Source organism: Heloderma suspectum, chromosome 4 (genome assembly GCF_057233095.1).
Source record: "Heloderma suspectum isolate Gila_16-S chromosome 4, 16-S_ref, whole genome shotgun sequence".
NCBI lineage: Eukaryota > Metazoa > Chordata > Lepidosauria > Squamata > Helodermatidae > Heloderma > Heloderma suspectum.
This window is the reverse complement of record NC_139461.1, coordinates 66999852-67144030: the sequence shown is the minus strand read 5'-3', so window position 1 is coordinate 67144030 and position 144179 is coordinate 66999852. Positions and strand designations below refer to the sequence as shown.

General features: G+C 43.9%; 1 protein-coding gene and 1 long non-coding RNA gene across 4 annotated transcripts; both read right to left on the bottom strand.

Moving 5' to 3' along the window:
• Window positions 1-9197: 9197 nt before the first annotated feature.
• Window positions 9198-12648, bottom strand: LOC146346973 (uncharacterized). The gene is made up of 3 exons (XR_014790115.1): window positions 12579-12648; window positions 10239-10320; window positions 9198-9556 (listed from the first exon to the last, which is right to left on the bottom strand). It is a non-coding gene; the product is annotated as an uncharacterized LOC146346973 (long non-coding RNA).
• A 26302-nt stretch (window positions 12649-38950) lies between these two features.
• ATP6V1H (ATPase H+ transporting V1 subunit H) lies at window positions 38951-115700 on the bottom strand. Of its 3 annotated transcripts, none has more exons than XM_084849562.1 (14): window positions 115620-115700; window positions 110119-110242; window positions 101235-101337; window positions 97300-97389; window positions 94391-94504; window positions 88897-89001; window positions 84989-85030; window positions 74715-74812; window positions 71979-72171; window positions 70881-71059; window positions 67343-67468; window positions 65310-65411; window positions 61594-61707; window positions 38951-41945 (listed from the first exon to the last, which is right to left on the bottom strand). In XM_084849562.1, exons 2-14 carry the CDS (start codon window positions 110220-110222, stop codon window positions 41885-41887), a joined length of 1431 nt encoding a protein of 476 aa, XP_084705688.1. In that variant the 5' UTR covers window positions 110223-110242; window positions 115620-115700; the 3' UTR covers window positions 38951-41884. The 3 variants fall into 3 exon arrangements, with proteins under 3 accessions (XP_084705688.1, XP_084705689.1, XP_084705690.1); XM_084849563.1 differs by having other exon boundaries at window positions 110119-110244; window positions 115625-115700; XM_084849564.1 differs by lacking the exon at window positions 88897-89001.
• Between the last annotated feature and the right edge of the window lie 28479 nt (window positions 115701-144179).

The following is a 144179-nucleotide window of genomic DNA, read 5'->3' as shown; positions in this document are numbered from 1 at the left end:
ATATGGGAAGCAGCTTCAAATGTTTTAATAACACTTAAGAGATTGGGGAACTCTGCGCTGGGTCATAGTAACTTGCCCAAACCCACCAGTAAGTTTCCTGGATGAATAGGGAATTGAACCCTGGTCTTTCTGGTACCACATGCAAGACATCACCCCACATTGGCTCTCCTTCCTGTGCATCTTATGTGTATGGATGAGGCTTCTATGTTTTTGCTAGGCAATTGAAATATTATAAGATTGTTGCATATTACAATGGCACAGATCAAAACTTGGTTTTAAAGTAGAGTCGATTAAATTCCAGATCTACATCATATAGGCAAAAGACCCCTCCAAGTAGGGATTCTGGAGCAATTTGAGACAGATTAAAATGAGCTCAGATTTCCAAGAATCTGACCTGAGGAATCTGCTGTGGAGTGACCCCCTCAGGCCATGTGGAGTCCCTGGAAATTCGGATGATTTTTTTACTTTCCTGAAATTTATGCATATAAATCCATAGAAAAATACATGTGTTTCTGCTGAGGAAACGTTGAATGGAATGGGGGACAATACGCTAAATGTTACATATTGAGGTAAATTATGTGAATACTTATATAAATACCTACGTAAATATTTACGTAAATATTTACATACTTTTCCGCATGACGAAAAAAAAATTTGCATCCATCTGTGGGCAGATGATGGAACAAAAGGCATCTGACAATCCGCGGAACACAGACAGAGCGGATGTTATACAGTCCGTACATCCCTACCTCCAAGCCAAAATATCTGTTTTGTTTTGTGAGAAACTCTGCGTACTATTGTTATTTAGTGTCATCATATATATTTTTTTCTGGTGAACACAACAGAAGGTCACTGTTTTCATGCAGTTTACATTTCCTTTAACTACCAATCCTTTGTTTGTCACTTTAACTATTGAGTTGCCAACAATGGCTTGCGGCACTACAGCTACATGCCATCCTATGCCTGTCAAGAAGGGTGGCCACTTAAGCACTGGCCAAAAAGAGGAAATGCATCACCAGAAACGAGGGCAAAAGAGGACACCAATTTGCATATGCAAATTTATATGTCTAGGTGCAAATGTAGAAATAAGAGTTATAATATAAATAAATAAATAAATAAAATTTTAAAAGTCTCACCATAGTGGAGAAGACCAACTATATGACCTGTGTGTCTACCCAGTCTGCTGTCCAGGTTCTAATGCTTGATGGGCAACTTTCTAATGGCTGCCCACTCACTACCAGGCCAGGTTTAAGGCTTTGGTACTAGTGTACAAAGCCCTAAACAACTTGGGACCAGGTCCAGGATACCTGAGAGAGCACCTTCTCCCTTACCAACCTTCCCCGGTCACTGAGGTCATCAGCAGACATGCTTCCAGTGGTTCCACATGGATCTATGACCCAATTGGAGTCCACCAGGAGAAGAGCCTTCAGTGTGGCAGCCCCCTTTCTTTGGAACTCTCTGCCCCTGGAGGTTAGGCAGGCGCCAACACTGTGTTGCTTCTGGTGCCTCCTGAAAACAGTTCTGTTCCAGGAAGCATTCCTTAAATGACCAGCAGCCACAGTTTTTATTGGCATTCTGTTTTTAATAATTTTAATATGCTGTTTTAATCTTTAAACTTTTTTACTATTATATTTCTTGTGTTCACTGCTCTGGAATCTGCTTGGATGGGGAGTGGTATACAAATGTTGTAAATAAATAGATAAAAATAAACTTCAAGACGCTGCTCTGCTGTCCCTTATTATGGTTCTTTGTCTTTAAACTGGACACCTCTTCAAATACAGGACATCTTCAAACAGAGAACTATCCCCTGCCAGCTCTCCAAAAATGGAGGGCAGTCCTCTGTAAAATAGACCACTGGCCACCTTGTATCAAGAGCGGCAGAGCAGACTAGTTGGGCTTCCAGCCAAGTTAATGATTACAACCACCAACCTGTTTGTGCATAAATCTGCACATCATTACACCTTCATCTTCCATGAGGTCAAGTCGTTTCTCCTTGGGCTGGAGACAATCAGGCATAGGACTGTGGGTGGCCTGGCTCTTTCACACTCCCTCCCTCCACGTATATCTATGTTTCTCAAGTGTTAGGTTGCAGTGGAGATTGGCTCAGGTAGATTTTACTCAGCAAACAGCAAGCACTGGGTCAGCTGCAACAACTTATGTGACTAATAACAGCTCTTCCAACACTGGAGAAATTTTATTTTTATTTTATTTATACATACATTTCTATCCCATTTTCCCTTTGAAAAAAGTGGCTTACCAATGATAAAAACAGTGCACAAGGATTAAAAAATAAAGCAACTATCAATAAAGCAAGATGACCAGATTAAAGGCAACATCACAAGCAAAACAAGCAAAGAACCAAACTCTAACAATAAATAAGTTATTGTAACCACAAAATCAAAAGCTTGTTTAAAATAAATGTCTTAGTTGTTGGCAGAACACATGTAGAGAGGGTGATAAACTAAGCACTTGGGGCAGGAAGTTCCCCATATAGGTTTCTACCACAGAGAAAGCTCTCATGTGTGTTGCCACCAACAGTGTCTCAGAAGGCAATGGCATGCACAAGAGGACCACAACAGCTGATCTTGAAGGACAGGCAGGTTCACATGAGGGAAGCAGGTCAATTTTCATATTAACAATTACAGTGTCTGAACGTGTATGGTATTATTTTCAAAGAAAATCTGCAGAAAGTATTATTTTGTGGAAGCTTTATTTCGGTCTGTGAAATTGAAAAAACTTAGTGCATATTGATTATGGGCTTTTTTCCCCTACAGATCTTCAATATACAAACAATGGATATGATTGGGGGGGGGGGAGCTGGTTGATATTCTCATTTCAGGTAAACAAATGTGTAACGCTGTGGAAGATGTCCATTTCAAAACAGCAGATCGCGAGGGCTTCAGTATTTAGATTTATTGCTCTTCATTCCCACTCTCCAGCATTATACATAATTGCTCCTCCTCCTTTATTTCAAAAAGCAATTTCTTCAGACAGGACACACTCACAATGTCTTCAAATATGTTCCAGTATTTACACCAAAATTTTCCAAGGGTACAATATAATTCATACCTGATCTTGGTAATCTTCAGTTCAGTTCAGTGTTATTATCCCTATATTGCAGATGAGGGGCTGAGACGAAAACATTAATTTATGTATGTATGTATGTATTAACTATATAGTCCGCCTTTCCACTAAAAATAGTGCTCAAGGCACTTTATTATCCACAATAATAAAATTAGGGATAGAAGAATCCAGCCCCCCAGACTCCGTGGCAGAACGGAGCACTTACCTCTGCCTCCCTCCGGAATCCTCAGGAGCCGGATCCTCCTTGCAGGCGGCAATCCTGCGGAGCCACCGGCCGGCTCCAGAGCACCAGTGATACGGCTGCCATTGCCGTATCACTAGCTGAGGGGGACTGTCTCCGGACACAAATGGCGTCCAGTATGCCATTTGCGGCCATAAAGGTCTTAACTTAAGGTAAATGCAGCCATAAATGGCTGCATTTAGCTTAAACTAAGACCTTTATGGCCACAAAAGGCATAGTGGACACCATTTGCATCCCTGTTTTTTCACATGATAGGCTACGCAAATATTTGCATAGCCTATTGCATGAAAAAGCAGGGATGCAAATGGCATAGTCAACACCATTTGCGTCCGGAGACAGTCCTCCTCAGCCAACGATGCAGCAATGGTGGCCATATCACTGGAGCTTCGGAGCTGGCTAGTGGCTCTGCAGAATCACTGCGGAGTGGAGCCAGCTGGCCAGGATTCCAGGGGGAGGAATGGATCACCCCCCCCCCGTGGGAGGATTCCCCCCGGAGCAGCAGGTAGGGAATCCACCCATCCCTCAATAAAATACAGATAACAGACAAAATTCTTATTAAAACATAACAGATTAAAAAGACATGAATAAAAAAGAAATGAACCATACCCACCCAGTTAAAACCACCGCTGTGCCAAAAATTTCTCCCACATTTTTTTTCAACCGTTCTCATTCAATCTGATAGAAAAGAAACTGCTTTTGAAAAGAAATTCAAAGGAGAAGACATTTTGGAGAAATTCTCATGGACTGGGTTTGGGGTTCTTGTCCTTATTTTACTTATAAGGCCATGGACTGTACATAATTATCACATCTTCCATTGTACAATAATCTCTGTGGCAGCCTGTAGCCTCCTTAGCTTCCCACACTTGAATTAAAGCCATTTAAGGAAGACATCATGAGGCAATTCCTCCCATGGGGCTTCTTCAGTTCAGGACGTGCAGGTGGCCTGGGGGGCTGCAGAGCAATGGAAAGATGTGGAATAGAGAGAGAAAACATGCACAGCACCCTCGGCTACCTTGCAGTGATTGTAGGCTTTACAATAAGAAATGGTAGTAATAGTAATAGTAACAACTCATCATCCCCAGCTAGCATGGCATCAATGAACTCTTCTAGCTGCAGTGATTAAGGGCTTCTTCTCCCAATATGGCTGCCACACAGAGTTTCTTTGAATGTGTTACTACTGTGTAGTAAGCCATTTGTACATACAGCTCACCATGGCTTGTCTCTTCACATCATAGTTCACCACTAGGAATGTTCAGCTGGTCTGCACACCCCTAAGTAGTAGCAGCTTGTGGTACCATAAACTAGGGGTGGGCTAAAAGTAAATCTCCAGATATTTTGGACTTCAGCTCCCAGCATTCCTGACAGCTGGCCATCCTGGCAGGTACTTCTGGGAGTTGAAGTCCAAAACATCTGGAGATCTACTCTCTGCCCACTTCTGCCATAAATCACACAGTGGGAGATCATTTGAAAGGTGAAGGTAGGCTGAATGATGGACTAGTACATAGACATGGTTTGCCAAATGCAGCAGCCACTAGGTAGAGTCAGTTTTTCACACCCTAATAACACCCTCTGCATTATGGGAACCAACTCTAAGGGTGCACCTAAAGCAGTGTCAATCCTTGAATTCATTTAATCAGAGCATACAGTCTTATCACACCTTGCGCAACAGACGTGGGGATGCACACTGCAGACCAGTGTGACCGACAGAACAATTACTTACCAGTGCAACTGACAGAGCAATTACTTACTAGAGCATAGTATAATGTTGAAAGGTAAAACCTCAAAGGAGGAAGCACACCTAAATTAAAAGGGATTCTTCCTTAAAGAAAAATGCCCAGGTAGTGAGTGGTTTTGAAATAGTCTGAAAATGATCAAAGTCCTGCTAAATTGAAAACATAACTGGCAGTACCCTGATGTAATTTCAGTTCCAGTCAAATATCTCCTCCTCCACCCCTCTTGCTTGTAATTCTCTCTCCCGCCTCCAGCTTTTAAATCTGTTTTATCTCTGTTCAAGGCTTTACACTGCTCTTTTAGAATTTTGCTGCTTGTAGTATGTTGTGTGAATGTTTTCACTGTTTTTTTTAAATTCCATTTTGTTCTTTTGCCTGTTTTTGTAAGCTGCCCTGGGAATCTGTTTGAATGGTGGCAGGTTAGAAAAATGTCTATGATGAATAAACAAACAGCCAAATATTTTTGTTTTCTTTTTTTTTCTTTTTTTAGGAGACAATATATGCAAACAAATGCTCATTATACAAATACAAACATACGCATCACAAGGAAGAAATAAGAACAGATGAATCAAGAGTATTAGGGCACAATCCTATTCAGATAGGTGGCTGCCTCTGAACTCAGAGGTGACCACCTATTCAATGCAGGGCAGGAGAAGCACCAAGGGTTCCCTCTGCGCTTCTCCTGCCCTGCATTTTCAGCTAGACAGCCAATTGCGGCTGTCTAGATGCAGGAGGGCTCAGTGGCGGAGGAGGCTGCTGTACGACACATAGGATGTGTGTGACACATAGGATGTGTCGTACAGGCATTTCCGCGCTCCCCTCCCTAGAACGCCCTCCGGAAACACCCCTTTTCGGTCACTCCACGCTCCTCTTGTGAACGCGCAGCATGGGGCTGTTCTGTGCTGCCTCCAAGGCAGCGCGGAAGTAGGGGGAGGTCAGTTCCCGGAAAACCAGATATCCTATGGCCGTCTAGCAGCCATAGGATTGCTCCCTTAAGAAAGTTAAGGATAAAAGAATATTAAGAAGGTTAGGATTGTTAGTTAAGGCTGCAATCCCATATGCACTAACTGAACTCAATAAGAGTAACTTATGACATGTATATGATTGCACTCTATCAGTTAAAAATTCCTCATAAGAAGTAACCATGCATGCAATTGTTTATTGATTCATTGTCATGTGTCTGTGTGACCTTACTGTCACAAATGTTGGCACAAAAACTGTAATGTTTCTTACCCTGTGGTATTTCATCTTTAGAACAAGACTTTCCTCATCCTAAGATGTAACCTTATAACTCATGTGCTTGGGTTTCCATGTGTCCTATTTACAGAGGACAGTCCTCTATTTGAAGGACTGCCAGAGGACTGTCCCTTATTTTGAAGGCATCTTCTGTTTGAAGGACTGTCCTGTCCAAGTTCCATAGAAAGTTAAAGAACGATCAGAAGGAAGAGCTGGGCTTTCAAGTTGCCTCTCAACAGCATCTAGACAGCAGGCTGGGCGAGGTACCCAGCTCTCCTTGGGTCACAGTCTTCCTCACTATTGTGAGATATACTGTATTTCTAGTTAAAATAATAATTATTTCTAAATTTGCATGTAGAGCTATAAATTAGCATATGCAAATCAGAGTCTTCTTTTGCCCTCTTTTGTGGTGATGCATGTCCTCTTTTGGGGTGTTTCCCAAAGAACCAACTGAGCTCCTACAATTCTTTCCATCTTGGTAGTTCAACATTTATTTGGAGTGCTGTTCTCTCAAAACCATGCAATTTCCAGAGCCCTCTCCTCCCACACACACTGAAAAATGGATACTTGTATACAAAGTGCTGATGAAATGTAATGATTTATGACTTGGCACAATAAAGCCTTCTTAACTAACCTTAAAACAGTAACTTTTATCTTTGCCTCTACACTTCTCTTTTTAACATTTACTCACCAAGGGAAACAATACCTCAAAATCCCTAAACTTTTCATGCTGTCTGTTACTGTCGAGTCACCCCAGGCCACACTTTTCCTGGTTTTTGAAGTAAATATGCCTCAAGACTTGTCATTTTGTTTCCTGCATTATCAGGCTTGCAGCAATGGAAGGCCTTTTTGATGTTTTGTGGCTTTGACTGGTGGTTCTCCTCACCCTTAGGAAAATCTCAGGAGCCTCTGGTACTGCTCCCTTTAAAGACTGTTGTTCCCACTCCTGAAAATCACCCACAGTATGTAATCTTTACTAACATATGTGTAATTATTTGACAGACATCGAATTCCATCTTCCTCTCACATGAACCAGCCTGCCCACTGTGTTCAGCATCACAGATAGGGTGGCCATTTATACATTGCCAAAAAAGAGGAAATTCAACACCCCAAAAAGAGGGCACAGATTTGCAGGTATAGATGCAAACAGGAAATAATTATATAATACTAATAATAACTTAAATAGAAATAGAATACATTTTATTGCAGTGGGGAAAGTACTGACCAAGTGACCGGTGTGCCTGTTCAGTCTGCTGTCCATGTGCAACTTCTAAGTCCCTCCATTCCCTTCCTAAATGGTTTGTGATCTTGAAATCAGACTCGGACTGGACAGCCCTTCAAATATAGGATGGTCCTCTGACAGCCCTTCAGATAGAGGACTGTCCTCTATAAAGTAAGACCCATGGCCACCCTTCCCTTGATCAATGTGCCATTGCCATCAGAGGTCCAGTTGGCTGTGACATGGGGTGGAGCCTTCTCTTTAGTGGTGTCCAGCTTGTAGAATTCCCAATTGGCCCATTCATTACTGATGCTTAGGTGAGTTAAGACCTTTTTCTGTTGCACCTTCAGTTAGTTCCCCCCCCCATTCTTTTATGGCTGGATCTACATTTACTGCCTTTTTTCGCTTCCAATGAGGTTTCACCGCCCACCTTTCACACTATGCAGTACCTGCCTCGAATTGGAACCGGAATTTCCCACTTCTGTGCTCCTGCTTTCAATACCCTAAAATCCTGGTATTTCCCCTTAATGTGCTCTGATTTTCTGCCTTTGCTACTATATCCGGTCATAGTCCCCTCCCCCGCCTGTCCATATACAGCAGTGTTTGTATTTCCCTCCTGTCCAATCACAGCTCTCAATGGCCCCATGTCTTCTTCTGGTTACTGATTGCATAGCTTCCTCAGCAGCCCCCATTTCCACAGCAACAAGCAAAGGGCTGGATGTGCACACGCTTGTTTGATCTTGGAAGCTAAGCGGGGTCGGCCCCGGTCAGTAGTTGGATGGGCAGGGGGCAGGGGGTTGTTCTATCCCTTCAAATGAGACTAAGTTTTATCCCCTCCTATCCCCCGCTCCTGTTTTTTTTTTTTAATTAAGACGTTATCCTCACAGAATCGGGGCTTCTCTGTGATGTTTTTTTTTTCTAATTCAGGCATGATCTTCAAAGCTTCAAAGTTGTGAAGCTTCACAACTTCGAAGCTTCAAAGATCATGCCTGAATTAGAAAAAAAACATCACGGGGAAGCCCCAATTCTGCAAGGATAACACCTTAATTTAAAGAAAAAAAAAACAGGAGCGGGGGATAGGAGGGGATAAAACTTAGCCTCATTTGAAGGGATAGAACAACCCCATGCTCAGTGCAGGAAGCCTGATTCCCAGGCCGTTGCCCATCCAACTACTGACCAGGGCCGACCCCGCTTAGCATCCGAGATCAGACAAGCACGCACAGGAAAACAGCACAGTGCTCAAGTGTGAACTGAGCTCGCGCATTCGATGAAGCACTGCAATGGGGAAAATGGGTGAGTGTGAATAATCACGTTTTAATGCGAGACTGTTTAACCCGACGGGACACCAAATTCATTGCAATGGCGGGCGCAATGTAGATCGGCCCATGTCTCTGCTTTATTTTGTGAAGTTTTCTTTCTGTTCTCATTTTATTTTGTTGTTGTTGTTGTTGTATGTATATTGTAGATAGTTTGAGTTTATGAGCTGCCTTGAGTACCTTGGACCAAAATAAATAATGTGTGTGTTACTGATTGATCCCAAGGCATCTTGTCATTCACAACAATTTCCTCATAATCTCAAACTGGTGGTTCTGAAGACCCGTCATTTATTCAACTGGATTTTATCATTTGACAGAATGAATAAGACACCAACACAAAACAAACTTTGAACCTTTGAGAGCTTTCTATTCAGTTTATCATTTATTAATCCTGATTTCTGGGTTATAAACAATTGGACATTGTTTGCAATAAGGAATGTCAGAGAAATCTTAAAGGAAATGACTTCAGATTTCTATGAATCCCATCCATTGATTTTACAGAGGACTGGTATTTTCTGAGTCACAGAGATTTATGAATCATTTTTTAATTTTCTGGAATTGTATGTAAATTTAGTTGTACAAAAGTACAGAAGTTACTGGAAAATACTTCAATATATATGCCATTAAAACAAACGTACACACATAACATTTTATAAGTCTCTGATCTTTCTTCACCTCTCCTGTGTAGCACTTATTGTGTATGTGTTCTGCTCATTGATTGTAGACTGATCTAAGAAAAATACACAAAATATTATGTGCCAACAAAAGTTTCATAAATTGCAGTAGACTTTTCCAAATCCAATTCTGTCAATGAATGGACACCACAACGAAAAATGCCGAGGGATATCCATCACTTGAAAATCTGTGGGGCCCTTTGGGGGCTTGACAGAGTTCTGTTGCCTTTCCAACTCGGCTTGCATTTGAGAGCCAAGCCACAGGTTTTTCCCGAACTCCAGGGAGTTCTTGCATATACTTTTTTTTTGTCGGATTTGTGCAAATTGCAGCTGAAATTTGTGTAAGTGTGTGTAATTTGTGCAAATTGTGGACATACTTTGCTCAAATTGTGACTGTAATTTGCTCAAATTGAAAAATACAGGAAATCCACTAAGTGGCCTGACTTGCTGCAGACCGAGCTGACCAAAGTCCAGGGGTGTATGTGTGTGAACAAAGAGAAGCTCATCGAGCTCCACCCCCCCAGACGGATTCCTCTGACATCCCTAAAAATGCCTGATAATCTGTGAAACTCAGTTGGAATGGGTTTAAGAAAATGTGTACATCCCTCATTTACACTCCTTTCTAGTGATTTGATCTCAGCAATTTAGATGTCAGCAGGAATATTGCCATTTTAACTATGATCTCTGTAACATTCTTTGCCTAGTAGAGCATAGTCTGAAGGCACATGAGGCAGCTACCTTGTGAAAGCTAAGCAGGTTTGGATCTGGTCAGTGTTTGGAGGGGAGACCACCTGTGAACCACATGTAGCCACCTTGAGTTCTATGATGGAAGAAAGGTGGGATATAAATGTAATAAACAAATAAATAAACTACTTTGCTTCAATTAGACATATCCTTGTTTTCCATTATGCTGTTTCTGATATGCATCTACAACCCAGTTAAGCACAGCCATTAGAAAAAGATACCCATTTTGGCCTTACTTAAGCAAATAAGGCTGAAGCAGCCCATTTCAATCTTAATACTCCTATATTAACCATGCTGTGGAATGCACTGTTAATTACCATTTCTACTTATTTGTTTGCTTGATTTTATGCATTCATCTTTGATTTTCTAAGATACAGTGCTGGCATAATTCCTTTTTTCCCACCCCAAAATGAAGATACAAAAGTCAGGCTGAACTCCACAACCTAATCCTACTGAAGTCAGATGCATGGCAGACATTTAAAAAGAGATATGCTGCTGTGCAATCAAGCAAGAGCAAGCTGAGAGCCACAAACGATTCACTGTCAGTTTAGTCAGACTACAAATGAGGCACCAAGCACAGATGCTAAATCAATTTACAGCAGTTTTCAGTGCTGCCTCAGAAAATGGCTGGAGAACATTCTTTAAGGTTCATTGGCATCTTTAAAAAATGATGTGAAATATTCTGGGAGTGGGGAGGAAGAGGCGGAGGGAGACAGGTTGCTATTAAAGACAGCTTTGGGCACAGGAGGAGTGCCCCACAGAAGAGAAAGTATATCAATTTTTGGAAACTGGGTCCTCACAAAACTGTCTGATGACAGATCTGATTACATAACAACCCCTTGATTTGGCTACCACACAATCCCATGGATCTGTGCATCTTACAGCAAGAGATAAGAAAGCCCTTTGAAAAAGACCCCACCTAAAAGAGCCAACCCAGAAAAGATAGTAGAGAAATCTGTGATTGAAGTGCCCATCTATTTTAATCAGTGGTGAAGCAGCTGAATTTTTACATCATTACATGTAAAATCATGATAGTCCTCATGGCCTAGGAAAGTCCAAAAATTTCAGGCACTGACTCTGTTGATCCATATCAGCAAACCAGTTCTAGCCGTTTTCATCTCCACCAGGAGAAAGTCTTATGCTAATGGGTCTGAATTGCCCATTCATGACCAAGCTACTCCAAAATATGTGACATTGCAAGAAGGAACAATAAATTGTTGCTGGGGAAATTCATCCCCCCCCCCTTGAGAATTGCGGCTAAGCTCAGAGGCAACAGGGAAGTCTGAGGGGGATGGCAGATGACATCAGCATCCCCGTTATAAGTAATTTTAAAAGTGCTGGCACTGCATATCTGTCAACCCTGGATCCACTGCACCACTTATTTTAATTTTAGCAAATAGCAGGGTTTGAAGGGGAGATTATTCAGAGCAAGACCCCAGACCTGGGAAGCTGGGAGTTAACTGATTTCTCTAGTGCCATTTCCACAATGAAAATCATCCTACTGAAGCTATTTGCCTCAATGTACACATTCATTTCCCCTAACAGGCCAAATAGTAGCTTCAGGGAAGATGGCACCTGGGAGGTGGGGGGTGGGTAGATTAACTCCCCCCCCCCCGCCCGACACTGTAGTCCTAAATGGAGTCAGCTCCACAACTATATTCCAAAATTTAAAGAGACGGGATATCTAGTCACAGATCTTCAACCTGTCGTGTAGCTAGGCCCTGAGACTAATGAATTATTATTTTCATTTTGCTAGTTAGCAACTCCATGAGGATGTTCAGAAGACCAAGTTGTGGTGCTCTGGAAAAGATTGTTTAACTCATGCCCTTTCCCCAATGTAGGTGCTCCTTCCAAGCTTCTAGTAGATTCCATACAACATGTGTGTGTGTGTGTGGAGGGGGGGGAGATGGACTGATACAGATATTCTTTGGGTCTCCCCCCCCCACTCCCCCAAGCAAATAGTAGCTTTGTGGGATTGATTTACATCAGAGGAAGGGCATGGAAAGAAAGATGTAGACATCCTCTTCCAGGGAGACTGCTCCCCTCCTGCCATCAGTTATATTTACCCAAGCAAAAACTGTACAGAACATCCTCATCACAGGATTGTCCCACAATCCCACTATCATTGTTATTACCTGATGGTTACATAAGGTTTGGCACCAAGTAAAGAAAAAAAATATGCTGCAACAGCAACGGTATTGTTGTTTGGGGCGGTGGTGTTTCAGAAAACCAAAATGAAAGGAAGAAACTTGTGGGCATTAAAAATGAGTGGATGTTTTGGCTAGTCCACATGAGACATATGAGAAAGCCTCCCATGAAAAGTAAATTACTCACCTGTTTTCTAATCCCATGAAACAAATTAGTGATCTTGCCAGTTTCAAGAGCAGCAAATATGACCCACAATGTCTTTCCACTGAGGGGATATGAACTACTCTATAAAACTCCTCAGTGCTGCTTTTGGTAATATAAGATCCTTCATCACAGTGTTCTTTACACATCTCCCAAAGTGCAGTTTTCCTGAGCGATGTGACAAATCCTCTCCAGATATGCTGACATATAATTCCTGGAGATTGTTTAGGAAAGAAAAACATAATCTGCTAGAATGTGCTTTGCGTTACCAGTCCTTGCATCCAGTGACCCTCATGAATACAATGTTCTGTTGTCGTCATTAGATTCTAGAATTAAGTCAAGCAACGGTTGTTATGGTGATGCTGCTTAACATCTACATGAAACCACTGGGAGAGGTTATCCAGAGATGTGGACTGAGGTGTCTCTGGTATGCGGATGGCACCCAGCTCTAGCTCTTTTTTTCATCAAATCCTGGTAAGGCAGTGGTTGTTCCAAATCAATGCCTGGATGAGGGCCAATAAACAAGGGGCTCCTTCACGCAGAGCTTTTATCCTGCTATTGAGATTGCTCACTCATGGAAGTCTGCGGGTCCTTTTCATGACGTCGTTAACCTTCAGGTCACATCTGGAGGTATTTCCTGCTTATTTCATCTCAAAAAGATCCAGAACTAATGAACTCTCTTGTGAAGTTGGAATGTTACGCGATTAAAACAGCCACTAGATAGCGCTGTTTCATCGAGTTCTATGGAACCTTGAAAATTAAAAGCTTCCCCTCTCAGCAATCACGTGGTCGCTGTCTGGAAGCCTGTGGAAAGGCTCCAGAACAGGAGGACTGTGGGCGTTTTTTTAGTGTAAAGGCAGCCTAAGACTCAGTCCAGACAAGACAGAGCTTCTGTTAGTGGGTGGTTCATCTGCCTGGCTGAGTGGTGTTCATTCATTTTTGGAGGGGGTTTGATCCCAGCGGAAGCCGGGTCCCAGGTAGCCGCCTCAGGTCGACTCAGCCTTCCATCCGTCCGAGGTGGGTAAAATGAGTACCCAGCTTGCTGGGGGAAAGGTGGTCACAACTGGGGAAGGCAATGGCAAACCACCCCGCTATAGTCTGCCATGAAAACGCCAGCACAAGCGGCGTCCCTCTAGGAGTCAGCAATGATTCGGTGCTTGCACAGGAGGAAACTTTCCTTTCCTTCTGACTTCCCCCTAAAGCAGAGGTGCAGAACCTTGGGCATGTGAGCCAAATCCAGCCTGCCTGGGAGCCAAATCTGGACTTTGGGGTTCCCCATATAGCCATGCCCCCTTCCCCTGGCCCCACCCCTTCCCCCCAACTACTGATAATTTGGTGGTTTCCTGGGTTTTGCAAAGGTCCCCACATTCTAAAAGGTTGAAAGGGCTCTCCTAAAGCTTAGTTACTGGCAGTGAGAGCTTTAAGCTAAAATAAGCTATAACATAGGAAGTTTTTGCTTCCACCCCTTTTGCCTTCTGCCCCACCCACCACTGGAATGTCACCCCCGAGAGCTGCTCTGAAATGAAATTCAGCCCTCAGACTGAAGTTCAACACACCTGCCCTAAAGGATCAGATTCATAGTCTGGGGGTGCTCTGTTCTTGGATCCAGTTCCAGCATTATTGCTGAAGGCACAGATGGCCTCAGTAGTGTGGAAAGCTTTTCGTCATCTTAGGCTGATACACCAGGTATGACCTTATCTGGACAGAAAGTTAGGTACAGTTATCCAGGTTCTGGTAGCCCCTTCTTTGGGTTACAGCGAAGTGTTATACATTGGCCTGCCTTTGAAAATGGTCCAGAAACCTCAGCTGGTCCAAAATAGGGCAACAAGATGGTTAACAGGGACTGTCCAATACGATCATATTATGCCAGTTTTTTGTGATCTTCCAGTCTGTTTTCAGGGCCAATTCTAAGTACTTGGGGGCCACGTTACCTGAAGGCACATGTTGTCCTATATTTACCTGCCCTGACCCTAAGATAATCTTCAGAGGCCCTTGTCTAGGTGTCTCCACTAAATAAGGTGAGGCGGGTGACTACTAAGGAGAAGGCCTTTTCGGTGGTGGCACCCTGGTTGTGCAATGCCTGCCACAGTGAGGCTCATCTGGAGCCTACATTGTGGTTTTCTGGATGCCAGGCAAAATCCTTTTTATTTTCCCAGCATTTTCACATTTCAAAATATGTTTTAGTGCTTTTTGGATCTTGGGCACTACTCTTGCTGGGTTTTGCTTTTGTTTTTATTTTGATGCTGTTTTTCATTTTATGCGCATTTTGCATTTTTAAAATATTTAATGGTTTTTAATTTTTTCTTTATACTACCCAGAGAAATTATTGGGTGCTTCCAGACAGAGGGCTCCTAGCGCTACTAATTAGCAGGCATTGTGCTGATATTCTGTGTTTTTCTCCCTAACAGATTTTCTGTGGTAAGCGAAAAGACAGAAAAAGCTGTGAGAAAACATGGAAAGGTTCTGAGTCGAAGACAATGATCACGTTTGGATAATCACAGGGGAAAAGAAGCTACCGTGGCTTCTTTTCCCCACCCCATGCATGCCGCTCACACAACAGCCATTTCCCTAATTACCAGAGACGCAGCGCAGGTTAGCATGTGATCTGAACCCGGCGAGGTGCAGCTTCTAATCTGCCCCACAACCCCTACAACAAACCATGGGTTGTGAGGTGCTTTAGAAGCAACCCTCACCACGCACCTTTCCAGGTTCGGGAGACACACTAACCCATGCCAAGTTGTAATTTGGGAAATGGCAGTCATGCAAGCAGCACATGCAGGGTGGGGAAAAGAAGCCACATGTCTCTTTTTCCCCCAGTAATCATCCAAACCCAGCCAATTTCAGCAGGACCCCCTGTACAATTCTTTTAGTGAGGCAGGGAAATTGTGGAATAAAAATCTTGTCCAGAAGCACCCATTGTTAATGGGTGGTATAAAAATGCCATTAAGTAAGGAATTAATTCTGAATTAGAATAAGGAGAACAAAAATTGAGAAAGTATTATCAATATGCATGAAGTTCTTTGTTCACCACATGATTAGCTCATTTTAGATGTCTGGTCCTATTTCTTCACAACTCTGTCAGATACTACTAACTTCCATGTTACTCTTGGTTGAATAATAGCTTGGTTATTTTTGATCCTATAAAAGATGGATCAAAAAAGCAAATTATTTCAATGATATACTTGCAATTAATAAATACGTCTGACGTTGGCATATACACATTCGACTTTCAGGAAATCAAGATGCCCCTATTATAAACCAAGCATGATATACTATTGATACACGCAGATCAATCCAGATCCATGTATTTACACAACCTTTTATCATAAGAGTCATGCTGCTGGAAGAGGCCTCGTAAGCCATCAAATCTAGCACCCTACTAGAAGTAGGAAGCAGAAATACTATCTGGGTGTGGCTGCAATCTACAAATTCCTTTCCCTCGCAAAAAATAAATAAAAAATATAATGAACATTTACTATTTCCCTTTGCTGAATTTATCCCTTGATATCAGCATAACTCCTTGATTGCAGATACATTTCTTTTATATGTTAGCTTTATTTTGTTACTATAGTGATATTTTTGAAACTCTAACGCAATCAAAACATAGTTTTTTTGGCACTTAGGGGTGCAATCCTATGCGTGTTTAGACAGCAATAAGTTCTACAACTCCCAGCATCCCCCAGCAAACCATGCTGGCTGGGGAATGCTGAGACTTATTAATCATTTACTTATCTAATCTCCCAGTGATTTCAATGGGGAAATGCTTAACTTTTACTAAATTGCATACAGAAAGTCTATTATTATTACTGCCCTGGTTAATAAGAGAAATGCAGAATATTTTCTTGTTGTTTGATTCTGTAAGAGCTTTATAGTTCTTTTGGATTCAATTTGGTTCCAATATACAGCCTGTGACTCTGTACAATTATCAGACTTCTTAGAATTTTACTAACCATACTTAGGGCCCAATCCAGTTTCTTATGTATGGGCAGGCACAGCTCTTTATGTATCAGACCATCCACTAAAGATACTGGGCTGATACATGTAGGTTTAAAAAAAAAAAAAATCACAAATATACTTTTTAATCTCAGATATGCATGCCGTAGCATTTCATTACTATTCATCTATATAGTTTCGGAGAAATATCATTTTAGGATTCAGCAATGCTTTCCATTAATTAATGTATCTTCTTAAATGGAGCAAATGTGATGATGAATGAAGCAGTTCATAGTTCCTGAAAGAAATAAGACAGTTCCCTGTTATTAGTTGTAGGAATGACTGAGTCATTCTGCATGTACAAATGAAGATAATGTTGTTTTTACAGAGTGATTGCATCACAGAAATTTTAATTAAAATACTAGACATATCCTAGGTGATAGCAATCTGCCAAGTTAATGAGGGTTAACACAATTTTTTCTGAGACCACAAAGGCCTACTTGATCTGACTTAAAGGGTGGGGGAAGGCTTTGCATTTTAATCTGTGAATTAATGGATTATTTTCTGAAACAAAACTAATGTCACTCTCCAACTGGGTTTTGTAATGATGATAACTAATAGGACTAATGAAAGTATCACCTACGTGGTTGAATGTAGGGAAACAGTACCGCTGAACAATGAGTGAGGAAAACAAGCCCAGCAGAGGTGCAGCCATCGTAGTTGTCAATGTAAGAAGTGCACAACTGAAGTCAAGCACGTTTGTGCCCACTCTTGTCTCTTGCTAGTATCAATGATTACGTTTGCAGGAACAAATACTGAAGCAGGGGTACAGAATCTGGCCAGCAGCAATTCCCCAGGTGGCCACGCCCCCTTTCCTGGCCACGCCCCTTTCCTCGACCACTGATCACTCAATGGTTTCCCAGCTTGTGTGCAGTTTTTTCCCAAATCTAAAAGGTAGAAAAATGCTTTTCCTAAGGCTTAGTTACTGCCAGTAGGAGCTTTAAGCTAAGATTGGCTGGTATTTGGGGCCCCACTTCTTTTGCCTTTGGCTCTGTGCACCACTGGAATGCACCCCCCCCCCTCCCCAGCTTCTCTGAAATGGAATTCCACTTTTGGACTGAAAGAGATTCAACACCCCCTGTATTACAGGTTTCACTGAACATACGTTTATAGTTAGCGTAACCCGTGCATGAAGGAGGTAGTTGGATTATACTTGTTAGCTCTGCCTCTGACCTCCACACATTGATCTCAACCTCTGCACAGAGGCTACCCATGTTCAAGCTCTACATGCAGAGGCTTTCTCCACACAAAAATGTAGGGCACAGACCACACAGAGGAAGCCTTACAGGAGTGCAGCTTGTCGCCACATCAGCTCTGTGCAGAAGAGTTGATCTATCTATCAGCACTAGTTTGCAGACAAGTCTCACTCTCCCTTCCCTCCACATGATTATTCCCAGATGCATCCCCTGCACAGGGCTGTTATGATACATGGTTCCACAAGTTTTCTTCTGGACCTGAGTAGCAGCATGCCCCAGTCCAGATATACAGGCCTTCCTCTTGGTGCCCCAATCAAATGAGGTGGCTATAAGGAGAGGGCCTTTTCAGTGGTGTCACCCCAGTTGTGCAATGCCCTCCCTAGAGAGGCACACCTGTTACCTATGTTATGGTCTTTGGGGCACCAGGTGAAGATGTTTTTATTCTTCCAACCTTTTTAGTCATTTGTTTTTTAAAACAGTGTTATGCTTTTTGGATTTTTTGCTGCTGCTGGTTTAGAAATGCAATAAATAAATGAATGAATGAATGAATGAATGAATGAATGAATGAATAAATAAAATGTGTTGATGCCTTGTTATTTTAGGAGCAGTATTTATCCCTTTTGACTTGGATCAGTGCATGTCCCACTTCCCATTCTGAATAAAGCACTCCAAAGAAAGGTTGGGGGAGAGAAGATGAAGAAATTGGAAGAGGCAACAGCAATTAAGCAACATCTTTCCTATCCGGTTCCTAGATCTTTGCACATCCTTGGAGATATTATATTCAACATAAATGCACACAATAGCAACAGTTGAGAAACTATTGGGTGGGAGCAAAAAAAAAAAAAAGCTACTGGGAGGAAGCTCTCTTACATATACTTGAGCTGTGGACAGGGAGATGAAAGATTGTTTGAAACTGTTACCAACGAGAGCTTCCCTCTGGGACTAATAACCAGCGGGGGCGGTGGGTCATTGGGACTGCAGTGGGGAGGAACAGTTAACCCCCCGCCCTACTTACTTTTTCTGATTAAATTGATGAAAACTTGATTTTTTCTTTTAAAGTTACTTTTTAACATTTAAATGTTGTTGTTGTTCAGCCGTTCAGTCGTGTCCGACTCTTCGTGACCCCATGGACCATAGCACGCCAGGCCTTCCTGTCCTGCGCTCTCTCCCGGAGCGTGCTCAAGTCCATATTTAAACGTTAATTTTGTTTTAAAAAAAGATGCAGCAGTAAGCAACACATTTCACATCACATCTATGGCCCTAAGACTACAATTCCAGCTCTGTTTCATGTCTGTGTGTGCAGCCAGTAGTCCTCTGCCAGTGGGACCAAACAGTGGGAATTCATTTGGGCAGCCCTTGCCTGCCTACAACCTTGGAATGTGCACTACAATGCACGCTCTACATTTTTGCAGAGCTTGTGAGTGCAGGGTGCTCCTGGCTACATATGCAGCGGGTATCCCAATGGACAGCACTGCCCAATGACCATAGGCATGCGCTGAAAAACTAATTTGACTTTTTGAAAGCACTAAAGACACGGCCAATCAGCGAAGTATCTCTGAATTGCATTGCAAGTCAAGGCTCAATAAGGGTCCACAAGAAAAACCATTTCATTTAAGCTCTACCTGGGCTTCTTCTTTATCTCATTTATATGTATTGGCAAATGTTGCTATAAGGAGACAGAGAAGGAGAAAATCAAAGTTATATGAACGGTGCACAGGATGCTGGTCTGAAAACTAATGAGACAAAAAAGGAATCGGTGACTGTTACAACAAATACATATTTATCCTCATGTGCCACTCAGTTAGAAGTTTAAGGACAATTGCATAATGGCAGATTTCAAGAGTCTGTTCTTGAATACACTTCCTTTATGGCCAGCTTCAAAACCTATCTTTGTAGTGTGTGCAAGAGTTAGCTCTAAAAATTGCTTAATCTCCTTCTGGTTTCTGTGTTTTGTAATCTAGTACAGCACAGCAGTTGGTTTCAGGATATGTGCGATTAGTTTGGCAAGCTAAATCCATGCGGTATTTGGATGTGGGCCCAGGGAATAATGGTTAGGCATGTACATGTTCCATAGCCCATCATGTTGAAGTGAGCTCACACCACATCTGTTGGGTGTGGCTTTAGCCTGCCAGCGATCAGCAGACAAGGAGGTGCTAACATTTTCTTTATTACTTTACATTTATATGCCACCTTTTTTCTCCTGTAAGGAACCCAAGGCAGTTTACATGATCCTCCTCCTCTCCATTTTATCCTCACAACAACCCTGTGAGGTAGATTAGGCTGAGAGTCAGTGACTGGCCCAAAATCACCCAGCAAGCTACATGGCCAAAGAAGGCCTAGAACCCGGTTCTCCTGAGTCCCAATCTAACACACTAACCACTACACCACACTGGCTCTCAAACATGACATTTGTTGCACTACAGCACACATTATACCTGCATTGAAACGTGACAGGGTACACTTGAAATGCTTAGACAAGCAAACCCTTTCCCTGTGACCCACATCATGTATATAAATTGGCCTGAGTGGTTGAGAGTGATCAGAGGTATAGGAAAACTCCTGCCTGAAACCTTGGAGAGCTGCTGCCAGTCAGTGCCAACAATACTGGGCTAGATGGACCTCTGCTCTGACTCAGTATAAGGCAGCTACCTATGCTCCTATTTTACATTAGCGGCAGTGCTGCATTGGATGCTGCCCAAAGCACAGCTGTGTGCAAATGGCCTCCTGAAATTCTGCACCCTATTTGTGGGCAGGGAAACTGGGGGCACAATTTCACTGAATTTCTCTAGGGGGAGGAGAAATTCTCAGCCGTTTCTCACAAGTAGGGCTTCCCATTGGCAGGGGATGCAGCATAGCTTCTATTTTGTCGTAAGGGGTTTGCGTTTCTTTATGCTGCAACAGCATCAGCTGTGTTGAGAGGCTGGCCCCTATTTTGCATCCACCACAATGCAAGTGTGAGGGGGTTGTGTTGTGTTTAGCTTCAGGGAAGAAGTGGAGCTAGCACTGAGCCAAAATCTGTCCTCCAATTTCCTGAAAGGTTTTTTCTCCCATGAAAGAGACTTCCATTGTTCTACCTCATTCTCAGAGTGTTCTATAATTTATTGTTGTGGTGTTTTTGACCTTACCGAATCACTGCTAGCCTCCCAGGCCGCTTGTGCTTCCTGATCTGAAAAGGCCCTATGGGAAGAATTACCTCACGATAAATTGCTGAAGCTAAGCAAGTCTGGGTCTGGTCAGTGCTTGGAGTGGAGACTCCAAATGGAATTCCATGTAGCTATCTTGAGTTCCATGATGAAAGAAAGGTGGATATAAATGTAATAATAAAAATAAAAAATAAATAAAGACTGCAGCTTGAGACTCTAAAGAGCTTCTGCCAGTCAGTGTAGATAATACTGGGAACATGAACTAACGGTCTGACTCAGGGCTTCTCCACACCATGCTTTTTATCCCACAACTGACCAGGTCTTTTGCTTCTGGGTTCTTTGTGGGATTAAGATCAGCTCTTTTACATGGGCTTTGATTCGAGGACTTCATTTGGCTGCAAGTTATATATGTTTCATTATACAGCCACTAGATGGTGCTGTTGTATAGCAGAACTGTGTAATTACACATAGGGATGTCAGAGAATTCCGCGACGGATCTCGGTGAGGCCGAATGCCAGTGCATTCGGCCCCCTGAAATCCATCGCGGAACGAAGCCCCCGCCCCCCCACCCCACGAAAGGCGTGCGGGACGAAGTCCCTGCCGCCCCCACCCCACAAAAGGCGCACGAAACAGAGCACTTACCTGCTCCCGTCCGCGCTGCTTTGTGAATGGCGGCCGTCCTGTGGCCGCCATTCACTTCCTCCTCTCAGTAGCTGTGATAGGCTACGTAAATACTTACGTAGCCTATCACGGCTAATGCAGGGACGCCATTTGCGTCCCTGCAAAGGGACATGATAGGCTACGTAAGTATTTATGTAGCCTATCACGGGGGGGGGGGGACCCAGAGTATGCAAATGGTGGTGGCTACCGCCATTTGCATACACTGGGTTTTTTTTTTCCCCTGCCATGATAGGCTACGTAAATACTTACGTAGCCTATCACGTAATAGGCTATGTAAATACTTACGTAGCCTAAATACTTACGTAGCCTATCACGGCGGGGGGGGGGGAAACCCAGTGTACGCAAATGGCAGCGGCTATCCCCCTGCTGTGATAGGCTACGTAAATATTTACATAGCCTATCATGGTTCAATACAGGGACGCAAATGGCGGCGGCTACGACAGCTGCCATTTGCATCCCTGCAGGGCTGCCCAGCGGCCGGATATCCGGCTGCGGGCGGCTGGAGCTGGCCGGTGGCTCCGTGGCTTGGCCACGGAGCGGAGCCAGCCAGGCAGGATTCAGGGGGGAGGGACGGAGCGCCTCCCCCCCCTCGAGGATTCCGGGGGGAGGGACGGAGCACCTACCCCCCACCACGGATTGCCCGGCGCGGAGCCAGGTAGGTGTTTCGTACATCCCTAATTACACACTGCCGATATAGTGGATTAACGTTCCTTATCAGGTTATCTCCGATCTTTAAAACCCAGGTTAAATGTCAGAAAGCATGGGAGGCGCCCTGGAGGTTGATGACGTCGTGTAAAGGACCCGCAAACTTCCATGAATGATCAATCACGAGCGTGGAATAAAAGCCTTGTGTAGAAATGCCCACAGTATAAGGCAGCTTGATGTACACCTAAAACAGTGGGTGATAATGCCTGAAACCAGTACATGGTTTCCATGTACTCTTCCAGGGCAAGATCCAGACCTCAGTGGCAGATCACACATTCTTTGCATGCAGAAGTTCCCACATTCAATCCCTGGCATCTACAGGTGGGAGAAACAACTGGGGGAGGAGGTTGAATGGGGGACCCTTCATATTTTCTCAGTAACAATGGATATGTACCCTGTGCACTTTCTATGATATTTTATTTGTGTATTCCAGGGATAAAACCTATTATTGGAAAAAGAGGCACTAGCAATGAGCCCTGGCTGTGCCTTTAGCAATTGCTCAATTGGCATGAATTGGCAGGGGACACTGTTTCATGGCTTGGAGGTAAATATCCCCTGCAAACAGGTAAACATCCCCTGTTAATAGCACAGCAACAGGCACATGGAGAAACAGGTACCCTTCAGTGGGAGCCAAGATGGCCATGATTGTTTCTTTTATTATTGTGAGGAAACTGGAAAGCTAAAAATAAATGGTTGAGTTTAGTGGGCCAGTTTACATGACCTCCACAGTGGGTTCTGTTGCATGCTGGTGACCATTTTGAATGGTCGCCGTGGCTTATCAAGTAAGGTGAACCAGGTGAGGGTGACTTATGCAAGGGTTAACAACCTATGGGCTGTTTTAGGGTTATGCAAGGGTTGTTTGACCCACGCATAAGCCACCCTCGCCAGGTTCACACGACATAAGCCATAGCAGCTGCTTGCCGCAACTTGAATATTCAACAGAGCTGCGGTGAACATGAGAACCTGGTCACGTTTTTTTTGGACAGGTGATGCCCATTTAAATATAGTTCTATCATGCTTTGTCCATTCTCAGAGATACTTTGTGGTTTGGAACATTTCACAGGTTAGGCCCTGACTTAAATTAAAGGATAACACAACAAAAACTGTTTTTCATTCTATCACTTCACAGCACAACAGTTCATTGGCATTAAAAACCCAGGAAGCTGCCTTACGCCATGTCAGACCATTGGTCTATCAAGCTCAGTATTACCTACACTGACTGGCGACAGCTATCCAGGGTTTCAGTCAGGAATTTTCCAGCCCTACCTGGAGAAGCCAAGGATCGACTGGAACCTTCTGCATGCCAAGTATGTGCTCTGAACTATGGTCCTTTCCCTAAACAATACTTGGAAAGCATAGCACATCTCACTTGGGGCATTTTCACTCATAGGGCTGGAGCCAGATTAAGTTAGTTCAGTATTTATTGAAACTGATTGGAATTACATCATGACTAATTTATCCCACTGATTTCAAAGGGACATAAGTTAAACTAATAGAGCCTGGATCTGACCCACAGTTCAGGATCTCAGGCTCTTTTCCATCACCTGCTACCTGAGGTTTTCTTTTGGGGGAGGGAGGTTAACCTGGAGATGCCAGGAATTGAACCAGGGACCTTCTGAATGCTCAGCATGTGCTCTACCACTAAGCTATGGCCCTTTCCCTAATTTCCAGCAACAACAGACTGCTCCTCTCTAGTATGGCACAGCCTGGAGAATCTTGTCAATCATACTCTACAATGTGTTTTATTCCAGGCCTATGACCTTTCAAAAGCTTTAGGACACTTTCCGGTTTAATACCACAGTAGCAGCAAATATACATTTAATACCCACAGGGCCACTCTCAAAGTTCACACTGGTGTGCGATTGTACAGGGGAAAAGGGCAGGATAACTTTACATACATAATTTCAAAAGCTGCTTTCATCCTTATTTCATTTGAAATGTTGGCTTCCCTTTCTCATAGCTTGCTTTGCCTACTGGTGCCTCTAGTTTCTGCTGCAACTAGGGATGTCAGAGAATTTCGCAACGAATCTTGGGGAGGCCGAATGCCAGAGCATTCGGCCCCCCGAAATCGGTGGCGAAACGGTCTGCCCCCCTGCCCCCCCCCCGGGACGACACTTACCTTGTGCGAATGTCCCTGGCGGTGGCTCCGGCAGCAGGGCGGCAGCGGGGCGGCGGCAGCGGCCGGTTTTCCGACCGGCTGCCACTGCCATCATTTCCAGTTAAAAAAAAAAAAGTGATAGGCTACGTAAACATTTACGTAGCCTATCATGGCTAGATTTAAAAAAAATACCGTGATAGGCTACGTAAATGTTTATGTAGCCTATCACGGCTGAGTAAAAAAAAAAACCGCGCGTACGCAAATGGCGGCGCCCATGGGTGCCGCCATTTGCGTTCCTTTTTTTGGCACGTCTAGTCTACGTAAACATTTACATAGACTACAGCGAAAATAAGGGGAACGCAAATAGCGTAGACGCTATGCTATTTGCGTTCCCCTTATTTTCGCCGTAGTCTACGTAAATGTTTACGTAAACTAGACGTGCCAAAATAAGGAACGCAAATGGCGGCGCCCATGGGCATCGCCATTTGCGTACGCGCGGTTTTGGTTTTGGTTTTTTTTTACTCAGCTGCGATAGGCTACGTAAACATTTACGTAGCCTATCACGGCTGATTGCAGGGATGCAAACGGCGGTGGCTACGGCCACCACCATTTGCGTTCCCGGCCAGGCAGGATTCATGGCGGGAGGGACGGGGCGCCTCCCTCCCAGCCAGAATTTTGGGGGGGAGGGACGGGGCACCTCCCCCCCAGCCAGAATTTTGGGGGGAGGGACAGAGCGCCCCCCCCCCACCGCGAATCAAATTTTGGGCAAGGTAAGTGACTTTCGTACATCCCTAGCTGCAACAGGTTCTGGTGTGATGCTCTGTCACTCTGGAAGCCTTAGTACATATGACTGGATGTCACACTTTGTTTTAAGAGGTCATGTTTTCCTGGAAGGACTCCTGTGCCTATACAAGCTGCATGACTGTCAGAAATCCAATGGGTAAAGTGGGTGCTTCACCTATTGAACTTCTGCTTGTCACTCAGCTCTTAAAAAGCAGTCTTTCCAGAAAAAGGTGTTACTTTACCATCTGTGGCTAGTTAACAATAACAATATTGGATAGCACCCAATACTGCCACTGCCCCTCTGCTCCCATAAGACCAGCCGCTAGTGTTACAGGAAGCTAGCACTTCCTAAAGCAACCCTAGAAATGAGCAGGAACACTCATTTCCAGAACAAGACAGGTCAGTGGAGCTCCATTATAAAGCTTTGCTGACCAGCCCCATTCTGGAAATGAGCGTTCTTGCTTGTTTTTGGTCGCTTCAGGAGTTGCTAGCTTCCCATTGCAGTAGTGGTTGGTACTGCTAGCATGCGGGCAACGTTGGATACTGTCCACTGTTATACATAACACTAAAGAATGATCTAAAAACAAAATACTTAATCCTTATTTTATTTGCCACCCAGAGCTATTTGATCTATTTCTGTTGAGCGCCTGCTCCCTTGTGATCTGATTGAATAGGTTAAGTATAGACTTCGTATAGACTTTTAGTCCCTGCTATAAGATGCCTAGAAACAGGTGTCTATTAAATCTAACAGATGATGATGATGTAACAAGGTAGCATTACCTTCCTACAAGCTAAGCTATCTACTTATTATGTCCTGTCCCATTAGAATCATCGAAAGGGGAGTCTAGTAACCATTGGCCATACTGGCTGGGGGTTGGTGGGAGTTGTAGTTCACCACACCTGGAGGGAGCCAGGTTGTAGTAACCTATAAAAGGTGTCTTCCTATGTCAGCTTCTCAGAGCTCCTGGTTCCACAGTCCTGTCAATTAAATATTCCAAGTGAATAACAGTGATCTGTCTGCTTTGAAAATATTAGTAAGTAGGTAGGATTTTTCAACCCAACTCCATACGTTTTCTGAATGCATAAAACCTGGTGCCTACATCTGCAGCCCTGAATGAATTGGCAAAATAAAAATCCACCATTGGTTCCAACACTGACTCAGTAGATTTCCCAGAGGCCCTTCTGTTATGACTTTCTTCAGCTATACACAGCAGCCCTTTTTATCAGCCACACAGCTGTTCTTTCACTTCCAGGGGGGTGAAATCAAATTAGGTTGGTTTGCCATTGGAAGTCCAGGCTCTTACAAATCAAATGCAGTTAATGCAGGGACGTGGAACAAGCTATTAAACCCAAACGGTTGAAAACAAGTGTAGGCCTGGATTGTACCCCACAGTTTACAATGGAATTCATAGCAGTAATCCTTGAATCAACTCTTCCTTCCATGAGCAAAGAAAAAGCAAATTGACTCTGGAGACTGTATAATTAACAACCAACAAGAACAATTTCAAATGGCACAGTGGTAACATCTGGCAGCATCTTTGACAAAACCATGGGAACAATCAGTCTTTGATTTCTGCATTGATTTCCCCCCCCCAAAAAAAACCCTTCAACTCCAACTTCTGACAAAGGAAAATAGATTACAACAATACAACTCTAAAGGGGGGTAGTTCTGAACACCATACTTAATTTTGCACAGCTGCAAACTGCTACCATAATATGAATATGGAGATGGAAGTACATGCAGAGGACTAGACCTCCCAATAGCTACATTTATATAAAAGTGGTGGAAGTTCTTGAGATCAAAGAAATCATAAGGAACTGCTGTGTCTGCTTTATTCTGATTTAAATATTGGCTTCAATGGAGTTTCAACAGCATACTATTGGTATGGCACTGTGGGGTTTAAAACACAATGCATCCAGAAGGGAAAATATTGGGCATAAGCTTGTAAACAAAATATAAATGGCTTCTTTTGTACATCAGTCCCCATTTCACCATGTGCAAATGACAGTTTATTGGACTGACAAGTTGTCTCGAGAAGTGTTAATGCAAGCTTTCAAACACAGCTTTTCCTATGAGAAATAAGGCACATGCTGCAAAACACACACACACACACACACCAGATGTAGTACCCAGTTCTATGCCTGTTTACTCAGAGTCCGATGTGATTTACTCCCAAGCATATATGCATTAGGTTTCAGCCCCAGTCCAGTTTCCAGACTGCTGACTAGGTATCCCAAAAGGCATGAAAGCCAACTGAGGTTGTGATCCTGCTCTGATATATTTGGAAGCAAGTTCCTCCAAAAGAGGGTTCTATTCCATATAAGTGTTTGTTAAGTCAGCCTTTCTCAAGCTGGTGCCGACCAGATTAAAACTCCCATCATCCTAATCCAGGACAATCATTGGCCATGGTAACTGAGGATGATGGTAGTCGTAGTCAAACACATACGGAGGGCACCAGCTTGGGGGAGGCTGAATTTAGTGAATCAGAGCCAGCTAGACTGTGTTCCGATAAATGGCTTGGAACTTATGTGGCCTGTAGCTGATGACATTCAAAGGTATCATCAATGAGCTACAGCCCATCCTGGCTGTAGCAAGGAAACATAACAAGGAAGCAAACAGAGGGACCAGACCCTGCAACAAACAAAGATGCCAGCTCTGTCTCCTCCAGCAATGCTATTACACTGCCTAATAATGTTACCCACAACATCTGGAGGTTCATTCATGTGCTCATCTTTCAATGTGATATGTGTCATCTTCTGCCTGCATTCTACATAGGGCAAACTGGCCAGTCTCTATGGAAAAGAAAAAATGGAGAGAAATTTCAGAAACAGTAATATTCAAAACACCAGTGAGGGAAAACTTCACACACCCCAGGCAATCTCTCACTGACCTTAAAGCAGCTTTTCAGGAGCAAAGAAACTCCAGAGGGAAATTAATGTGAGCCACCGCAGAGTTACAGTTCATCAAGAGGTTCAGTTCTATTGCCAGAGGCTTGAATCTGGATAAAGGGTTTTTTTAAAAATCAAACTACATGCGATTATTGGCTTACCTGGTACCAGCGTGTTTGTTTTATCAGCAACAAATGTTTTGTGAATGGCCACTGTTAAGAATGTGATTTGCACTGTCAGTATTTTTTGCATCTAATTGCCCTCTGACTGCACTATTTACAGTTCTGCCCACTCCCAACCATGTGTACCATACACACACACACACACACACACACACCTGAAAGATAAAACTCCATACAACTGCTTATGTGGATTATAGTCCATAAAAGCTTATGCTATAATAAATGTGTTAGTTTTTCAGGTGTGTGGAGGAACAGAACTATCCTCATTTTTAGTTTTGTTTTGTTTTTTAGGATATTATGAAGTTGAATCTGTGTGTGCACACACACACACACACACACACACAAACAGACTCACACTAGTTTAGAGGGCAAACGTTTAGCTAAAATGTAGAAGTCAGGAAGTTGTACTCTGAAGATCAGGACATTATAAAATTCAAGAGAAAGAAAGAAAGAAAGAAAGAAAGAAAGAAAGAAAGAAAGAAAGAAAGAAAGATTTCAATTTAGGAAACAGAAACTTAGGCTGTGTTTCCACGACAATGGAAGGGTGAAGCAAACGAAGGAATACCGGAGTTTTCATGGAATCGGCATGGCACCGCTCAGGGCTCCAGAAAGGACTGCACCGCACCATTATAAGTTGCTGACAGAAACATACTTCTGGGCTGGGGGGATTGGAAGTGAACATCATCAGAGTGGCAGGGGCTGCTCTACCAATAAAAGAGACTCCCCCCTCCAGACTCTACTCCCCTTAATGGCAATCTCAGGAACAAGCTTCATTGACCACAATGGGAGTTACTTCTGAATACACTTCTCAGACCAAAGCCCTATTCCAGCCATTCCCCCCCCCCTTTCCCTCTAAATACCAGGCTACCACCTTCGGAGGCACCCCGAATAAATGCGCTATTGCACGATAGCACAAATGAGTGACAGTGCTATTTCGTGATAGAGTGATAGCGAGATACTGACATAGAGGGTGTGCATATTGATGGAAGATCTGTGCAATGGTGTTATAATGAGATAGCACCTTAGCACATAAAACAAAATCTGAACTATGAAGCTTGCGAAATGGGGCCAAAGGACACAAAGGAATATTAGCTGTGGATCCTTCCTACATGTAGTTCTGGGGAAGCAACCTGAGATAAACCTGATCTTCAGGCTGTAGTGGGAGTACTTGCTTGCCTGCAATAGCACGCTTATATGCACTAGTGATCGAGCACTTATTTTCAATTTTTTTTTTTAAGTTTGTCCCTCAGCATCCTGCTCCAAAACAGCGTTGAAACTTCTGGAAAACAGGGAGGGAAAGAGTTGGGTCAGTGAGGTCACAGGCAGGTGAGCAACACACCCCCATGGGCATGGCTACACGCCCCCATGGGCAGGACTATGATGCCAACGCAAGTGTGGATGATGGAACACACCCCAACAGGACCATAACCGAGTCAAAGTAAAGAGGAAAAGTGGGACTAGTCTCAGAAGAACTGGTTTTGCCATGATAAACTCCGTGATGCCTGCTGGATGGCCACAACATCATGTAAACTGCATGACCTCAATGCGCAGCCAGGCTGGAGTAAATCACCGGTGGAAATGCACCCTTAGATTGCAGAAATGAAAAAGAAACTACCCTCCCGATTGGATGGAGTTTGGGAGATAAAAACTAATTTTAAGAGATAAAAGCCTAAAGCAAAAAGACAGAGAGAAGCAGAAAGAAGAGAGGGGCAGAGAAGCAGAAGAGAGGCGAAAGGGAGAGAGGAAGGCCAGAGTCGTAGACGATAGAGTCAGAGGTGCTGGAACTGGAGAACTGGTTGACAGAGCTGGACTAACGACAGTAAGATATTGCTTGGATAAGGGAGTTGGATAAAATAGAGACACAACGTAGTGAGGTTGACTGGATGTGTTAATCACTTATTGTTTGATTCCCTATTGCTCATATGTTGTTGGGTTTTTGTGGTATGTGTATCTATTCCGATTTTAAAACTGGCTGGGTTCCAGTGTGTGATATAGCATTGCTTTATTATATGTTTAACTTCCAGTGCAATCCTGTGTGTGTTTACTCAGAAATAAGTCCCACTGTGTCCAAACGAGTTTACTCCGTAGTATGTTTAGAACTGCCACCTCCTGTCAGTTTTTACGTGTCCTTTGTTCATTTTAAACAGGATTCATATCATAGAATCATTGGGTTGGAAGGGGCCTACAAGACCATCGAGTCCAACCCCCTGCTCAATGTAGGAAGCCGGATTCCCAGGTGGTTCCCCATCCAAGCACTAACCAGGGCTGACCCTGCTTAGCTTCCAAGATCAGACAAGATTAGGCACATCCAGCCCTTTGCTTCATCCAAAAGCTCAAACTGATCATGACGGGATACAGCTGATATCTGCTGTGTAGAGTTGCCAGCATTTGTTCTGGTCCTGCACTAGTGCTTGGTGGCTTTGCTGAAGGTTAAAAAAACCCTCGTTTATTAATATATGGGAGAATATGCTATTTGCACACATTTTATTAGCGATGCACACATTTTACTAGATGTGATGAACATTAAGTGGCAGATGAACCACAGTAAGACTGTGATCAAGCTATTAAAACATATCTATCCTTTCCATGAGGTTTTATTATTAATACTTTTCTTGTTTACTTGATACCTAGTATTATCTTCTGGTATCTGAAAGTAACCTGTAGAAAAGATGGTGGAAGAGATCAGTTAAACATGCTTTACATTTGAGTACAACTTTCTTGCACATACTGTAGCTCTATCATGTCGTAATTTTAGCTTAATGTTCCTCCCCGCTGCATTAATGCTAGCTATTCAAAGGAAAAATTATCTTCTATAGGGTATAATGAGGACAATTCTGTGGCATAGGAAGACAGCCAATATAGAAAAAATAATGAACCTCTAAAGACATTTACATTATTTATTTTTAAAATCTGCATAACAAGAAACTATCACCAATAGAGTCATCTTAATTCTGTATAAACAGACTCATTTATTAATTCCTGTTTATTTAAAATAGAGCTGGGGAACTTTCAGCCTGAGGGCCGAATTGAAGGGGCTGAAGGCGAAAGGGGCGCAGACAAAAGCAAAAGAGATACAAAAGATACAAACAAATACAAAGCATATCAGCATATTTTAGCGTGAAGTACTTACTGCCAGTAACTAAGCCTTAGGAGAGGCATTTCAATCTTGGGGGGGTGGGGGGGTAGCACAAAAGCCAGGAGGCACTTCAAACTTTTAATAAAGTTCCAACAAAGTACAGTTGCTAGTATTTTTTCTGATTAATATGCACAAACACACAAAATGACATACACTTACTTATGCACACTCCTTTTATATGTTGTAGAACTTGTATTTTTACTTTCATTAGATATTGAACTCATACTTAAGAGCACAATCCTATGCATGTTTAGACAGAAAAAAGGCCTACAACTCCCAGCATTCCCCAGCCAGATATACTGGGAGTTATAGGACTTTTTAATGTCTGAACATGCATAGGATTGTATCCTAAGAATCCCAAATTCCTCAATAGGAGCTACATTCCTTTATATACAAGCAAAGTGTTTTAAGTGACAATTTTATTGTGATTATTTTAGAGTAATGCACATGGCTTATACAGCCCCCGTGTGATTATTTTCCAGAGACAGCAAAACACATCAGCTTAGTGGGAGAATGCACACTTCCTGTACCAATTCTCTAGCAAATGAGTCTGTCTCAAAGTGGCTGGGGAATACTAGGAGTTGTAGGCCTTTTCTTTGTCTAAACATGCATAGGACTGCGCCCTAAGTCATTTTATTGTAAATGTTCTGTAAGCATATCTATTATAGACTAAGATTTATAATCAGTGATTTCCTTCGTTTCATCAGTGATTTTAATTTAGTATTATGTACCTTCTTTTTGTTGCCTTTATTTTGTTAACCTTATTTCAAAACGAAATGTTTCATGAGAAAACAAAAGCCAAGAAATCACGAAATGATTAGCAGTCGGGGGGGAGGGGTGCAGTCATCTGGGGAATCCCAGAAAGGCAGCATGGGGATGCCGGGCCGGAGGTCCCCAGCCCTGATTTAAAAGCACTACTACTTCAACAAACCTGACCTGTGTCTTTGGCATGCTGCTTTGTTTGTTTGAGATACAGTTTATCTTTCAGGTATCCATCACTGCCTTCCCCTTTGCCTACTTAGTTTTTGCTTTACAGTTTCTGGGTTACCCCATCCTCACCACCTTACTTTGCTGTTTCATCAGCCAAAGCATTCCTGCCATCCAGATAAACCAACTGCATCACTTGCAGAAAGCTAACAGCATTATCCCATAATACACTTCAGTGCACCTAGTTTGCCTTCAGTCTAGTTTGGCACTAAAGGTATCAATGAGACACACCTAGATTTGTGATCAGATCATCTTAGATGTTTTATTTAGTTCAAAGCAGCTGCTGGGGGAAAAATAGATCAGGGAGTGGTCCTTGGGAACATTTCATCAACTGTGCCATTTTTTTATTTTAAATCCTCCAGAAGCTATTTGCTTTACAGCAGGGGCAGGGAAATCTTTTTCGGTCAGAGGAAATCCGGGGGGGGGGGCTCCCAATGAGAGGGGGAGCAGGGAGAAGGGGAATCTCCTTGTTAGCACTGATCTGAAATAACAAGGGGATTCTAATTGGGAGGGGGAGTGGTGTTGTTGGCCAGTGCTTGCAGGGGAAAGCCCTTGTTATCTGCAATCTGTGATCAGAGATGGGGAAATCCTCCTTCATGCTGCTCGCCCTCCCATTGGGCGGAGGGGTGGTGCACAGAGAATCTTTGTTATCTCCACACACAGCTTGGAGATAACAAGGACATTTCTCTCCCTACCTCCTCCAGACCAGGATATGGGGGCTTGGGGAGGGTTTAGGCCCCCACGTGGGAGACTTTCCATCCCTGCCTTACAGGGAAGTAAACTTGTATGATGCTGTATGTTTACCCCATAGGGCAAATACAGCTGGAGGGGGGGATCAGGAAAACAGCACATAAGGGGCACTGAACACTCCCTTCCCCACTGCTGTTCCCTGATCTAATTTGGGGTGTGGTGTTTTGATTTAAAAATCAAAAACACAACATCAGCCACAGAACTCCCAATATCTGATATAGTTTGTCCCTTTAATAGATGCCATGTTGACTGCAGAGTGCTGTTAATGCCTCCTATGGGAACAGAACCACAGGGTTTTAATAGCTACTGCCAAAAGGAACCAGGGTAACTAAAATATAGTTAGAATCACAAAGGGAAGGAAGTGGGTCACCCAGTCAAGGCCTTTTGTTTTAAAACTAGTTGCAGATGGACATTGCATTTTTGAACAGTGCCAAATCTAGAAGGCATTGAGGCTGAATATATCAATTCAAGATAATATCCCAATATGGAACTCGAGGGTTGCACCATAATGTAGCATTACCATCCAAATACCAGACATCTGCTCCAAGCAGAAGTTGATTTATAAATAAAGTACCCCGTGGAAAATGTTTAAAATTGGCTCTGCTCTAGGCTTTCTGACATCTGTTTCATTAATGTTCTTCAAAAATCATCTAGCCTCCATCTTATATAGGTGGGAACACAGCAGTAGAGAAGAGTTTCAAGTCCTTCTTCATGATGGCTTGGATTCAAACAGAAGGAGAAAGAACATTCACGCTGCTCCCTGAATTCTTGCAAAAGCATTAGCGAAAGATTTCTCAGAATGCAGCACCACAATATAAATCAGGGATTGTACTACACCAGGGTGCAGGAGCTGTTGTGTGATGGGAGTTGTAGTCCAACACATCTGGAAGGCACCAGGTTGAGGAAGGCTGTGCTACACAGTATGGGGAACATTGGATAGGGAAGGTACAAGCTGTACTGCAGAAGCTCTAGCGGTCCATAGAAAATAGTTTTGGGGGAGGAGTTTGCACAAACAGAAGAACTTCTCTGGATGCTGGGCCAGTTTTCTAACGCTGTGGTGTTCCACTAACATTGGAAACAGCTCTTCCGTGAGTGGAAGCCACTTTCTGCTAGCAGAAGGGCATCTTTGGACCAGTGGCTGCTGGTGACTCCAGTTCTGGAGGGGCTGTCCTTCCATTCAGGGTGTTCGTTACCACCAGCCAAACTCTAATGGTGCCGTCCAAGGTGCATGTTGGGGATAGGGTTCAGTACCTTCAATAGCACCTTGGATAGCACCATTCAAGTTTTGGCTAGTGGTAACTAAAACCACTGAATGGAAGCACAGCCCCTCCAGAACTGGAGTCACCAGCTGGCTTTGAACCCAACCCAATGCCTTTCCATGGAGGCATATTCCAGTCTGCATAGTGGCATGGGAAGGAGCAGCCCAGCTGGCTGTGGCTTGCAGGAGCCGGTTCCTGCAAGCCCCAGCTAAGTCCCTTCCTGTGCTACTTGCATGGGATCTGGATGTAAGCAGCATGGGAAGGAGCAGCCCAGCTTGGGAGAATTTACCACTCCTACATGCAATGCAGTCCAATTTTTTAAAAAAAACTTCACACAATGCACTAGAGACATTTTATGCGAACTTTCCACCCTCAGTGATGGTGTCTTCTTTTTGTAATTGGTGAGCTGCACTTGCAACTTACTAAACTCCCCAAATGGAAAACATACGAGATGCTTTTTCATTTTTCTTACACCAGCTTATCATGCAACAACTTTATACGCTGAGAGAGAAAACTACTAGTTTTCCACAGATGAAGGGACAAAGGGTCTATACAAAAAGCAGATTGAAATTCATTTGAAGTAGTGCAACCTTGACCAGCCTTATTTCTATCCTGAACTCTTAATTATTACTGCCAAGTTGGAGAAGTGCAATACATCTACTCGACATAGGTTTTGGCAAACCTGGAGGTTCATTGCAGCAGCATAAAGATTTCCAGGCTGTGCATGTCGCTGCCATTACAGTTGCTATGCCTACCCGAAAGTAAAGTCCCAAAGACCTACTTATTTTCACTTCTTCTGCATAGCCTGCACATTAGATACACATACTGGGCAGTATCCAAGTGGACGCTAGCACTAATGTAGATTATATTGTGCTAGGGGTTGCTGACACTAGCACAATGTCAATAGTGTTTGCTATTATTTGTTTATTTATTTATTTATTTGTTCGTTTGTTCATTCATTCTTCTAACCACCCAATAGCTGAAGCTCTCTGGGCGGGTTCATAACAACTGAAAGTTGTGCCAGTAAATCTTATTGCCGTTGTGCTAGAGGTCACTGACAGTAGTGCAATGTAATTTACGTTAGTACTAGTGTCCAATTGGACACTGCTCACTGCTTTGAACTGGTCATGTACACCATCCTTAAGAGAGAACACAATGATTAGTAGCACCTACCAGCTACTAAGTCCAACAGAAATTATCTATATCAATTCAGCAAGCAACCAACAAGCCACACATTTTTATAGAAACTTCTTGATTGGAATTCACTTATCTTACAACTCCTGGGAATTCTTCCGTTTGATTTTGTCTTCAAATTCTGTTTTCTGGAAAAGTGCTTTACCATTTTGGGACAAGAGAATCAAAGAAACGCACACTGATTATTGCTGAAGTCTGACACCAGAGTCTTGGGCGTAAGAGTGTAAAAATATTACTAGAAGTCCTACAACTTGGCTACTTGAGTGCTCCTTCACAGACATGATGCTGCATGGAAGTACACAATGTACATATATGTTAGGATATGAAATGTAGGTTTGAGCGGTCTTGGGAGACCGGTTTTCTTTTCTTTTCTTTCTTTCTTTCTTTTAAATATATTTTTCTTTTATTTTTATAAATGAAATAAACAATTCCAAAATTACCAACAACCTAATCAATACTTCAGTTTCCCAACAGTGCAATGGACACCACAATAACAAAGAGAGAAGAAAAAAGAGAAAAACAAGAAAAAAAGGGGGAAAGGGAGGAGGAAAGGAAGAAAAAAAAAACTCCCTCCCCTTCCCTCCCCCTCTCTCCCTCCCTCCCCCTTAAAGAATCGAGTTTAAACTCCAACAACCCCCAGCATCCGATGCCACTCTATTTTAAAAACTATATCTGTAACCTTAACAATCTTACAGTTTAATAAACAACCTTACATTTCTATATCATATCATCAATTTTATGTCAAAGAAACAGGTCTACAATTCATTCCCAAAAGCCTATATTATTATTATTAGTAATAATAATTATATACACACACACATATAGTATTATATAATAATACTTAATATAAACCTTCAACCATCAGTAATATATTTTATTCTAGATATATTATCTATTTTAAAATAAAAATATAAAGAAATGCAAGAAAAAATAAAAGATGAAAGAGAGTAAACAAATATTAATATAATCATTTATCTTCTGAATTAGCCTGGAATATGTAGACTAAACACAAACAGTTAACAAAGCTTGTTTAAAGATTCCAGTTCATGGGGTTGTAACAGAATTCTCATGCATTTTTACATTAAGCCATGCCTCCGCCATTTCGTGATTTAGAAACTTCTTCATCTGACCTTCAGACACAATACAAAGTGTAGCAGGATATTTTAAGTAATATTGTAAGTTCATTTGTTTTGTCATGTTCTTTGCTTTGATAAATTGCCTTCTTTTATTAACCACCTCTTTGATGTAGTCTGGAAATAACATAACTTTATCTTTATTGGGAGACCTGTTTCCTACCATCTTTCACCATTGCACATGATCTTGAGCAGCCATGTTTTCCCCACACCTATCCAGCCCAAAGAAAACATTAATGTCCTTGAATTTGCTGCATATCCACACCACCAATCCTCAAAAGCTGGAGGATATCTGCAGCATCTCTAGCTCACTTGAGGAGTGTCCATTCAGATCCTGTGTCGTGCTCTAACTGGGTTCAGCTCTTTGCTAGTCTAATACAGGGATGAATACAATAGGGAATTCAATTTAGCAGGCAAATGGTCCAGGACAGTTTTACCAGGCAGGAAGGGGGTTTCCAGAGAGAGGTTTTCCCCTTGAGAAGTCTTCCTTTCTAATTGAGCACTTCTTTTTAAAGGAGCCTTTCTGGCCTGCTTCTTGAGGCGATGACGCTCTTGGGGCTAGGCGGTTGCTTTAGAGGAAGCACTCCTGTAGGGATGGACCCATGCTCATCTCATCTGGGGGCCCAAGCTCCCCCAGATCTCCTGGCAGAGTTGATTCTGTGGCATCATCTATCCCTGGGGGTTCTAGCTCCTTGGTGGAGGATCCCTTCAGCAGGGGCATGGCAGCCTGAAAGGCTTAGGACAGCTGTATTGTTATCATACTTCCACCACGTCTTAGGAATCAATCCTATTGGGATAGGCGGCCGCCTCCAAACTTGGAGGCAACTGCCTATCCAGTGCACGGCAGGAGGAGTGTGGAGGGGATCTTCTCCACTGCATTCGCGGCTAGATGGCTGATTTTGGCTGTCAAGCTGCAGGACCTTGGAGCGGGGGTAGGGAGGCTGGCTGACACATAGGAAACGTCATACCAGCACTTCCACACTCCCCACCCCTGGGAACGCCCCCTTTTGCCCCACTCCACACTGCTCTTAGGAGCATGGAGCCCGAGGACGATCTGCGCCACGTATGAGGTGGCAGGGGTGGGTGCGGGGAGGCGGTTCTCTGGAACCAGCCTCGGAGCGCAGGCTCAGAGGTCGGTTCCCGGAAACCGACCGATCCTACGGCTGTCTAGCCACTGCCTAGCAGCCATAGGATTGCACCCTTAGCTATTTAAATTCCCTTGGTGTTCACCAGACGTCCCACCCTCCACATGCCCAAGGTGCTGCCCTCTCTCAGAGAGAACTGAATTTGCCATGCTATAATTAGCTGTTATCACATTATGCATACATCACTTCTTTCTACTGACTGAGGCTCAAGGCTTACAGACTATCCATCACTGGTAATCAATCCACTACCCTTCTTCCCTCTCAGTTTCAAAGCTTCATCTTATCCAAACAATCTCCATATGCTTACATCACTAATGCATCCTGATCCCCCCACCCCCACCCTTCTTTCTATCCTTGCAGAATTCACATTTACACATATGTTATGTTGCCCATTGCCAAGCTAGAACATCTGAGCAGGTCTGGTCAACTAAGCCGACAAACTACCCATGAAAAGGTTAAACAAAGAGCATCAAGGAACTGGCTGGAGCTGCGATCAGCCACAGATGAAGGCACTGAGTGGGTTCACATAACATGCTAACCCACACTCAGTGGTTGAGTGTGGGTTGTTGTTGAGCTGGGAGTTGTTTGTTGAACTGTGGGTTAGTGTGTTGTCTGAACCCAGGACATTTTCAGCAGGGTCGCTTGTTAACCATGAAATGTGGTTTATTTTTCTTGAACAAGCCACCTTGAGAACCCATGATTTGCTGTTGGGTTGTTCAGCATGGTTAACAAACCTCAATGCATGGCTAACAAGCCACCCTGCGGAAAATGCCCTTGGTTCAGAAAACATGCTAACCCATGGTTCAACAAGAACCCACGCTCAACTGCTGAGTGTGGGTTAGCATGTTGTGGGAACAGCATGAGTGTCTTGGGCCCCATCATTGAATAAATGAGTTAATGGTGTATTGTGATACTAGCCATTGTAGAAGCACCGTATTTCAGTAGCAGACACCTATGCAGTAAGCCTACATACTCTGCTCCATTTAGTTCTTATTTAGTCAAGATTCTGCTCCTGAAGTTGATTAGGCTTATAACTATGTTTGGGGAACTAAATTCAGGCGGGGAGCAGATTTTTTTTTTTTTGAAAACACATTCCAGCATCATGCATAAACTTTCCTTGGCGACCACTGTAATTTAAACCGTGGGTGAGGAGCCATTTTTGGCCTGAAAGCCAAATTCCAGTCTTGGAAGGTTCACCTCTCAGAGGCCACATTCTAGAGGTGGCCAGGACTAAGAGTGAAGGGCCGGGGCTAGTCCATGGGCAGAGCCAAAGGGGACAGAGCCAATTTAATTTATTTTAAAAAATCCATATTTCCTCAGAAAACATCCCCAACCAGGATGCAAGGCTCCACAGCGTTTGCAAGTCACTCTTAGGCAGCGACCACAGCTTAAGGGCATTTGATCTGCCAGGAGAATGTTTTTAAAATATTGAGTGCTGGAAACACTTTTAAAATGCACCGCAGGTGCGTGCAGATTTGCACAGAAGGCGGAGGGAGCACGGTTCCATTTTTATGCACGCTTACTCAGACCCTAAGTCAGAGGGGGCCCCACTTGGTTCCATTTATGTTTGCCCAGAGCACAGAATAAGCTCAGCTTGGTTCACTGCGGTGTATCTTGCCCTGAAAGCCATTCCCTCCCCCATGCACGCCTACTCAGAAGCAAGGCACAGCAAGCCACCAGGACCACTCCTCTCTGAAATGAAGGGTTTTCCAATTCAGCCAGATTCTCTGCTCCCCTCCCTCCCCCCAGCCCTCTGTAAGGAGGAAGGCACAGCAGAAGGAAGGCACAGCAAGCCACCAGGACCTCGCTTCTCCTCATTCTCTACCTCCACTCTGTTTTCTGCTTCCCATCTCCCCCGCCTACCACTCACCCTCCCTTTCGTAGTTGAATGCAAAGTTACAACGGCAGAGAGAACAATTGAAAAAAGAATTTACAGCAAGGGAGAGAGCAACTGAGAAGCAATTGAGAAATGGCTGAAAACAAAGTTACAGCAGCAGACAGCAATTCAGAAACTTCAGTGAATTAGCTGGGAGGAGGAGAGCATTGTTCCAAGAGGAAATGAACTGGGGCGTGGGAATGCAATCCATTTTTTTTTTCTCCTCACAAGCTCTGGTTTTCAAAGATTTCTGGAAAGGCCCAAAGTGCCGGAATCCATGAGCACCGGAGAGGGTCAGATCATGTTCTGGCTTTCATAGTTTAAAAGGATGCGGGAAGGCGGGGGAAAGGCCCTATCGATGGTTGATCAATCAAAGGAAAGTTTAAGGCAAGTGGGCGGGGTGGCCAGTTGAGGTAAGGAAGGGATGGGGCACAACTGAGAAGCTCCAGGGACCAAATTGGTTCCCCTCCCTGGTTTAAACAATGATTGAGGGATTGCAAAACCCCCCAATAGGAGTAGTTTTATTTCACCAAGAGTTCTTGACACAGGTTAATTGGAAAGGCTTCTTTTTAAATGCCAGTAACATGCAGCTAGAAAAGCAAAGGGAAGGGATTCCAGGAGCATTCTCACCAAGCAACAACCAATTGCTTCCCCTCTGCAGGAGTTTAAGTTGTCTGGGATAGCTGGGCATGTGCTTAAGACTCTCTCATTAAGTTGATGGGACTGTAAGTGCTCAGTTTAGATGCACTGTATCCAATATGAGCAACATGCAAACTTAACCTGCCAGTTCCATTCTGAACATTTTTACGCCCCCTTTGTATGTCAGTGGGCAACATATGCACGAAGGGGCTGTGGAGCTGCACTGTTAGCCCCATCCTGAGTTTGGGAGGCACCTTGGCCTGACCTCCCATGTCCACACGTTAGGCACTCTGGAACCTGAAAGCCTCTCTCTGCAGACATCCACACCTAAAGCATGGAGTTAGGAGCTGCACCACCTGACAAGTGGAATCAGCAGCCCATTTCAGAACACTGAAGGAGGCTTAAGTCCTACTGAGATCAGTGGGGCTTTCTCTGCAGTGTGCACAGCATTGCTTGTTTGTTGCATTTATATTCCATTTTTTTTCCTCTTGCAAGGAGCCCAAGGCAGCATACATGATCCTCTTCATCTCCATTTTATCCTCACAACAACCCTGGGAGGTAGGTTAGGCTGAGAGTCAGTGACTGGCCCAAAGCCACCCCATGAGCTTCATAGCTAAGTGGGGACTTGAACCCAGGTCTTCTGAGTCCAATCAAATTTAATTCAATCCGGCAGGGCTTCTAATTGCCTGGACTAATTGTTTGAAAGTTCCAAAACTGAAAGTAATAATAAGTTCCAAAAAGATGAGAGACATACATTTTTCCTTGCTATCATGCCACATATGTAACCAGCAAATAAAGTAATAATGTGTGAAATAATTTGCTAGTAGAACAAAAATAAATAAATAAACCTGAACTGGGAGAAACATAAAGCTCAGTCTGCTTTTCTAGAGAATTAATCACACTCTCCCTACAACCAATTAGTAACTACGGCTGCAATCCTACACCCACTTACTTTTGAGTAGACATGTATAGGATTGCACTAAGTGTAGGCAAGAAAACATTCTTTTTATAAATTTTCTAATCATATTTCACAACTCTGAAGATTTTATACTGCCAAGGGGGGCTGATTCATTTCTCTTTTACTGTCCTTGTATAGCTTTAAGAATCACTCTTCCAAATGAATTATTTAAATCACAGTATTGCAAAGTGAATTCAGTTCATAGCAAGCAGTGAACAGGCAACACGGAGACAATTCATGATATGGAATGATTGTTCTTTAATGTTTTTCTTTTCTGTTTTGAGAGAATAAATACATAAAATAAAAGGCAGCGCATATCAGCTATATTTCTTGGACATTTTCACAATACAGGAGGACTCAAGCTAGTAAACTGTAAGGAACTGTTTACAAGACAGTGTTATTCCAGGCAACAATACTGGAAGAACAATTGGAAAGAAATCTACACAATAGCAGGGACAGCCAGTGAAGAGAATGCAACCACAATATTGTCTTACTCACAACTCCAAGGTAGCTATAGTTACTCCTGCCAAAGGAAAGTCGAGTCTCAGCTTCGTGCTGTGGCTGTTTGAGGCTGCTCTGACTGTAGCTGCTTTCCAAGATACTCCCTGGAGAAAAAGCAGGCAAGGGGTGGAGAAAAAGGGGGGTTAAACAATGTTGAGTGCTTAATGGAATTTTCAGAAAGAAATATGTAGTGGATGCTGTTTCAAAAAAGCCATTCAAAACAAGTATGCAATTTCCTGCCTGTCAGCCCCTCTTGGCAGCTCAGAGATGTCAGTTTTGAGAAGGTCCTCAAATCTGAACTTTAAAATTTAAAGGCGCAATCCTATGCATGTTTAGTCAGAAAAAAAGGCCTACAACTCCCAGCATTCCCCAGGCAGCCATGCTGGGAATTGTAGGCCTTTTTAAATCCCAAATCCCACATTCCTCAACGGTAGCTACATTAGTTTATATACAAGCAAAGTGTTTTAATTGACTATTTTATTGTTATTGTTTTAGATTAATGCACATGGCTTATACAGCCCCTGCATGATTATTTTCCAGAGATAGCAAAACACATCAGCTTAGTGGGAGAATGCACACTTCCTGTACCATTTCTCTAGCAAATGAATCTGTCCCAAAGTGAGAAGGCAGCACTGTATGGCTTTTGGTGCTTGGGATCATAGCAGGCCAAAACTGAGCTGTCCTGTCCATTTATACCTGCAAATGTTACAGTTGCCACCTCTCAAAATGTTGTCATTCTCCTCCCTCCCATCACTACTAGTTTTCCCCTACATGAGGAAAGGGGAAAGCACAGAACCATCAGAAGTTGAAAGCACAGAACCATAAGAAGTTGTCTTATACAGAGTGAGGCCATTGGTCCATCTGGCTCAGTATTGCCTACACTGACTAGCAGCGGAGTTTCAGACAGGGGTCTTTCCCAGCCCTACTGGAAATGCCAGGGACTGAACCTGGGACCGTCTGCGTATAAAGTATGTGCTCCACCATTGAAATACAGCCCAGTCTGGGAAAGCCAGATGTGTACACTGAAATTTCAGCTCCCCACATGTCTGTGATACAACTACTTTGACACTTAAGCTTTCCAAAAGAAATTAGTTTTGTGTGTTCAGCATATGTGCAACACCTTGACCAATTTCACCACCTGCTATTGTCACTGAAGTGCAATAACAAGAGTCAAGCTTTTTTAAAAAAAATCCATGAATTTTTAAGTTAGAGTGTCATTTCAGAAGGTTCACCAAGCCTGACATGTTTCAAGTAAAATATCACCCTTGGAGGCAATGACTCAAAACCTCTTTTCTTTTCTTTTTTTTAACTTAGCTTATGGATTATTTTAAAAACAGAGGGGGGGGGTGTCCTTGTCACAACCTGGTCATCTTGGAAATCCTACAAGACAGTGTTCTGGTGCTGAGAAAGCACTTATCAGGGGCCAATTACATCACACACTTGTGTCAAACTTTGGCTTAACACTAGGGCAAGAAGTTGTAAACAAAATTTTGGCCCAGTGCAAACCTCTACTGTTAAGATATGGGACCTGCTATCTGCTAGCAGTCCTGATACAGTTAGTTACGACAAAACAAACTTATTGATGAAAATGCAGCTTAACAGGTTTCAGTCCTGTGAATGTATAGAAGAAGCTTCATAAATCAGACATAAACTTAAATTACATGAGAACCATACAAATTTAATTCTTGGAATGTTACCAAGATAACTTTACAGGTAGAATTTAATGTGAAAAGGTTTAAAGTTCAAGCACAGAACTTGAGAGAGAAAAAGAGATGAAAACTATTTCCCCCACCAACCAAAAATGAATGTGGATTATGTTCATGGCACAAAAGAAGCAAGAAAAAGCAATTGTACTGAATGCGGCACTGTTCATTGTGTTCTATACACTTAAAAGGCATTATGCTGAAACATGGGAAATAGCCATAATCTAGATCACGATGCAATTATGGGGCAGGCATGGGGGGAGGGGGACAGAGGCACAGCAATCTCTTCAACAGGCAGCCTCTAACATTTGGATATTTGTATTTTGGAAGGTTTGAGCCTAAGGATTAGGGTTGTTAACATAACCATTTTCTGTAGAAGCCCAGCATTAGAATTTTAGGGAATTGTATTGGTTTTCTTCAGAATAGGAACCTGGTCAAATGAAAAAGTTAAGCACATCTATGTACCACTGATATTAAGGGGGTGATGGGTAGTTTAAGACTATATTTTATATCCCATTGATTTAAAGTGCCAGATTCAGTTAAAATACTTAACTTTGGCTTAATCATGAGCCAAATAATTTTTATTTCTACAGTGCAATTTAGGTCTTTACTCTTATTATAATGCTAAATTGAAGATATCTTCTAAATTAAACCTATCTCCTCAATAGCTTAAATGTGAAACTTTATTTGCTTTGGTAATCTAAGATACTTTCTTCACCTATATGAAGAAAGGCATTTTACCATGCTGAACAAAAAACAATTTGCATATTTAAAAGCCTTGCATTTTTACACATAGCAACATAATTTTACGAGGTCTAAATAAATTGTGACTGACTGAACCTTAATTAGACTCAGTGTCAATAAAATTTTAAAGCACTATTTTCTCCAACAAAGGAATTGGACAAGAAATTACTGTCATCAGGAAACAAATGCCATCCCAGTTAACACCACAGTTTATCATACAGGGTAAGAATGAAAAAAAGAATTTAAGCAAGTATAGAACAGAATCCCAAAAGGTAATGTTGGAAACAGGGAAGTACAAGGTGTCAATTTCTGCAGGGGAAACACAGCTATCCATACATTGGGAAACTCACGTCAGACATAAAAATATTTTATGCAGCTTCACGTCGTTTCAATGCTAATTCTGAATAGCAACACAGAGATGTATACTTATTATAGAAAAACCTTCTTGATCATCAATGAAGTCGTAACTGCTTCAAATTCCAACTTCAGTTTTAAACTAAGTTCTTTAAATTACTGGAATTTTTAAAAATCCAGCTAGATATATAGTTAACTGTGTATTTTATATTTTCAGTTACTAGGATTGCCAGAGCTCAAAATGAAAACTGTATAAAGCTTGGCTGTATTGCTATACCTACCCCACTACGTGGGCTGTGTTATTTATGGAATCATCAATTGCTAAAAATGCAAGGTATTAAATGAAAGACAACTTGATGATAATCCTGTTAATCGCCACAGAACAGATGCAAATCATGGCACGACATCTATTGACAAAGAGCTAATCATGGTGTTCCACTCCTTTTAAGTTCCAATTTTCCATGATAATGTGACCTGAAATATGTGGCCACTGATGAGCAATTGAGACCAAAAATGTGAGACAGTAAAGTAGTGATCTAAAGGGCCTAATGAATAGTAGTCAGTCTATACACTGATATCACCACTGGTGATAAAAAATGTAGGTGATGGTCATGCCTTATGGGTTTAGGGAGAAACAACTACTGCAGGTGTTGGCAGGTAAAGCTTAACAGAGGAACTGCCATCTGGAAGGGGAAAGATTTGAGGCCACAGGGAGTTTCTCTATTAAGTCTTATAAGTGCTACTTTTTTGCTTGTCACCTCTGTAAAGGAACAGAACTGTCCTCCATTTTTGGCATTTACTTCGGCTGGTTAAAGTGTGTATGTGTGTGTATGCTAGTCAGTTTCAGACAAAACGTTAATAATTTAACAGTCAAAAGTTTAGTTCGAATGTAAAAGTCAAGAAGTTTGTTAAGGAAGCCAGGAGACTATAAAGTTCAACAGCAGGTCATAGGAATGGAAAGAAAAACAGTCTTAACTCAGGAAATAGAAACTCAACAGGCGAAAATGAACAAAAAACTACCCTCCTGATTGGTTGGAGTTGGGGAGAGAAAAAAACAACTGCAGAAGATAAAAGATAAAAACTACAAAATGCAGACAGGCAGAGTGTATGTCTGATAAGAAAAGAAAAGAAAAGAAAAGAAAAGAAAAGAAAAGAAAAGAAAGGAGGGAGGCCCGAGTTCTAGACAAAAGGAAGAGCCAGTGCTGCTGGAACTGGAGAACTGATTGAAAAAACTGCACCAATGACAATAAAATATTGCTTGGATAAGGGACCTTGATAAAATAGAGACACAGTCTAGTTAGGTTAGCTTTGCATTTATCCCTGGTTGTTTTATTACCCTACTGCTCGTGCGTGTGTGCGAGAGAGAGTTTATTCATTCAGAATTCCATTGATATTTTTCTTTAGTAAAATTTAAATGTTGTTATTTGAATTTTGTGATCCCTTTTTTTCAGGGGGAGGGGAATACACCACCTCACATCTAATGCCCATCCCCCACTACCTAAAGTAGATACCCGAGATCTTGAAAGTTTTGAGACTGCTCTTGTGGAGGCAGCCAGAAAAATAAAGATTTCCATCTGGTGGCAGCAGAAAAGGCCACAGGAAGTGTAGGGCAAAAAGGAGCATGAGCACATTAATTTGCTTCCATACATGGAACAGGGTGTTAATGTCCATGACAGACTCTAAGAAGCCCACCCTCACAATGACATTGGTTCTACCACACTGCACATTATGCAAATCAAAGAAGTTTCTATTTTTAAGGTAAGGCTAGGGAGAAGAGTTTGCCTTTACTCAAAGCATGGCTGGCTGGGGCATGCTGGGAGTTGTAGGCCTTTTTTCTGTCTAAATATGCACAGGATTGCGCCGTTAGAGGAGTAAGCTGCTCATTGTCCATCACTCCTTGCATTTTCAAATGCACAGAAAGAGTGCATGGACGAAGATACTGCATGCACTCTGAAAGACTATGGAAAGGTTAGAGAGATTTTACACAATCTAACTTTTTTCTTTTTCTTTTTTTAGAAATGTCAAATTTTAGCCCTTCTGCATAAGTGAGGATAAGCTCCCAGAGCAGCCTTCCACAACCTGGTGCCCTCCAGTTGTGTTGGACTACAAAGTCCATAATCTCCCACCAGCATGGTGATCTGCATGGTTGGCCACCAGCATGGCTAGGAATGCTGGGAGTTCTAGTCCAGCACATCTGGAGGGCACCAGGTTAGGGAACACTGTCCTGGAGTATACATGGGCCAGCACTATTAAATTGTACTGGATAGGTAATGCAAGTAGTGGAGTATACACCCTGAGGAACATCATTTTAGAATATTATCTTTATTCTGTTCCCAAAGAACAGGATGATGGTAAAAGTCCATAATACTTAAATACATATGCATGAAGTTAGTTCCGTGCATCTTTTTGTAGTTTATAGATTGTACAAAGTATAACTATATTTTGCTTCTTTTCCATGCATCTTTTTGTAGTTTATAGATTGTACAAAGTGTAACTTTTATATATTTTGAGGTGACACATGAAAGGAATATGCTCCTGGTAAGTCTGTATTACAAGAAAAAAAATTCAAACAGTTATTTGATATTGATTAAGCTGCTATTTCATGTGGCTTTTGAAAAGGGGGGGGGGAGACCTACAAGTAGGGCTGTTAACAAAATTGCTTCTTTGCTAGTCTTAGCGAAGGATCCAAGGAGTGAGATTAAGGCAGAAAAATATGGATCCTTCTAGAATCAAGTTTAAGGGTATGCTTTAAGACAAGGCACAACAAATATATGGAGGACATTTCCTCAAAGACTCAAGTAAAAAGAGTTTTACAAGACATGATGCAGAATAGTGGAGCAACCACAATGTCACTGTTTTACTTCTATCGGCGTCAGCATATCAAAAGCAGGCACCCATGCCAGTTTTAAAACTCTAAAACTGCTTTCCCCAACCTGCTGCCTTCCAGATGTTTTGGACTACAACTCCCAGAATTCCTGACCACTGGCTATGCTGGCTGGGGCTGATGGGAGTTGAAGTCCAAAATATCTGGAGGGCACCAGTTTTGGGGGAAAGGCTGCTCTAAAAAGTCCTGATTTATCTACTGTATCACTATGTGAGTCTTTTAAAATGCAAATTCTATTTGGAATTCTTGAGCTAATTAAATGACTAGATCAGAAGAATCTGACAGCAGCTTATCACCCACGCTTCTGCTAGGGTAACTTTTGTTTTCTGAATTAGAAACAAAGGTTTGATTTTGTTCTCCTCAGAATTAGCTAGTACAATTATCTCTATTGATAGAAAAGGATTAGAATATAAAACATGCATGGCGGAGTGGATCTGGGATACCTAGGTTCAAGTTCTACCTCCGATACCAGCATTCTAGTCCGATTCAAATGTTGTTACTTCAATGATGTATCTTTGGGGCTTTCTTCATCTGTTGTGATATCTGAAATCACCTGAATTACACAGTCTCCTTTACAAATAATTAGAAATTTGGACGGCAGTGATAAGAGAGGGCTTTATCTGTGGAGCTCCACCCAGTTTTGGAATGCTCTCCCTAGGGAAACCCAGCTGGCAGCCGCATTGTAGTGTCTCCTGCACCATGCCAAGACTTTTCTGTACTCGCCTGCTTTTTATGATCTGCCTTTTAGTTCCTGTGGTCTGGCTTTAACTCCTGTTCTTGTTGGCTGTTTTGGCTCTTGTGACCTATGGTGTGTTTTATGGTATTATGCTGGTATGTTTTGGCAGACTTTTATTTGTGTGGCTTTTTAATTGTGAATTTAGTTGCATATTCATGTGTTTTAGCCTGTACAATGCCTAGAAAGCCCCAGTCCATGGGACATTTAAGAAATTAAATAAACTGTAGGGAAACAAGGGAAGGGGGTACAAAATAAATATTTTGAGAAAGGGAGGGACACACCCCCTGATGTCATTTGGTATCTGGCCAAAGTGCTGGTTGGAGCTCCTCCACCCAACAATTCACCTGGGGACTTGTCCACCATGGCAGGTGAAGTGCAGTTCCCCAGTTGGAGAAAGTCCACGCACAGCAAAGCTGCTCCACCTGAGGACTACTCCTTCAGCTGGCGCCTTAGTCAAGGGGCCAGTTTTGCTGTGGGTGGGCTTCTCTAGCTAAGGAAATCCTGCCCATGGTGATGCTGGGTCCCCAACTGAGATGCCAGCTGGCGGCGTGCTCCTCCAGCCAGCACCTCAGTCGAGGCTGCTTCGCCTGCCTTCCCTCACAGGAGAAGATGTAAGAGAACACAGAGCTAGCAGGGAGAGGATTCCCACTGTTATCTCTATTATTTGATAGCAACATTGCTGTCATTTGCTGGGTCCATTCTAAAAATCAATAGTGATCATTTCAGTGGTACAAGATACAAATTCTCTGTCTTTTTAAAATTTACTAAGGGCACAATTCTATGCGTGTTTAGAAAGAAAAAAGTCCAACAATTCCCAGCATTCCCCAGCCAGCCATGTTGGCTGAGGAATGCTGGGAGTTGTAGGACTTCTTTCTGTCTAAACATGCATAGGATTGCACCCTAAGGATACAACCCTATACATGTTTAGACAAAAATAAGTCTTACACTCCCAGCATTTCAATGCCAGCATGGCAAGCTGGGGGATGCTGGGAATTATAGGACTTATGTTTGTCTAACATAAAAACATGAGGAGGGCCCTGCTAGATGAGACCAAGGGTCCATCTAGTCCAGCATTCTGTTCACACAGTGGCCAACCAGCTGTCGACCAGGAACCCACAAGCAAGACATGAGCGCAACAGCACCCTCCCGTCCATGATCCCAAGGAACCTTTGTCCATAGGCATACCACCTCTGGTACTGGAGGTAGCACATAGCCCTCAAGCCTAGTAGCCATTGATAGCCTTCTCCTCCAGGAATTTGTCTAACCATCCAAGTTGGTGGCCATCACTACATCCTGTGGTAGCAAATTCCATAGTTTAACTATGCACTCTGTGAAGGAGTACTTCCTCTCATCTGTCCTGAATCTCCCACCAATCAGCTTCATGGGATGACCCCGGGTTCTAGTATTTTGAGAGAGGGAGAAAAAGTCTCCCTATCCACATTCTCCACACCATGAATAATTTAGTAGATCTGCATCATGTCTCCCCTCACCCTTCTTTTTTCCAAGCTAAGCAATCCCGGCTGTTGTAACCTTCTCTCATAGGGGAGATGCTCCAGCCTCTTAATCATTTTAGTTGTCCTTTTGTGAACTTTTTCCAGCTCTACAATATCTTTTTTTAGGTGTTGTGACCAGAAGTGTACACAGTATTCCAAGTGTGGTCACACCACAGATTTGTAAAGGGCAGTATGATATTGGCAGTTTCATTCTCAATTCCTTTTCTAATTATGCCTATCACAGAGTTTGCCTTTTTTACAACAGCCACACACTGAATTGACATTTTCATCGAGCTGTCCACCACAACCCAAAGATCTCTTTCTTGGTCAGTCACCGCTAGATCAGATCGCATCAGGTTATACTTCAAGTTGGGATTTTTGCCCCAATGTGCATCACTCTACATTTGCTTACACTGAATCACATTTGCCATCTTGATGCCCATTCTCCCAGTTTGGAGAGATCTTTTTGGAGCTCCTCACAATCCCTTTTTGTTTTAATCACCATAAATAATTTGGTGTCATCAGCAAACTTGGCCACTTCACTTCTAATTCCAGATCTTTATGAACAAGTTGAAAAGCACTGGTCCCAATACAGATCCCTGTGGGACCCCACTATTTGCTTCCCTCCATTGGGAGAATTTACCATTTATTCCTACTCTCTGCTTTCTGTTCTTTAACCAGTTACTGATCCATAAGAGGACCTGTCCTCTGATTCCATGACTGCTGAGTTTGCTCAGGTGTCTTTGGTGAGGGACTTTGCCAAAAGCCTTTTGGAAGTTCAAGTAAACAATGTCAACCGGATCACCCCTGTCTACATGTTTACTGACACTCTCAAAGAACCACCACCGGGGAAGAGGCGTGCCTGCTGCTGCTGGACCTGCTGCTGCTGCTGCTGCCACCACCGCCACCACCACCGCCACCACCAGGCCTTCCCTGCAGGCTTCTGCCTGGCAGACTACCAGTCCCTGCAGGACCGGGCCCCCAGGTACCGAGCCAGCTGTGCTGCTTCCACTTGCCCCTCCCTGGAGGGGCTACATAAGCTGGCTGGCTGAAGTGGCCTGGGAAAGCCAGGGCCTGCAGGAGAAGCCACCACCACCAGGGAAGAGGTGTGCCTCCTGCTGCTGCTGCTGCTGCTGCTGCTGCTGCTGCTGCCGCCGCCGCCGCCGCCGCCGCCGCCGCCGCCACCACCACCACCGCCGCCGCCGCCGCCACCACCACCGCTGCCACCACCACCACCACCGCCAGGCCTTCCCTGTGGACTCCTGCCTGGCAGTATTTTTAAGGGGATTTTAATTTTTTTTTTGTAATGGTTTGTTGTTGTTGTTATTTTTCTGGGGGATTTTGTTGTGTTTTTAGGGGTGGGTAGCCTGCCTAATAGGCAGGAGCGAGGGGGCATGTGTCCACCTGATGGAGGCAGTGGGGGGACTGTTGGGGGCCAGAACATACCGAGGCTGGGTGGCAGGCGCTGGCAGAGCACTAGGGGCAGGCCATGCCAGGTAAGGGGAACAAGGGAGAGATGAATAGTATCTGTCCCCTGCTCCGGGCCTGTCCAGAGCCAAAGGATGGCTGGGGGAGGAGTGACCCCATCTTCTGGCCTTCATTTGCTGCTCTGCAATGCCAGGTCTGTTACCCAGAAAACCTCCCTCATTCATGACATCCTGGATGTGGGTGCAGACCTGGCATGTATTACGGAGACCTGGCTGGCCAAGGCTGCTGCTCCAACCCTTGCAGCCATGGGTCCAGCTGGATTTTAGTATGCACAGCAGCCGAGGGCTGGGGATCGGGGAGGGGGAGTGGCTGTTATCTACTGAGAGTCCTTGGTCTTCACCAGACCCCCTCTCCAGGAGACCAAGGTTGCTGAGTGCATGTACTGGAGGGTGGGCCCGAAGGGCAGTCTGGGGATTCTGCTTGTGTACCGTCCACCCCGCTGCACGACTGACTCCCTGGCCGAGGTGCTTGAGGTGGTCTCTGATGTGCGTGTACAGTCCCCTAACTTATTGGTGTTGGGGGACTTCAACGTACATTCAGAGGCCATCCTCACAGGAACACCTCGGGACTTCATGGAGACCATGGACTCCTGGGAGCTGCACCATATTCTATCTGGGCCCACCCATGTAGCCAGTCATGCGCTAGACCTTGTGTTTGTTTCTGGAGAAGCGGGGAGTGATCTGAAAGTCGGGAGTATATCCACCACCCCCTTGTCATGGTCAGATCACTATCTGGTGACGTTGGACTTCTTGGTTCTACAACCCCTCCGCAGGGGTGGAAGACCCATTAAAATGGTCCGCCCCAGGCGTCTTATGGATCCAAATGGATTCCTGAACACGCTTGTGGATTCTCTGGGGCACACCAACGGCCACTCGGTCGAGACCCTGGTGGGTGGCTGGAATGCCGCAATCACTGGGGCATTAGATCAGGTGGCTCCGAAACGCCCTCTCCCCCTGAACAGGGCTCGGACTGCACCATTGTTCAATCCGCGATTACGAGCTCTGAAACAGGAGGTGAGACGGCTAGAGCGCCGGTGGCAGAAGTCTCGCTCCAAAGACGATCAGACACGGGCTAGAGCTGTATCTTCAGCTTATCATGTGGCAGTGAAGGCAGCAAAAAAGGAATATTATGCTGCCTCTATCACGTCGGCAGAGTGCTGTCCCAGGAGACTGTTCCAAGTGGTCCGGAGCCTGGTCGGTCCTGTGGCTCCTGAACCACTGGAGCATTCTAAGGCCTCCTGTGAGGCTTTGGCAAGGCACTTTGCAGATAAAATTGATCAGCTTAGGTGTGTTACTCTGCACGCTGTGGATACAGTTAGTGAGCAAGAGGCAGCCTGTGGCAAACCGGTTTTGTGGGATCGGTTCCAGCTTCTTCCTCCTGATGAAGTGGACAAGGTGTTTTCATCTGTAAGGCCAACCACCTGCTTACTTGATCCTTGTCCATCTTGGGTCATTACGGGCTGCAGAGAGAGACTGGGTGAGGGGATCAGGTCAGTGGTGAACGCCTCCCTTGAGGAGGGAGTGATGCCATCAGCCCTCAAGGAGGCAGTGATAAGACTGCTCTTAAAGAAGCCCTCCTTGGATCCTCAAGTTCAGAACAACTTTCGCCCAGTCTCAAATCTGCCATTTTGGGGCAAGGTGATTGAGCGGGTGGTGGCGATGCAGTTGAGGGCACACTTGGAAGAAAATGATTATCTAGACCCATTTCAGACGGGCTTCAGGCTTGGGCATGGGACAGAAACGGCCTTGGTCGCCTTGGTGGATGATATGAGGAGGGCTCTGGATAGGGGTGAATGCTCCTTCCTTGTTCTCCTCGACCTCTCAGCGGCTTTTGATACCGTTGACCACAGTATCCTCCTGGACCGCCTGGAGGGGTTGGGCATTGGAGACACCGTATTGCGGTGGTTCCGGTCCTTCCTCTCTGGCAGGTACCAGAGGGTAGCACTGGGAGAGGAGGTTTCGGACCCGTGGCCACTCACTTGTGGGGTGCCACAGGGTTCCATCCTCTCCCCGATGCTATTTAACATCTATGTGAAGCCGCTGGGGGCTATCATCAGGAGGTTTGGGGTGCAGTGTCATCAATATGCGGATGACACGCAGCTCTACCTCTCATTCAAATCTTCACCAAGGTTGGCCGTAGAATCCCTGTTGAAATGTCTGGAGACGGTGAGTGGCTGGATGGGGAGGAATAAGCTGAAGCTGAACCCTGACAAGACCGAGGTACTTTTGGTGGGAGAAAAGAGGAGGCTGGGGGATGTTGACCTGGTGTAATAATACACCAATAATAATAATAATAATAATGATGATAATAATAATAATGATAATAATAATAATAGGTTAGTGATACAGGACTTACCTTAGAAGAAGCTGTGTTGATTCGTTTTCAGCAGGGCTTGTCCTTCTTTATTATTATTATTATTATTATTATTATTATTATTAATTTCCCATCTGGCTGGTCACCCAGCCACTCTGGGCAATGTACAGCATATAATAAAACCGTTTAAAACAATAAAATTATACAATAAAAATGTTTTCTAAAATACCCTAACCCACCCCAAACGCCTGCTTTAACAATTACGTTTTTAATGCACGACGGAAGCTCATTAAAGAGGGGGCATGGCAGAGTTCCCTAGGGAGGGAGTTCCACAGAGTGGGGGCCACCTGTCAGGGTGGACACTGAGCCCATAGAATCCCAGAGTAGTTCTGATGCTGAGGAAGAGCAGTCGCTCCTGAGGGAGAGGAGCGCGCTCCTTTTTTCCCAGGACCAACAGCTGACGGAGATTCCTACAACCCACATTCCTAGTTTAGAAAGCAGTCCAGGGAGTGACTCAGCACAGATAGCAGACTGGGGGGGATGCGTGGCGCAGATGCAGAGAGCGGCGCCAAATGGTTCCCGCTCAAAGAACGGTTGCGCCCAGAGGATCCAAGGGAAAAGGGGAGGGATTCTCCCTAGTCCTTATATTCAGGGGTCTGCCAGTAATTGCCCTTCAAACGGGGACCAACTGTTCTAACTTAGGGCATAGGGATGCTGCTGCTCAGATCTAGTTGCTACCTGTAGAGCTGTTAAGTTGTAAAAGAAGAATAAAGCTTTGAAAATAATCCCTTTGTCTGTGTCTGGACTTGGCTACTGGATTAGACTGAGAGCCCTCCAAGGAGCCCTTGACAGCTTGGTCCCCGTTCCTCTTTTTTTTTCTCTCCTCTCTCTCTCTCTCCGATTGCCTTATGGAGGGTGCTGGGGACCCAGCACTGCAAGCTCTGCTGCAAGAGAACCAGTTGCTCCGTGATCAGATGGCTCAGCTGTCGGCGGCCGTGCAAGATCTACAGGCTAGTTTCCCCCCCCCCGCTTCCCCCACGCCATAAATGCCCGGTGGCGTTGCCAGAGAAGTTTTCTGGTGAGAAAGAACTTTTTCAGATTTTCAGGGGCCAATCAGAGCTGTACATGCGCCTTCGACCTGAGGATTTTCAGACGGAACAGATTCGTGTGGGTTTCACCGTTAGCCTGCTGTCAGGCATGGCAGCTAAATGGGCTTCGGGACTTCTTCTCGCTAATGACCCCCTGCTCGGGGACTATCAAGGTTTCATGACAGCCATGGCCCGTTTTTTCCATGACCCCCTGCGCACGCAGATGGCTTCTTGGGAGATTCGCTGCCTCTGGCAGGGTAAGGACTCAGTTTCCAGCTAGGCGACTTCTTTTCGCTTGCTGATGCAGGATTTACAGTGGAATGATGCTGCGCTAGTGGCTCAGTTTTTGGATGGTTTGAACGACGAGATTTTGGATGAGTTGGGGCGCGCGCCCAGCCCGGCTACTTTGGAGGAGCTCATCCACACCTGCCTTCACATAGATAGTCGACTGGAGGGGCGCCGGCAGTCCCGGTGGGGAGCCAGGGGCCGATATTTCCCTCCTCCCATTCCCCCACGTTTCCTGCCTCCTCCCCCACCCCCCGCTCCGACACTGGGGGCAGAGGAGACCCCGATACAGCTGGGAGCTACTCGAGCCTCGCTGCCACCAGAGGAGTTTAAGCGCCGCCGTGCTGAGTGCCGATGTTTTCGATGTGGAAAGCTGGGGCATTTCGCCAAGACCTGCCGAGTGACATCCACTGCTCCACTGCCGCCTCCTCCTCCTCTCCTTCCCCCTCCTCCTCGTCCCCAGGCCTGACTAGGCTGCCCCCCAAGCCTGTTGGGGGCCTCAGTTGTGGGGGTCAGTTCCCCACCGGGTGGGTGCTTTCCCCACCCCCCCACCCTCCCATCTGCTGTTGAATGTTCACTGCCGCTCCTCTCAGGGGGGGGGGTGGAGGCCCTGGCTTTAGTGGACTCGGGGGCGACGACCAGTTTCATGGATGAGACCTTCGCCCTTTTCCACAAGATTCCTACCCTGCCCCTTCCTGCCCCCTTGGCAGTGGAGACCATTGATGGGCTTCCTCTCTCTTCGGGCGCGGTGACCCGGATTACAGTTCCGCTCGTTATGCGCACCCAGTCCCACGTTGAGCAGATTCAGTTTCACTTAGCCAAGGTTCCCTTATGCCCAATCGTGCTGGGTATTTCCTGGCTCTCTAAGCACAACCCTCAGATTTCTTGGGGACTTCAGCAAGTGGAGTTTGCGTCTCCCTACTGCCGGGAGCATTGCCTCCCGGAGGAGGCGCCAGTCCTGGCCCAGGCCTTAACCCTTTCCTCCCCATCCTTGTCTGCTTCTGGCAGTCCTTCAGCTACCGTCATCCTCCCAGAGAAGTATGCAGCTTTTGGGGATGTGTTTGACAAGAAAGAGGCTGACCGGCTTCCCTCCCACCGCCCTTTTGACTGTGCCATTAACCTCATTCCGGGGGTGACCATCCCCGCTGGCCGGCTGTATCTGATGTCGGAGCCGGAACTTCGAGCTCTGTGGGAGTTTTTGGACACAAATCTCAAACGCGGTTTCATTCGCCCCTCCTCCTCCCCCGCCTGCGCCCCTACCTTCTTTGTGGCCAAGAGGTCTGGAGAACTCAGGCTGGTGCACAATTTCCGAAACCTAAATTCCGTCTCCATCCCTGACAGGTACCCCCTCCCCCTCATACTAGAGATGCTGGAGCGCCTGGGGCAAGCCAAGATTTTCACAAAGTTGGACCTGCGTAACGCATATAATCTCATTCGCATCCAGGAGGGGGATGAGTGGAAGACCAGTTTCGGGACCTGGTACGGAACGTATGAATACCTAGTAATGCCTTTTGGGTTAGCCTGCACCCCTCCCACTTTTTCGCGTTTTATGAATGCCATCTTCAGGGACTATTTGGACACTTTCCTCATTGTGTATCTCGATGATTTACTTATATTTTCTGAGGACTCCGAGGCCCATCAACACCATGTCTCTGCTGTACTCCAGCGCCTCCGCGAGAACCATCTTTATGCCAAACTGGAGAAATGTCCATTTGACCTAACCTCTTTGGACTATCTTGGCTACGTTATTTCGCCTGAAGGTATCAGAATGGACCCTGCAAAGGTCCAGGCTGTCCTCTCCTGGCAGGCTCCGTCCACCAAGAAGGACTTGCAACGTTTTCTGGGGTTTGCTAATTTTTACAGAAGGTTCCTGCCCAGTTTTGCTCGGCTCACTTCTCCTCTCACAGACCTCCTTAAGGGCAAGAAATCTCCTTTTCATTGGACAGCATCAGCCCAACAGGCTTTCGATGAACTTAAGAGGCTTTTCAGTTCTGAGCTGATCCTGTTACATCCCGACCCGAGGAAGCCTTTTGTAGTGCAAACTGATGCCTCTGACTTCGCGGTGGGGGCGGTGCTCTTTCAACCTCTTCGGTAGGGCGGAGGGCTGCAACCCTGCGCCTACCACTCCCGGAAACTGACCATGTCTGAGAGGAATTATACCATCTGGGAGAAGGAACTGTTGGCCATCAAGTCTGCTTTAGAGACCTGGCGTCATCTCCTGGAGGGGGCACAACACCCAGTCGAAGTTAGAACCGACCATCGCAACCTCGAACATCTTCAGACAGCCCGTGCCTTAAACCAGCGGAAGATTAGGTGGTCGCTTTTTTTTTCTTGGTTTCACCTTAAGATTTGCCATGTGAAGGCCTCAGACAACCTACAAGCAGATGCTCTTTCTCGTAAGCCTGAACTCCAGCCAGGGAGTGAGGAGACCACCCCCCCCGATTCTTCCCCCTCAAGGCCTGGCGGCAGCTGCAGTGCCTCATTCTTGGGACAGGCCTGATGAGCGATCCTGGGATCCCGCGAAAAATGTGCATGCTCCGTTGCTCCTGAGGCGCTTCCACCAGCTGTACCCCTACAAACCTGGGGTCCCAGGGGAGGAGCAGCAGGGAGGGCCTCATGGGAGCAGGGATGATGTCAGGGTGGACACTGAGCCCATAGAATCCCAGAGTAGTTCTGATGCTGAGGAAGAGCAGTCGCTCCTGAGGGAGAGGAGCGCGCTCCTTTTTTCCCAGGACCAACAGCTGACGGAGATTCCTACAACCCACATTCCTAGTTTAGAAAGCAGTCCAGGGAGTGACTCAGCACAGATAGCAGACTGGGGGGGATGCACGGCGCAGACGCAGAGAGCGGTGCCAAATGGTTCCCGCTCAAAGAACGGTTGCGCCCAGAGGATCCAAGGGAAAAGGGGAGGGATTCTCCCTAGTCCTTATATTCAGGGGTTTGCCAGTAATTGCCCTTCAAACGGGGACCAACTGTTCTAACTTAGGGCATAGGGATGCTGCTGCTCAGATCTAGTTGCTACCTGTAGAGCTGTTAAGTTGTAAAAGAAGAATAAAGCTTTGAAAATAATCCCTTTGTCTGTGTCTGGACTTGGCTACTGGATTAGACTGAGAGCCCTCCAAGGAGCCCTTGACACCACCTCAGAAAAGGCCCTCTCCCTCGTCCCCACCATTCTAGCTGTCCTGGCTGATGGGACAGAGAGAAGGCCATCCGAGGCTGATCTTGTTAAGCGGCCTGTCTGGTGCTGCTGGAGGCGCTCCTTAAGATAGACTGGGCCGGAACCATATAGGGTTTTAAAGGTCAAAACCAACACCTTGAATTTGGCCCGGAAAACAACTGGTAACCAGTGCAACTCCTTCAGCACTGGAGTGATGTGATCTCGCCAGCAGCTGCCTTTAATCAAGTGAGCCGCTGAGTTCTGTACCAGCTGCAGCTTCCAAACCATCTTCAAGGGTAACCCCACGTAGAGCACGTTACAGTAGTCTAAACGAGAGGAGATCAGGGCATGTAGTACCAATGGGAGCAGATGGTCGGGAAAGAAGGGGAGCAGCCGCCATATCAGATGGAGTTGATACAGCGCTGTCCGGCTCACAGCTAACACCTGAGTCTCCATGGACAGCTGGGAGTCCAAAATGACCCCCAGGCTGCGGACCTGGTCTTTCAAGGGTAGCCGTACCCCATTCAACACCAGGTCAACATCCCCCAGCCTCCTCTTGTCTCCCACCAAACATACCTCGGTCTTGTCAGGGTTCAGCTTCAGCTTATTCCTCCCCATCCAGCCACTCACCGTCTCCAGACATTTCGACAGGGATTCTACGGCCAACCTTGGTGAAGATTTGAACGAGAGGTAGAGCTGCGTGTCATCCGCATATTGATGACACCGCACCCCAAACCTCCTGATGATAGCCCCCAGCGGCTTCACATAGATGTTAAATAGCATCGGGGAGAGGATGGAACCCTGTGGCACCCCACAAGTGAGTGGCCACAGGTCCGAAACCTCCTCTCCCAGTGCTACCCTCTGGTACCTGCCAGAGAGGAAGGACCGGAACCACCGCAATACGGTGTCTCCAATGCCCAACCCCTCCAGGCGGTCCAGGAGGATACCGTGGTCAACGGTATCAAAAGCCGCTGAGAGGTCGAGGAGAACAAGGAAGGAGCATTCACCCCTATCCAGAGCCCTCCTCATATCATCCACCAAGGCGACCAAGGCTGTTTCTGTCCCATGCCCAAGCCTGAAGCCCAACTGAAATGGGTGTAGATAATCATTTTCTTCCAAGTGTGCCTTCAACTGCATCGCCACCACCCGCTCAATCACCTTGCCCAAAAATGGCAGAATTGAGACTGGGCGAAAGTTGTTCAGAACTTGAGGATCCAAGGAGGGCTTCTTTAAGAGCGGTCTTATCACTGCCTCCTTGAGGGCTGATGGCATCACTCCCTCCTCAAGGGAGGCGTTCACCACTGACCTGATCCCCTTACCCAGTCTCTCTCTGCAGCCTGTAATGACCCAAGATGGACAAGGATCAAGTAAGCAGGTGGTCAGCCGTACCGATGAAAGCACTTTGTCCACTTCATCAGGAGGAAGAAGCTGGAACCGATCCCACAAAACCGGTTTGCCACAGGCTGCCTCTTGCTCACTAACTGTATCCACAGCGTGCAGAGTAACACTCCTAATCTGATCAATTTTATCTGCAAAGTGCCTTGCCACGGTCTCACAGGAGGCCGTAGAATGCTCCAGTGGTTCAGGAGCCACAGGACCGACCAGGCTCCGGACCACTTGGAACAGCCTCCTGGGATAGCACTCTGCAGACGTGATAGAGGCAGCATAATATTCCTTTTTTGCTGCCTTCACCGCCACATGATAGGCTGAAGATACAGCTCTAGCCCGTGTCTGATCGTCTTTGGAGCGAGACTTCCGCCACCGGCGCTCTAGCCATCTCACTTCCTGTTTCAGAGGTCATAACCACAGATTGAACCATGGTGCAGCCTGAGCCTGTTCAGGGGGAGAGGGCATTTCGGAGCCACCCAATCTAATGCCCCAGTGATTGCGGCATTCCAGCCACCCACCAGGGTCTCGACCGAGTGGCCATTGGCGTGCCCCAGAGAATCCCCAAGAGCGTTCAGGAATCCATTCGGATCCATAAGACGCCTGGGGCGGACCATTTTAATGGGTCCTCCACCCCTGCGGAGGGGTTGTAGAACCAAGAAGTCCAATGTCACCAGATAGTGATCTGACCATGAGAAAGGGGGGGGTGGATATACCCCCATCTTCCAGATCACTCCCTGCTTCTCCAGAAACAAACACAAGGTCTAGTGCATGACCGGCTACATGGGTGGGCCCAGTTAGAATATGGTGCAGCTCCCAGGAGGCCATGGTCTCTATGAAGTCCCGAGGTTGTCCTGTGAGGATGGCCTCCGAATGTACGCTGAAGTCCCCCAACACCAGTAAGTTAGGGGACTGTACACGTACATCAGAGACCACCTCAAGCACCTCGGCCAGGGAGTCAGTCGTGCAGCGGGGTGGACGGTACACGAGCAGAAGCCCCAGACTGCCCTTCGGGCCCACCCTCCAGTACATGCACTCAGCAACCTTGGTCTCCTGGAGAGGGGGTCTGGTGAAGACCAAGGACTCTCGGTAGATAACAGCCACTCCCCCTCCCCAAACCCCAGCCCTCGGCTGCTGTGCACACGAAAATCCGGCTGGACACATGGCTGCAAGGGTTGGAGCAGCAGCCTTGGCCAGCCAGGTCTCCGTAATAGATGCCAGGCCTGCACCCTCATCCAGGATCATGTCATGGATGAGGGAGGTTTTCTGGGTAACAGACCTGGCATTGCAGAGCAGCAAATGAAGGCCAGAAGATGGGGTTACGCCTCCCCCAGCCATCCTTTGGCTCTGGACAGGCCCGGAGCAGGGGACAGATACTACACATCTCTCCCTCGTTCCCCTTACCTGGCATGGCCTGCCCCTAGCGCTCCACCAGTGCTTGCCGCCCAGCCTCGGTATGTTCTGGCCCCCAACAGTCCCCCCACTGCCTCCATAAGGTGGACACATGCCCCCTCGCTCCCGCCTATCAGGCAGGCTACTCACCCCTAAAAACACCACAGAATCCCCCAGAAATTAAAAAAACAAAAACGAACAAAAACAATTAAATATCCCCTTAAAAATAATGCCAGGCAGAAGTCCACAGGGAAGGCCAGGTGTTGGTGGAGGCAGCCGCAGCAGGCCTAGCAGCAGCAGGCACACCTCTTCCCCAATGGTGGCAGCTTCTCCTGCAGGCCCTGGCTCTTACAAATTCTATCTTTTTATAATACTTTCCACCAATTTACCTGGAACAGGTGTTAAGCTAACAGGCCTATAATTTCCTGGGTTCGCCCCTGGATCCCTTTTAAAAAATTGGTGTTACATTAGCCATCTTCCAGTCCTCTCGTACAGAGGCTGATCTTAGGGACATGTTGCATATTTTGGTTAGATCAGCAATTTCAAATTTGAGTTTTTTGAGAACTCTAGGATGGATACCATCTGGGCCCAGTGATTTATTTGCTTTCAATTTATCAAAACATGCATAGGATTGCACCCTCAAAGGTACAGAATAATTAAAGATTTGGCCTTCGTGCATCACAAAAATTCGCACTGTCAGCACAGAAGAGGAAGACAGTTGTCACATACCAGTTGTGGACCATCAGCTTCTGCACAGCAAGCAAGGCATTATAGCGAACCTGCTGGTCTTCGTGATGCATGTGGTTCATTACAAGCTGTTTCCCACCAAGCTGCTCAATCACACTTAAAAAAAAAAGTTGGGGAGAAGCGTGAGAAGAAGAGAAGTAGCATCAGGGACATGTGCATTTTTAAAAAATGTTTTCTTCCTTTTCCAATTACTAGTAGGCCCCAGCTTCCCACCACCTTAAAAGGTTTTACAAACCGAAAACCATGAATTTCTAGAGGACTCAACTAGCTTCAGTCATTTGGAATAGAAGGAACTGTGGCTGAAATAAACAGACATACTTCTACTGTTCAAATACAAGTCTTCCACGCAGCCAAGTGTCTAAAAATGTAAAGCTAGTAACAGTCTAGAAAGGACGCAATATTGGCCACTTCACTCTCTCATATTATAGGCTGCAGAAGTGTGTGTTCTTCAAATGGTGTATTTAATTGTGAGACACACCTTCCTCAGGGATTAAAAACAGCTGCTGGAAGTACTAGGATGAAGTTTCCATCTTTCACCCGTCATTCTTCCCACATCTCTGGAGTACATGGAAGCTTTGTATCTTTTCCCACTTGGAATAATTGTTCAGGGTAGGAGAACAAAGAAGTCACCACATTCTCTGAAGGAACTGAGCTCACTTGAGTTGGCTAACCTACCCCCACCCCCGCCCGCCTGCCAAACACACATCCACATGACCTTGTTCTCTTTGCCCCAAGGGCTTCCAGGTGAGTTATCCTCTTCACACTACCTTAACTCCATTTGGGAAGCTTCAAACCATACATAAGGAATATGAATATGACACATAAGACCTGGTTTAACTCTGCCTGCCCAACTGATCAGAAGTTTGGACTCAATTTTGACACTATTACTAAGATTTCTTAGGGACACAGGATAAAAGTACTGAAAAATCATTACTATTAGTCAGGAGGCAGTGGGCCTGGATACTGAACATTCTCACTTTCACAGCATGTACATAAAAAGGGCATTTTTCCCAGTGGTTCCATCCCACATTCTCAGGAGAAAACAAAGCTAGAAAATGCATAATGGAATACTCTGCTTGGACCAATAGTGGAATGCGATTTCCTTCCAAAGCGAGGGGGGACATTAGTAACCAGGTTTATTTTCTTTTGTCTATAGTAGAAAACATGCACTCAAGTACTTGAGAGGATGAGCACACAGCCTCATGTGAGGTGGGGGAGGAGAGGAAGGGAGAAGAACAAAGAAATTAACTATTAAGGAACAATTCAAATGGCATGAGAAGGGACTGGGATGCATCTGGAAGTAATGTCACAGGCACCATCCAATAGGAGAACACAAACCTCACACAACCACCATCCCCACACAAAAAATATATGCAATAGGTGCACTGTTGGATCATTGAGATGTATTTGTGATGTCTCTGAAGGCTTGAGTGAACCATAAACACTGAACTGTTGCAAAAGAAACATTGGTTTGCCTTGGGCCCAGTGCTCTTCAACATTTTTATTAATGACTTGGAGAAGGAGGTGCAGGGAATGCTGATAAAATTTGCAGATGACACAAAATTGGGAGGGATAGCTAATACTTTGGAAGACAGAAACAAAATTCAAAGTGATCTGGATAGACTGGAACGCTGGGCAGAAAACAACAGAATGACATTTAACAGGGATAAATGCCAAGTTCTGCACCTAGGAAAAAGAAACCAAATGCACAGTTTCTAGATGGGGGATATGCGGCTCAACAACACGACAAGCGAGAAGGATCTTGGAATTGTTGTCGATCACAAACTGAATCTGAGCCAACAATGGGATGTGGCTGCAAAAAAGGCAAATGCTATTTCGGGATGCATTAATAGAAGCATAGCTTCCAAATCCTAGGAAGTACTAGTTCCCTTCTACTCAGCACTGTTTAGGCCTCATCTGTTCTGGGCATCACATTTTAAGAAGGATGCAGACAAAGTGCAGAGGGTTGAGAGGAGGGCAACAAGGATGATCAGGGGACTGGGAACAAAGCCTATGAAGAGAGACTGGAAGAACTGGGCATGTTTAGCCTTGAGAAGAGAAGACTGAGGGGAGACAGGATAGCGCTCTTCAAGGACTTGAAAGGTTGTCACAGAGAGGAAGGCCAGGATCTCTTCTCGATCATCCCAGAGTGCAGGACACGGAACAATGAGCTCAAGTTACAGGATTCCAGCTGAAAGTCAGGAAAAGCTTCCTGACTGTTAGAGCAATACGACAATGGAACCAGTGACCTAGGGAGGTAGTGGGCTCTCCCATGCTGGAGGTGTTCAAGACGAGGCTGGACAGCCATCTGTCAGGGATGCTCTGACTTGGATTCCTGCATTGAGCAGGAGGTTGGACTCGATGGCCTTGTAGGCCCCTTCCAACCCTCCTATTCTATGATTCTATGGTCCTCCACAATGGGGACAAAATGTCATCTTCAGCCTTAATAGAAATTAAGGAGTTGTATCTAATGGTGTCATTTCATTAGCACAAAGCTTCTACCACTTGAAGAAACCCTGTTATTATCCTTATGCGAGTGTCAAATCCAGTACTTTGATTCCACGTTCACAAGTCAGTGTGCAAAGCGTGATGACTAGGTGTTGCTTGAACTAGTTATGCTAGTTCCGGTACTGGTTGAGCAACCCCTACTATAAGAATGCCAACTCTCATAATTTTTCTGCTAGTGTAAGACTGGATATCACCCAATGTTACATTACGTTTTCCAAAGGTACGCAACAAGTGATTTCTTATTTTAACACTTTCTTTCTCAGTTCTACAGCAATTTTCTGAACGTATCTAACAAGGGATTTCTTATTTTACACAACACTTTCTCTCTCAGTTCAACAGCTCAGTTCTACACATTTAAATAAATGCAGTTGTTTTATTACAGAAGCTAAATTAATTCAAAACTTTTTTTTCTGTCTGATTTTAGATTTATCTATTTTGAATTATTTTTCCTTGGAGTTTGGTAATGGCTTCAGATGAATAACAATCATCTGAATGAAACTTCCCTACTTTGCCTCTAAGATTTGTGCTTTCTCTCTCCCTCTTGTCATTGCAACACTCCTCTCCTCCCCCAAATTCCTCCTCCATTTGTATGTCTGTATAAAAGTTTGTTGTGATGGCTCCAAAAAGTTATCTGCTAGAGAACCACTCTTCTTACATATTTCTTTACATCTAAGAAACAGCTCAAGGGACCATACACAACCGGCATGCTAGCACAGCTGTACCCAAAAGGAACAACTAAATTAGCAGCAGTTTAACCGTTTATGGGCAGCCAAGAAGTAATACATTCCATGGACATTTTTAAAATAGCACAATGATTCAACAGTTCCAGATACAAGATTCCACCCTACCAGTTTTGTTTCAATGTGTTCCATAAAAGCTATGTATTGTGTATGCTTCTAGAAGACAAAAATGTTGAATGCTAAAACTCTGCATTTAAAAAAATCAAACGGAATCGTTAGATTGCCTACTATATAAAGCCTGAAATATCCTCAACTACCTTCTAGTCTGAAAGCTTAAGGCATGTTTATTAATTTGGACAGCAATTGTGGGTGCTTCTTCTGTGCCTTCACCTGAGTCCATTTTAAACTTGCAAGCAGTTTAAAACAAAGTCTTCCATGTATCAAAAGCAATGGCCCTGTCATTAATACCTGATGCAAAGCCAAAGTGACAAAGTGAAAAGGCTTCCATACCGTTTCCCTCGAGGATAGTGTCGGACATATTCTCCCACATCATGAGCAGCTACAGCCAAGACCTGAGGGTCATCTGATACCTCCAGAAGCTTTGTCAAAATTCTAAAATAGGATTTTCAATATACAGTAAGATGTTTATTTCAACCAGCAAACAGGTTTTTCTTAATTATCAATTCACAGTGTGATTCTATGCATGTTCATTCATGGGGTTTATTCCCAGGTAAGTGGTTAATACAGGATTGCAACATTAGCCTCTTAAGAGTAATATACATACATGAAGGGTATTTAGAGCTAAGTTACCCAAAAGTTAAAGCACTGGTCTGTAGATAAACAGATCTGAAGAAAGAGTTTTGCTGATGCCATGACCCAATAGGGCAATATGAGTAAAAGCCTAGTAATATTAAGGTGACAGTGATTTTTGCACTTAAACCAATTACGTTGACAAAAGGGTATAAGTTGTATAAAACACAACATACTGAAAATTGATACAATTCAACATCGCCCCTGAAACGTTGTTATTTTAGCTCTTCGAATAAAATCCAATATTGTGCAAGTCTTCTAGATCCATATAGTATCACAAATATATTTTGAGAAGTTAAACCATTTGTTTGTAGGTAGGTCATGCTCACCATGTATTTAGCAAATTAGTTCAAGAGTAAATTCTTAATGCTTTCTTTACTAAATTTTAACCTCATCAAAATGCAAAACAGTAAAGTAAGTTTTTGTGGGAAAGGGGAGGAGAAACTGTACTGGTTTTCACATGTATCTTTTCATTATTCATACTCTGAGGGATAAAATAAAAAGAGCCATGTTCTTAATTAAGTTACCTCAACTCTGAATGAGAGCACATGAACTGATACTGATAGCTACCAATTTGCTTCACACTCGGCTAAGCACTTTGATCTGTATTACATATCTACAGTCAGTTTAAGCTTCAAAGCTGAGACACCAATACACAAATTAAATTATCAGTTTCTCGAATGAACATCTCATTTTGAATGCATAATGCACACTGCCCCAAAAGGCAAATGTTAAGCTTCACTGAACAGATTTTATGCACATTCAGATATTATAGATGATATGGTTGATGCTAAAAAAGCATTTCTGCATGGGGTGAGAGACGTAAACATTCACATGAACCCTGCATTATTTCCAACAGTTTTCAGAAAAAGTAAGGGTCTAAAACATATCAAAACCTAAATAAGTTTCCTATTCTAGAATCACCTCTCCCTTCAGTACAAAGAGGCCCTTACAATTCACTTGTGCTCCAAAAAACACAAAAACTATAAGCTAATGGTGCTTCCGTAAGGAAGTGCTACCAAAAGACACTGTGCAGCTATTCCGTCTTTACCTCCTTAATGGATTTTTCTCACAAGATGGAAGATGCGGTGGGAAAACATGGGAAGGCTACAAATGGAAGATGCTTTCTGGGCCCCACGTAAAATTCCATGGATGAGGCTGGGCGACTGCACAATAAAAGACTCGTCTTGAAGCACCTGAAGTTTCCTAGCTTAACTTCAACAGCATGTAAGCAGTAAAGATGTCCTAGTCTCTAATGTTTTCTGCTCACTTGCAACTTCAGTCCCACGCACCAGCGCTTTCCCTTAATCTTTCAACCCCAGTCTGTCAGGTTGTACGTATTCCAACTGTGGCCTGGAGCCAAAGAACTGTGGGACTAGTACCTTGTGCCCAAGGGATTTCTGAGTTTGCATTTCTCAAGCTGCAGCTCCCCATGCAACATGGTTAACGTATTCTGAAACTAGAGTTTCAAAAGAGCCAATGATATGGCTAAGCAGTAGGCTGTTTAATGGAAGAAGTCAAGTGTCCCAGTGGGCATGATGATATACTTCATGTATATCGGCATGCCCATTCCAGTCCATGTTTTCTTCAAACGGAGGCAATTATTTGAAAATGTAGTTACAGGGCCTTTACTTTGTGTAGGTATTCTAAGCTGAACTCTGGTTGTTATTATTAGCAACCCAAACATTCAAACTTTTAATGGAAAAAATGGGGAGGAACTCTGAAGAACTTACTTCAACAGCTCATAATTCTTTTCATTCAATCTTACAGCATTCTCTCGCCAGAATTTCTCAGATTTGTGAACAGGACTCCATTCTAATCTTCCTGACTTAAGCTCAGAACTGTACTCGTCAAATGAACTGCAGGAAAAACAGAAGGTGAGACTGAGGGATAAACCTGATACTCAAGAACAATATATGATATGACTAATGCAAACACCAAAGTACTATTCAGTTTGGCACGCTTAAAGCAAGAAGATTCCATTGAAAGCTCCCAAGGTTTGCAAAAGGTTATTACAAAAACTACAAGTGCCACTTGTAACCAGGACTATGAGTTACTACATCAGTAAATGTACTGATATCCCCAATTTATTAAGAGCTGAATTTGCTGCAATGGACGTGAGGTTCTCCAAGGGGAGTCGGCCACACTAGTCAGTCCTATTTCTAATGTGAACCCCACCATCAGTCCCGTACAGAGCAAAAACCTGCTCCCCCCCCATCTCTTTCCCATCCAGTTCCTAATCTCTGTTAAATGTCTTGAATTGCTCTGGGAATTCCAAGTTCCTGTCAGTCTTGCTCAGAATTTCTATCTTTGACACTGATTTATCTAAGAAACTGGGAATCTCAAATCTGAGTGCTGAGTACATATGTTACTAGGCAAGGAATGTAGTTATCCAGTTCAGCCCTCATTAGAATGAAGGCTGGAAACCTCTTACTGTGATCTTTTTACAAGCTGGGCTTCACAGTCGGTGGGCAACCTGAGGCCCTCAGCCTAATTTCAAAAGCCTTCTCTGTGATAAGTTCAGATCTCTGCCAAGAGTGATCTGTCCCTTCCCTGGGTTCCGAGAGGGGTGGGGGTGGGGGTGGGAGAGGAAGAAGAGAAAGAGAAAACAGGACGGCGGAAAGAGAGAGAAAAGAAGCACCCAAGCCACTTTGACCTCTGGCCCTGCCCACCACCAATGCGCAGCCCTCAACAGATTTTCTGCAAGGAAATGAAGCCCTCAACAGAGAAAAGGTTGCCCACTCCTGCTGTACAGCATCACTGAGAGGGGCCAGGGTGGGTGGGAAGAGGGCAGTCTTTTGACCACTGCTGGCAGTTTTTCATTTTTACAAGGGTGTGAATATTGGCAAGGAGAGTCAGATTCAGTTTGGAGATGCCTTTTGGGAGGCTGCTATAATGGGATAAACTTCCTTATTCTGTCTAGCATGTGCTCAGGCCGTATGAAGATTGCTCATCTCTCACATCTTGGAACTAGCTTTAGAAAAAATGGACATTTACCTCTCAGAATCTATGTATGGGCCTTATCTCTTTATAACAACAAACAGGACAACAAACCTAGGACAACAAACATAAGGACCTGCTTACTTGATCCTTGCCCATCTTGGCTCATTATGGGCTGCAGAGAGAGACTGGGTGAGAGGATCAGGGCAGTGGTGAACGCCTCCCTTGAGGAGGGAGTGATGCCATCAGCCCTCAAGGAGGCAGTGATAAGACCGCTCTTAAAGAAGCCCTCCTTGGATCCTCAAGTTCTGAACAACTTTCGCCCAGTCTCAATTCTGCCATTTTGGGGCAAGGTGATTGAGCGGGTGGTGGCGGTGCAGTTGAAGGCACACTTGGAAGAAAATGATTACCTAGACCCATTTCAGTCATGCTTCAGGCTTGGGCATGGGTCAGAAACGGCCTTGGTCGCCTTGGTAGATGATATGAGGAGGGCTCTGGATAGGGGTGAATGCTCCTTCCTTGTTCTCCTCGACCTCTCAGCGGCTTTTGATACCGCTGACCACGGTATCCTCCTGGACCGCCTGGAGGGGTTGGGCATTGGAGACACCGTATTGCGGTGGTTCCTGTCCTTCCTCTCCGACAGGTACCAGAGGGTAGCACTGGGAGAGGAGGTTTCGGACCCGTAGCCACTCACTTGTGGGGTGCCACAGGGTTCCATCCTCTCCCCGATGCTATTTAATATCTATGTGAAGCCACTGGGGGCTATCATCAGGAGGTTTGGGGTGCAGTGTCATCAATATGCGGATGACACGCAGCTCTACCTCTTGTTCAAATCTTCACCAAGGTTGGCCGTAGAATCCCTGTCCAAATGTCTGGAGATGGTGAGTGGCTAGATGGGGAGGAATAAGCTGAAGCTGAACCCTGACAAGACCGAGGTACTTTTGGTGGGAAACAAGAGGAGGCTGGGGGATGTTGACCTGGTGTTGAGGGTACGGCTACCCTTGAAAGACCACGTCCACAGCCTGGGAGTCATTTTGGACTCCCAGCTGTCCATGGAGGCTCAGGTGTCAGTTGTGAGCTGGACAGCGCTGTATCAACTCCATCTGATACAGCAGTTGTGCCCCTTCCTTCCTGACCATCTGCTCCCATCGGTAGTACATGCCCTGGTCGCCTCTCGTTTAGACTACTGTAATGCGCTCTGCGTGGGGTTACCCTTGAAGATGGTTCGGAAGCTGCAGCTGGTACAGAACGCGGCGGCTCATCTGATTAAAGGCAGCTGCTGGCGAGATCACATCACTCCAGTGCTGAAGGAGTTGCACCGGTTACCAGTTGTTTTCTGGGCCAAATTCAAGGTGTTGGTTTTGACCTTTAAAACCCTATATGGTTCCGGCCCAGTCTATCTTAAGGAGCGCCTCCAGCAGCACCAGACAGGCCGCTTAACAAGATCAGCCTCGGATGGCCTTCTCTCTGTCCCATCAGCAAGGACAGCTAGACTGGTGGGGACGAGGGAGAGGGCCTTTTCTGTGGTGGCCCCCACTCTGTGGAACTCCCTCCCTAGGGAACTCCGCCATGCCCCCTCTTTAATGAGCTTCCGCCGTGCATTAAAAACATGGTTGTTCAGGCAGGCATTTGGGGTGGGTTAGGGTATTTTAGAAAATGTTTTTATTGTAGAATTTTATTGTTTTAAACGGTTTTATTGTATGCTGTACATCGCCCAGAGTGGCTGGGTGACCAGCCAGATGGGCGATTAATAAATTTAATAATAATAAAAATAGGTGAATGGCCAGACTTAGGAACATATATTCTTCTATGATTGAATGCCTAGTGATTCCAGTTTCCTAAGTAGGACACTTCTTTTAATCTATTGCATGATGTGCTCATTCCCCCAGCTATGCACTTAAATGCTCTGTTGCACTACTTTTTATGAATACTACATATTCTTTTGGTGCTATATGCGACAATGAGGTAACCTGGAACACTTAGAAGGATAAAGGAAAGCCTAGCTCTGATTCTGACAAGTTATAACTATTATTTTGTAGTTTTTATGATTTCTTGAATTTTAAGTTGGAAACACCTGAGGGTGCAAGTGATCTGAAGTTTGGACGGGGGCGGGGGGCTGCTTGATCGTTCTCCCATTTTTACTTTTTTCATACAGTGTTCAGAATCTACAGCATATGGAAAAAAAGTCTTTAGATAAGCTATCCCTGCTCCCCCCATAACTGGGATTCTATTTAATCTGGGCAGATCCTTGGGTGGGGGGGGGGGGGAGTCTCTACCAAAGGAAGGCCACCCACCAACACACTCCCAAGAGATGCCAGAGAAAAAATGTACCTGAGGTCCTGAACACTCTCCCCAAGTTTCTCCAAAAGAAACTTGATATCCTCACTTATGTCTTCGTCATCATATTTCTGTTGTTCCAAGTTCTCTAGCTGCTTTAGAACTTTACACTGGATCATGGCAAGAGCATACTCCTGGCGGGTTTCTCTTTCAGTAGACTTCTCTAGAAAATTCTGGAAGGAAAAGAATCAGTTAAAAGGACTTCATAAGGACCACGACTGCCATCATGAAAAAAAGTATTTTTGGTATCTTCTTAGTACTACCACCCTCACATGCAGATTTTCATATCTGTTAAAGTCACTATATTGTCATTTCCAGTCACTTCCTACTAGCTTCCTTTACAATTCTACATTAAGAGGATAACATGACTTACTGAGGATTGTTCAGGTGTCATCTTAGTTTCATGTTCTTTTCTGGAAAAAAAATCTAACAAGCTGCTAGAAGCAAAGGTCATGGGTTTTAGAGAGAAAAACTGTACCTTTAATTCTTATATTGAGCTTAAATCCATACAACAAAATTTAGGAATGAGTAGGAATGGTTGGTTACCTTTCTAGAACTATGGCAGCACTAAGAGAGCTGCAAGAGTGAAATCATTTCCAAAAGGTGGTCCTCCTTTATAGCCCAGCATACCTGGCGCCAAACTGCTTAACAGTTTTCTCTATATCCAATAGCCTGTGCGGGACCCCAAGCCAGATCAGGACTGTAGCATGGTGCCAGGTTGTGTGTGAAGCGTTACCTCCTCCTGTGGCCCTGAGCTGTGTCAGTTGCCCCTGCAACTGCTATTTTTATTAGAAATAAAAGCTCTTATTAGAGAGAATGGAAGCTTCTCTCCCATCCCAATGCAAATAGCAGAGGGGGGGGGCTGCAATCTGGATCAGGACCACAGCAGGGGGCAATGGTTAAAGGCTCTCACTACCCCCATGGTCCTAATCCAGCTCATACACACACACACACACACACACACCCATGCCAGCTATTGGACAGAGAAAAGAACAGCTATGCAATGCCAAACTACAAGTGATGCAAGCCGCATCTAGTTTAACCCCAAGATTTACAGCAAGGATGACTCTCCAGTGTGCGTACTTCACTCACCCGGAACGCTGCAAGAATGATCCTGGTTACTTTCTCTTTGACAGATTCCTGAAGGATATCAGACAGGACTGGAACAATATTGTAACGCCGCAAGTGTTCACACATTTGAGGACTGAATGCCAACAGCCAGATAGAGAAAATCATCTGATACTGAAGCTGGAAACCACATTTGTTACTCAATACGCCCATGATACTGAAGGGAAAGAAAGGAACAAGAAACATGCTATTAAACAGAAGCCGAGCACCCACTATTTGTATTCCTAAGCATCTGCGATCTTAAGAGGCTTATGTTCCTAAGCTTTTCTTTTAAAGGTTGCTTGCTATAAAAGAAAAAAAGCAGCGAAAGACTAAAATGCCGCACAGGACAACCCTATCATTTTAGAAGGCCATTTGGCAGCACTGCAATTCTAAGTATCAATATTCTCAGAACTCAGATGTCCACATCCACACGCATTGTATTTCTAAAATAAAGGGTTTCCACGTATATGTACTCCCTTATTGAATCAGCAGATAGACACTGAAGAGAGCCAAAGTGAATATAATTTAGTCAGTACTGTGACGGGAAGTTTAAGAAGGTCTACAGCTTTGAGACTTCAACAGGAATGATTATCTCAAATAAGATGCCTCTGGCTTGTGATGGCAGATGCCGCTTTTATGCTGACCTGCTCAACACACAGCTTACAGGAGAAGCCAAAGTTCTAAACTCAGTTACACATTTTTACACCACAACCCCTGGTCAGTCCTGCATTATGGACGTTACTTGGAACTGTAATATTTACTCATTAGAAGATTCAAGTCAGCCATAACATGCACCGCACAATCCTAAATGTGTTTACCCAGAAGTACATCTCACTGAATGCAATGGGATTTAATCCAAGTTAAGTGTCAAGAGGATTGCAACTTTACACGAATTCAGTTTTATGTTTATAACCTCTCACATGAGTGCTTCTGTTTGGAAAACAAACCAAGGGGAGCTCATGCCTAGTTTCCCTTCGATGGCAGATGATCCTCCTTTCCTCTTCAACTACCATCCACCTCCTCCCACCAGTGGATAATGACTCTGCCTTCCCAGCCATTATCTCATAGCATCTCCACCTTGTCAAGAAATGTCTGCTCTACAACGTTAGAATGTCATTGAAATTCTCTGACATCAAGAAAACAGCAGGTGCTCCCTGACAAGGACTCAGGTGCACTGGTTTTGAGTGCCGCTAATCCTGTGAACACTTAACTTTTTCATAATGTAACAAGCGTCCTGCTGGTTCAGACCAAGATTCCACCTAATCCAGCATTTTCCTTCACAGAAGTGGCCAGATACCGCTGGGAAGTCCATATGAAGGACTCCTCAGCAATAGCCCTCTCCCACTGTTGCTTTAGCATTTAGGCAGTCTGGAAAGACCTTATCTAGAGATTGGTGAAAAACAACACTGAGAGACCTTGGACAGACCATGGGCAATGGTAACTTTATTGCTGAATACCGAACTGTGTATTTGGTTTAGACATGTACTCAGTATGTACTCTCCATAAACAATACAATATTTATTTTAAGAAGGCCCAAATTATTTTAGTTGTTCCCCATAAGGAAGTTGTTGAAATGTCAAAATCATTTTTGTTGCTGTTTTCTGAGCCTTTTCCATCTACATTATACTGTTTTTGAGATGGAGCATCCAGAAAAAGATAGTATTCCAAATATGCCACACCATTAATTTGTATAATGGCATTACAATAATGGCAATTTTATTTTCAATCCCTTTCATAATAAGCCTTAGCATAGAATTTGACTTTTTCACAGCTGTCATGCACTGGGTCAAAGTTTTTATTGAGCTATGTTCCCAAGATCTCTTTCCTGGGATGTCACCACCAGCTTAGACCTCTTCACTAATATGTGTAGTTAGGATATATATTTTTGTCCCAATGCACATCACTTTACACTGAACCTCATTTGCCATTTTGTTACCCATTCAACCACTTTCTAGAGATCCCTTTAGACCTCTTTGTAGTCTGCTTGGGTTCTGCCATCTTGAATTATTTGGTGTCATCTGCAAATCTGGCCAGTCCACTGTACAGCTGTAATTACAGCTCATTTATGAACAAATTAAATAGCACTGGTCCCATAAAGATCTTTGTCTGGGGCAATTACTGCTTCCATTGTGGGAACTGCCCATTTATGCCCTGCCCTCTGCTTCCTGTTTAACCAGTTATCCATAACAGTACAGCCATGAGTTCTAAGTTTACTCAGGGTATTTAGTGAGGGTCTATGTCCAAAACATTTGGAAGTCTAATTATATTATGTTCTCTGGATCATTCCTATCCACGTGCCTGCTGAATCTCTCAAAAGAACTCCAGAACACTGGTGAAGCAAGAATTCCCTTTGCAAAAACAATGCCAATACTTCCTTAACCAGATTTGTTCCTCTTTATCAGGGATGGGGAACTTCCAGCCCATGCAAGTTCCCCATCTGGCCTGTGGAGCCTCCTTGGACTCTTTTAGGGGAGAGAGTGGGCTTGGCCTCCAGGTCCTTCCCCTGGATGAATTCCCATTGTTATCTCCTTCCTCTGAACAGAAGAATTCCCACTATCACCCACTGTTATCTCCAATCATAGATTGGAGATAACAGTGAAAATGCAGGCAGGGAGGCACTCTGATGCCACTGGTTCAACAAAATATAGTATGAAACACAGTCACTAGGAAACATTTCATTTATATCTTTGAAATTTGTTGCACAAAAAAGATACTCACCAGTTTACTCCATCCGATTCTACCCACGCAAAACGGTATTCATTGACCCTAAGCATCAACTGCAAGCATCCAGCAACACATTGGACATATTGTGAACTCTACATGAAAGAAGAATACAGCACTGCTAAAAACACAAAAGTACTACAGGGCAAAGGGATAAAGGTAAAGGTGTGAGAATAATCAGAGATGTTCAACTATCTAGACGTCCCTAATTGCAACAAAAGCCAGCCCATCACTGCCTGTATCTGCTGCTATTCCAAGGTTGAATCAGCCACCAATGCAAAAATACTTGAGACACAGTGCTGGTTAAGGACTCTTAGATAGAATTTCATTCCGATGACGTCAGGCTGTTAATCAGCTAATTTACCAGGACCTTGTCTTAATGAAGGGGTAGGCAACCTTTTTGGGATGTAGGCATATTTGGCCATTTGAGAAAATGTCCTGGGACCACTACAAAATGGCTGCCATGGGAGTCTTGACAAAGCACAAGTAACCTGCCCAAAGTAATGAGTACAAGGCAAAGGTGGAGTCTAAGGCACAACATACTAAACAGCTCCTCTGAACCTACAGTTTTCAGCAACAACAGAAACCTAGTTCACAGCAATCCCAGTTGCTGGTAAGAAACTGTTAATTTAAAAAAATTGGGAGAGGTTGGATAGTTTGGTAGGCATCAAGAAAGATTGCCTAGCTCTGGCTTAAGCAGTTTGCAAGTCCCACCATATAATAGTAGAAATAAAGCCAGCACTGCCTGAACTGTTCTCTACAGATTTTCCCGCCATCCCCAGTTAAGTCTATTAGACCCTTATTGAAAAATACACCAGATGGTCAGGATACAGGGCAAAGCCAAACTTTTAAAATCAATTACAGGAGCAACAACATTTCAAAGAATGTCCTCTGCTGACTGAACAGTTAACAGGTGAAATGACATAGCAACAGCCCAAGCTACTACTACTGAATGCAGATTACTGTCATCTTCTCTCAAACCTTTATATAAACAGTGTAAAGACAAAAACATACACTCAAGGACAGTTAATGTTGGATTTCAATAGCATATCAGAACCGAGTACATCTGCTCTAGTCCGAGGTTAGATCCAGCCAACTATGGTACCTGCACAGAACAAATTTTTATGGTTGCCTCTGTTTTATCAAACATCTCTGCCTCAAAGCAATTAATTACATGTTTGCTTTGTTTAATACAGAATTCTCACAAAGGCCTTCTTCATACACCAATTTCAAAGAAGTCCACAAACTTTCAACAAGCAGCCATGACATTTTCCAAGATAAAGGAATACACACAGAGCACATTTTGCCACAAGCACACTAGCCAGAAAGCCAAACAGCATCCCAACCTATGTACACATGGTAGAATACACACTAGCTCATGCTGCAGTTCACAAGTCTAGAATACATGTTTTTTGCTACACTTAAGATTTCCATGTGAGGAGACCCTATATCTAAAAGGGTTCAATTCTTTTATGGACAAACCCCACTTGAAACAAAGTCATAAATAACCTCAGATCATTCATATTGCTATCTGTCTTGTATCACACAAGCAAGAATCAGAAAACCAGATCAGTGATAAGCCTTCCTATTTCTTGACATTACACATCGAAACACATATGAAAATAAGATTAAAAGGGGGTTAAGGGACATCAACATTCAGGTTATATGTAGCCCCAATATCATTTTATATAGCCAGTAAACTGCCAAGCCCCTTAAGCCCCTTCATGGATCACTGCCTTGTTGTGGCGAAGGGGCTTGCGTAACTCAGTGAAGCCATAAGCTATGCCGTGCAGGGCCACCCAAGACGGACAGGTCATGGCAGAGAGTTCTGACAAAATGTGGTCCACTGGAGAAGGAAATGGCAACCCACTCCAGTATTCTTGCCAAGAAAACCCCATGGAACATATCACAAGGCTAAAAGATATGACGCCGGAAGATGAGCCCCTCAGGTCGGAAGGTGTCCAGTATACTACTGGGGAAGAGCAGAGGGCATTTCCAAGTAGCGCCAGAAAGAGTGAAGTGGCTGGGCCAAAGCCGAAAGGACACTCAGCTGTGGATGTGTCTGGTGGTGAAAAGAACATCCGATGCTGTAAAGAACAATATTGTTTAGGAACCTGGAATGTCAGATCAATGAATCAAGGTAAGCTGGAGGTGGTCAAACATGAGATGGCGAGACTGAACATCGACATCTTGGGAATCAGAGAACTAAAATGGACAGGCATGGGCGAATTTAATTCAGGTGACCATCATATCTACTATTGTGGCCAAGAATCCCTTAGAAGAAATGGAGTAGCACTCATAGTCAACAAAAGGGTGGGAAAAGCAGTACTGGGGTACAATCTTAAAAATGATAGAATGATCTCAGTACGAATCCAAGGCAAACCATTCAACATCACAGTAATTCAAGTCTATGCCCCAACCACTGAGGCCGAAGAAGCTGAGGTTGATCGGTTCTATGAAGACCTACAACACCTTCTAGAACGAACACCAAAAAAAGATGTCCTCTTCATCATAGGGGATTGGAATACTAAAGTAGGAAGTTAAGAAATCACCGGGATAACAGGCAGGCATGGCCTTGGTGTACAAAATGAAGCAGGACAAAAGCTAATCGAGTTTTGCCAAGAGAACACACTGATCATAGCAAACACTCTTTTCCAACAGCACAAGAGACGACTCTACACATGGACATCACCAGATGGTCAATATCAAAATCAGATTGATTATGTCCTTTGCAGCCAAAGATGGAGAAGCTCCATACAGTCAGTAAAAACAAGACCTGGAGCTGACTGTGGCTCATATCCTGAGCTGCTTCTTGCAAAATTTCGAATGAAATTGAAGAACGTCGGGAAAACCACTAAACCATTCAGGTATGACCTCAATCATATCCCTTATGAATATACAGTGGAGGTGAGGAATAGATTTCAGGGATTAGACCTGATAGACAGAGTGCCTGAGGAACTATGGACGGAGGTCCGTAACATTGTTCAGGAGGCAGCAACGAAATCCATCCCAAAGAAAAAGAAATGCAAGAAAGCCAAGTGGCTGTCTGATGAGGCTTTACAAGTAGCTGAGGAAAGAAGGGAAGAAAAAAGCAAGGGAGAAAGGGGAAGATATATCCAACTGAATGCAGAGTTCCAGAGAATAGCAACGAGAGACAAGAAGGCCTTCTTAAATGAACAATGCAAGGAAATCGAGAAAAACAACAAAATGGGAAAGACTAGAGATCTCTTCAAGAAAATTGGAGATCTCAAGGGAACGTTTTGTGCAAAGACGGGCATGATAAAGGACAAAGAAGGCAGGGACCTCACAGAAGCAGATGAGATTAAGAAGAGGTGGAAAGAATACACAGAAGAACTATACAGGAAAGATCTTAATGTCCTTGATAGCCATGATAGTAATGTCCTTGATAGCCATGATAGTGCGGTCACTGAACTTGAGCCGGACATCCTCGAGAGTGAAGTCAAGTGGGCCTTAGGAAGCATTACTAACAACAAAGCTAGCGGAGATGACAGTATTCCAGCTGAGCTATTTAAAATCCTAAAAGATGATGCTGTTAAAGTGCTGCATTCAATATGCCAACAAATTTGGAACACTCAACAATGGCCGCAAGACTGGAAAAGGTCAGTTTACATTCCAATTCCAAAGAAGGGCAAGGCCAAAGAGTGTTCAAACTACCGCACAATTGCGCTCATTTCACATGCCAGCAAGGTGATGCTCAAAATCCTACAAGCTAGGCTTCAGCAGTATGCGAACCGAGAACTACCAGAAGTACAAGCTGGGTTTCGAAGAGGCAGAGGAACTAGAGATTAAATCGCCAACATTCGCTGCATCATGGAGAAAGCAAGAGAATTCCAGAAAAACGTCTATTTCTGCTTCATTGACTATGCTAAAGCCTTTGATTGTGTGGATCACAACGAACTCTGGCAAATTCTTAAAGTGATGGGAGTACCAGACCACCTTACCTGTCTCCTGAGAAACCTGTACGAGGGTCAAGAAGCAACAGTAAGAACCAGACATGGAAGAACTGAGTGGTTCAAAATTGGGAAAGGAGTACGACAAGGCTGTATATTGTCACCCTGCTTATTTAACTTATATGCAGAGTACATCATGAGAAATGCCGGGCTGGATGAATCAGAGGTCGGAATTAAGATTGCTGGGAGAATTATCAACAACCTCCGATATGCAGACGATACCACCCTAATGGCAGAAAGCGAGGGTGAAAGAGGAGAGTGCAAAAGCTGGTTTGAAACTCAACATTAAAAAAACTAAGATCATGGCATCTGGCCCTATCACTTCCTGGCATATAGAAGGGGAAGAAATGGAAGCAGTGACAGATTTTACTTTCTTGGGCTCCAAGATCACCGCAGATGGTGACTGTAGCCATGACATTAAAAGACGCTTGCTCCTTGGGAGGAAAGCTATGGCAAACCTAGACAGCATAGTAAGAAGCAGAGACATCACCTTGCCGACAAAGGTCCGTCTAATCAAAGCTATGGTTTTCCCAGTAGTAACGTATGGCTGTGAGAGCTGGACTATAAGGAAGGCTGAGTGCCGAAGAATTGATGCTTTCGAACTGTGGTGCTGGAGGGGACTCTTACGAGTCCCCTGGACTGCAAGGAGGTCAAATCAGTCCATCCTAAAGGAAATCAACCCTGACTGCTCATTGGAAGGACAGATACTGAAGCTGAAGCTCCAATATTTTGGCCACCTAATGCGAAGAGAAAACTCTCTGGAAAAGACCCTGATGCTAGGAAAGACTGAAGGCAAAAGGAGAAGGGGACGGTAGAGGATGAGATGGCTAGATAGCATCACCGATGCAATGAATATGAACTTGAGCACGCTCTGGGAGAGAGCGCAGGACAGGAAGGCCTGGCGAGCTATGGTCCATGGGGTCACGAAGAGCTGGACACGACTGAACGACTGAACAACAACAACATATTGCCAATATAATCCTCTACAATACCAACTTTTTTTAAAAAATGTTTCTAGTAATAAAGGTTATGGAGATACATCTGAAACTCTTCTGGGTGCACTGGGCAGAATCCAATGGGACGCTTACACCCCCACTTATGGCCCACCAATTCTGTTGTGCACACACCCTGCCCCACTTCCACAACACTGATTTAGTTGTTCCAGGGCAACCTGAAATGAGTAGAAATGCTCATTTCTGGAAGAAGACAAGTCAGCAGAGCTCAGATAAGGGAGCTCCGCCAACCTGCCTCCTTCCAGAAATGGGCTTTTCTACTTATTTTGGAATGCTAAATCTCCGTTGTGTAAGTGGTGGGTCCTATTTGGGCAATGGAACTGGCGGAACCCACCATCTGTAGAAAGAAATCAGTGGGGTAGAAAGGAATCGGCAGGGGCAGAAGCACCCTGCTGGATTCTGCCTGTAGAACTGACAAGTAGCCCTGCTTTTCCATTCAAGATTCCAGAGTATACCAATCCTAAGAGACCCAGGCTAGTAAGGAGATACTCACAATGTCTTATAAGTGCAGCATGGCAGATGCCACGTTCATGAAAAGATATAATTCACCCTAATTATATACAACTATATAGTGAATTAGGTGTAGCAGAAAGATATTTTTGATATAGCTTCAGAGCTGCCCATCTCGCTTTAAGCCCAATTTCAGGTTAGTCTACATAAATTACTTCTATGAAATAAGCCACAAGCTAAATATTACATTATGAAAGGATGCACACAGCTTGTTGGCCATCCGATGTTCACATCAGCTGTAAAGCAACTCAAACCAACAGTTGCCCCCTGAAAAACTAAAATAACAGAATAGCAAGTTTCATGGACATGTCCTTTGAAATAACTCAAAAAGGAAACAAGCAGCCTTGAAATAACTCAAAAAGGAAACAAGCAGCTTAAAATGTTGATTCCTTTTCCACATATTGGAAATTGAGTACTGTCATTTATTTTAAACAGTTAGCAATTCCCTCCCTTTGACCCCATTCACTAGGATACCTGAAAAGATATGAATGATCCAATAATAATAATAATAATAATAATTTATATTAATCTTTCCCTTTTCAAGAACACTGTATAGCCTGCATTGGATGTGAATGTTTTTATTCCTCAAAGACATCAAGTGGCAACATTGAGCAGTACAGCTTCTGAGACAAATGGCATTTTACAATAGACTTCTGAAGCACCAGCACTTTTAGCATTCTAGAACTGCTTATACATGGGCATTCTAATATTAATGTGCTTTACAGGTACTTTATAGAAGGAAATTCTGAAAGTGTCCATTTTTTTTTAGAGATGCAAGATGACCACTTGCACAAAGATACCTATGTTCTTTGCAGAACGTAGCTCAATTCTTTGCAGAACATAGCTCTATTGTCCCCCACACCAATAAACTGTGTCACTGAATAACTGCAGCAGAAACGGGCAACCTGTGGGCTGGATCCCACCCCCCACCCCCACTTCACTGCCCAGCTGATCAGCACTGCAAGTAGTACCGGGGAACCAAAGATCTTAATCAAAACTGCTCATGGCAAGATCTCTGCAGCAAGACAGCTGGGCCGGGGAAGAAGCACCTTTAACGTCGCCTTCCCCTCCACCCCTCCTCTTAATCCTGATTCAGACAAGATCTATGTTTAACGTGCTGTAGCAGCAGGGGAACAGTAAACTTGATCAGGATCACTTGGGTATGGGTGGGAAGTGACTGCAGAGTTGTGTTTCCAACATCAGTATCACAAAACCTTTCTGTGATGTTGTCAACAACAGAATAATGCTTGTGAAGGCTAAACTGGTTGACCAGTTTGGAGGCTGGGGGAATCACAGGCTACAGCTTTACAATTCTGACACATGTATGAACTAGAAAGGGAGAAGGGGCAAAACCTATGCCAGGATTCACTGCTAAACCTACACACACAAATGAACAAAAATGCCACAGCTATTTGTCTGGTCTCCATGTAGGTCTCAGGGTCCTATACGAATGGGTGGAAACAAACATGTCTAGTCTATGCCCCCAGTATGTCAAAACAGAAGCCAAACAAATACATGGTCTTCATAAACAATAGAATCTGGGTGCACACAGAGCTCAACCTTTTCAATACAATTTGAAAATATTACACTACATGTCCAAAATGTGAAGACTGATAGTATTCCAGTGGCATTTAACCATGTCAATGTCCAAATTTATGGAGAGTCATTAGTCAATGCTGACAAGGACCACTACTTGACAGCCTGACCATCTCTCTATGTTTTGACATTTTTTGCCAGCAATCCCCTGAGCTAACTATACCTTCCACAGTTTCAGCATGCACTGTAACATTTACAGCAATGAGCTCCCTATCATCTCGGGAATCTCATGAGACTCTCGGGGGGGACGGGGGCTTTGACTCAAATGCCATTCATTTCAGGCCTAATCTGTGCTACTGGAACAGAGTCTTATCTAACTGGTGTCATTCCGCTAACAGAAGGCTTTTTGATCCAGGAGGTTTGGTCAGAAAAATGGGGAGGCAGGTAATTTTCTCTCACCCCATACAGTCCTGCCCACCACTTCCCACACTGTTCCTCTGAAGATTTGCAGGAGCCTGTCAGGAAGGGGAGGAGGAATCATCTAAAATCACCTCCTTCCCTGTGTTACTAACGGAAGCCTCCAATGGATCAAAGAGCGTTCCACCAGCAGAGGGACACCAGTTGTATACAACCAATTGGATACAGCCAACTGGATACAATAGCTGAAGAAAGATTCAGCTATTGGTTGGGATAGAAATGTAATAAATAAATAAACCCATAGTTAACACTGCATAAGTCGCTCCCACTTTATTCTGGGTAATTAAGGCTCATGTCAAACCCCTCATTCTCTTCACTGCAAAGTGTAACAAGATCTAGGCCTGCTGCAATTCTAAGCACATTTATCAATTCCTATTGAATCGAGAGGACTTCTTATGATTGCCTTGCTCATCACTGACAGACACATTTAGCATCTGACATGCCTTGCTCATCACTGACAGACACATTTAAATGTAAGTGATTAACAGATTGTCTAGCATTTCCATGTACGTACATGGCAGATGCGAAATTACCATTAAGCAAATATATTGCTAATACCTTAAATCAGCCTTCCTCAAACTGGTGCCCTCCAGATGTTTTGTACTATTATTATTATTGTTGTTGTTGTTGTTGTTATTATTTACATATCTATACCATGCAATAGCTGAAGCTCTCTGGGCAGTTTACAAAGATTAAAAACATTCAAAATACAATAGACAGAAATTAAAGACCATTTACATTTTTTAAAAAATGAACAGACAATATACACAAAAGAAACATATATCTAAAACAACTTCAAACAAACAATCTCAAAAGGAAACAACCACAACCATAAGACATTCTGGCATCAATTAAAACTTATCATATGCTGCCGAATGCCTGAGAGAAGAGAAAGGTCTTAACCCGGAGCCAAAAAGATAACAATGTTGGCGCCATGTGAGCCTCGTCAGGGAGATCATTCCAGAATTTGGGGCCTACCACCAAGAAGGCCCTTTTGCTTGTCGCTGTCTACTGAGCTTCCCTTGGTGTAGGCAGCCGGAGGAGGGCCTTAGATGTTGAGCATAGTATATGGGTAGGTTCATGTTGGGAGAGGCACTCCGTCAGGTATTGTGGTCTCAAGCCGTGTAAGGCTTTATAGGTTAAAACCAGCACCTTGAATCAAGCTCGGAAACATACAGGCAGCCAGTGCAAGAGGGCCAGAGTTGGTCTTATATATTCAGACCTTCTGGTCCCCGTTATCAATCCAGCTGCCACATCTTGCATGAGCTGCAGCTTCTGAACCATCTTCAAAGGCAGCCCCACATAGAGCGCATTGCAGTAAACTAACTTGGACATTACCAGAGCATAGACAACTGAAGCCAGGTTATCCCTGTCCAGATAGGGGTGCATGGGATTACTGTACATGGCCAAAGATGATGGGAATTGTCATCCAAAACATCTGGAGGACACCAAGTCAGAGAAGGCTGCTGTAAAAAAAATTGGGTGGTATCCAATGGTGTCATTCTGCTAGCACAAGTGATGTTGCACTAGCCAAACCACGTTCTGAACTATGAGCAAGGGGAGAATCTGACTAAAGTTCTGCTTATGCAACTGATCGCACAACTGCTTGCAGACCTTAGGTTTATAAAGTGATTTCGCTAGTACTTGCACAACATGAAAAGGAAGTGGAGCTCTGCTACAGCAGCAACTTCTTCCACTAACAGTGCATTGGATTTCAGCCATTATTTTGAAATAAATAAAGTCAGTGTAGAAAATTCGGCATACCCAACATCTGCTTGTTGATTTTTTATTTTTATTTTTTGCCATTCATTGCTTAAATTTATCTTCAAAACTAAGAAGGCCATTGACATGTTAGGAGGTTATTTTCTTAACAAAAAAGAAAGCTGAGAGCTTGTAGGCTATATAAGCAGTGCATGTGGACCGCCGACAATATGTCAACATTGTATTAGTTAAGTGGATAGCAAAACAGGTTCTGCCTAAGACCATTACAATTGATCCTTGAACCCTTGGCCAGATAGCCTCTTTTCCTCAATCTTGCCTGGCTCTCTGAAATGCCACACTTCTAGCATGGAAACTTTCAAACCTCTCTCCTGTTTCCACATCTGCAGTAGCATCACACTACAAGCTCTGACATACAGTTCACTCCTCACACCCTCTGAATCCTTAATCCAAACAAGCTGCTGCTATTCACCACGATAATTGAGACCTGGCACTAAAAGCATTGAACATTTTATGCACATTCTACTTCAGCGTGTACTGCAGGAATCCCTTGCCTATTACAGGGCCCAAGCACCACGTTCTTTTTCCTTACCTTATGTATCATGTACTGACGGAGCAAAAGCAGAAATGCTGCCAAATGCATCTGCTTAAGATCATCAGTGCCACCTTGAAAACAATCATGCCGGAAGTGATCAAACAGCTTGTTGCAGGACTCTAAAAGAAACACTTCACTGCAAAGAAGCATCAAACTCGTGAACTACTTGAATTTGACTTGTGAAAAGGTCCTGTTCTTCAGATTTGAGATTTGAAAATATATTTGAACATTGGTTATTTTAAAGAGCATTCTTAGTGTCCGTTTCCCACAGGTCACAATAATAAGATCCAGACTAAGTTAGAAATGGTTTTCTTCCACTGAAAACCAATGGGGCTTAAGTCACGACTAACTTGTCCAATAGATTTTCAATGGGACCAAAGCATGATGCTTAATCCGGAACCAACCAAATGTTTCAAGAGGAATATTCAGAAATTACGTACAGATACTTACATCAGTTCCAGGATCATTAGCACTCCCAGTACCGCGTAGCTTCTAATGTAAAAGGAGAAAGTTATGTTCTAAAGACTCTCAGTGAGTAATCCTACATGTACAATGCTACATACATAGTCTATTTTAATACAGAAATGAAGCTGGCAAAGTACACCACTGATCATTTATTTTCCTATACCCAACTAGATTAGGGGATGCTCAGAAAAATCTTTCCAAATATCGCTCACCAGGCTTGCAGTTAGCCACAGAATAGGGGTGACTGACTACATTCTGCCTCCAAGCAGTTGGCCATTATTTATTTACTTGTTATATTTATATCCTGCCTTTTCTCCAAGGCATACATGACCCTCCTCTCCATTTTATCCTCACAACAACCCTGTGAGGTAGGTTAGGCTGTCATTCAGTGACTGGACCAAAGTCACCCAGTGAGCTTCATGGCCAAGTGGGGACTGAAACCCAGGTCTCCTGAGTTCCAAACACTCTAACCACTACACCACACCGGCCATGACATGCCTGCTCCCACTGGCCCTGCGTTTTTTGGACCCTGCTGACATTCTATCCAGAACATAGCCACCGAGTGACCACATTTCAGCCAACGTCATCACATCTATATTTCAAATATAAAGAATATCTAAACACATTGAAGTATTTAGCCCTTGTTACATTAATAGGTAGAGCAGTGGCAAACAATTTTTGGCTGGTATACACTGAAGAAATGAAGCAGGACAAAAGCTAATAGAGTTTTGCCAAGAGAACATGCTGATCATAGCAAACACTCTTTTCCAACAGCACAAGAGGCGACTCTACACATGGACGTCACCAGATGGTCAATATCGAAATCAGATTGATTATGTCCTTTGCAGCCAAAGATGGAGAAGCTCCATACAGTCAGTCAAAACAAGACCTGGAGCTGACTGTGGCTCAGATCATGAGCTGCTTCTTGCAAAATTTCGGCTTAAATTGAAGAACGTGGGGAAAACCACTAAACCATTCAGGTATGACCTAAATCATATCCCTTATGAATATACAGTGGAGGTGAGGAATAGATTTCAGGGATTAGACCTGATAGACAGAGTGCCTGAGGAACTATGGACGGAGGTCCGTAACATTGTTCAGGAGGCAGCAACGAAATCCGTCCCAAAGAAAAAGAAATGCAAGAAAGCCAAGTGGCTGTCTGATGAGGCTTTACAAGTAGCTGAGGAAAGAAGGGAAGCGAAAAGCAAGGGAGAAAGGGGAAGATATACCCAACTGAATGCAGAGTTCCAGAGAATAGCAAGGAGAGACAAGAAGGCCTTCTTAAATGAACAATGCAAAGAAATCGAGGAAAACAACAGAATGGGAAAGACTAGAGATCTCTTCAAGAAAATTGGAGATCTCAAGGGAACGTTTTGTGCAAAGACGGGCATGATAAAGGACAAAGAAGGCAGGGACCTAACAGAAGCAGATGAGATTAAGAAGAGGTGGCAAGAATACACAGAAGAACTATACAGGAAAGATCTGAATGTCCCTGATAGCCATGATAGTGCGGTCACTGAACTTGAGCCGGACATCCTCAAGAGTGAAGTCAAGTGGGCCTTAGGAAGCATTAGTAACAACAAAGCTAGCGGAGATGACAGTATTCCAGCTGAGCTATTTAAAATCCTAAAAGATGATGCTGTTAAAGTGCTGCATTCAATATGCCAACAAATCTGGAACACTCAACAGTGGCCACAAGACTGGAAAAGGTCAGTTTACATTCCAATTCCAAAGAAGGGCAACGCCAAAGAGTGTTCAAACTACCGCACAATTGCGCTCATTTCACATGCCAGCAAGGTGATGCTCAAAATCCTACAAGCTAGGCTTCAGCAGTATGCGAACCGAGAACTACCGGAAGTACAAGCTGGGTTTCGAAGAGGCAGAGGAACTAGAGATCAAATCGCCAACATTCGCTGCATCATGGAGAAAGCAAGAGAATTCCAGAAAAATGTCTATTTCTGCTTCATTGACTACGCTAAAGCCTTTGATTGTGTGGATCACAACAAACTGTGGCAAATTCTTAAAGTGATGGGAGTACCAGACCACCTTACCTGTCTCCTGAGAAACCTGTACGAGGGTCAAGAAGCAACAGTAAGAACCAGACATGGAACAACCGATTGGTTCAAAATTGGGAAAGGAGTACGACAAGGCTGCATATTGTCACCCTGCTTATTTAACTTATATGCAGAGTACATCATGAGAAATGCCGGGTTGGATGAATCAGAGGTCGGAATTAAGATTGCCGGGAGAATTATCAACAACCTCCGATATGCAGACGATACCACCCTAATGGCAGAAAGCAAAGAGGATCTCAAGAGCCTCTTGCTGAGGGTGAAAGAGGAGAGTGCAAAAGCTGGTTTGAAACTCAACATTAAAAAAACTAAGATCATGGCATCTGGCCCTATCACTTCCTGGCATATAGAAGGGGAAGAAATGGAAGCAGTCACAGATTTTACTTACTTGGGCTCCAAGATCACCGCAGACGGTGACTGTAGCCATGAAATTCAAAGACGCTTGCTCCTTGGGAGGAAAGCTATGGCAAACCTAGACAGCATAGTAAGAAGCAGAGACATCACCTTGCCAACAAAGGTCCGTCTAATCAAAGCTATGGTTTTCCCAGTAGTAATGTATGGCTGTGAGAGCTGGACTATAAGGAAGGCTGAGCGCCGAAGAATTGATGCTTTCGAACTGTGGTGCTGGAGAAGACTCTTACGAGTCCCCTGGACTGCAAGGAGGTCAAATCAGTCCATCCTCAAGGAAATCAACCCTGAGTGCTCATTGGAAGGACAGATAATGAAGCTGAAGCTCCAATATTTTGGCCACCTAATGCGAAGAGAAAACTCCCTGGAAAAGACCCTGATGCTGGGAAAGACTGAAGGCAAAAGGAGAAGGGGACGGCAGAGGATGAGATGGCTAGATAGCATCACGGATGCAATGAATATGAACTTGAGCACGCTCCGGGAGAGAGCGCAGGACAGGAAGGCCTGGCGTGCTATGGTCCATGGGGTCACGAAGAGTCGGACACGACTGAACGACTGAACAACAACAAAATACACTGAAGAAAAGTGTGCACAAGAATGCATATATTGGGAGACGTGCATACAAAAATTCATACGAATTTTCATGCAGACTATAAAGAAAAAATCATACAACGATGTGGAACTGGGCCAAAACACACTTCAGGTCAGAAACATGAGAGACTGAGCGGAACTGAAATGGACAGGTTTACCCATCCCTATTCAGAAGTAATCTGCATGAAGTACAAAGAAACTTGCTCCTAAGTAAGTGTGTACAGGATTGCAGCCGTAGTGCTCTGAGTGACTAAGCGTAAGGCAATGGTGGGATTCTCTGGGCTGTGGAGAAACTTCTGCTAGCTCCTCTGCCAGGCCGTGCCCCCTTCCCAACCCGCCCACGTTTACATTTCTCTGTACAGAGAGGCATGGAGCTCCATGCCCTTCTCTGCAGGGAGAAAGAGAATCAAGAACTCCTCCAAGCACTGGCTGAGTCCCTTCCCTCCACACGCCAGCCCAATCAGAACAACAGGCAATGTGCAAAGGAGGTGCTTGACCTGGCAAATGCTTGGAGGACTGGCTCCTTCAAGCATCAGCCAAGTCCCTTTGGAAGCCATTTGCCACCCCAATCAGGGCAGCAAGCAAAGGCGGCACCTGACGCGGCTTACCCTCAGAGGAGCAGTTCGCCCAAATGCCAGCTGAGTCTCTTTGTGTGCCACCCCGAGGCACCCAATTTGGCCAGCAGTTGAGGACCAGTTCCTCCAAGTGCCAGCCAAATCCCTTTCACCGTGCAAACATGAACTTCTTGATGAATTATGCCCTGAAAGCATGTTAAGCATGACTGTTTAAAGGCACTATAATACCACTAGATAATATATTTACCTGTGAACTAAGCTGGGTTTTAATCCAATTGAAATAATAATTTAAATCACTGCCTTCCATCAGTTCTCTTCCCCAGGCTGCTAATTTGGCAATAATCCTTGCTGCCTGAAAGAAAATGCAGAAAATAAAACTTCAGCTGCACATGGCTGAGGTTACTGAGAAAAAGCTGCCAGTCCTCAGCAGTCTTAAAATCTAAGAATCCTTTCAAGTCAACATCTCTTCCTTAGCATCCCTGGACCACAGAAATAACGGGCTGGATACAGACTTCACCACCTGCATATCAAAGGGCTCCTTTGGTCCAAGGAAGGGTTTTGATTCTGTGGAGGGGATAGAGCTACTGGAAAGGGGGGGAGGGCTGACTTTTGCCCCTTCCCCTCTCCCACCTCAGCCACCAACACCACCTCCCACACTGTTCCAGATTCCCCCAACTCTCCGGAGAGTGCAAGAGGCTGAAGGGGGAAGAGGGAATTGGCAGACATCACTTCCCCTCACTTCCACCGGTAGGAATGTCCCCTAAGCAGAATTCCACTTGGGATGCTCTCACCACTGGAAGTCCAGTCTCGATCTAACCTGATACGACCAAAATGCACACCAGTCTGCACGATCTATGAACAAAGAGTCTTGTGACATCTTAAAGACTAACAGAATTGTTATTGCACAAGCTTTTTGCAGACTGCAGTTGCATCTGACAAAGTCAATTCAAGTCCACTAAAGCTTGTGCCGCAATAAGCTTTGTTGTTTTTCTTGCAGCAGACTATCACGGCCACCCCTCTGGAGGTTGTCACCGTGGCGTATGAGAAAGCAATATGACCAGCTGTATTCTCAACTGCCTTTGACTTCATCCGCTTGGGGACTGTATCTTCAGCAGAAAACCTACTTTACAGCAAGTGTAGCTCAGACAAACCTTCAAGTAGCATAACTCTTTCTCTTGTTAATATGCTTGGGTTTAGGGGCTAGTTTATCTTTTGGCTCCTTTTAGTTAGCTAGAGAGTTGATACCTTTTGCCAGCCTGAAGGGCAACTCTGTGAAAGAGGGCAAAAGGAGGTACAGAAGAGGGGGAAATGCTAGCAGCTTTTGCTGAGCAGAAGCAATGCTGGCAAAAGAGTGGGTGAGGGACTGTGTTATCTGCTCCCCTGGTCCAACTCGCTTTGCCCATGAGAAGTCCAGCTGATTTCTAAGTAGACTTGCCTGGAATATCATGCCTGGTGAGTAGAGATGTAAAATTTCCAAACGTTTTGAAGCCATGGGAAAAAGTTTTTTCCTCTCTTTGGGGGAGAAAAAAGTGGAAATTTGGGGGGAAACCAATAAATAAGCAATACTTATTCTTTTAGCACACTTTACAGATCTAAAGCCACTTTGTTGCTTTAGGGCAGCCTTCCCCAACCTAGTGCCCTCCAGATATTTTGGACTTCAGCTCCTATCAGCTTCAGGCAGGATGGCCAATGGTCAAGAATGCTGCCCACTGTAGTCCAAAACATCTGTAGGGCATCAGGTTGAGGAAGGTGGCTTTAGGAAAGTAAAGCAGCCTTTATGTTCCTAATGATATAACTTTGCTCATAAAATTATCCTTATATTTGAAAACTTTAAAAAGTGAACTCAGTTAATAAATTTGTAAGTCTTGTCTCAATACTTTTAAAATTTAAGATACCAAACATGCTTAATTCTATTAGCAAACCAAGTTATACATAACATATTTTAGGTTTCTAGTTTATGTCTGGCCAGAGGGAACTTCAGCAAATAGTCCCTGAAACATCTGAATCATCCTAGATGCCAAAAGAAGCAGGAGGAACTAGAGGCAGAGGAAGACAATTCCAGAAACACAGGACTCTGTAGAACAAAACCCAAACTGTCAAGAATGCTAATTTTCTGCTAATCATACCTATTATGATATGGTGACTTTATTCAGAGGTTGGGAAACTGAGCATTATTTGGAGCATCCCAAAATGTCTTATCAGTAAGATACATTGGATCAATACTTTTAATAAGAAATGGAAGAAATAACTATGCTGAGAATCTTACAGAGAGGATTTAAAAAAATTTTCCTCATGGCTTCATTATTTCCAGATATTTTACATCTCTGGTCTTTCTATTGTTGTTGTTCAGTCGTTCAGTCATGTCCGACTCTTCGTGACCCCATGGACCATAGCACACCAGGCCTTCCTGTCCTGCGCTCTCTCCCGGAGCGTGTAGTCTTTCTATAAAATTCTTCTTATTACATAGTTTTTAGAAATCATTGGGGAGGAATAAAGGTTTGCTAACAATACATAAACACCTTACCTTAAATTCTAAAAGAAAATATTTCATACTTTAAAGCTGTTTAATTTTTCCAATTTTTCAGAAAAAAACTGGTTGGGAAATAAACTGGGGTTTTTCCAAATTTTTCTGTTTTTTTCCTGGGCCTTCACATCTCTACTGCTGAGTGGCTGAGACTATTGGGCCCAATGACAAACCTGAAGGAAGTGTGCTATCAACACCTTGCAAGCACAATCCAGGCTGGGCTATGAAGTCATAATCACTGCCAGCAGTTTGTGAGTTTGGCATGAGAGTAAGGAGGCTATCTCCCCTTTTTCTGCCTCCATATTAACCCATGGTAAGAAGACAGATTTGACATGATGGGGTTTTTAGGATATGGTGTCTTTCTGTATCCTGTACAATTATTGTATGAATTGATTGTGCCTAGTTTTACCTCTAGGGTGGATTTGTCTCTTTTAAGCATATGTCCAAGGGAAGAAAAAAGCAGGGGAGAAAGGGGAAGATATATCCAACTGAATGCAGATTTCCAGAGAATAGCAAGGAGAGACAAGAAGGCCTTCTTAAATGAACAATGCAAACAAATCAAAGAAAACAATAGAATGGGAAAGACTAGAGATCTTTTCAAGAAAATCGGAGATCTCAAGGGAACATTTTGTGCAAAGACGGGCATGATAAAGGACAAAGAAGGCAGGGCCCTAACAGAAGCAGATGAGATTAAGAAGAGGCGGAAAGAATACATAGAAGAACTATACAGGAAAGATCGTAATGTCCCTGATAGCCATGATAGTGCGGTCACTGAACTTGAGCCGGACATCCTACACAGTGAAGTCAAGTGGGCCTTAGGAAGCATTGCTAACAACAAAGCTAGTGGAGATGACAGTATTCCAGCTGTGCTATTTAAAATCCTAAAAGATGATGCTGTTAAAGTGCTGCACGAAATATGTCAACAAATTTAGAACACTCAACAATGGCCACAAGACTGGAAAAGGTCAGTTTACATTCCAATTCCAAAGAAGGGCAATGCCAAATTACCGTACAATTGCGCTCATTTCACATGCCAGCAAGGTGATGCTCAAAATCCTACAAGCTAGGCTTCAGCAGTATGTGAACCAAGAAGTACTGGAAGTACAAGCTGGGTTCCGAAGAGGCAGAGGAACTAGAGATCAAATCGCCAACATTTGCTGGATCATGGAGAAAGCAAGAGAATTCCAGAAAAACATCTATTTCTGCTTCATTGACTACGCTAAAGACTTTGTGTGGATCACAACAAACTGTGGCAAATTCTGAAAGAGATGGAAGTACCAGACCACCTTACCTGTCTCCTGAGAAACCTGTACGAGGGTCAAGAAGCAACAGTATGAACCAGACATGGAACAATTGATTGGTTCCAAATTGGGAAAGGAGTACGATAAGGCTGCATATTGTCGCCCTACTTATTTAACATATATGCAGAGTACATCATGAGAAATGCTGGGTTGGATGAATCACAGGTCAGAATTAAGATTGCTGGGAGAATTATCAACAACCTCAGATATGCAGACGATACCACCCTAATGGCAGAAAGCAAAGAGGATCTAAAGAGCCTCTTGTTGAGGGTGAAAGTGGAGAGTGCAAAAGCTGGTTTGAAACTCAACATTAAAAAAACGAACATCATGGCATCTGGCCCCATCACTTCCTGGCATATAGAAGGGGAAGAAATGGAAGCAGTCACAGATTTTACTTACTTGGGCTCCAAGATCACCGCAGATGGTGACTGTAGCCAGGAAATTAAAAGACGCTTGCTCCTTGGGAGGAAAGCTATGGCAAACCAAGTCAGCATGGTAAGAAGCAGAGACATCACCTTGCCGACAAAGGTTCGTACAATCAAAGCTACGGTTTTCCCAGTAGCAACATATGGCTGTGAGAGCTGGACTATAAGGAAGGCTGAGCACCGAAGAATTGATGCTTTCGAACTGTGGTGCTGGAGAAGACTCTTATGAGTCCCCTGGACTGCAAGGAGGTCAAATCAGTCCATCCTAAAGGAAATCAACCCTGAGTGCTCATTGGAAGGACAGATACTGATGCTGAAGCTCCAATATTTTGGCCACCTAATGCGAAGAGAAAACTCCCTGGAAAAGACCCTAATGCTGGGAAAGATTGAAGGCAAAAGGAGAAGGGGACGGCAGAGGGTGAGATGGCTAGATATTATCACCGATGCAATGAATATGGACTTGAGCACACTCTGGGAGAGAGCGCAGGACAGGAAGGCCTGGCGTGCTATGGTCCATGGGGTCACGAAGAGTCGGACATGACTGAACAACAACAGCATAAGCAACCTCTAGCGCAATGCAAATAGCATTTGCTTGTGTGATGGGATTCCCTGGAAAACCCATTGCGCCAGCATACATCACCATTGTGCTAGAGATCACCTACGGTAGTGCTATGTCAACTGGATAAGCGTTGGATACTGCCCATTGTATTTGATATAATTGTATTTGTTTTTCGATGATGTTATTAGCCACTTTGGGCTTCCTTTTGGAGGGAAAAGTGGGGTATAAATAAAGGTAAAAGGTACATACCCTGTCGCCAATCTTTAGAGAGGCTGAATTTGATAGCTAGCTAGCTAATTAGAAACAGAGAAAACCTAGTCATTAGTTTACATTTATGAATTGTCACCATCCTTGGGGAGAGATTAAAATTATTCAATGATGTCCTCTTGCTTCTACCTATTTAACCACAAGCCCAAACAAGGCCAAATCAATAGGTCTTAACAGTGCTGCAGCTTGGATTTCAATATTTTTTTCAGAGGAAGGAAATACCATAATGGAGGAAACTGCTGAGAATGCTTTTCTTTCCTTGGAAAAACTCCCATATTTTAAATAAAGCTGGAGCTGGATTTTTCATGGAAGATTTATGCAGCTCTTAATGATAAAAGGGTTGCATCCAGACTTGGTCATACTTCATGTAAACTCATTGAAAGCAATGGAATTTAAGTTAGTCATGGGCGTATACTAAGTACAACCAAGTCTGGATACAACCCAAAGTGTTAACAAAACATTTTATATTCAAGATCTAATAAATTGTACTAAATTTTGCAACAAATGTTGTGCAGCTGTGTAGCACTGCAGACCAGAGGCTGCTTGTACTGGGAGAGATGCTTTCCAAGTACACCGTGACACACTCCAAAAAGCTGTATAGAGCTGCCTTTCAAAGTCTGCGGCTTCCTTTCAAACCCAGGAATTTTGACAGATCGAAAGCTTACCATATGCACGGTGAAAAGATCCTGACGATTCAACATTGGCAGAAAATAGGACCATGCAGTGTTCTTGCCCCGTTTTGCATAGTCAAAGAAAATACTAACGCGTTGGTGATTTTCCTGGAAGAAATATAAACAGAAAATGGGAGGGATTGCAAGTCGTACAAAGGATATCATTAGAATTCAGAACAATGTCAGCAAAATAGGAAACATGGGCATATTTAAAACCTTGCACAAAAAACATCCCAAGAACAATTACCTTTTGAGGAATGCCCATCTCACAATAGTACTATGTGTGAGAGTGAGGAAGAATCTGGAGGTCTTAGCCAATGATAATACATTACTATGGAAAGTGAGTGATGTTGCCGACTCGAAAACACCATACTGCATTTCTTTGATTAATCCACTTCTCCCACTCTATTTTCCATCCATGAGTGATGGAATACAGACTGATGTACTGTATTCCATTATCATCACATGGTCAGGGGCCATGTTGGCTAGGATAATGGGAGTTATAGTCCAACACATGTAGGGGGCACCAGGTTGGGGAAGACTGGGTTAGTGAGTCCCAGGGACAGGGCCTTTTTTGCAGTGACCCCACATCTTTAGAATAACCTCCTCTGGGAAATGTGTTAAACCCCCTCTTTGCTGGCTTTTAGGGGGATTGTAAACAGATTTACTCCAGGCTGCATTTGGTTACTGTGTTTAATTGTGTTTTAAAATGAAGCTTTATCTGCTGCTACCCCCTTGTTATTTTGATTATTTATGCACTGAGTATTGCATATTGTTTTAGGAGTTGATTATTTTATATTATAAAATATGTTGCAATACATTTTGTAAGCATTTTTACCCTGAAAGACAGGCCAGAAATCTTATTAAATACATAAATAAGACAGGTGGAAACACTTTCATTCTGACAGGCATTTTAGTGTTTATTAATTTAGTTGAACTGGTTTTCTATTCCGTAATGGACTGTTTTTATTCACATTTCTAAAATGCTACCAGCCACCTTGTGAACAGTTTTTCTGTTGAAAAGTAGTCTATAAACATGGCAAACAAAACCGGATGCTGTACTACGTGGATCCCAGCCCAATTTTTAGGTAGTCGATTATTGTGTTCCAGCTTTGCATAGGATGCCTGCTTCTGGCAGGACATTTGAGGACACATTAGGCCCCTATCTGCTCAGAAACATTGTGATTCTCTAGCACTCTGAGGCTGACATCCCTGCCCAGAATATCAGCGGAACATGTTATTTCAAGTCATTTGACCCAGCAGCCGAAAATCTGCCTATAAGTGCACTTAAAAGATTCTCCGTACACTTTATTAATAATCACAATTCAAACTAAGAAGATCTCACTTGAAACAAGTGTAATTGCTACACCTCTGAAATACTGAAGTACATTTAAGGCAATTCTGCACTACTCAGAACAAAATTTATGGTAAAAAATTAACAAAATCCTCCTGTCTGATAGAAATTAATTCCCAAGCAGACTGAACTGGTGTAAGCATGTCCATGTGCATGGACATCAAGGAGATTACTCATTCTATCGATTGTTCTAATAAATGATTCATCAAGCATCTCAACAGATAGGCAGTGTACACTAACTGTATTAAAAGAAATTGAACCCTGCCGGCAGGCTTACGAAACAGTACGTACATAAAAATGTTAAGTACTGGACTACTGAACTGAATGGATAAATTAAATATAATGGGTTGGATACAGTCATAGTCATACTTAGAGTAGACCATTTGAAATCCTATTGATTTCATACCCAATTGATTTTAGTGGGTTTACCCTAAGTACAGCTAAGTCTGGATCCAGTTCAATGATTCAGTTATTTGAATGTGACTATCAACAAAGATTACTAAAGTTCAACACAAAATTTATGCTTTATGGGTGCTGAAAGTTCTGTTCAGTGGGATGCAGTTTAAAATATTAATAGATATGGATGCACGTCTCTTTTTTAAACTTTTGCAAAAGGTTAACCAATTCATATCTTAATGGTTTCAGCCACGCTCATTTCAAGCTGTACATTCAATCTTACCTCAATGACTATACCTCAGGCGCTCTCTGCAAAGTGGAAGTAGAAGCTATCAGGTGCTGTTGACAAAACGCTTATTCTAGCAGGCAGTGCTGCTGTGCAACCTCCATTCATTTCAGCAGAGAGGACACACAAGCTCCCCACAAACGCCACTGAAATCAATGAGGGTTGCTTGGTAGATAGTCTCTAGCCTTTCAAAGCAATACAGAGTGGAGAACAAGCAGAAAACCACCTACACTGACATAAGACACTGTTGTGAGTTGATTAATAAGCAAAATTGAACTTCACAAAGTTCTTGTATGCTGGTAGTAGACCTGTGTGATTTGGCTTAACCAGCAGTTTCATGGTTAAGCAAGCGGGTCTTTCACACCAGGCCTTAATTGGTTCTAAGCAAGTACAGTTCCATATGTCAACATTTGGACACTGCTAGGCCTTTCAAACACCTTTCGGGTGCTTCTTCTGAGAGGGGGAAGGAGCATTGCCTGTCAGCTTCTGAGCTTAGAGAGAGAGAGGAATCTATACAATCAAGAAGGCTAGTTTTGGGCTTTGGGCTTGTTTCAGGGGGCAATGTGCAATGCCAACCTGGAAAAACTTGTGACTCAAGGGGCAACTTCTGTCTATCGTGGGAACTCTGACAGACACCCACCTATGACAGCTTGATTAGCTGGAAAGAGGTGTGAGCTTTCTTTGCATGTATATTCTGCATCTATTTTCTATCAGTAAACAGTCATCTTTTTGCACAAGTGGCTTTGCTTCATCTTGGCGATCAAAAGAACCTGTTCTGGCTGGGACCTGACAGAACCGAGACCCCAGATCAATACAGACACACACATATCAACAACAGTTAAACATGAACAAGTTAAACTAACTCACCTGCAGCATATCATCAACCATAGTTAAAATGTACTGAACTGTTTGTTCCTTGGAGATATGGGTCATCAGGTTTATGAATGTTTTAGCACACTAGAAAACAAAAGAAAGTAATCCAGGAAATTAAGGTGTTAGCAATCGTCTTCATTCTCATTTTAGTGTACAATTCTGCAAGCACAGACTGTGTTGAAAAAAACACCAAAATGACATGGCTTGACTGGAATATTCACAAGTCCTGAATATGCTGGAAAGCCTCTTCCAAACATACTTCTATTTCATAGACTCCGTTCATTTAATTAGCACTCACAGACAAATCTAACACAGACTGAGTAGCAACATTGGTAGCTTGATGATATCTCCCGGTATATAAAACAGTATACTGTACTTCGGCTTTTCCCAACCTTGTGTTTTCCAGATGCTTTGGACTACAGCTCCCATCAGCCCAAGACTGTATGGCCAGTTTTCTGGGATGATGGGAGTTCTGGTCTGAAACATCTGGAGGGTACCAGATTGGAAAAGGCTGCTGTATTGAATGCATGCCCTGGGAACGGAAGGTCACAGATTTAGAGAACCAGATTTTGACTTGCAACCCTACCGAGCAGCCTTCCCCAACCTGGTGCTCCCAGATGTTTTGGACTACAACACCTGGGCCTTTGGCCATTTTGGCTGTGGCTCATGTGAGTTGGAGTCGAAAACCTCTGAGTGGCACCAGGTTGAGGAAGGCTGCTACAGGGTAAATGCTTATTTTTGTTTATAAAAGGGAGAGCTGAGAAGCAATCCCAAGGAAAACAAACACATGCTGAACCTCAGAAATGTCAACTGAACTAAGATATGCAGAATTACTAACTTGCCTTTCAAGAGTAACTGGTGTGTGAGGGGAAAAAAGGAGGGGGGGTTCCTAGTCTAAACAGCATCATGACAAGGTAGCTTGACTGCTGCTCCTCCACTTTTCACGGAGCAGGTGCTCTAACAGTCACAACATGAGGAAGAGAGGGAACACTTGTACATAATGTGCCCATATTTAACATGAAACATTTGAACAGGATCTACAATGGGTTGTACACGAAGAAGTGCATGTGGATGGACACTCATACAAAGGGGTTTTCCTGTCTTCTCATCCACTCAGCCCTCTGGGTTCCCCCAAAATAACCCTGAGAGCTGGGTCATCCTCTGGAACAGTGTAGGGCAGGAAAGTCTCCTTGCACAAATGTAATAATGAGCACGCATTTCCGGATGCAATATAACATTATGTGGCACTGCAGACGAACATTTGTTCATCCTCTTAAGACAGCCTTCCCCAATCTGGTGCCATCCAGATGTGTTGGACTGCAACACTCATGCTGGCTGGGAATTATGAGCGTTGCAGCCTTACACATCTGGAGGGCGCCAGGTTCGGAAGACTGCTCTAAGCCCTTGATTACACACAGAGGCCAAGTAGCTCAACTATATCTTGGGACTAGCAAGGCAATTCCAAGGGCCCAGTACAAGAGCAGATTGTAGCTGCAAGAGGTTTTCTGACTTCGGCAGCAGGATCCATGAAATCTCATATCTCATTGTAACTGTTTTAAGCTATTTAAATTGTTTCTTTCATTTTGTATGTTAAAGTTTTTATATTATGTTCTGTAATTTTTGTGAACTGCCCATAGAGTTCTGGCTATTGAGCGGTATAGAAATTAAATAAGTAAATAAATAAATAATATGCTCAAAAGAAAGATCACTGTTTTACCATGCAGCCCAAGTTGTTTTGATGTGGCCTGTGAGCTCTAGATAAAATGGTACATTTCTTGCCATACTTGTTGATGGCAAGTTCTGAACACTTAGGGAAAATTCACACATGCGTGTTTGGAACTCCACAACTGCAACATAAAGTATTTTACTTCCATGAGCAAAACAGCTATTACAGATTAAGCATCATATACAGATTGTTTGTAACAATTGATAGTACTTCTAACAAAATATTCACAATGGACACAGTTTGTGCATTCAGCAACAAGTCAGCGAGTGCTGAGATGTCAAGTGACATGCACAGATGAATAAATCAGCTACTAGAAACCAGGAAGCTAGTAACAAAACTTAAAAGTAATTACAATCTTCTCTATATATAAAAGTCAAAAATTGTGTGTGGGTTTGTGGCTGGCTGCAGGGCTGTCTGTAACGCAGGGCATAAGGGGGAGCTGCCCTGGGTGTAATAGCACTGTAGGGGCCCACTGAGCCTGCCATTTGGGCCCTACAGTTGCTGCCCCTTTTACTTCACATTCTCACTTGCCAGAGTGTATGACAGGAGTCACTGGGTTACGTTATTACTTTGTTTATACCTCCCCTTACTGACAAGTACACCCTCTCAATCATGGTACAGGCCAGGTTTCTGATTTCAGCTGTGAGTCATCCTATTGGCCATCTTTCATTGGTCTCTCTCCCATTCACTCTGACTTCCTTCACCTTGGATTGGCTGGCTGCCGTTTGTTCCCTCCCCTTTACTCATGGTTTCTTTTCTGACTGTGGAGAGCATTTAGTTTCTCTCCCCTGTTCCTGAAATATCCAGCAAGGAAGCCTCTGTTGAACATTTTAATAGTGGTACGAGATTCAGTGTGGATTATATTGTAGTAGTGCTTACAGATTCAGTCTCTTGCATTTTTAGTAGTGTTTTTTATTCAATCTGCTCATTATAATTATTGTGCTTTTTTAATCAAGTCTGGTGGATTCAACTTTTCACCTTTCTTATGGGGCCTTTCTGAGAAGTGTAAACGTACCTTAATGTGTTTCTAACAAATAGTGCCTATGACAAAATTACATCCCGGGCAACGCCGGGTATATCAGCTAGTTGTTAATATATATGGGGCAAATGAAGCCAAAATAAGGTGACAAACAAACCTGCTGTGACAAAGGTAAATTCCATGTTGGGCATAATGAGAAAAGGAATAAAAAATAAAACTGCCAGTATCATCATACCCTTATAAAAGTCTATGGTGCAATCGCACTTGGAATACTGTGTACAGCTCTGGTTAGTGCACCTCAAAAAGGATATTGTACAGTTGGGAAAGGTGCAGAAAAGGGAAACTAAAATGATCAAGCTTAGAAAAAAGGGAGTAAAGGGAGACACAACAGAGGTGTATACAGTTATACATGGTGTGGAGAAAGCAGGTAAGGAGAGGTTTTGCCCACTCTCTCATAATACTAAAACCTGGGGTCATCCCATGAAGCTGAATCATGGGAGATTCAGGACAGACAAAAGCAAGTAGTTCTCAACACAGCACATAGTCAAGCTATGGAATTCGCTAGCAGAAGCTGTAGCGAGAGCCACCAACCAGGATGGCTTTAAAAGGGAATTAAACAAATTCATGGAAGATATGGCTATCAATGGCTAAGAGTCATGATGAATATATATATATTATCTTCAGTAGCAGAGACAGTATGCCTCTGTATACCAGTTGCTGGAGAACATGACCATGAAGTTGCTGTTGTACTCATGTCATGCTTGTGGGTTTCCCACAGGCATCCGGATGGCCACTGTGCAAACAGAATGCTGAACCAGACAGGCCTTTGGTCTGACCCAACATGGCTCTTTGTAAGTTCTTAAGAGCAGCTGGTCTGCCATGTTGCACCAGTCATCAATATGCAGAGAAAGCTCACTGTGGCCTGGCTCCTCTGACCTTAATAGGAGATGAGCCCACATTTAAGGAGTCATATTGCAATGGTGTTTAACCTACTTTTCCCTGGATTATGCCTATAACCCATGAACAAATCTACATTAAAAATGTAATAAATCTCAAAATGACCCCAGCATGTGACCACAAATGACCTGACATCAGCAATACTGGGACACCATTTCACTAACGCGTGCAGAAATAGGGATGCAAACTTTTTCAAACCAAAATGCCAGTGCCAAAAACTATTAAGAATATTGAACAAAACTTTGCCTCGAAGAGATGTTGAATTACCTGATTGCCTTCAGTTTGTATTAACTCTTGTTTCTCTTCTGGGTTTCTCTTCTGCTCAAATCTTTGAATAAATTCACAGTCTTCCCCAGAAATCATCTGCCCTCTGGCAAAGGAAACATAAAACTATTGTTATTTTACTGCTTCTATATTTATATATTTATTCTAACGATTTGTATCCTTCATTCAATTTTTCTCCTCAGGGTGGCTAACATGATATAATATTTCTTTACAATTGTCACTTTCCTTTCCAAATTTATTAAATCAGTTTGGAGCCATACACTGTGTGGAACCCAAGCACATAAACGTTACCAAAAGACATTAGCTTATCAGGGAAGTGGTGAAGAAGATGCCATTGTATATTTGATCATTCAAAAGCTTCTTTGCAGCCATCCAAAACCAAGATCCAAAAAGCTACTTTAGGCACACCCAAGCCTAATGAGATTTGTTACTTTTTCTTGGAACAGTAGACCCCCAACCCAGTATGTTATCATAAACTGCTTTGGAAGAATGTCCTCTGTTTCAAAAGCAGTTTGCCATGCATCATGGGGTCTTGGCGCTCAAGAGACACACACTCAAAGCCTCCTTGGGCAACTACAGAAGTAGTTGTGCGTTTCTTTGGATCCCAGCCTATGCCTCAGCCAGCTCTTCTGAACACACATGGAAGCACTCAAATTGCACTGAAGCAAATCTGACTAAAACAAACAAACAAACAAACCACGAACATAGGAACCTTAGAAATTTCAAGAAAAGACTTTATTTTTCAAGGGACGAGCCATCTTCCACTCTTTTGAATTACATATCATGCATAGGAGGAGCCTGTCTGGAACACCCAAGAAAAGCCAGCCATACTACCATTACTACAGAAAAGCAAATCCTTCTCTTTTTGGAAAATAACAAAGTTTTCCCAGACATACAAGAGGTTGCCCATCTTGGAAAAGGAAGCACTCTTAGTCTTCCAGAGTCGGCACCTCCAGATTGTGGCCAAACTATTTGTTACTGCTTATCATAAAATGGTTGACAACACTGCTTGTTTAGAATTCTTTCCAATAAAAGAACTGAGAAAAAGAGGCACCTCTACATTACTTTCAGCATTTCATTTTCATAACGTTTCACATGCCATTTTCAACAGCACTGCATACCTATACTGCTACCATGACAACAACTCATACAGAAAACAAGATGCACATATTCCTTTTGAGCTCATATGTATACATGCTTAATAAAGGCATGTTTCTTTAAAGGCAGAAAATAAGGGCAAAATAGGATCCGAGATAACTTATGTGTACTGAGAGCCATTTTTAGAATTTCAAGAATCACCAATCTCTCCCCCACGATTTATTTAAATGCTAATATGAATTTGTCAAAAACCATTAAAAAAATCTTATGGCAGTGTATCCAAAAGACTCAGAAACCGCAATACAAAATAATGCCATTCTCAAATGGCTTCTATTCTGCTTTATTTATAGAAACTCCTATGAATATTGGGATCCTGTTGTTTATTCGCTCAGTCGCTTCCGACTCTTCGTGACTTCATGGACCAGTCCACACCAGAGCTTCCTGTCAGCCGTCGCCACCCCCAGCTCCCCCAAGGTCGAGTCCGTCACCTCCAGAATATCATCCATCCACCTTGCCCTTGGTCGGCCCCTCTTCCTTTTGCCTTCCACTTTCCCTAGCATCAGCATCTTCTCCAGGGTATCCTGTCTTCTCATTATGTGGCCAAAGTACTTCAGTTTTGCCTTTAATATCATTCCCTCAATGAGCAGTCTGGCTTGATTTCCTGGAGTATGGTTTGATCTTCTTGCAGTCCAAGGCACTCTCAGAATTTTCCTCCAGCACCACAGTTCAAAAGCATCTATCTTCCTTTGCTCAGCCTTCCTTATGGTCCAGCTCTCGCAGTCAAATGGATGATAAAAGTGGCAAGAAAAGCAACGCTGCATCTTCTTGAAAGAACAGGTCTCATTTCATGGAAAAGGGACAACGGTTAAATATTTGTGGCCTCTTCAAAGAACCATACTATCCTGACAGGGTTCAGCAACCATGACAGACATAAACATTATGGGAAGAGCACAGGTTCCATTAGTTTCAGCAGAGATCAATGTTACACAATTCAAATTCAAAGTTTGATGCGGGGCAGGGGCGGGGGAGAAGGGTCAAAGTTTTCCTGGGAGGAAAAAGCCTAAAAACGGCTTGTGTGATGATTCAGAGAAAGAGCAGTGGTTTCCAAATGTGCTATGGGGAAACCAGTGGAAGCTGGTGGCTCCAATTTTGGTGAGGCTGTGCTTCCAGTCTTGGTTTCAGGCAGAATCAGACAGAACTCTAATGGAGTTCTCCAAGGTGCTGAACCCAATCCCCAAAATGAGTTCCGTACATGGCTAGCTCCTCCAAAGTTCTGGTTGGTTCTGACTGAAACCTGGAATGGATTCAAAGCCCCACCGAAATCGGAGCCATCAGCCTCCACTACGGGAAACCCTATGGTTCTTCAGAAACATATCCAGTATTTCTCAGAGAGAAGATAGCAATGGTGGACAAACTTCTCTGTCAAGACAGTTTGCCTACCACCGGCAATCCACAACCACTGGAGAGTAATGGGTATGTTTGGGGCACATTGTCATTTTACATGAGATGACTGACAGGCTTGCATAAATTGCAGGCATGTCCTACAACAGCCTTGCCCAACCCCTCCAGATGTTTTGGACTACAACTCCCAGAATTCCTGTTCACTAACCATGCTGATTGGGCCGATGGGAGCTGGGAATCCAAGGCATCTGGAGGGCACCAGGCTGGGGAAGGCCATCTTACAATATCCCCAAGAATCCAAGTGCAGGGGCTCCAAGTCTGACAAATCTATGTAGAAAGCTTTTCTTGAATGCTCAAGCGTCACTGCATAACAGACACAATGGAGATTTTTCTTCTTGAAAGACCATTGTCAAAGTGACTTGGAAGATTAAAAGAGTTCCAAGCATTCAACTTATTACTACAGTCATTTCTATAGGACTTTTCACTGAATCACATGCTTTACCATTCTTGATATATCCTCCCAAAAAATGTTGCAAGGTAGATCAATCCAAGATACAGTGACTTATCCAGAGCTACCCAGCAAACCATTTTAACCAAGTATGAATTTGATTCTTACACATGCAAGAACATCATGTTAGCCACAGCATGTTTCCCATAGGGGCAACTGAAATGCTTGAAAGGACAGAGCTCGGGTCTGGTTCCATGATCCTAAGCCCCTTCCCCTGTGCATGGACGGTCATGCTGGCAATGAAGCCTGGATCACAGTATAGCATCTCTTATATCTGAAGATGCCTTCATGCCGAAGGGGTTGCCTCCCCTTTCCCTGATGCTTCGTCCACTATAGGGCCTTCCTCCCTCTTCTTCAGGGAATTTTTCAAGTATACGTCCAGGTGCCAGGAGCTGTGTGTCTTCAGACCTAGAAAATCACCTCTCATTTGGCATTTCCAGATACCATTTTGCCTTTCCTTAGATCTAAAGTAACTTAGCATGTTGCACAGAAGAGTTCATCAGAGCCCAATGAAAAAAAGCCTCATTTTTTAAAAAATTCAAAGGTAATATTTTACTCCCACACTGACTATAAGCCAAGCTGGAAAACCATTTCAAAATACTAACTAGTCCTGCATAGTAATGAAAAAAAAAATACATTTCTTATGAAGCTGTGTCACATTTGTAGGTTCTCCAACATCCTTACATCTTTCTAACCATAGCAAGATGGAAAGACATAATGCCAACACGATGATAGAAAGCAGCTGCTAACTGGAGCTACAGTAGTCCTAAATGATGCTATCTATTGTTAAAAAGAACTATTCAGTCAGTGACACAGTCGCTTGTGATTAAGTTTTCCTTTTCACCGAAAATTTTCCATGCAGGAAGCACAGTTCCTCTTCTGTTCACGTGACACAACAAAGGTCACTTTGTTTCCTTGCAGTTTAGCATTTGATCAGGCATCATCTCATTATTACCCTTAATCACTGAGATTTCTTGCCCCCAGTCTATACTCATTTCATCTGCTGGTGCTCGAAGGTAAAAAAAAAAATCATGAAAGGGAGGGGAAGATCTTGGGTGCTTGCTTTCCTGGGCATCTAAACAATGTGCAGTGCTTTTTAGATGGCTGTTATTTGTAAATTAAAGCAGCCAATGAAATCTTATTGGGCAGGTCCAGACCTATGTATTTATTTAGGGCACAATCCTATCTAGATAGGCAGTCGCCTCTGAACTCGGAGGCGACCGCCTATCAGTGCAGGGCAGGAGACGCATGGAGGGGATCATTCCCTCCGTGCTCCTCCTGCCCTGCATTTTTGGCTAGACAGCCGATTGCGACACATAGGATGTGTCGTACAGGCATTTCCACCCTCCCTGCCCCAGAACACCCCTTTTCATCTGCTCCGCGCTCCTCTTGTGAGCGCAAAGAATGGGGCTGTTCCGCACTGCCTCAGAGGAAGCGGGGGGAGGTTGGTTCTCCGGGAACTGACCTCGGAGCACAGGCTCTGAGGTTGGTTCCTGGAAAACAAGATATCCTATGGCCATCTAGCCGCTGTCTAGCGGCCATAGGATTGCCCACTTATTTATTTAAAACATTTATATCCTGCCCTATATCTTTAAGATCTCAGGGCAGCATACAGATAAAATCAATTTAAACAGTATAAACGATACATAATTTAAACAGTTAAAAACATATTAAACATTACCAATTAAAATATAAAACAGTTAAAACAGTGTACTACTTTAGGGAATGCATTTAGCCCTCAAAGGCTTTGGTAAAAAGCCATGTTTTTATTTGGCACTGAAATGAAACCAATGTCTGTGCCAATCAGGCCTCCAAAGGGAGGGCATTCCACAAACCAGAGTGTCATAGCAGAGAAGGCCCTCTCCCACATCCCACTATAGTATATGTCCCACACTGGTGGGACACAGAGGAGGGCCCCTCCAACAGATCGAAGTCCTTGGGCACGCATATACTGGGAGAGGCGTTCCCTCAAATATCGAGGTCCCAAGCTGCTTAGGGCTTTAAATGTCATCACCAAAAACTTGAATTCCGACTGCAATTCCTTTATAACTAGTGTTATATGACTACTTAGACCTCAGAAGCCACTCTTTGGTTCTTATTGGCTGGAAGATGTTCTTTTACACTGGGCAAATTCTTATTTGCTGCTCCACTTATTTTCCTCTAAAGGACAATACGTGCACATGAACAGTGGAGGCTATGGGTAGGCTTTTGCCCCGTAGCTTCTGGAACTTTGTTCTTTCTGCATGGACTTTTTATTTACTTTAACATTTTTAGGATGCATTTACAGATCAAACCTTTGGCTCATAAAACTTTGTACCTACCACAAGTATAGCCCTACCCCCATGGGTCCATGGACAGGGAAATTTTAAAAAATATTCTTGTTCTTAAAATACACATCTTCATTTTTTTTTAGCTAAGAAAATGTATTCCCATTAAACGCTTCTTTCTTTTATTCTAAACTGCCCATGATTTGAGTTACCAGCAGCCCTAAACACTCTCACAGCTCACTTTGATTTAATAGGCAGGATTTGACCATTTCACTGTACCACACACTCTATGCGTGACAAGTCACAGGTGTCTTTCCAACCTTGGGTCTGCAGAGGTGAGGGGATGATCCCTGCCTCTCACCAGCTCCAAAGTTTGAAAGAAGCCAGGATTTACTCAAGCTCTGTGCTTGCCAGGAGGCTCAGTGCACCCACCAAGCACAGAGCCAAAGCCTTCTTTCCCCAGGGAAGACACAGGCAGTTGTCTTGGTGCTTTCTGGATGCTCTGAGATCCTGGCAAATGTAGAGCCAATGCTAGTGTCTGTTCTCCTGCAGCTCCAGCCTTGGAGCTCGAGAAGGGAACAGGAGATTGTCCTTGAATTCATGCTGTGTGTCAGAGGAGCAGTGGGAAATCAAGACCACGCCCTTACCACTTGGGGGAGAGGCAAGATCCAGACGATCATAAAGCCAGCCCAGATTTGCGGACCCTTGTTTATAAGAGAATATTAAAGACAGAGAACACTAAGAGCCAAACAAGGCATCTCCAAAATGCCTGAGAGGAAAAAATATATTAAAGCCCATTTAGATTGGTAGCAACCTCCCATGGGAATGTCTTATAATATCTTGGGGAACCATAATTTTGCTCTTTTCAAATTTTAACAATCAATATCCAACAGCACATGTCTATGGGTAAAGAAACCCTGCTTAGTCCTGGAGCTTCCCATACCCAGTTTGCATTGGAGAACAAAGTTGACGTGACAATGTGGGCATAGCATCTTGGAACCAGGAAAGCTCTTCTAGGAGCCACATGGATAACCCCAAAGGCAGAATTGAGCCCTGGACCACCTACTCATTTCCATGTTCAGATCTGGATGGGGACACAGTCTTCAATTTTTTTTCAGTTTTCAAATGTTGACATATATGGAAAACAATGGGGACAAATAAAGCCACCAAGCAATTTCTTACTAACATAGAAAGGTGGGAAGAACCCATGCGGACAACCTAATCCTGCTTCCTGAAAGGATCTAGTCATCTACTAAGGTTAGGAAAAATATTTGCATTTCCTGACTATGTATAGGTATCTCCATTAATATTAGGCAGTTAAATGAACCTACAATTCACTAAGGTAGTAGAATTCATGGACAAATTGGTATTTTGAAATCTGGTTTTTGCCAGACTTTAACTAAGATTTTACTAAAAGGAAGGTTGTTCACATCCATGCATACCACTAAAACAAAGCATCTTTTTTAAAGAAATACTATCATTGGTCATAACTGAAGCAGACACTTCCCCAATAATTTCTAATGACTCACAGATTTTCCAGTTCTCATAACAGTATAAAAGGACTTCAGACCCTTTACAAGCACACTATTATTATTATTATTTACATTTCTATACTGCCCAATAGCCGAAGCTCTCTGGGCGGTTTACAAAGATTAAAAACATTAAAAATACAATATACAGAGATTAAAAACCATTTACATAAAAAGCACATGAACAGACAATATACAATATACACAAAAGAAACATATATCTAAGACAACTTCAAACAAACAATCTCAAAAGCAAACAACCATAACCATAAGGCATTCCAGGATTGATTAAAACTTATCATCTACTGCCGAATGCCTGGGAGAAGAGAAAGGTCTTAACCTGGTGCTGAAAAGATAACAATGTTGGCGCCATGCAGGCCTCGTCAGGGAGATAATTCCCAAATTTGGGGGCCACCACAGAGAAGGCCCTTTCCCTTATCGCCATCTTCCAAGCTTTCCTCAGTGTAGGCAGCTGGAGGAGGGCCTTAGATGTTGAGTGTAGTATACGGGTAGGTTCATGTTGGGAGAGGCACTCTGTCAGGTATCGTCGTCCCAAGCTGTGTAAAGCTTTATAGGTTAAAACCAGCACCTTGAATCGGGCTCGGAAACATACAGGCAGCCAGTGCAAGAGGGCCAGAGTCAGTCTTATATGTTCGGACCTTCTGGTCCCCGTTATCAGTCTGGCATTGTGCACGAGCTGCAGCTTCTGAACTGTCTTCAAAGGCAGCCCCATGTAGAGTGCATTGCAGTAATCTAACTTGGAGATTACCAGAGCATAGACAACTGAAGCCAGGTTATCCCTCTCCAGATAGGGGCATAGCTGGGCCACCAACTGAAGTTGGTAGAAGGCACTCCATGCCACTGAGGCCACCTGAGCCTCAAGTGACAAAGATGGCTCAAGGAGAACTCCCAAGCTATGAATCTGCTCCTTCAGGGGGTGTGGAACCCCATCCAGAACAGGTTGAGCACTTTTCATCTGGTCTGAAGAACCACCCACTAACAGCATCTCAGTCGGGACTGAGCTTCAGTTTATTAGCCCTCATCCAGTCCATTGTCACAGCCAAGCACTGATTTCGCACATCCACAGCCTCATCTGAAGAAAATGAAAAGGAGAAATAGAGTTGCATGTCATCAGCATACTGATGACAACGCACCCCAAAACTCCGGATGACTGCACTCAACGGTTTCATGTCGATGTTAAATAGCATAGGAGACAGAACTGATCCCTGTGGAAGCCCATAATGGAGAATCCACAGGGCCAAGCAATATTCCTCAAGCACCACCTTCTGGAGCCAATCATCCAAGAAGGAGTGAAACCACTGCAATGCAGTGCCTCCTACTCCCAGCTCAGACAATCGTCCCAGAAGGATACCATGGTTGATGGTATCGAAAGCTGCCGAGAGATCAAGGAGAATCAACAAGGTCACACTCCCCTGTCTCTCTCCTGACAAAGGCCATCATACAGGGCGGCCAAGGCTGTTTCCATGCCAAAACCTGGCCTGAACCCCAACTGAAATGCATCTAGATAATCGGTCTCATCCAAGAGTGCCTGGAGCTGGTTGGCAACCACCTGCTCAAGAACCTTGCTCAGAAAAGGAACATTTGCCAATGGCCTAAAATTAGTAAGATTTTCCAAGTCCAGGGAGGGTTTCTTTAGGAGTGGTCTCACTACTGCCTCTTTGAGGTGGCCCAGGACCACTCCCTCTTGCAAGGAGGCATTAATCACCTCCCTGGCCCGGCCAGCTGTTCCTTCCCTGCCAGTTTTTATCAGGCAAGAGGGGCAAGGATCCAGTACAGAAGTGGTTGCACGAACCTGTCCAAACACCTTGTCAATGTCCTCAAGCTGCACCAACCGATACTCAGGACAAGGCTGTGCTCTGGATACCTCACTAGATTCACCTGCTATAACACTGGAGTCTAAGTCCTGGCAGATGCAAGAGATCGTATCCTGGAAGTGCCTAGCAAATGCATCACAGCAGGCCTCAGAGGGCTAAAAACTATAACTAGCCTAGAAAGTGATGGTTATATCTCTTCTGGTAATCTATGACCAGTTCATAACTTACTGGAGATACAAATGCCAATTCACTTTGTTAGCCCGAACCTCAGCGGCTTTGGCAGCAATGATATTGGTGGGGACAGCAGCATCTACAGCACCCCGGATATCCATTTTTTATCTTGATTTACAATCTGTTAAGAAAACAAGGATAACAAACATCAGTTTTCATGAAAATTAAACAGTGCTTCAGCCAGTAATGCTTGCATTAAAATCACTTTAGTTTCACAGAAATCAGCAAACCCAGGTTGCCAGAAATTTGTAGGTAATACAATAAGCTTCCAGAATTCAGCCACGAGGACAGCTGGAAATCTGGCTATCTTCATTGGGATGTGCTGCAGCTTAAGAACACTGGGCCCCACATAAGGAATACTCAAAATATGGCCAAGTGTGATTCGTTTTAATTATCTGAAAGCAACTGATTTTCAGAGTTTAAAATTACATTTTGACAGTCGCTACAGTCCATCCAAAAGTTAAGCCCCACTGATTTCAAGTAAAAATTAGAACATGTACTTCACTTTCTTTCACTGAAGTTAGTGAGACTCACAAGTCTATACATTTTACTGGATTGTTCCAAGTGTAATGAGTCCAAAGGTCACACTGTTGCAGAAACATTTCATTTAATATAGACAAAATGATTAGCTATCAAGAAAGCCCTTGATGTATTACATGAAAGTTTTATCCAAATCAGAAATATAATTCAACATTAGGGAACTTTTTGGCAATTGCTTAACTTCCTTTACCTGCATAGTTCATGAGGAGGAGCATATTCAAAGATTTAGGGTGCAATCCTATGGGTTGCACCCTGAACTCGGAGTCTTATGAGTATCCTATGCAGACAGGGAGGTGCCTCCCACCTCCCACTCTGCATTTAAGCTAGATGTCACTTTCACCTGTCTAGCAGAGGCTTCAGGGAGGGGGAGGGAGGGAGGCTGGGGCAGCCATAGGATTTCTCCTATGGCTGCTGCCCCAGTCTCCTCCCTTCCCTACCCCCAGGAATGCCCCCTTTTCCCCATCTCCATGCTCTGTTTTCCATGCCGGCTATGAGGAGGAGACGAAGGGAGCGTGGTTTCCTGGCTCCGGGGTCAGAGCCCTGTTTCCAACCTTCTAGCCAGGAAACTGAACAATCCTATGTCCCCCAAGATGCTGTCTAGGGGACATAGAATTGCTCCCTACCATGCATAAATTACTTCGATAGCATTTCATTGATTCAGAGCAACATGGGAGATACTTTTATTGCAGTTTTATTCTCAGTTCCTCAACCTATTGAGTAGCCACGTGCATGAATTGGAAAAAGTCTATTACTTTGGCATTCCCTATTTCCCATGTCCTATTGTGGTAGGCGGCAGTACTGCAACTGAAACTCTCCCAAAACCTGAGTTCGATCCCAGCGGAAGCTGGGTCCCAGGTAGCTGGCTCAGGTCGACTCAGATTTCCATCCTTCCGAGGTCGGTAAAATGAGTACCCAGCTTGCTGGGGGGAAAGGTAGTCACGACTGGGGAAGGCAATGGCAAACCACCCCACTATAGTCTGCCATGAAAACGCCAGCGTGAACAGCGTCCCTCTAGGGGTCAGTAATGACCCGGTGCTTGCAAAAAAAAAAAAAATTGTAACTAAGCCTAACTATGTGTAACTGAAGCAAAAGTATATTCTTTTCCTGTTGACCTACGCTTCCCGTTCCTTTGTTGTGTCCCCTGTGTGGGATTTTAGATCATACGTCTGTCAGAGCAGAGAACTGTTACTTTATACTTTGTAAAATGCTAAATGTATTTATGGTGCTATAATAATAATATGATCGGAAGAGGCACACATGTATCAATTATAAAAATCCATTTAAAAGTTCTCGAAACCATCCTACAAGCATGAATGCAACTTCAAATCATTTGACAGATAATGTCAGTTGAAGCAAGTTTGGAAAAATTATGAAAGCTATGTTTCTACTATCTTCCATGCTTGTGTCAAGAAAAAGTTGCTGTGCCATGGAACTTTCTCATTGTTTCACTGTAAAATGCATACATACAGAATGAAATCTACTGCTGAATCTACTAAAAAAAATAAGATCAGTGAAAGTGTCTTCAGATATGTGTCTGTATTCTATCTGCCATTATTAAAAGTTCTCTAAGTTCAAGTAAGCATTTCCCAGGCACTTTCAAAAGTACCACTTTTACACATTAAAAAATCAGTGCGAAGTACTTGAGTGGTCATGGATTACTGTGAGAAACCCAGCATGCTAGTCAGGAAAGAGGCAAAATAGAGTTGTAACTCAAGGTTTGTTCTTGGGTTACAAGTCTGGCTTGTCAGGGGAGAGACAAGCCAAGTTCCAGATATGGATGTTAATGGTAACTGAGACAGAGCGTCTCTGCCTTGTTTAGCCACTCGTGCTAGCAGAAGAAGCCCAGCAGCAGCAATTGACTCCTCCTCGCTCACAATAACCCAGATTTTTTTGGTAAACCTTGAGTTACTGTTGCAAGTGAACTGGACTAGTGATTCAGAACAGGTTGCTTATATGAAGTCAATGAATCACAGAATTAGGTTACAAATGTCATCTATTCCAACCCATAGCTCTAATTCTCCAACATGGTGTTATGAATGTCAGAGCAACTATCTCTCACTCATATCCTGAATCCCACCACTTTACTTAGGAAAAGGATCCTAGACAAGACACCCAGTGTGTGCGACAAAAGAGGAGGAGGGAGGCGGGGGAGAGAGAGAGAGAGAAGCGTATCCCACAACCTGATTTGATTGACAAAGTGCAATACTACAATTGTTACAGTACAGAAGATATTGCTTCTAAGCATACATTCCCTCTTCTTCTCTCATTCAGTCAGCTGCTGTTCAGAGCAGGCTTTTCAGTGGTGGCACCCATTCTGTGGAACATGTCTTAGGAAGATTCATTTTCCCACTTTTCTTGCACAATTTCAATTAAAGTTAAGATCATTCATTCAAGAAACCATTCCCAGGAGATAGTTAACTGTTATAGCTTCTCTGATGGTGGACTTTACTGTGTGTGTTTTTAATTGGTGTTTGGGGGTATGGTTATGTTTTTATATTTACTGTGTATTTTAATGTGGTTGCTTTATCTTTGCTTTAGTTTTGTAAACTGCTTACAGTAATTCCTTTTAGAAAAGCAAATAATTAGGTACAGAAGTCCTTTTGATTACCACAGAATAGTGACTGCTCCGTTACATTGGAGATTGCTTCAAGAATCTCCACAGCTCTGGCAATATCAGGTCAGTGGTGTTAATTGGGCAGAACTCAAACACCTTTCTGAGGCAAGAGTTTCCTGGCTCTGACAGCAAATACAGCTCTGCCCAGGAACTCCTGAATAAGTTCAGTTCTACTTCCTCTGACCACTGATGAAGGTCACTGCCTTTTTCCAAAGGAGGGTAATTTTTCAAGCTACAGTCTACATGCATACCTTCCTGGGAGTAAGCACCACTGAACACAACAAGACTTACCTCTCAGAAAACATGCAGGGGATTCTGCTGCACATTGTACTACAGCAATATCAATTGTTTGTGCTAATTTATAAGGAACAAGAGCAGTACAGTTGAATACCACCATGTACCAGAACCAATGACCTTCAGTATTTTTGTTTTCTCCTTCCTTAAGTAGCTTCTGGCCTAGTCTGACTCTCTGATGTCAAAACAAGTTAGATAGTTCTTAACACATCTGTCAAGTCATGGTTGGGGCAGAACTTTCATAAACACCAGCCAATTCTACCTGACCAAACCAGCTCAAGCTCCTTCGGGACCATTTGCCCACACACAAAAACCGGATCAATCCTTTTCTTCCCTCCACGGGAGCCATGCAATATATATTATTGGATGAAACAACAACTGCTTCTCTCTGCATTATGATGCCAACAAAATCAAGCCTCACCTCAAAAACAACAAAGAGTCTTGTGGCACCTTTAAAGACTAACACGTTTACTCTGGCATAAGCTTCATGGACTATAGCCCACATAAAAGCTTATGCAAGAATAAAGTTGTTAAGTCTTTAAGGGCACAGTCCTATGAAGATAGTTCGCAGCCTCCAAAGTCAAAATAATCAATGCAGGGCATCTGGAGCACATAGGCAATCCTCACCTCCATGCTTGGGCCACCCTGCATTTTTGCTAGACAGGCAATTTTGCCAGTCTAGCCACATTACTTCTGAGCAGGAGGGAAGGAGGCTGGGGTGAGTGTAGGAAGCTGCGTAATGCATTTTCCCCAGTCCCCTCCCCTCCCTCGGGGTGGCCCCCTTTTCCCCATCTCTGCACTCCATTTCAGAGCATGGAGACGTAGTCAGAACCATGCTAGTTACGAGGAAGAGGGGGAAGGGCGGTTTCTCGGTTCCAAGGTCAGAGCCCTGTTTCTGACCTCAGATCCCAGAAACCAAACAACGCTATGTCCCCCCAGATGCTGTCTGAGGGGCACAGGATTGCTCTCTCCAGTGCCACAAGACTCTGTTATTTTGCTGCAATAGACTAACACAGCTACCCCTCTGAAAAGTCTCACCTCAGAGAAAGCCAGCTGCATAATTGGTTGTCATTCTGGCATACAAACCTACCTGAATAACCTGCCCATGTTCACCTGTACTTACTCCACAATAATTAATGGCACTGATTCAACAGGGAACATCATTCAAACATTCAACAAACTGATAGGGGGAAATAGAAATTCAGCAAACCTGGGGGCAATAGGATTTGGAAAGCCAAAGGCCTCTGTTCGGAACAAGCAAGCACCTCAGAATCAAACTGGCCCTATACATAGTTGCTGTGCTAATAAATAATAGCAGCAGCGTCTGTATCATGGCTCACTTATTTTAATCACCTGGACTTATCTATTCTGTACAGCACCTAGTCTGAGAATACTATAGCTCAACTTCTTGGAAGGCAGGGCTAACCATGGCTTTTATTAGCAGCCATAGCTAAAAGGGAACGTCCGTGGTGCCCCCGATGAAAGGAGCGTGGGGACAGGGAACCACCCTGCTCTGCTTATGACTTTCCCTGCGCCGTCTAGATAGATAAGTCACTGTTGAAGGCAGATGCTCAACCAGTCTCAGCAAGGTAGTGTAGTGGTGAGAGTGACGGACTGGGAACCGGGAGATCCAGGTTCTAGTCCCCACTTGGCCATGGAAGCTCACTGGGTGACTTTGGGCCAGTCACAGACCCTCAGCCCAACCTACCTCACAGGGTTGTTGTTGTGAGGATAAAACAGAGAGGAGGATAATGTAAGCAGCCTTGGGTTCCTTGCAAGAGGAAAAAAGGCGGGGTATAAATGCAATAAATAAATAAATAAGGCTATTCTTATGTAGTGGAACATAACATTGCGGGCGACTGGCGGAACGATGGCCTCGGAGGCGAAGAGGGGTGGACTGGATAGTCTCTGGACCCCTTCCAGCCCCAGCAGAGCCTCACAGACCGCAAGCACCCTGCTTCGACAGGAGGAAGGCCGACGCGCGCCTCCTCCCTTCGTGATGCCCACCCGTCCGGGCCCACCCTACTCCCGGGCCGAAGGCCTCGCTTACCTCCTTCCCTCCAGCGAGAGGGCGATGAGGTTCCCGGAATCCGCAGCGGCGCGGACGGCCCAGACTCAGCCGCTGAGCAGCGCAGGGGCGGCGGAGAATCGCGATCATCTGACCGCGCTCAGCTGACCGCCCCAGCGGCACGCGGCTACGAGTCCCGAAAAGGCTCCGTTCGCGAAGGCGGCGAGGGAAGTACGAGTGCTGCCCAAACAGACGCCCGCCGGAAGCGTCTGTGTTGCGCGCGGCGAGGGCGCCTGGGCGGCCCGCTCCCGGCCAGAGTGGAATAAGCCGGGGCTTCTCCAGCGGGCCCTTCGGCTGGGCAGCAGCTTGGCTTAGCCTCCGCCTTCCCCGCAGGCGAGCCTCACACGAGAAGAACAGTTAAGAAGTGAAACCTTCGCAGTAGTAAATGCTTAGCACTTCACACTCGGAAACCCCTTGGGGAAGAGCGGGGAGCCCCGGAATGCGAACGTATGAGTTAGCCGAACCTGCCGAGCTCACCAGTCACGCAGGACTAGGTGGAACCGATGCGATAAACCACAGAGCTTCAAAGGGGTCCGCGTTCCCGTGTCTGTCGGAGGCAAGAAGCGGTGTTCCAGAAAAACGGCCCAGAGCATGAGCCTCCGAGTTGGCCAAACCAACCAAATTCATCTGTTGCGCAAGACTGTAGATGGGACTGGTGCAATAAGCCACAAAACATCCGCAGATATCCAAAAATGGCCTGGCTGGCGCACCAACTCCGAAGTTAAATAAACCCAACAAATTCACCAGTCTACATGAGATCGATGCAATTAGTTACAAAAGTTCCGCAGAACCCAACACCAGCGACCTCCAATATACTCACCCTCCCCACAGGTCCTATATAAACGTGGTACATAGAACAATTATGAACACACAATTAACATTTTTTTAAAAATCAAATAGGAATAATTAACAATAATGAGACATGGAGGGAGCAGTCCTATGGCCGGCCGCTAGACAGCCATAGGATATGTTGTTTTCAGAGAACCAACCTTGGAGCCTGCGCTCCGAGGTCGGTTCCTGGAGAACCGACCTCCCTGCACTTCCTCAGAGGCAGCGCGGAACAGCCCCGTCCTCTGCGCTCGCAAGAGGAGCGCGGAGAGAACGATCCCCTCCATGCTTCTCCTGCCCTGCTTTGGATAAGCGGTTGCCTCCGAGTTCGGAGGCGGCTGTCTATCTAGATAGGATTGCTCCCTAATATAATAAAACGTTTACTGTGGACAAGAGGATCTCTGACTGCAGAGTGTAATTCTCTAATGCATCACCACTAACCCATTCCCTAAACAAGATTAAGGGTGCAAGTGGGGGGCGGGTACTATTGCGCTCCTGTAGTGCTTGCAGATTTCCTGTCAACAGCTGGTTGGCCACTGTGTGAGGAGAATGCTGGACTAGATGGACCCTTGGTTTGATCCAGCAGGGCTCTGCTTATGTTCTTATGTTAATAGTACACATGTTTAGACAGAAAAAAGGCCTACAGCTCAGGGGTGCTGGAAGTTGTAGGACTTTTTTCTGTCTAAACATGCATATAGAATCATAGAATAGTAGGGTTGGAAGGGGCCTACAAGGCCATCGAGTCCAACCCCCCGCTCAATGCAGGAATCCAAGTCAGAGCATCCCTGACAAATGGCTGTCCAGCCTTGTCTTAAAGGCCTCCAGTGTGGGAGAGCCCACCACCTCCCCAGGTAATTGGTTCCATTGCCATATTGCTCTGACACTCAGGAAGTTTTTCCTGATGTTCAGCCGGAATCTGGCTTCCTGTAACTTGAGCCCATTATTCCGTGTCCTGCACTCTGGGGTGATCAAGAAGAGATCCTGGCCTTCTTCTCTGTGACAACCTTTCAAGTACTTGAAGAGTGCTATCATATCTCCCCTCAGTCTTCTCTTCTCAAGGCTAAACATGCCCAGTTCTTTCAGTCTCTCTTCATAGGGCTTTGTTTCCAGTCCCCTGATCATCTTTGTTGCCCTCCTTTGAACCCTCTCCAGCTTGTCTGCATCCTTCTTAAAGTGTGGTGCCCAGAACTGGACACAGTACTCCAGATGAGGCCTAACCAGTGCTGAGTAGAGGGGAACTAGTACTTCCCGGGATTTGGAAGCGATGCTTCTATTAATGCAGCCCAAAATAGCATTTGCCTTTTTTGCAGCCACATCACATTGTTGGCTCATATTCAGCTTGTGATCGACGACAATTCCAAGATCCTTCTCGCTCGTAGTGTGGTTGAGCCACGTATCCCCCATCTTGTAACTGTGCATTTGTTTTCTTTTTCCTAGGTGCAGAACTTGGCATTTGTCCCTATTAAATGCCATTCTGTTGTTTTCTGCCCAGCACTCCAGTCTATCCAGATCACTTTGAATTTTGTTTCTGTCTTCCAAAGTATTAGCTATCCCTCCCAATTTTGTGTCATCTGCAAATTTGATCAGCATTCCCTGCACCTCCTCCTCCAAGTCATTAATAAAAATGTTGAAGAGCACTGGGCCCAGGACTGAGCCCTGCGGTACCCCACTCGTTACCTCTCCCCAGCTTGAGAAGGTCCCATTGATAAGCACTCTTTGAGTCCGATTCTGTAGCCAACTGTGGATCCACATGATCGTTGTTTCATCTAGCCCACTTCGAGCAAGTTTGCTTATCAGGATATCATGGGGCACTTTGTCGAAAGCTTTGCTGAAGTCGAGGTATATGATGTCTACAGCATTCCCACGGTCTACAAGGGAGGTGACTTGATCAAAAAATGAGATCAGATTTGTCTGGCAGGACTTGTTTTTGACAAATCCATGTTGGCTTCGAGTAATCACGGCATTGTTGTCAAGGTGCTTCCAGATGGATTGCTTTATGATCTGCTCCAGAATTTTCCCAGGGATTGATGTCAGACTGACTGGTCTGTAGTTCCCAGGTTCCTCCTTTTTACCCTTTTTGAAGATAGGGACAACGTTAGCCCTCCTCCAGTCATCTGGCACTTCCCCGGTCCTCCATGATTTCTCAAAGAGAATAGACAGCGGTTCTGAGAGTTCTTCTGCCAGTTCCTTTATTACTCTAGGATGCAGTTCATCTGGCCCTGGAGATTTGAACTCATTCAAAGTAATGAGGTGTTCCTTGACCATATGCCTGTCGATCTCAAGCTGCAATCCTGCCCCTTCAGCCTGTACTTCGCCTTTGCCAGGGGGGTCATAGACCCTCTTTTGGGAGAAGACTGAGCCAAAGTAGGAATTGAGCACCTCTGCCTTTTCTTTGTCATCTGTTATCATTTTGCCATCCTTATTTAATAGCTGAACAACCATTTCTTTCCTCTGCCTTTTACTATGCACGTAGCTGAAGAAAGCCTTTTTGTTGTTTTTAGCATCCCTCGCTAACCTCACCTCGTTCTCCGCTTTAGCCTTCCTGACGCCATCCCTGCAATTCTGTGCTACCTGCCTGTACTCTTCCTTTGTTACTTGGCCTTCTTTCCACTTCCTATATGTGTCCTTTTTTGTTTTCAGGTCATCCCTAAGCTTTTTGTGAAGCCACATTGGCTTCTTCTGTTGTCTTCCACCTTTTCTTCTTGTTGGAATTGTTTGTGATTGTGCCTTGAGAATTTCCTTTTTTAAAAGTTCCCACCCATCTTGGACTCCTTTTCTCGCTAGCATTGTTTGCCATGGGACCTTACTGATCATTGTTCTGAGTTTATTAAAATCAGCTTTCCTAAAATCCAGGGTACGCGTTTGAGTACACTCGGCTTTTGCTTCCCTTAGAACCAAGAACTCAAGTACAACATGGTCGCTTTCCCCCAGAGTTCCTGTAACTGCTACTTTATCCACTAAGTCATCTCTGTTGGTTAGGATCAAGTCAAGGATAGCCGATCCTCTAGTTCCTTCCTCTACTTTCTGTAGGAGGAAGTTATCCGTCACACAAGTCAGGAATTTCCTGGAGGGGCCATGTTTTGCAGAATTTGTCTCCCAACAAATATCGGGGAAATTGAAGTCCCCCATTACTACTACATCATGCTTCCTTAAAACATTGGCTATTTGCTTTTCAAAAGTTTCATCCTTGGCTTCTCCTTGATTGGGTGGCCGGTAGTAGACTCCGACCACCAGGTTCCTTTTATTCTTTGCTCCATTTATTTCAACCCAGATGCTCTCGATGGGGCTACCAAGCTCCTCCTCCTGTATTTCTGTGCAGAGATATGTATTTTTCACATACAGTGCAACCCCGCCTCCCTTTCTGTTCCTCCTGTTCTTTTTGAACAAGTTATATCCTTCAACTGCTGTATTCCAGTCATGAGAGTCATCCCACCAAGTCTCAGTTATACCTATCAAGTCATAATTTCCCTCCTGTATTAAGAGTTCAAGTTCGTTCTGTTTGTTTCCCATACTCTGGGCATTAGTATATAGACATCGAAGACCATGTGCTTCATAGTCTGGCTTTCTTCCTACATGTGTCTGAAGACTATTATTGGGCGCTATCAGCGCTGTTCTCTCCATTGCAGTGCATGCGCCTACGTCCATTGTTACCCCCAACATTACATCTCCCTTCCCCGTAGGATTCAGTTTAAAGCCCTCCTGATGAAGTTCTTCATGCTGTGGCCAAACACATTCTTCCCAGCCTTTGTGAGGTGCAACCCATCCCTAGCCAACAGCCCATCTTCCAGGAAGTATAGCCCGTGGTCCCAGAATCCAAATCTCTCTCGTCGGCATCACCTTCGTAGCCAGTCATTCACCCGGAGTATTTTTCGTTCCCTTTCTATCCCTCTTCTAACTACTGGAAGGATGGATGAGAAAACTATCTGGGCCCCAAAGTTCTTGAGTTTCCTTCCCAAAGCTTCAAAGTCTGACGTGATCTCTTCGTAGCTCCGCTTGGCGGTATCATTTGTTCCCACATGGATGAGAAGAAAGGGATACCTGTCAGTGGGCTTTATGAGTGCAGGCAACCTTTCAGTCACGTCTCTAATCTGTCCTCCCGGGAGACAACATACCTGGCGAGTCCACGGGTCTTCGCGACATACTTGGGTCTCGATCCCACGCAGCAAGGAGTCTCCCACTACTACCACTCTTCTCTTCTTCTTCTTGTAGGCCTCTGTTTGACTGACCTTTAGCCTCTTGCTCACTCTCATGCAGGTTCCCCTGTGATTCTTCCTCTGCAGGCTGTCCTCCAGTCTCATCTGCAAGTACCTGGAATCGGTTCCACAGCTCCACCGCTTCCACTGGTGCAGAGTGGCGTCTAGTTCTTCTTCTCCTAACTGTCACCGTTTTCCAAGGAGTATCATCTACTCCATTTTTCTTCTCCTCAGCATTTCCCACTTCTGCCTCATCTTGCTGTTGCTCTTCAAGCTTCTGGTCTGCCCTTTCCTGCTGTAGTTCCCCCATTCTGTCCAAGAACTCTTCGTGTTCTCTTATTCCTCAGAGGGTTGACAGTCGCCGCTCCAGTCCACTTACTTTTTCCTCCAGCAGCGTGATCAACTTGCACTTGTTGCAGGTGTAGGCCATGTTGTTCTCAGGCAAGAAAACAAACATGGCACACACCTTGCAGGTCACCACCACTGGGGAGTCTTGTCCTTCCATAGCCCCTTTTCCCTTTTTGTGTCTAGCTTTGTGATTGTTCTAGACTAGCCTGTGCCTGCTCCTCTACTCACTAGAGGTTAAAAGCAGAGTCCCACTGGTGTGGAAGTGTGTGTTACAAGACAAATAAATGGGAAAAAGTTAGTTAAAAAAAAAATGTTAGGGGCCTCCCCCTTGACCTCCCCTGCCGAACTCCCCTGGCCAACTCCTGTTTGCTCCCCCCGTTCGCTCGCTCTGTTCGCTCGCTCTCTGGGAGCTTGCCTGCTTCTGTAGTCCCTGGACCAGCTGGAGCAGCTTGCTCTGCTCTGCTCTGCTCAGCTGGGAGGCGGGAAACAGACTGAAGCTTCCCGCCCAGTCAGCTGCTGGGAGTACTCAGGCCACACCCCTCCAATTCAGTTGGAGCTCTCAGAAGCTCCTGGTGAGCTCACAGCCAGTCAGAAGGATAAAGGGCAGCGCCCTGGGCTTCCTGCAACCCACTTACCTCTTAGCCTCTGTCTCCTTTGTCTCCTTTGTCTCTTCAACCACTGCAACTCCCCTGGCCAACTCCTGTTTGCTCCCCCTGTTCGCGCGCTCTGTTCGCTCGCTCTCTGGGAGCTTGCCTGCTTCTGTAGTCCCTGGACCAGCTGGAGCAGCTTACTCTGCTCTGCTCTGCTCAGCTGGGAGGCGGGAAACAGACTGAAGCTTCCCGCCCAGTCAGCTGCTGGGAGTACTCAGGCCACACCCCTCCAATTCAGTTGGAGCTCTCAGAAGCTCCTGGTGAGCTCACAGCCAGTCAGAAGGATAAAGGGCAGCGCCCTGGGCTTCCTGCAACCCACTTACCTCTTAGCCTCTGTCTCCTTTGTCTCCTTTGTCTCTTCAACCACTGCAACTCCCCTGGCCAACTCCTGTTTGCTCCCCCTGTTCGCTCGCTCTGTTCGCTCGCTCTCTGGGAGCTTGCCTGCTTCTGTAGTCCCTGGACCAGCTGGAGCAGCTTGCTCTGCTCTGCTCTGCTCAGCTGGGAGGCGGGAAACAGACTGAAGCTTCCCGCCCAGTCAGCTGCTGGGAGTACTCAGGCCACACCCCTCCAATTCAGTTGGAGCTCTCAGAAGCGTCTGGTGAGCTCACAGCCAGTCAGAAGGATAAAGGGCAGCGCCCTGGGCTTCCTGCAACCCACTTACCTCTTAGCCTCTGTCTCCTTTGTCTCCTTTGTCTCTTCAACCACTGCAACTCCCCTGGCCAACTCCTGTTTGCTCCCCCTGTTCGCTCGCTCTGTTCGCTCGCTCTCTGGGAGCTTGCCTGCTTCTGTAGTCCCTGGACCAGCTGGAGCAGCTTGCTCTGCTCTGCTCTGCTCAGCTGGGAGGCGGGAAAACAATCAAAAACATGATTGTTCCCTAAACGGGTTAAGCTCTGTGGTATCAAGGTAGGCCTGAGTTCTGGCACCTTTCTTAGAAATTAACCACAGTATCTGGAGACAAAGTTATTTTGAATCACCAATATGGTTGGAGTTTTTCCGCCGCCCTTGAAAACATATACTAAAAAGAGATTTAAATTTAGGAATTTAAATTTTCCTAACACAAAAGAAGTTAATTCAAGTTTTAATAACCTCTCCTTTTTATTGCAGTCCTGTTCTTCCACTTTGTTGTAGTTGAAATGGGAGTTGAGGGGAAGTCAAAAGGAGTAAAGAAGAGACAATAAGTCTTACAGGGGAACCGTAATGTGTCAGTGGGGGAAGCTTCTGTGGGAGAAAAACCACCACTTTCTAAACTGCCAGCTTGCACCAGCCAGGGGCCAGAAATTTGGGATGGCTTTCCTGTCCCATTCCCCCTCAGTTCAGCTTTTTAAAAATTTCCTTCTCATTGACACTAATGGGAGGGAAAGTAAGTATGGCAGCTCCAAGGCTGGAGGACTTTTTCAGCCTCTCTGAGGTCGTGTCAGGAGAAGAGTTTTTGGATATGGTGGATCCAAGGCCTCCAATGTGTCCAGTGACACACCGCTGGAACACCCCATTTTTGGCCCCATCCCCCCCCTCAAGTAAATATTCAATAAAACGTAAGGAAATAATGTTTTATTAAAAATAAAAAGTCCCAGAATAAGATCCTAGCATCCCTTCATCCCTTTTCTCTTTCATTTCCTGTAATACAAGATCACTCATTTATATTTCTGAAAATTGCATATACTTGGTGTACTACTTCTACTATTTGACCTTTTCCGTTTCTTTTATCCTAACTAGCTTTTATTGCATTGCTAGTACAGTATTAGCTCCTGTAAAAGAAACAGAATGGAATACCTCTGAAAGTAAAGAATATGCTAAAGGTCAGGATAACATGATATACTCATATAATTTACAGAATATACTTGACATTAAAAAAAGAAACTGAAAAAATTGGCAAAGCTCAAGTCCATGTGTATACTAGACAGAATTTAAGGGCAGCATAACATCAACTTAATTCTTTCTTAATTAAATCTTAGCATAACAGCTTGAACAGAAAGCTTTAAGAGAATTATTAGATGAGAAGCTTTTAAGAATCTAAACTTTGACGTGAATCAGTAGGCGGATGGAATGTCCCATTAGGTAGGCCTTTGGTTTCTTTCAATTTTTTGCTAACAGCCAATGCCTAAAAATATTGGCCACCATCCAAAATTTTGTTTCTGGCTTTTGCCTGAGCAGTCCATAATGCCAAATGGCTTCTTTCTTTAGCAACAGGAACTGAACATCAAACAAAGCTTGAGCTCTGCATGTAGTTCTTCCTTATACATATATATCATTTTGTGTGGACTGCAGTGATTGGACATAGTCAAGCAAGTTTCTTTAAGCAGGCAGGACTTTATATTTATTACAAGTTTTTAATTCCTGTTATCCAAATATCAGAGCTTCTTTATTTCAAGCTGTTTAAAAAAAGAAAATAAAACTCTTGTGAGAGTAGAATGGATACACTAAATGTTAAAAAATGAAAATAAACCCCCACTAGGCACAAGGAGCATTATTTCTCTGTATTAAACCTAATTACCATGCTGATTTACCATGTCATAGGTTCAGGATCAGGATATCAACCTTGTAACCACATCTTTGAGTTTTGCATAATGGTGGGAGCAATCCTACGGCCACTAGTCAGCGGCCAGATGGCCACAGGATATGTGGTTTTCCAGGAACCAGCCTCAGAGCCCACACCCTGAGGTTGGTTCCCAGAGAACCGACCTTCCCCTACTTCCATGCTGCCTTGCAGGCAGCACGGAACAGTCCCGTGTGCTGCACTCGGAAGAGGAGCGCGAAGCAGCCAAAACAGGGCGTTCTGGGGGGGTGTTCCGGGGCAAGGAAGGCGGAAATGCTATGTCTTGTCCAGCAGCCTCCTCCCCCGCTCCCCCTTCCACGGCCAGACAGCCGAAATCGACTGTCTAGCCGCTCATGCAGGGCAGGAGAAGCACGGAGGGAACGATCCCCTCCATGCTTCTCGTGCCCTGCATTGGATAGGCAATCGCCTCTGAGTCTGGAGGCAGCCGCCTATCTCCATAGGATTGCGCCCTTAAACTAAGAGTACATATTTTGCTGGGAACTGTTAAGTTGAGCTTTGTTTAGCTGTTGTAGGTTTGTAGCTACAAGAGTTCACCTCCTGGAAACATATAGCACTTTGGCTTGCACTGTTCTCTCCTATGTGTGCATACAATTTTTCACATAGCTACACATTGCTGGCACATAGACAGAACTGTGTGTGTGTGCATGCATGTGTGTACACGCACGCACACATATGAAAGATAGAAAGACTAACAACAAGAGTATACAAAAAATATATTTCAGCTAAACATTTCGCCTTCCACACTCATCCGTAGCTCTGCTGTTAAATGGATATCAGGAGTGGCAGTTTGGAATGCCCTGTGATGAAAGTTCCTTAGGAGAAAAAGCCAGGTATGACTAGTATAGTGCTTATGAATTGCCCTCCAGATTAAGGCCATTGGGACTAAGAGTTCTCACTCTTATATATATAATAAGTTAGCTCCTCCTTTACAGTGTTCCAGATAACAGCAGACTATCCTTTGTTAATCTAATTGTTTGGTTGTTTGAGGAGCAGCTGATCATGCCATTTTTTTCGGGTAGCTGGGAATCTCTCCCATTTTTGGAATGTAATACCCATCAAGGTTTGGGAAGGTGGCACTCTCTAGCTTGTGGAAGAGAGCAGAAAAACAGCTGAGGGCCAGTTTTACAGCCAGACTCAACATGAAACTATTCACACAATTAGCTGAATGATTTTTAAGTGTATATACAGGCATGGGGTTCCCCAGTCCACACTGAGACACTGATGGGGAAGTAGGGAGACTTTTGTTACCTGCTATGGTCCTATCTGGATCAAGTCCCCTCCTCACCTATTCGTACTGAACGGAAAGCTTGCATTGGTGTAAAAGGGAGCTTTCCTTTCATCAGAGGGCAGGCACGGGGCTCAGCCCAGATTAGGACTTTGGTAGGGGCAGAGCATTAAAGACCCCCTATGCCCCCAGGGTCCCAATCCATATCTGGGTCCCGCACACCTGCTAATTGCATGAATCACATTTAGTTTGGCTCAGTCTGGTTTCAGTACTCTAACCACACCACCATGCTGGCTCTCATACAATATAATATATAAATATGCATAAAATGTATTAATTCAGTGTCAAAAGCTGTACTAACAGGGATTTTACTGTGTGAAACATAAAATCTGTGAAAGACTCAGCAGTACTAATTGGATTACAGCAAGCACAGAACAGAGTGAAACCACAGGGCACCAATTTGTCACAAATATAATTATGAAAGCATTGCTGACAGACTGAAGTGCTCATATCATTATCAGGATTTAATTAATGAATCTGTAACAACAATTTAACCTCCGGGTTTTATTCTATATTCTTCTGCTCCCACCTTTAGGCTCAATGAATGATAAACATATACAATTTAAATGGCATTGCTGAATGCAACCAGTGAATCAGTTCCTGTTAAGGGGTGGGTGGTGGGTGGTATGATAAAACAAAAGTGAATGTAGATTTTAATAAACATTATATAAGATGGGCTGTATTAAGAATTTGGAATAAATATAAATTAAGGTGACGGACTCGACCTTGGGGGAGCTGGGGGTGGCGATGGCCGACAGGAAGCTCTGGCGTGGGCTGGTCCATGAAGTCACGAAGAGTCGGAAGTGACTGAACGAATAAACAACAACAAGGTTTTATTAAAAAAAACACCACGTTGGATACCATCACAAGAAGCAATGCATAGAAGAGAATTTGATAGCACGCATAAATGGATGAGATATAATGATTTACTGGAATTGTCACAAGGGGAATATAAGTTAAAATCAAGGGAAAACTTATTGGACGAAGGTCATGTCTGCCAATGGTTTTCATATTTGCAAATTAAAGAAAGGTTTAAAATAGATGAGAAAAATGGTGGATCTGAACAAATAGAATCTGAGTTTGAAACAGCACTGTGTACAAATGATGAACATGTTATTGCTAAACTGTATAAATTACTGTTACGGTATGAGACAGAGGATGAGCAAGTAAAAGATTGTATGATAAAATGGGCACAAAATGTTGGTCATAATATATTAATGGAAGAGTGGGAAAGTATGTGGGGAAAAGATCTAAACTTTACTTTATGTACAAATCTTAAAGAGAATTTTTATAAGATGATGTATAGATGGTATATGTCACCGTTTAAACTATCTAAAATGTATAAGCGTGTTTCTAGAAAATGTTGGAAATGTGAAGATCAGGGTGGAACGTTTTATCGTTTATGGTGGACTTGTAAAAAAGCTAAAATATTTTGGAAACGAATACAGTCTTTAGCTTAAAGAATATTAAAGACTACTATAGAATTAAAGCCAGAAACGTTTTTATTGGGTCTAACAGATAAACACGTAAAAGAGAAGGGGGGAACCCTCTTTCTCTTTCTCTACATGACAATGGCTGCAAGGTTATTGTATGCGCAAAAGTGGAAGAATGAAACAATACCAACTGTGAGCGACTGGATCACGAAAATGATGGAGCTGGCAGAGATGGCAAAACTTACTATTATAATTAAAGAAGGATCAACAACTAAATTTATGTTAGATTGGAAACCTTTTATAGAATTTGTACAAGACATAGAGAAAAATGATATCTACTGTATGTATGTGGATTTTGAACTTTTTGTTTTGTTGTTGTTAAAAATTAGGAGAGAAATGAGATAATGTCTGTGAACTCAATGTATGATACACAACTAAGATAAGAAGTAGAGAATAATAATAAGCATTTGTTGTGTAAGGGGAGCCAAAGGTAGATATCTTACAATCTTAAGAGATATTTTAGTGTATGTGTATTGTGTGTTTATGTTGTTGTTGTTGTTGTATCCTTTTTTTAAAAAAATAAAATTATATCAAAAGGGGGGGAGCAGGGAGAGAGATGTTTTCTGTGCTATTCAAGCTAAGATCAGAGGCCTTCAAATAATCTACCTGAAGTCTCTGTGAGCGATCACTTCACTTGTGAATATGAAACTTTTATTTAGACTGGAAGGATTAATTAAAGACCATCTGTTCGGTCAGTTGGCTGCTCTGTAATTGACAAATACCACAGGTCTAAATTGGATTGTGTAATCCTATGACTAATCCTGCAGGGCTACACGTAAATTGCAACACATGTAGGGCTATGTTAACTGCAACAACTACAAGGAGTTTACATACCCACCCAGGAGCATCATCAAAGATTCTGCATCAGAATGCAAATCTTTAGAGTCTTGAACAACACGTCAAGGCATACAGCAGAAATCTAATCACTAAACCAGAGCAAAGAAGTCATACTTTGTGGACTGGAAAAGGAACCGCTGCACTGAGAACGGATAATCCAATTTGCCTTCCCAGCTATAAGCAGTGCAGGAAAGATCTAACAGCCTTCTAGAGATCCAGACACTTGTCCCATTGATACAAGGGGAAGTTAATCTTATATTGCTTTCATTTACTTCAGCATCAGACTTTGAGGTGTATTTCTTAAAAGTCAGTGTCATTTTTTAAAGAAACCTGAGTGTGGAATTGGATTCTGAAACATGCCCTTTTATGACCTATCAATGTGGAGGCAATATCTATTTTCCTTTAGGATGCAAAGCACAGATAGAGAGGATGACAGTGAAGATGCCACTAAGAAAGCTCAGCTGTTTTTCAAGGTAAGACAAAATTTAAGATATTGAAAAAAGAAGAGGGATGAATTGAAAGAATGTTAGTGCATCACTGAAAAATCTCAATGATTTGTTCAGGGAGAGGGGGCAATGTCTACAATGTGATTTCTGCTATGTGTAATGACAACTGCAACCTGAATGGAAGACTCACTACAAAATCATAACTTACAGGCAGGCCCCTGTAACAAAACACATTGTGATATATCTTGAGCTCATAACAGCAGTGCTTCTTTTTTAGGACTTCAGCCCGTCATGAGTCCGATAGCACTGTACAAGGCTGCTGCTGCTTCTTCTTCTTCAATGGCCTCACTTGGGCTCCATTTCTGTTGGTGCAGGGGAATTGAGTTTGCTAATTAGAGAGAGTAATACATCTTCACCATTGCTTGCTAAGCGCAACACACAGATTTTATTTTGCCTTATATAGACAAGTTGCAAAGCTGCTTTATCAGGTTCTCAGCCTGCATAGTCACAATAAAACCATATAAAAGCAGTGCTCAAGAGATGTAAGCAATACTGCAAATTTAGAATTATGTTACATGCTCCCCACTTTCCTAAGTGGAGAGAAGCTCTGAAGGCAGCTCTACTGGGTTTAAGTTTTCTTTGAAGAAGAGAACACTGCAAACATATGGTGTTTTTGCGCTATTTGCCTTATTTTAAAATATATGTGCAGTGAAGTGGAGGCAAACAGAAGGCACTCTTACAAGGCAGCAGACCTGCTTCCCTGCATCAGATACCAAGAGAGAGGGAGCTGCATTGCACAGTGCCTCAAGCTCTGCAGACTTTCCACTCTTTCTGTCCCTCTGTTTCAAAATTCAACCGCTCCCCGCCCATTGTCTGCTAAGACAACCTTCCCCAACCCAGTGACCTCCAGATAAGTTGAACTATGGCTTCCATCACCCCCAATCGACACTGGGGAAGGCTGTGCTAAGCATCCTCTCTTAGCCCTCCCTTGCATGTGAATTGGCCATTCACGGATCGTTGATGTTGATGTCCTTTGGTCAACCCCCAGTTCCCATCCAGAATCACGCTAGGCAAAAGCCGTACCAACAGCCACAGCATTTAGACAGCAAGCCTTCATCACAACGTGGCCGTAAACTCACTAAGGAAGCTACATTAAATTCTGAGTATGTGATCAAGGAAAACAAACATGGACCATTGGAGAGGAAATCCTACTTCTTTATTCTAAGTAATAGTACTGGACTTTCATTTTATAATTAGCTTATAGATGGTCAATGTGTGGGCAGCACTTGTATATAGAAGGGAAAAATTAGAAGTAGTTTGTCTGAAGCTGTTCCAAGGCCTGTTGCAGTTTGAAGCAGGTTTCTGATTATGATTTGGAGGTGAACCATGATTGGCGGTAACCATATTTTGCTCACTTTAGGCATCATAGTGTGTCTACCACAGATCAGGAAGGGGTGGGAGGAATCAGTGCACATGAAGAAAGGAAGGAGCACACAAGTACATAGCACATTTCTGATGGTCAAACCACATCTTGATCTAACATCTGAACTGGCCATAGTAATGGATCAGGGAATAATTTGGAAGGCTTGCAAGTTTTGAACCCGTGGTGGGGACACTCTGACTGAACTGGAATTTCCACTGTAACAACTAATTGGCCAGGCTAGGAAAGCCAAACCAAATTCTGTCTTTTGAACTTGATACACTGCACCCGCTATACCTAGTAACTGGCAATGCTGGCCTCTATATGGTTCTAGCAGGCTTCTCAGCATGCCATGGTCAGGAGAATGTATCAGTCATGCCTTGAATCATGGCTACTGCCTTCAAATCAAGAACAGTTGCAAGTCACAGATTCTTGAGAATCTCAACTTTCATTTTTCTCAGCATATTTCTAGTCAGTCAGTCAGCTGGTTTTATTGCATATAATCATAGTTTCTTTAAAATGTCCAGAAAAGAGACACTCACCCACCAAAAAGATTGAATAAGCCAATCAGATCATTTCATCATGTGCACATTTCTAGTCCTCATTGTTATAGAGAGGAAGTTGTAAACATAAAAGTGATACTGTTGGCATGTAGTGTCCCAACGTGCTTTTCCATGGGTTTTCTAGTGGCCAGCAGATGGGACTTCCTCACTCAGTACACCCTCCCTGCCTCCTAGAATTCTAGCAACTTCACTCCTCCTTTCTCTAGCTGCCTTAAAAGAATCCTACCATCTTTTTCCTTTGCTGTTCCATATTTTTATGGAACCTGGTTCAAAGAAGCTCATTACAAAAATGAATACTAATTTATGACCTTTGTATAAATCAATCCAGTAGAATTGTTCTGCTGTACGAGTACAGAAAGGGGCAGGGAAGTAGCAAAGAATATATCCACTATATTTCAATTCCTGCAAATATTCTCTGTCCATCCTACTGGACCATTACACACATTTTGTCTTCCTGACAGCCTCAGTTTCAAATCCTGCCAAGAACCCTGGACATGGCTCCCAGCAGCCTGAATCTGCTTTTGCTCTTAGCTTTATTGTTCTTAATCCTGACCTGTTCTTTGTTTTCTGACACTCGCCTTAGTCTGTGTTTATTGGTTTCTGGGTTAATCCTCTCTTGTACTGAGTCCTTGGCCAGGTTCCTAGTGAATATATTCACCCTTTCTCACTTCTATTTCTTTCTTCTTCCCCATCTTCGTATTTTATCCATAGGTGTACCATAGCTGGATCAATAGGCTTAAATCCATATATAACAGAAGTATTCCTAGTCCTTTCATTAGATAAAACTGAACTTAGTCTTAACTATATTTCCACAAATAATCTAAATTACAATGGAAATATTTTAAACCATACTAGGCAACATTTAAAGACCTTTTAAAATATTCATCATGATACTTAGATGAACTCTGTGAGCTGTTTATGTCTAGCTTCTCTTTGCAAATACTGGAGAGGTTGAAAGGAGTCAGTGAAATTTGTTCTGCTGTATTGTTTGGTCTAATTCATGTTAAGCAGGGTTTGTTATCACAACCCATGACACTTTGATTTTAGAAAGTTGGCAGTCAGACAAACTATATACTATCCTATTTGCTTTATTGTATATGAATAAACCAGCTTTCTTTTGACTTTCCATTTTGCATTTATTACATACCAGTATATACCCTTTGGAATAAGTAAGCCCGAGCTACCCATTTCCAGTTTTACCTCTTGTAAGTGTACAATGTAAAGGACCTTGGAATTTATTGACCACCTATGGAGTAAAGATCTAATTTCACTTTTATTTTCTGAGTTTTATTTCAAGAGCAAATTCCAAGCAGAATTAGATCTTTACTTCATAAAGATCTAATGAATTCCTGATCAGTACATTCCTTGGGGAGAAACATAACAATTGCTTGTACATTATTAGATGTTCTTTATATATTACAAAATATTCTGCCTTCCTACAACAGTTATACTCAAGGCAGCTCACAATCCATAAAACAAAACAACAAAATCACAAATATAGCAAGCAAACTTTAAACTATAAATAGCAGTTTAAATGCCATAAGGTAGGCAATGTTTAATAAAAGGCATGCTGAGAGAAAACTGTCTTCACTTCCTACCACAAGGTAAACAGTGATGAGGCCAAATGTACCTCCCTAGGAAGATGGTTCAACAATCTGGATGCCAGAACTGAGAATGCCTTCCCCACTCCTCTCTCTCTCTCTCTCTCTCTCATGTTTACCAGTCACACCTGAGATGGTAAGGGAACACAGATGAAAGCATCTGTAGTGAATCAGAATTCTCAGGCAGATCTATACAGGAGAAAAAGATCCTGGTGTTCCAGGCCATTTAGGGCTTTAAAAGAAAAGCTAGTATATTGAACTGAGTCCAAGAACAAATTGGTAAATTACTGCACTTGTTAAAGAATCAGAGTAAGATATTCTGATCTCCTGGCCCCAGCCAAAGCCCTAGCAGCTGCATTCTGGAGCAACTGAAGTTTCCAAACTGTGTGATCATGTCAATAGCCTGGTTTCTATCCATATTCCAGAGATTGTCTCAAGGCACTGAAAGGAGTGCCAAGCATGTTTGCAGGAAAATCCCCCCAAACAATACATATTGTATGATGACTAGAGATTAGAGAACTTGTTTTATAGGCATCTTCTAAAGGCAAACAATAAATAAATGAATAATTCTTTTAAAAATTAGGAAACCAGCTGGATCCATCAGTCTCCAAAGGCTGACCATCCTAATAGATCCCCCACCCTTCAGACATGAAACGATAACTAGCTGCTCCGCCCACTTCCTTCATGCCCTTCTACAGAAAACCAACTCAGCAATGTTTCCTACTACATGTATTAAGCCAAATATAACCTGAAATGGACCTACGGTTTGTCATGGAGACCACGAAAGACCTGACTTCTAACTGAGCAGAGCAGAGGAAGCTGCCCCAGCTGGTCTAGGAGCTATACAAGCAAGCAAGCTCCCAGACAGCAAGCAATCAGAGGGAGTGAACAGGGAGAGGAAACAGGAGTTCAGCAGGGAAAGTCAAGGGGGAGGTCCCTAACAAATTTTGTTTTCAATTTCTTTTCTTGTAGCACACACTTCCATAGTAGTAGGACTCTGTTGTTAATCTCCAGTGAATAGAGGACAAAGCACAAGCTATCCCAGTACAATCAGAAAGCTAGAAACAAAAAGGGAATAGACTATGGGAAAAGGGGAAAGACCCTCCAGTGGTGGTGACCTGCAAAGTATGTGCAATGTTTGTTTTTGTGTTTGAGATCAACATAGCCTACACGTGCAACAAGTGCAAGTTGATTACACTGTTGGAAGAAAAAGTAAGAGGACTGGAGCAGCGAGTGTCAACCCTCAAGCGAATAAGAGAAGACAAAGAGTTCTTAGACAGAATGGTGGAACTACAGCAGCAAGGCAAAGTACAGAAGCTAGAAGAGCAACAGCAAGCTGAGGCAGAAGAGGAAAATGCTGTGGCGAGGAAAAATGAAGTAGAGGATACTCCTTGGAAGAGGGTGAGAGGAGCAGAAGAACTAGAAGCCACTCTGCACCAGTGGAAGCAGTGGAACTATGCAACCATTTTCAGGTACTTGAGGATGACACTGGAGGACAGCCTGCAGAGGAAGAAGTACAGGAGGCTTCTGTACTTCATGAGTATACCCTCATGAGAGTGAGCAAGAGGCTGAAGGTCAGTCAAGCAGAGGCAATGAAACCAAGGCCTACAACAACAAAAGAAGAGTAGTAGTTGTGGGAGACTCCTTGCTGCATGGGATTGAAACCCAAATATGTCATGAAGACCCATGGACTCACCAGGTATGCTGTCTCCCAGGACAACAGATAAGAGATATGACTGAAGGGTTGCCTACACTCATGAAAACCACTGACATGTCTCCCTTTCTTTTCATCCATGTGAGAACAAATGACATCGCCAAGCGGAGCTATGAAAAAATCACATCAGACTTTGAAGCTTTGGGAAGGAAATTCAAGAATTTTGGGGTCCAAATAGTTTTCTCATCCATCCTTCCAGTAGTTAGAAGAGGAATAGAAAGGGAAGGAAAAATACTCTGGGTGAATGCCTGGCTACGAAGGTGGTGCCGACATGAGAGATTTGGATTCTGGAACCATGGGCTATACTACCTAGAAGATGGACTGCTGGCAAGGGATGGTTTGCAACTCACAAAGGATGGGAAGAATGTGTTTGGCCACAGCATGAAGAACTTCATCAGGAGGGCTTTAAACTGAATCGTACGGGAGAGGGAAAAGTAAAGTTGGGGGTTACAATGGACGAAGGCTCATGCACTGCAATGGACAGAACAGCTCTAATAGCACCCAATAATAGTCTTCAAAAAATGTAGGAAGAAAGCCAGACTATAAAGCACATGATCTTCAATGTCTATATACTAATGCCCAGAGTATGGGAAACAAACAGAATGACCTTGAACTCTTAATACAGGAGGGAAAATACGACTTGATAGGTGTAACTGAAACTTGGTGGGATGACTCCCATGACTGGAATACAGCAATTGAAGGATATAACTTGTTCAAAAAGAACAGGAGGAACAGAAAGGGAGGTGGAGTTACACTATATGTTAAAAATACATATCTTTTCACAGAAAGACAGGAGGATGAGCTTGGTAGCCCCATTGAGAGCATCTGTGTTAAAATGAATGGAGCAAAGAATAAAAGGAACATGGTGGTCGGAGTCTACTACCGACCTCCCAATCAAGGAAAAGACAAGGATGAAACTTTTGAAAAGCAAATTGCCAGTGTTTCAAGGAAGCATGATGTAGTATTAATGGGGGGCTTCAATTTCACCAATATCTGGGAGACAAATTCTGCAAAACATGGCCCCTCCAAGAAATTCCTGACTTGTGTTGCTGATAACGTCCTCCTACAGAAAGTGGAGGAAGGAACTAGAGGATCAGCTATCCTTGACTTGATCCTAACCAACAGAGATGACTTGGTGAATAAAGTAGCAGTTACAGGAACTCTGGGGGAAAGCGGCCATGTTATACTTGAGTTCTTGGTTCTAAAGGAAGCAAAAGCCGAGTGTAGCCAAATGCGTACCCTGGATTTTAGGAAAGCTGATTTAAATAAACTCAGAACAATGATCAGTAAGGTCCCATGGCAAGCGACTCTAATGAGAAAAGAAGTCCAAGATGGGTGGGAGCTTTTAAAAAAGGAAATTCTCAAGGCACAATTACAAACAATTCCAACAAGAAAAAAAGGTGGAAGACAACAGAAGAAGCCAATGTGGCTTCACAAAAAGCTTAGAGATGACCTGAAACTAAAAAAAGGACACAAACAGGAAGTGGAAGGAAGGCCGAGCTACAAAGGAAGAGTACAGGCAGGTAGCACAGAATTGCATGGATGGCGTCAGGAAGGCTAAAGCTGAGAATGAGCTAAGGTTAAGGATCTTAGAGAATTCCGCCACGGACTCCAGTGAGTACAGGCTGAAGGGGCAGGATTGCAGCTTGAGATCGATAGGCATATGTTCAAGGAACACCTCATTACTTTGAATGAGTTCAAATCTCCAGGGCCAGATGAACTGCATCCTAGAGTAATAAAGGAACTGGCAGATGAGCTGTCAAAACCACTGTCTATTGTCTTTGAGAAATCATGGAGGACGGGGGAAGTGCCAGATGACTGGAGGAGGGCTAATGTTGTCCCTATCTTCAAAAAGGGTAAAAAGGAGGAACCTGGGAACTACAGACCAGTCAGTCTGACATCAATACCTGGGGAAATTCTGGAGCAGATGATAAAGCGATCCACCTGTAAGCACCTTGAAAACAGTGCAGTCATTACTCGAAGCCAACATGGATTTGTCAAGAAAAAATCCTGCCAGACGAATCTGATCTCATTTTTTGATCAAGTCACCTCCCTTGTGGACCGTGGGACTGCTGTGGACATAATATACCTCGACTTCAGCAAAGCTTTCAACAAAGTGCCCCCTGATACCCTGATGAGCAAACTAGCTCAAAGTGGGCTAGATGAAACAACGATCAGGTGAGTCCACAGTTGGCTACAGAATCGGAGTCCAAGAGTGCTTATCAGTGGGATCTTCTCAAACTGGGGAGAGGTAATGAGCGGAGTACAGCAGGGCTCAGTCCTGGGCCCAGTGCTCTTCAATATTTTTATTAATGACTTGGATGGGGAGGTGCAGGGAATGCTTATTGCAGATGACACAAAATTGGGTGGAATAGTTAATGCCCTGGAAGACAGAAACAAAATTCAAAGTGATCTTGATAGGCTGGAGCGCTGGGCTAAAAACAATAGAATGAAATTAATAAGGATATATGCCAAGTTCTGCACCTAGGAAAAAGAAATCAAATGCACAGTTACAAGATGGGGGATACGTGGCTCAACAATACTAAAAGCGAGAATGATCTTGGAATTGTTGTAGATCACAAGCTGAATATGAGTCAACTATGTGATGTGGCTGCAAAAAAGGCAAATGCTATTTTGGGCTGCATTAATAGAAGTATAGCTTCCAAATCCCGGGAAGTACTAGTTCCCCTCTACTCAGTACTGGTTAGGCCTCATCTGGAGTACTGTGTCCAGTTCTGGGCATCACACTTTAAGAAGGATGGAGACAAACTGGAAGGGGGTCAGAGGAGGGCAACAAAGATGATCAGGGGACCAGAAACAAAGCCCTATAAGGAGAGACTGAAAGAACTGGTCATGTTTAGCCTTGAGAAGAGAAGACTGAGGGAAGATATGATAGTGCTCTTCAAGTACTTGAAAGGCTGTCACAGAGAGGAAGGCCAGGATCTCTTCTTGATCATCCCAGAGTGCAGGACACGGTATAATGGGTTCAAGTTATAGGAAGCCAGATTCCGGCTGAACATCAGGAAAAACTTCCTGACTGTTAGAGCAAGACGACAGTGGAACCAGTTACCTAGGTGGGGGGTGGCATTCAAGTGGTGGCGCTCCCACAGTGGAGACATTCAAAGTGAGGCTGGACAGCCATCTGTCAGGGATGATTTGACTTGGATTCCTGCCTTGAGCAGGGGGTTGGACTCAATGGTCTTATAAGCCCCTTCCAACCATACTATTCTATGATTCTATGAAATCCTGAGGTGCTCTTGACAGGATGCCAGAGCCCAGATGTTAAACTCTCCCCACACAATTAGTCTTAGGGTCTTCAACTCTATGTCTAAGACTACCCCTGCCAGCTCAAGCAGAGAGACTATTGGGCAGTGGGATGGGGAGTATTCCAACAGAATCCGTATCTTATTTCATAAACCCAGTATCAGGGGGGCCATCTACACAGCACCACTTTCAGACTTCACTCCGTCGTAACCGTGCAGCATTGCAGCTGTGAATTAGCTTCTGCTGAGGTACACAGGCATTTTACTGTGGACTTCTCCAGTGGGAAAATCCACTGTGCCCTGACACATAGCCGTTGAAGCAAAGTAAACTACAGCAGTTGTGCTGCCCTTTTCCTTTTTTTACTATTATATTTAAAAGCACAGTTGCACCGGCATGTGAGGGTGGGGGTGCAACACTTTGGGTTTTAGTGGCTGTTTTGTATTTTAGGAGTTCTTTTTTGTCTGTCCATTCCTCGTTTGGCAGTTCTCCAGCCCCAAACACTCGCGATGCTTCACCAAGGCGTGTGCCTTTGGGAGGTACATGCCTACCCATCATCCCAAAATGGTGGCTGGAGCAAATTTGGTCCTGGACCTTCTGCTCCCCCAAGACTCCAGCCCAGCCCATGGCCACTGACTCCAAAGCAGTCATTGCGAAGATGTGCGAAGGTGTGCGAAAGTGTGGTTGAAGAAATGAGCACGCTTCCTCGTACCTCTGTAACTGCGCAGCCACAGAGGAACAGGGAAGAGGGAAGGGGTGTCACAAGCACTAGACATGCCTACCACACGCACACCACAAAATGCAAAGTCAGACATTTGCAGACAGCTCGCAACCACAGGAAACCCTCAGCAAACCAAAAACATTGCAGCAAAACACGTCTTTGGAAATCTGCATTTTCCAGGTAAAAACTACAGTTAGGCTGTGAAATGAAATGGCAATTGTGTCATATGTCCTGAACGACCTTGAATCACAGCAGCCCCGGAGTAAAAGGCTCGTGTAGATGGGGCCCAGTACAAGCATTCAAAACTGGCAGCCTGCTGGGTATTTGGAAAACCACCAAACAATGGGTGATCAGGAGTTGGGGCCAGGGGAATGGAGCACAGTATTCTGAGGAATCCTGGAGGGATTGAGATCCCAGGAGGGCTGGATTTGGCCTCCATGCTGGAGGTTCTGCACCCCTGCTTTAGCCCCTCAGCTGGCAAATTTTCAGTACTGGATTGTGTCATGAATAAATCTGGACTCTTGGGGTTGGATCCAACAGCCACACGAGCAGAAGTCTGCTCACATAACAGGATTTCTCTGTCCTGTCCCACGCCCCTGCAACCCCCCACAAACTGCTCTGGAGGGTCTCCCAACCTTCTATAGTAGATTTGGGAGACTTGTAGGGGCTGCAGGGGGGGAAAGGGGAAATATTTTCCACCAGCAGTTTCCCTTCTACTAGGAAAGGGAAACCATTTACCCATCATTGTCAAAAATAGCTTTCGAAAGCTGGCTGTATTCAGCAGTACAGTCTATGATCACTCCACCTAGGCTGGTTTTGCATATTACCAGTATAATAGTTCACTGCAAATGATTAGTAAGAATGCTTCCATATTAATGAAATGTAAATTGCAATGTCATCAGGTACACTTTTGTACAAATTTGCAATCACGTCATTTGCACAGCTTGTGATGTACGTATCTCATCTTTGAAGGAGTCTTTAAAGTTTGAGAATGTTAAATCCTCAATCAGTGAAGGTCATAGATTCAGAGAACTGGGGGCTTGTTCCAAAATTAAAATGAAAGTCACATTATGGAAATTTCTTTCACACCAACTTCCATATCTAACAGTGCAATTCTATGCATGCTTCCACAGAAGTAAGTCTCACTGTATTCAGTGGAGCTTACTCCCAAACATATCTGTATAGGATTGTGGATAGGATTGTAGGGCCATTTTGTTTTCATCAACAACCCCCTCCCCTAAATAATATGGGGCAAATTATTACGTACTTCATCTGCCTTAAATTATGCTTGTTGTTGTTGTTCAGTCGTTCAGTCGTGTCCGACTCTTCGTGACCCCATGGACCATAGCACGCCAGGCCTTCCTGTCCTGCGCTCTCTCCCGGAGTGTGCTCAAGTTCATATTCATTGCATCAGTGATGCTATCTAGCCATCTCATCCTCTGTCATCCCCTTCTCCTTTTGCCTTCAATCTTTCCCAGCATCAGGGTCTTTTCCAGAGAGTTTTCTCTTCGCATTAGGTGGCCAAAATATTTGAGCTTCAGCTTCAGTATCTGTCCTTCCAATGAGCACTCAGGGTTGATTTCCTTTAGGATGGACTGATTTGACCTCCTTGCAGTCCAGGGGACTCGTAAGAGTCTTCTCCAGCACCACAGTTCGAAAATTATGCTTACACATCTCCATTGGAAGGAAAGGAAGTTGCACAAGAGTAGAGGTATAGATTGTGCCTAGGATTGCCACCTTTTTTTCCTCTGACAGAGGCTCTCAGCCTTTTACAGCTGCAGTACAAACATTTAACAGTTGCAGTGTTGCCAGGCATGGAGAAACACTGATAGGGAAGACTACACTTGTTAAATTACTGCCTGCCATGCATGGAACCTTCAGAGGAAAAGAAGGCAACAAAGCAGTTTCCTCTATAGGCTACTTCACTCCTATATTCTAAATCAGGGGGGCTGAACTTCTTTCAGCTGAAATCAATTTTGGAAAAGCTTTCAGGGGCCGCAATCTAGTGGTGGGTGGGACCTAAGGCAAATGGGGTGGGGCCAAAAATGCCAGCATATTTTTGCTAAAATTACTGCCAATAACTAAGCCTTTCAACGGGCATTTCAAACTTTTAGAATGGGGAAAAAACTGCACAAAAACTGGAAAACCACCAAACAGCTGGTAGCCAGGGGAAAGGAGGTGTGGCCAGGGGAAGGTGTCATTTGGTGAACCCTGGAGGGCTGGATTGGGAACCCAGGCCTAAGGTTCTGCAGCCATGTTCTAAATGGAACAGGAGTTCTAATATGGCACGTAGAAAAGCTAAGTCTTCTTTCCCACTCTCAGTGACTTAGAAGCCAGGGAACAAGTGTTGGAAAATAGTCAGAAAGCAGCATAAGAACATAAGAAGAAATGTGCTGAATGAGACCAAAGGCTTATCTAGTCCAGCATCCTGTTTCCTTTACTGAGTTTATAGACTGAGCTCTGTTTCAAACTTTCACACAAATGAGCTGAGAACCAGCCACCAATTTCAGCATTGTCTAAGGGGGAAACTGTGTGGCAGGAACAGTCCTTCCCTGGACATTATCTGATCTGTTCCCAACTTTAATCTAAGGGGAAAGAACAGGTGCTTCCAGGAGAGCCAGAACGCATGTAGATGAATGGCATGAAATGAGGAAGCTTGTTCCTTTGTTCAAGGGTGAGAAACCAAGGCTGTAAACAACTTTAATAAACGTGCCAGCTTTTACTATTTCCAGAGGGGTAGTTGTGTTAGTCTGTTGCAGAAAAAATAGCAAAGAGTCTTGTGGCACCATAACAAATTTGTTCTGGCATAAGCTTTCATGCATAGTTTCTCCTTCATGAGATTTTACTATGTAAACTGCTTTGAGAACTTTTTGTTGAAAAGTGGTATATAAATACATTTAACTGTTGGGACATGTTCATGATATTATCTTTATAAATGACATTTGGATCAAACATTCCATCAGTTTTTATCTATATCTGTGCTCCCAGCAGGATTTCTAAAAACCACAAGACCATGAGCCTGTTCACATGATCATGGAGGGGGAAATAAGCCACGGGGGCTTATTTCCCCTGCCGCACATTCCAGCTACATGCCAGGGGTTTGCATAATTACCCTTGCTGGTGCAGCTAGCCATGTCATGCAAACCTGACAAGGGCAGCTTCTTGCTGTGGTTAACAGGCCATCCAGAACCATGGGCTGTTTTAGGATTCTTCAGTGGCTTGCTGACCACGGCAACCGGCAAGGGTAAATAATGCAAATTGCACTGGCACATGCAGTGGAGGAAATAAGCTTACTTCCCCCTCTGTGATAATGTGAACAGGGCCAATCTAAAAGACATGACATTCCACCTATAAAGGCTGAAGAAGAAATATTGTTATGTGTTTGGAGTCAGTCTATATTACCTCCAGAGGTACCTTCCCATTCAGTGCTGCTGAGTACAAAGAGACTGAAGATTTCCCCCCAATGCAGTCTTTTGGGCAAGTTACTCAAAGGTTATCTGGAATTGGTAACCTTTGTTCTACAAGGCCTAAGGGGATAGGAGGAAATGGATTTGGGGGGAGAGGTGAACAAAAGCTTTTGGGCATCTATACACCAGCCTAAAATCCCCCATTTAAAAGGGGGCTTTCTGCTTCCATTTTAAATGCAGGATCACATGGGGCTCCCTTTACACGTGGTTCCTTGCCCCCTTATCTGAGTTTTCCATATGTTTCATTAATCTTGCTCCTCTACTTGCAACTTTTCCTTTTTCACGGAGGGAACTCAAGCGGATCACAAGCGGGGTAATTTGATAGCTCATTAGGTTATTTAGTGCAGGAGATGCCCTGGAGGTTCACAACATCATCTAAAGGGCCCGCAAACTTCCTTGAGTGAGCACTGAGCAATCACAATAGCAGGGTAAAAGCTCCATGCGAAGAAGCCCTTTGTCTTGCAGAAGGGATTGCTGGGCAACTCAGAGGAAGCAGGGATTGCTTGGAGTTGTGATGTTGTAGGCTTTCAACCTGAGCACAGGATAATAAACTTTTTATAAAAGAAATGTCACAAGTCTCCAGTGCCCTTCTTCTAGGAAACTGAAGTCTAGAAGTGTAGCTGAAGCTGCTGAAAGTTCTCCCCTCTCAGGACCGGGGTGCAGGAGGGTAACAAAATAGTTGGATATATTGCTATACATTTGCCCTTTACCCCCTTTTTGTTTTAGTGGGTGGGGTGTCCTCTTTATTCAGGCTTTTGTGAAACAGAATATACATAGGGACACAGGATGCCGACTGATACCATGTAAGGCCATGATCCATCTAGTTCACTATTGCCTATACTGACTGGCAGTGGCTTTCCAGGGTTTCAGACAGGAGTCTTTCTCAGCTCTACCTGGAGATGCCAGGGTTTGAACCTGGGACCTTTTGCATACAAACACATACTCTGCCATGGAGCTATGGCCCTTCTCAAAGGTAGAATGTAGAATTCACCACCAGTTTGCTGAATTCCTAGCAGCAGCAGCCGCATCTACAATAGAATTAGGAACATAAGAAGCTGTCTTACACCCAGTCAGATCATTGGTCCATCTAGCTCAATATTGCCTACAGTGAGGGCCAAAACAGACATTGCTTTAAATCTGTTATCTAGCAGCTACCTCTCCCCACGCCCCCACTCCTTGTTTTTACTCTAGAAAAGGCACAGGGGGGCTGATCTGTATCGGGACCCTAGTGAGGGATGTAGGGGGCTTTTAAGATCTGGACCGAGTCCCCTGCACCTTCTCTAGCATAAATATGAAAAAAGAAAAAGACGTAACATCTTTTTTGGCCCTGACTGGCAGTGGCTGTCCAGAGTTTCAAACAAGTCTTTCCCAGACCTTCCTGGAGCTTCCAGGGATTGAACCTGGAGCCTTCTACATGCAAAGCTTGTGCTCTGCCACTGAGTTCCAGCCCTTCCCTATTACCTCAATTACATTTTATGGCAGGATACATAACTTCAAGGGACAGACAGTAGATTTACATTAGGGTTGCCAACCAGCCAGCATTGTACACATTTAGCTAGAATTTCATTCTCCTGGCTAGTTGCCAAGAAGCACAGAATGAAAAGCAAGGGAAAATATGCATTGAAGGGTCTTTTTGTGCATGTATGTACACTGCTACTACTGAGGGATGGCAGTTCTGCTTGTAGCATGTTAGGTATGCACGCACGATGAATATGAGAGTTTGCACTCCATGCACTATGCAATCTCTCTGCCTGCCATTGTTCTGTGCCACTTTTGAGCTCACTCTCTTACCATAGAGAAGCCATTCAACAGGCTAACGTGGAATTTCACGTCTGTATAATTTCTAGGATGTGAAAGGAAAGGGCACTCTACACATGTTCTGATGCATTCTGTCCTTAGTCTGCTTTTTAAAAAACAGCATCTGCATTTCTTCACAAGAAAATGTCTCTTTGTATACATGTCCTTAAAAACAACAGCCAAACAACCTTCATTTGCATGTTGGGGTGGTGAAAGACACACTTCCCAAGTTACAAGAATTTTTTTATTCAAAATTTGAGAGCCCTAATTTCCATAGACCCTCTCAAGGCACGCTTCCTGTTCCTGTGCCATTAATAGATGGTCATGATTCCTCATTCATAGGACAGACTTTATTACTTCATTGCAAAGCTGTTGAGGAAATGCACAATATTAGAAAAGGCTACACAGCCTTTTCATTCCTCACCATGATCCAAAAATAAGGCAGGGGGCGGGGAGAGACTTACAATTGCTCCCCTGATTAGCCATTAAACAAGGATCTGTGAAACATTTCCCCAACCATCAGTTCTGTGTAAAGAAACATGATGCCACAGGGAGGGCTTCAGATTTATTGAGCATGAAGGATATAGAAGATATCCTAACAGAAGCAATTAATAAGACTGTATGGAGCCTTCCAGTTCCCTTTCTGTTATGCTTCCTTCCTGTTGACTTGCTGTATTAAACAGTAAAGCTAATGATTTCAAAAGTCCAATTAGCAAGCTGTGCTTTTCTAGCAATCTCCCTTTGATCCTAAGCAAGAGGCAAAAAACCCCATCTGTCTTGGTTGATAGCAAGCTCCTTGAGGGATTCTGCAAGGATTAGCTTGGCCCGGTCCCCAGTAGAAAGATCAATAAGTGAGTCAAGCACATGCCTGAATGCCGGTAGGGTTTCTTGAGACTCAACTTTTAATCAGTTTGCTGGATATTAGAGTCCACAAATGAGGCTGCTGCTGTAACAGGTTGTCCTACAGCCATCATGCACAGACTCCTCACCTGAATACAAATTTTTAAAGCAGACTTCCCCAAGCTGGTGCCCTCTAGATGTGGTGGGACTACAACTCCCATCCAGCAATGGCCATGCTGGCTAGAGAAGATGGCCAGCATGGAGGAGGAGGATGCGAGTCCACCCACATTGGGAGGATACCAGGTTGGGGAAAGCTGCTTGAAAGTCTGTGCTTAATAGTAAATTATCAGCTGTTAAATTATCCACTGTTCGGCCATGTTATCAAGTCTCCCTCATACTTCCATTCACAGACCTGTATTTCAGCCCTATAAAAGCAAATATCCCCAATAAATTACCAAAATATCTGCAATCTTTCAATAATGGCTAGATGTAGCTGCCCTTTTCTCTCCAAAGGATTCTCGAGG

Coding starts and splice junctions, on each gene's coding strand:
- ATP6V1H (XM_084849562.1), bottom strand. CDS start 110,222: ATGGATATCCGGGGTGCTGTAGATGCTGCTGTCCCCACCAATATCATT. Junction 72,172..74,714: donor GAATCGGATGGAGTAAACTG/GTGAGTATCTTT, acceptor CTTTCCCTTCAG/TATCATGGGCGTATTGAGTA. Junction 71,060..71,978: donor TCATTCTTGCAGCGTTCCGG/GTGAGTGAAGTA, acceptor TTTTCCTTCCAG/AATTTTCTAGAGAAGTCTAC.